Consider the following 144179-nt stretch of genomic DNA (forward strand, 5'->3'; position numbering starts at 1 on the left):
GTATAGTGCACGGTAGCAAAGACCTGGGAGCGGTGAATTCAATACGATCAAAACCTTTTATATAAAGAAAAGATATGAGGGTGGTGGGTGGTTTTTTTAAGGGTTTTAATCCATCTTTTCAGACAAATAATGTTTCCAAAATCTCCCATCAAAGGGGTCCTGCCCTCAGGCTTACAGGATACAAAGACCAGACTTACAAGGAGGAAAGGGAGTGCAGAGGAAAGGGCGGGGAAAAGAGGTCAGTTTGGCAATGCCACAACAATGGGGTGAATCAGGAGGTGTGCATATCCATTCAGGTCCAGGCTGTTCTTCTGTTGTTGGTTGCGTGTTCAGACCTTTAAACCTCCCTCTTAAATAAATTCACACAAGACTCAAATTTTTGGTTTGGTTTTTGGCAGAATTTAGGCCACAACTTTATTGATTACAGCAAGTGAGTGGTTGCATAGGCTCTGGTTCGACTAGCTCCCTGCACCCTTGCAGGTAGCACTGACCCAGGGCCCCAGCCTAGGTCAGCCTAGGGTGAACACCCGGAATGGTGGAAAGCCGGGAACATGCTATGTCCACCACCCAGATGTCCCCCTAGACTTAGGCACGGGCACAACCCCTCACAGGGTTGACCAAACCATTGAGTCCCTGGATTTCTTTAACGGAATACCCCTTCACATAGGGATGGCAAGACCATTCCCCCATCCCTATCACCTGAACCAGAGCCTATCCACCACACGAGCCCCGCACTCGCCATCAACCACTCACACCTGTAACCAATCCCTTAACACCGCTGACACGGAGGTCAGCCAAAAATCATTCCCAGCCACAGACAGATGAACCCCATCAAGCCTGTAAACCTTCCTGGCCACTACACTCTGGACGTGCCTCTTGGCCCTCTCAGTAGCAGCTGGGCAACAACTTCCTCTCCATTCGTGTTGTGGCAGCAGTTGCAACCATAATATTTTGAGTCCAGGAAGAGCTGCCTTCAACTCTTCCAAGTCGAATAGTGAATACCAGCTCAGCATCAGACCCGTGAACGTCCTGCAGAAGTAAGCCCCTGGAAACCTCATCCCGTGCTGACTCCAGCACCACTTCACCCACACGCAGTGCACCAAAGAAAGCAATTGAAAACGCTGCTGAAAAGAGTCTCACCTCATAAGCAGACCAGCAAATAAGCCTCAGCTTGCTACGCATAGCACTTAAAAGGTCAAATGTGACTGGCCTCCTACCTGGCGCCCTGGGTGGGATGCAATATGGCAATCTGGGATGAATTTCGCGCAAGGATCTCTAGAATAAAGGGACTTACAGAAGAAGTAAATGGCAGACGACTGAATTAGAATGGATTTTATAGCACAACCCCTAAAACGCAAGTGTGCCAAATACTGCAACACCTGCTGTGTGGATGGATACTCAGTAGAAAGGCTGGTCGTGAGCTGCACCCTGAAGGGTAAAAAGTTCATCCAGGCCTTCTTATAAGACCTCAAAGTGGAAGGAAAAATAGATGCTACTACTCCCTGCCAAACTAGCTGCTTCCAAGGTTCCAAAGTTGGGCTGGGAAAAATTCCGGAAGTTGCTGAGCATCTGGAGCCAGGGATCTGAAGCGCTCCATCTGAAAACGGGATAGGGCACCAGCGATATCAGGATGAGCGCCAGGAATAAAACGGGCAGAAAAAACAATGTTAAATCTGAGGCACCGTAGCACAAAGGTGCACGAGAGGGCAGAGACTCTACTGGAGCGGGATGACTGCTTTGCCAAAATGCTCACCACAGCCTTCTTTATGGTCCAGCTCTCACTTCCATACATCACTACTGGGAAAACCATAGCTTTTAACTATACGGACCTTTTTCGGCAAGGTGATGTCTCTGCTTTTTAAGATGCTGTCTAGGTTTGTCGTTGCTTTTCTCCCAAGAAGCAGGCGTCTTTTAATTTCGTGACTGCTGTCACCGTCTGCAGTGATCATGGAACCCAAGAACGTAAAATCTCTCACTTTCTATAGTTATGTACTTTTTACCAAAAGGAAAAAAAGGGGGGGAAGTACTTCTTCACACAGCACACAGGTAAGCTATGGTGTTCGCTCGCACAAGAGAAAGTGGTTGCTACCAGCTTGGGTGGCTTTTAAAGAGGATTAGGGAAATTAATTGGGGTAGATGCTCTCAGTGGCTACTAGCCATCATATGACTAGGTTCTGCTTCCACTGTCAGAGGCCGTATGTCTCTGAATGTCCAATGCTGGGAATGGCAGGTCAGGAAGAGTGCTCTTCCCCCCCCCCCAGGCCCTGCTTTCAGGCTCCCTATAGGCATCTGGATGGCCACTGTGAGACCAGGATGCTCGAAAAATGTGAAGTTTACTGCGTGTAATGCTCTAAGAGAAAACATTATGAAAATGATGTAGAGATGGTATCTTACACCAGTAAAACTAGCCAAGATTTATCATAAACAAGATAATAAGTGTTGGAAATCTAAGAATGTTGAAGGAACCTTTTACCATATGTGGTGGACCTGTCCCCAAGTGAAGAGCTTCTGGGATAAGATTTATAATGAAATGAAAAAAGTGTTGAAAAACACATTTATGAAGAAACCAGAGGCTTTTTTTTTTTACTGGGGATAGTTAGAGATGAAATACCCAAAAAAGATATTACTTTTTTTCTGTATGCCACAACGGCAGCGAGAATTTTATTAGCAAAAAATTAGAAGACTGAAGATTTGCCTACTGTGGACGGTTGGCAGTTGAAGATGATAGAATTCATGGAGCTGGCTGAGCTGACCGGGAGACTTCGTGACCAGAGGGGAGAGTCGGTGGAAGAAGACTGGAAGAAATGTAAAGTTTATTTTAAAAATAAATGTAAGATTGGAAATAATTAATATAAGATTTGGAAGTATATGGAGGTTGTAGAGGAGGATTGGTCGAGAATTTACAGATATTAAAATTCTAAGATGTGTCATAATTATATTGTTGAGTTAGCATTAGATATAAATGTCAAGGTAAAATTGATTGGTATGTTAAGGAAGTAATAAGAGATATTATTTCACAGTGAAGTTAAGCAGAGAAGGATATGTTTATATAACCTATAAATAAGATTGAAAACAAGATGTAGAAAGCACTAAAGATGATATACATTGTAACGCAGTTGGGAAGTACTGGAGGAAGTCAATAATGTAAGAATATATGATAGATAATTAAAGTCTTTTTCTTTTCTTTTTTCCTTCTCTTTTCCCCTCTCTTTTTTATTGTTGTTGTTTTGGTTTTCTATACTCTTTTTTGTATGCTTGTATTGTATTCATTTTCAGGTGTGTGTTTTTGGTGTTTGTTTTTTTCCCCTTTTTGTATTTTTAAGCTTATAAAATAAAAAATATTTCATAAAAACAAAAGAGAGAGAGAGAGACCAGGATGCCGGATGTGATGCCCTCTTGGCCTGGTCCAGGAAGCTCTTCTTATCTTCTTAAGATATCATCATTGGCAAGCCTAGGTGCTGCTACAAATGTTTAGCTTATCCGCAAAGAGATGGTATTTTGAACATCTTGCAGCCATCATCTTAGGTAATCTCTTAGTACCTTCTACCTGGTTGATCCTGCCAGCAGCATATGTTTGTCTCAAATATTAAGTCATGCGTGTCTAAATATACACAAGCATTACAGCAAAACTCCAAATGGCTCATTAAATCAGTTATGATTCCTTTGGCCTTGGCTAATCTGGTCCCCCCACCACCACCCTTTTTGCAAATTAATTAATAAATGGGTGTTTCAGGCCACCAAACTCATCGCTAGTGGATTTGCTTTGAAACCTCTTTTCATGAGTTGATATTTATTGTGTTAAACTAAGTGTCAGTTATATGAGCCAGAGAAAAGGGTGCAGGGAAAGAATGGTTTTTACACAATAAACCATCAATAACAGTAATAACAAAACCAGCTGTGTCTGGTCACCATTCCTCATTTCATAGGGTAAAATTAAAAAAACACGGACCACTTTTTAAAAAGAGAGAATATCACACAGCCTGCAGCATCACATAGGTACATTTTTTCATCTTTCCTTTTTACAGTGAACTAGCTTGGGACTCTTTCTAACAGGAAAAGGTCTGACCTCTTTTTTTCTCTGTGAATATGATTAATTTATCACCCACCAACATAACTGTAGAGCTAGAATATGTGTCCCTGAGCAAGAAAAATACTGTATTTGCTGTTGATTTTTGCACAATTTCAGTTCACATCCCCTGTAGAAACATTCCCTCAGAATTGTCTGTATTGTATCACATTTTTTAAAATGATACATCGAGTTCCTTGAGAAAGAAAGGGATGTCTGCAAAAGATGTAGAGAATTTCCGACTGAAGCATTTCTGCATCTATGATGAACGTCTGAAGGGATTGGATCAAGCAATCCTTTTAAAGTTCAGATGCTGAAACTGATCCATTTTCATCAACCTACTAAGCCCAGTAATCATTATAATTTCTCTACTTCATATGCCCAACATTATCTAAATAGCACAGAGGACACTGGGCAGGCCTGATTGGTTCTAAAAGAAACAGTGTATAGAAACAGGAAAAGAAAGTGACAAGAACACAATAATGAGAAATTCCAAGGTGACACTGTGCTTGTGAGATAGTACCATTAGGGTGAAATAGATTTGGAATCTTGACAGGAGTGCCAGTGTGATGCATTGGGTAAAATCCTGGTGTCTGTGTAGGGAAACCCAAATTCAAATCTTCACTTTGGGCCAATCCACAAATTACAACGGCATTATAATTTCACATTGGATCAATAAAAACAGAAGCTGGAATTGAAATGTTTCCATCACTATGAGCGAGGGTCGCAGATCAACAGGATGCTGCGTGCAGCCCTTTCCCTTTTGCCATCTCTCAAATGCGTCACCAACACTTCTGTAAACTTCCTTTCAGGCCAGACTGTGGGCTCTGAGCACTGTTTAGACAAGCCAAAAGAGGAAATTATTCTGTCCATTTCTCACTGGCTACCAGATGAGAGCTGTGGAGAACAATGGGATGATTCTGACTGAGACAGAGCGAGTGAAGAGCAGACATGACGGAATAGATTCAGTGTGGCACCTCAGGACTAAAGAATGAACTTTTGAGCTATGTGGTAGTGAATCATAATCTCAGCTGACAGAGTCTTCCGGAAGTTTACATAAAACCATTAAAGAAAGAGGGGGGGTGGAGGTGCAGAGGAAACGGGGTTGTATCCAGCCATGATTCACTCACAATGTTAACATTATTGGATTCAAATTAGTCATCTACATTATTTTCAATCCGTCTGCTCTGAGTAGGGCTAGCGCTACTCAGCACAACAACCCAGATTGTTGTGAAGGCAATTGAAATATACTCGGAGTCGAGAGTGAATTTCATGCTCTTTATTCAGCTCATAGTCATCAAGGAGGAGAAGAGAAGACGAATGGCTCTTTTCCCAAAACCATCTGCTTATATACATTATTTACACAATGGGCCTTGCGTGATTGGCTACTTCAGGGCTACACCTGTGGGCCAATTATTATTGTGGATTGACTTCTGCCTGCAGCCTGATTGGCTGCTCCTACAGGCCAATCAGGTAGCAGATTCACTTCTGCCAGCCGCCTGATTGGCTGCTCCAGCAGGCCAATCAGGTTGCGGATTCACTTCCACCTGGAGTTGGATTGGGTAGCTCCCGCTGATTCTGAATCCTATTGTTCTAGGATTCAGCTCAGTACATAACACCCCTCCCCTCTAAGTTCCAGTCCTGCCCGGGAAGTTGCATTCGTAGTCCCCAAGGTCTGCTGGCCGCCTCCGTGTGCGTTGTGGCCTGGGGTGTTCCTTGGTCAGGGGTTCTGGTTCTGGCTCGTGTTCCGAGGCTGCCGGCTGTGCCGGGGCTGTCTGGTCTGGCGCCACTGAACCACTAGGTTGTAGCTCTGGTTCCGGTGTCCTTCCAGCCTCGGGGCGCCCCTCTGTGCCTACTGCTTCTGCTTCCCCTGCCCACCCCTCTCGCTCTACAGGCCTCACTGCCCTGCTGTCCCCTTGGGACCCCTCTGTCCCGCTCTCCTCCCGGGTTCCTCCTGGGAATCGTCGCCGTAGCTGGTCGCAGTGGCGGCGCCAACATTGCCCCCCTTCCGTTAGTACCTCGTACGACACGGGACCGGTCACCTTGGTGACTGTGGCGGGTACCCATGCTGGGCCTGCCCCAAAATTCTTTGCATACACTGGGTCCTGGGCCACAAATGTCCGGGGGTTCCTGCCTTTCCCCACCACTACCTCATCCTGAGCTCTGTCGGGGTGAAGTCGGTCCAGTCTAGTTGCAAGGCGCCGGCCCATTAGTAATTCAGCTGGGCTCCGGCCCGTCGTTGTGCTTGGGGTGCTGTGCTGTGCTAGAAGAAATGCGGCAAGGCGGTATTCCCAGTCCCCTTGTGTCATGCGGCGGAGGCTGTCCTTGGTGGTCCGCACCATGCGCTCCGCTTGGCCATTGGTGGCAGGGTGGAATGGTGCTGAGCGGATGTGGCGGATGGCGTTCTGCGCTGTGAAGGTCTGGAACTCCTCTGACGTGAATGCGGTTCCATTGTCCGAGACGAGGGTGTCAGGGAGCCCGTGGGTCGCAAACAGCTTACGTAGTACCCGGATGGCTGCCGCCGTAGAAGTGGATGGTACCAGTGCGACCTCCAGCCATTTGGTGTAGGAATCCACCACTATGAAGAATGTTTTTCCCTGGAAGGGGCCAGCGAAGTCCACGTGCAAGCGTGACCATGGATGTCGGGCGGACTCCCAGGGCTGGACTGGGGCCCTTGGGGGATCCGGGCGGGATTCTTGGCAGGTCTGGCAGTGTTGGACCCAGGCCTCTATCTCTCTGTCAATCCCCGGCCACCACACATAACTCCTGGCAAGGGCCTTCATCCTCACTACCCCTGGGTGTGTCTCATGTAGGGCTGTGAGGACCCTTTTGCGGAGGGGCTGGGGAACAACAACCCTGCTTTCCCATAACAGGCACCCCTTGTGGGCCGACAGTTCATGTTTGCGGTTTGTGTAGCCAGCGAATTCTGGCCCGGGGCTGCTGCTGGGCCATCCTCGCCACACCCAGTCCAGGACCCGGGAGATGACCCTATCTTTTGTGGAATGGTGCGCAACTTCTTGTGCCTGAATGGGTCGGTCGGGAAGCAGCTCCAGGGTCATAACCTCTTGCGCAGGCGCTGGGTCGGGGCCTGTTTCTGGTAGTGGTAGCCTGCTGAGGGCGTCTGCGTGGCCCATCGCCTTCCCAGGGCGGTGGATTAGTGCATACTGGTAGCCGGCAAGGAAAATTGACCACCTGAGGACACGTGGAGACAACACTTGGGGGGTCTGCTTCTCAGGGGCAAACAGGCCAAGCAACGGCTTGTGGTCAGTCACTATGGTAAAGGGCCGCCCGTACAAGAAATCATGGAATTTTTTTACGCCCTTCACGATTGCCAGACCCTCCTTGTCAATCTGTGAGTAGTTTCGTTCAGCTGCAGCAAGCGTCTGGGAGAAGTATGCCACCGGCACCTCTCTTCCATCCGGGAGTTGGTGTCCCAGGACAGCGCCGATGCCATAGGGAGAGGCGTCGCATGCCAGCACCACTGGCAGCCTCTCGTCGAAGTGTGCTAAGACCGAGTTCGAGACGAGCAAGTCCTTGACTGCCTGGAATGCGGCCCTTTGTCGCTGGCCCCACACCCAAGGGGCCCTTTTATCTAGGAGTCTGTGTAGGGGCTCCGCTACCGCTGCCTTATGGGGAAGGAAGGCATGGTAAAAGTTCAATAGTCCCAAGAATGACTGAAGTTCGGGCTTGCTCTTGGGCGCTGGGGCCTCACAAATGGCCCGTACCTTGTCACCGGTTGGATGGACCCCTTCTGCATCCACCTTAAATCCCAGAAAGTCCACCTGCGGCACTCCCAGTAAACACTTTTCCCGCTTCACCTTGAGGCCCGCCGTCTGGAAACGGTGCAGGACGGAGCGGAGGCGGTCCTCAAATTCCTCTGGTGTGGGCCCGGCGATCAGTACATCATCGAAGAAGGGGGTGACGCCAGGAATCCCTTTAAGGAGAGAGTCCATTAGATTCTGGAATATGCCTGGTGCCACGCTAACGCCAAATTGCAGCCGCTTTACTCTGAATGCCCCTCTGTGCGTCACAATCGTCTGAGCCTCTGCTGTGGCTTCGTCCACAGGCAACTGTTGATACGCTTGGGCCAAGTCCAGTTTGCCAAAGATTTTTGACCCAGCCAGGGTGGCGAGGACATGGCTGACCACTGGCACTGGGTATGCATGGGCCGTGAGAGCCTTGTTTATGGTGCATTTGTAGTCTGCACAGATGCGGATCGAACCGTTAGGCTTGACGGGTGTGACAATTGGAGTTTCCCAGGGGGCGTTGGGCACCGGCTCCAGCACTCCTTGCTCCACGAGCCGGTCCAATTCCTCGTCTATGCGGGGTTTCAGGGCGAACGGGACCCGGCGGGCCTTGTGCCTGATGGGTCGTACAGCGGGGTCTAGCTGTAGGGCAATGGGGGGTCCTGTATATCGTCCCAATGCCCCATCGAAAACCCCTGGAAACTCTTTGCATATGGCGTCCACGTCCACTTGTAAGCTAGTGCGGTTCACCCCGGTAACGGCTAGCCCCAGAGGTCCAAACCATGCCAGTCCCAGTAAGCTAACGTAGGGGCCCTTAACTACCAGCAAGTCCAATTGTTGCTTTCGCCCTCGATATTGCACCCTGAAGGTCCCCACCCCCATAGTAGGGACCTTACGCTTCTGGAAGTCCCGGAGGGTGAATGGGGCCGGCCTTAGTTTGGGACCCCCATTAGGGCACAGTTCCCTTAATGTTCGGGCCGAGATTATGGATAGAGTTGAACCCGTGTCCAGCTCCATGCGGCATGGGGCTCCCTCTATCTGTACCTCTATATAAATTTTCTCTGTGCTGGGATGGGGCAACTGGAATACCTGGTAGTCCGTGATCTCCGTCGAGTTGCCTTGGTGCATGGTGCCGTGTGAGCTGGGGCTCCTGGGTTGGTCATCTGATGCTTGTCGACGTGTGAGTCGAGCCCGACACACCCGGGCGATGTGTCCTAATTTTCTGCACTGCCTGCACTCTGCGTTGCGGAAACGACAGGTCCTCCTCTCGTGGTTCTCCCCGCAGCTTGCACAGTTCCCTCCTTCTCGTCGAGGCTGCTGTGGTGTGTGTGCTGCTTGAGTGCGCCGCTGTACTCTGTGTACTTCCTCCCTGTCAGATTCGGATTCGTCGGTGAGGTCTTCGTGGTAGACCCTCGGTTGGGATGGCGGGGCCGGTCGTGCCTCTTGCGTTGACCTCTTGGCGGCTTCGGTTGCCAGGGCTTCCTCCAGAGCAATCTGGAACGTGAGGTCTTTTTTGGCGTAGAGGCGTCGTTGCAACATCTCGTCCCTCAGGCCACCGACGAGGCGGTCACGAAGCATGTTCTCCAATTCTGAGAAGTTGCATAACCGGGCGGCTTGGCGGAGGGAGGTCACAAACCCAGTTATGGTTTCCCCCGGGGCTTGCCGCTTTGCGTAGAAGGCATTTCGGCAAGCTACCACCGAGGGCTGTGGTGAGAAGTGCTCCTTCAGCCGTTCCATTATTGTTTTGTAAGAGACGGTAGCGACATCTCTAGGTGCAAGGAGAGCCCGGGCGATTTCAAACGTCTCCTCTCCACAGACGCTGAAGAATGTCGCCCTCTTCATGGCATCGTTGGTGACTTCTTTCGCTTGCAGGAGGAAGTTGAAACGGGCGGCGTACCCTTCCCAGTCTCCTGATGCTGGTTTGAATGGCAAGAAGCTGCTGTCGGTTGCCATTCTGGGTTCCTTGGGTCCTGGAGCTGAAGCCTGGATGCACGGTGCGATGCAGCGGTGCAGCAGGTGGCGGTGCTGCGGTGCAGTGCGTGGTGGCGGTCAGCTCAGCAGGATCCCACCCTCGTCGCCAGTGAAATATACTCGGAGTCGAGAGTGAATTTCATGCTCTTTATTCAGCTCATAGTCATCAAGGAGGAGAAGAGAAGACGAATGGCTCTTTTCCCAAAACCATCTGCTTATATACATTATTTACACAATGGGCCTTGCGTGATTGGCTACTTCAGGGCTACACCTGTGGGCCAATTATTATTGTGGATTGACTTCTGCCTGCAGCCTGATTGGCTGCTCCTACAGGCCAATCAGGTAGCAGATTCACTTCTGCCAGCCGCCTGATTGGCTGCTCCAGCAGGCCAATCAGGTTGCGGATTCACTTCCACCTGGAGTTGGATTGGGTAGCTCCCGCTGATTCTGAATCCTATTGTTCTAGGATTCAGCTCAGTACATAACAGCAATGTTGTAAAATTGTGCCATTACATACTGTATTGTGGCCAGAAGTCGCCTCTGCTACAGGCCATCCCTGTCTCCGAGGGTGTGAGATTCCAGGGGTACCAGGTGTGTTTACCATGGTCTGTGTTTCCTTTTGGAACAGTGAGGCATTGTAGAGACTGTTGTGTCTTTATGATATATGGTTTATCTATGCATTGATACAATCTGTGCCTAGATTGAGAGAGTGCAGAGCATTCACAGCCCAAAAAGTCCTGTTCCTTCCACTGCTGCAGTCTCAGCCCCACTCACGTCACAGAGTGTTTGTTCTGGGGGAGGAAGGGAAAGGAGAATGTTAGCCACTTTGAGACTCTTTTGGGTAGTGATAAAGCAGGGTATCAAATCCAAACTACTCCTCCTCCTCCTCCTCCTCCTCCTCCTCCTCTTCTTCTTCTTCTTCTTCTTCGGGTAGTGATAAAGCAGGGTATCAAATCCAAACTCCTCTTCTTCTTCTTCTTCTTCTTCTTCTTCTTCTTCTTCTTCTTCTTCTTCTTCTTCTTCTTCTTCTTCTTCTTCTCAGATTCCAAGCAACTCCAAACATTGTTTCTGACCCTCTCTGTGGCATAAAACAGACTGCCCACCTCATGCTCTGCCCCCTCCTCCAGTGGCATTAGCCATCCCTCCAAGTTTGGTGTCCTCTGCAAACTGAATGAGTATTCCCTCAATTCCTTCACCCGTGTGAAGACGCTGAACAACAATGGGCCAAGGACAGAGCCCTGCAGTAGCTCAGTGTACCTTTGCTTTCACTCACATGTTATGTTCATGATGGGGTAACCTGTGACTCTCCAGATGCTCCACTACATCTCCCATCATTCCTGACCATTGGCCACACTGCCTGGGGCTGATGGGACTTGGAGTCTGACAACAGCCCAGTATGCTGAGGTTGAGATGTAGAAGGTTCAGATTCAAATTTTGGCTCGGCTCAGCTCAAGAGAGCAGCAACTCATCATCACCAAAGTTGCTGCCAAAATGAAATGTGTTTATTGTAGACAACCTTCAAAACTGGCCAGAAATTAAAATAGTGAAAATAAGTAAAGAATAAAGTGAGGTGTAAAGAGGGAGGTGAATATCTCTTTAAGGAAAGATGAACACCCTGATTTGTCTGGGTGCATTCGTGTGTGCCTCTGAACAGAAAGGTGGTCCTTAACAAACCAGGAAAGGACTTCCTGTGTTTTATTCTTCGCTAGCAACCTAAGATGGCTGCACTGAACAAAATAAAATGATTTTAAAAAAGAGGGGAAGGCAGATCCCCTCATTCCAGAGTGTTTTCGTGCACACACAAAAATGGCAACCTGCAGCAGAGCACAGAAGCAGTCACGGCCAGCAGGGGACTCCCCAGCCACAGTCACGGTCGGGGAATTCCTCCAGCGAGATCCAGCAGCAGAGGAGGGAATGGGTTTACTGCAGCAAAGGAAGAAAAGCAAAGAAAGTAAATAAAGGAAGTTGGGAAGCTGAGAGGAGGAATGGCAAAAAAATGGGAGCTGCAGTTGGATCTTGCAACTTTCGAGCCAGGACAGAAATTCAGGAAGATTTTCAGTTCTTTTTGAGACAAAACCACACATAGTGGTCCGAGTTCAGAACTGTAGGATGCATTCCTGGCAAAGTTTTTTTTCCCTTTTCCTTTAATAATACCAGCACATCAGCATCAGGTAAGTAACTATATCTGGCTATGTTGAGTGTCATCTCCATCACTTGTGTGTATGTAGGGATAGATAATCACTATGGACCGAAATCTCCCCCAGCACATGTGGGGACTGCAGATGAAACCCCAAATAAATATTGTAAGCATGACTCCTCATGGCCTTCTCCAAAACCCTGTCACCAAATTGTATCTAAAAATAATAGTTGAAAGTGAATGTGGAGGTTCCCGTCAGGCAAAACCCCTGAGAACTTTCAAATGGATCAAGAAGAATATCAAGAAGACCAGTAAACTTTCTGAGGGGTGGGGTTGCCACATAACCCTATCCTAAACTGATTGTGTTAGTGTGGATTAGAACTATGGTAGAATGCATCTGTTCTTCTCCTTGTTAACGCTGAGTTGGAATTCGAAAGCCTTCCTGTTCACCTGGGCATTTGATAATGGCTAAAATATATTTCTCCTGAAAACCTTGAAATTACTAAGCTGTGGGTTTATTTGATTTTCTTTAAATGTTTCCAAAGTCCTTGTACTGTTTTCACAGTTTTGCTGTTTGCTCCCTTGGTTTTCTTTGGGAAGAAGAAGAGAGATAAAATAGTATAATGGATATATTATAATATAATATAAAGCTTGGCTGCGGCGCACAGGCTAAATCTTTGCACGGCACCCATCAGGTCCTGTATTTAGGACCACCTTTGCACATCAAAGCAGTGAGGCATTTGCCCCAGGCATCTGATGCTGAGGGGTGGGCTTGGAAGTAGTGGCAAGGGGTTGGAGAACAGAGCTGCGTATGCCCATGTGGTCTGCCCTGACTCCCCCAAATTCCCCTGCTGCCTTTCATAGAATTGTGGGATTTGGGAGGGACTCTGGGGGTCATCTAGTCCAATGCCCTGCAATGCAGGAATCCTGCCCACAGTTGTCCCTGAGTGGGCTCGGACCACCAATCTTCTGGTTAACAGCTAGGCACACTGACCCATCGTGCCACTTGGCCTGAGGAAAGATTCTGCCTGTCACCAGGAGTGATGTAAGCTTCATCTGCCGGTCCAGTCGGCTTCTGTATAAGGGGGTGATGATGCTTTCTTGTCCTGTATCTCAGTCAGGAAAATATATTGGGCTTGCACGTGCCCCAGGTGAATGAAGAAGGAAGTGGTGATTGCGATCTCAGTATTCACCCACCCACAACATCATGAGTCTGAGTCACACACACACACACACACACACCACACCATTGCCAGGATGGCCTGCAGCTGTTTCTATCTGTTATCAAATGGATGTACGGCAGGGTAATGTAGGGTATTTCAAAAATTCAACCAGCTGAAAATGCAGCCCCTGAAAATTTGCCCCCCGCCCCAAATGCACTTGATCTAGATTGGATGTGGACTACACATAAAAAACAAGTCATCTCTAATGATTCTAGAATCAAATACTGCATTTACAATGCCAACGATTCTCCATCAACATGTGCATTGCCAGTAGCAGAAGCATTTCCCAGCATCTGGCTTCTTTCGTGTTGTCCTTTCCCATTCTTTGAACGCTGTTTGCCATTTCACATACAAATTGAAGTGCCTAATCTTATGATACAGTTAAATATTCGTGACAATATTGTTTTTGGGGGGTAAACCAATATGTGGATGTGAAAAGACATGGAGTGAAAGAATGTCAGCCGAATTGGAATATTTGTCGTGCTGTGCGTTCTCCTAAGAGTTGAGTTGTGTGCTAATGATTTTTAACATCTCAGTTTTCCCTACCATCAATTATTTGCTGAAAGCCATCCAGATTGGCTTGTACATGCCATTGTGTGTGCAGCATGGAAACATGAATTAAAACTGTCAGTCTTTTGATCTGCATGCCAGCTCAACAGTGTAAACGCTTATTGTAAGTACTTATAAAGACCTCTCTGTGTTCTTCAGAGAACCAATTTTTTTTTGCCCCTGTGCCTGTTTTTATCATTTTTCCCTCTAACACTCCTTTTAAAAATGACATTTATTTGTCAGTAGGAGAAATAATCTTGTCAGATGTAGTTCTTAATTATAGATTCTGAGCTATGTGTTTTATTCCTCACTTCAGGATACAATCAAACAGCAAAGAAACCATGTGTAATATAAATTAACTATTAGCTTCAGCTTCTTTTAAATCCTCTGCAATTACTATTAAATCTCTTTTTCACTTGAGGGTGGTGGTTTACTAAATTTTATGGCTGTGATTTGTGCTCAGACAACCAGTTCTTTAAAAAATGGAGAAAAGTATTTTATTATCATAATGCATTTGCCCCCACAAAACACATTCTGGTCTTGCGTTATTACATTGAATATTCCACTACAGAATAAATGGAAGGCATTTTCCAGCAAGTTTCATGGTTCCTCCTAAGCCATTCCTTCATCACACTCCATCTGTTGCTTTATCCATCTCAGCGATATCTAGAACTGAACTGAACCATCTTCCCCAGGGTGAGATAATACAATTTTTCACAGCAGCTAAAAGATTTGGCAACAATAATAGCCCCTTGAAAGTCCTCTTCCAAATAACTCAGGAGGAACATCGCCACATCAGAGGTTAGCCTTATACCTGCTTTTCGAAATGATAGCCCTACAACTTCAGTCCGATAAACATGAACACATCTCACCAAATGAGATTTAAAAAACAACCCTGCTTGATTGTTACAGCATCTTCAAGGGAACCGATTTACCAGGGTGGCTAACCTGTGGTTTTCTAGCTGTTGCTGAACTACAGTTCCCATAACCTCTGATCGTTTTAGTTGGCGGCATATGGAGGCCAATGGGTTAGCAACCCCTGTGATGCTCAGCCTGGACAGTTGGGGGCAGTGTGCTTATGAATAGCTGGAAACCCCAGGTGGGGAGCATTCTCTTGCGCTTGGCTCCTATAGGCATCTGGTTGGTCTCTGTGAGAACAAGATGCTGGACTAGATGGGCCTGATCCACGAGGCTTTTCTTATGTTCTAATACTATAAACTAATAGCAAACTCTGAAGTTACTCCCACATGTAGAATTTTACCTGTAGAATGCCCTTTTCAGGAAGCTCACCTGTTGCCAAGCATGAACTTTTTTCACTGGGCAGGGACCATTTGAGTTGCCCATTTGTATCACCTGAGCTGGGTTTGTTGATACTGAATATTTCTATATCACTCTACTGGTTTTCAAACTTGGGGTGTTTCATTAGTTTGACTGTGGCCTTGAATCCTGACTCAGATTCTGAAAAGGGCATTAGGGTGCCACCAATGAAAATGAGAAAACATTAATTTGTTGGTGCAATCCCAGACATTTTCAGAGATCCATCTTCTGATCCAGAAATGGTCCGCCCATTCCAAAGTTCTGCGGGGTCACAATGTGCACATGGAACCCTGTTCAGTCATGTGTCATGCAATGTCCTATGTGGGCACCACCATTGTATCTTAAGAGCTTCCCCCAGCTTTGAATGGCATAATGCAGCCGGTATTTGCCTAGAGCTCCCTATTGCACCGAAGTCCTGCATGTCCAAACAGAATCTTTTGAAAAACATCAGTGATACGTTTTTCAAAATATGCACTTGCCTATTAAGAACTGGCTATTCTGGGATCGTCATGTTAATTTATCGGGTTCCCCCTCCCACATAATATTCCAAGCCAGAACAGCAGACACTAAATAGTTTTCAAAACCCTTGCCTTGGACACGATACTATTTTGCCTTTTATAGGAAAAGTAGAGTACCCAAAAATGCAGTTCGATTATGAACGCTGTCTCTTGCTCAGTTTATTGCAAGAGAAATGAAGTCTGTTAGTTCTGTTTAATACAAAATTCTCCTGTAATTCCGTTGGCCAACTTCTTTTGATCCCAAAGATAACTTGCTCTGGAAAATTTCAGGAGACGAGAGGAGAATGGCTCTTTTTTCTTTTCTTTTTCTTTTTTGGAAAATTCAAAATCTAAACAGGGTGAAAGTATGTCCCTCAGCAGTTTCTATTCTTCTAACACAGTGGGCCATGATTCACTTTAAGATTTCGTGTGTTGGTGAATCACTCAGGAAATCAGCCTCTTCTGAGTACTGTATATAAAATTGTTTTGGTGGTGTAATGTTTCCTGTCCAAATTTAAACAAAGAGAATACAAACGGTCTCCATAAGATCTGGAGAGTGTAATTGCATGTCCAATTCATAAGCTGGGCTTTCCATTTTGAAAGTTTTAATAAACTTGCAAAAAATGGGCTTGCAGCTCAGTAGTAATAATAATAATAATAATAATAATAATAATAATAATAATAATAATAATAATAATAATTTGTACCCCACCCATCTGACTGGGTTGCCCCAGCCACTCTGGGCAGCTTCCAACATATATAAAAACATAATAAAACAACAAACCTTAAAAAGCTTCCCTATACAGGGCTGCCTTCAGATGCCTTCAATGGATCCAAAGAGCTATTCAAAGGCTTGCAATCTTCCTCTGACCCTTTTGAATGGCAGATCCCTGATGCCACATTGCAAACTGCTTTTGAAGCTTCCCTCATATTTGAAATGCATGTCCATGCTGCGTGGGGGGTCCATTTGCCAAGAGCAAAGCTGAAGCAAGGTGCCTACTGGTTTTTGAAGATGCACCTGTTTGCACAGGCATTCCCTTAAATTCTCAACCCGACTCTCCTCTTTGAATAGCTCTTTTAGTTTTATAGGATTCTTTTATTGTGCACTTTAATTATGGGTGCTTACAGTTCAATGCTTTAATTGGATTGTGTGTTTGTGTTTTAGTTATGGGTGTTCATATTTCAATGTCTATGTAACAGGTTTTTTATGCTTTGTAAACCACTTAGAAGCCTGTTTTTGTGTTAAGCTGTATATAAATTAATTAATACATAACATTGTTATTTTACTACTACCAAAGGGACATTCCTTTTATCTCTTGACTTGAGTCTCCAGTTTTAATTGCTGTGCCATTTTAATGGGATTACTTTATTGTGTGTTGTAATTACGGGTGCTTGCGTTTTAATGGGAAATATGTCGTGTTAATGCTTATATATCTGTGTAACAGGTTTTTATATTTTGTAAACTGCCTGGAAGCTTAATTTGGCTTTTGCAGTACACAAATAAACAAACAACGCTGTCTCTGGTGTCAGGGGAGGAGCAGGAGGCCGGCAGTCAGGAGTAGTACCAGGGTGTCAGGGCTAAGGAGCAAAGCCTTGACACCAAAACACATCAGAAGCCAGAAAAACTTTGTCACTCAGGCAGATCCCCAGGCCGAATAGGAAGACTTGGAAGCTCCAAGTGACCAGCCTGGGGGGTGAATCCAGTGCATCGCTGAGGAATGCTTCACTGCCCTGGAAAATACGCCAGATGGCAACTGTGGGACTCATCACACGTGGTAGCTACATACAGAACCAAGGACTCCAGGGCTAGATCTACACAGCTATTAAATATGCTCTGAAAAACGCCCTGCAAAAAAACCACTGTGAAGTTCACAATTGAAAATATCATTGAGTTGCAATTTCAGCTCTATAGTGCCACCTGGTGTCAGAGTGTTATAACACATTTATAACACTGCATTTTGACTAATGTAGCTGAGTGCCGGGTTCCTGGCCACTTGCACATCACCCCAAAAGAGGACACAATTGCTCAAAATTTCCAAGTTTAGAAATATCTGCCGCAATTTAGAGAGAAATACAACACATCTCGCCATAGTGGGGAAGACTGTGACCAGGTGACCTGTGTGCTTGCTCAGTCTGCAGTCCAACTGCTAAATGTTGATAAGCCACTTTAAGGCTCCTAACCTCCCTGCTTATGAGTCTTTATCTTTAAACTAAACTTGGACCAGGCAGTCCTTCACATAGAGAATGGTATTCCAGAAGGTAGACACATAGCTACTGTAAGCCTGACAGGTGGAAGTTCTTGTACTTTTTCAGAACAAGGACCTAGCTGTAAGTGAGGCTGATCCCATCAGATCAACACTCCCTTAAGGGACAGATCCTTTCAGCACCTGATCAGGGGCAGAGTGAGGAGGAGATGCTACAAGCAGAATGGGTAAGGTACCTAAGGCCATCTGCCTTTATGAATACAGGCAACCCCCGTATGTCCGGGGGTTGCATTCTGGGTCATTGTGCACCTGCGTGAAATCATGCATAACTGGAACAACCATTGAAAAAGCCTGCCCTGCAAACACCCCATTCCATCTCCTGCCCCATCCCCCATCCCACTCCTTTGTGATATTTTTGTGACCAGGTTTGGCACGATGCACGTGTGTGTGGTTGTCCCCATATCAGACACAATGCCTGTACTTCGTTCTGTATTTGCCTTCTCATATTAAAGTCTTGTCCCTTGGATGGAATCAATAAAATATACATCAGATTCTTCTTTGTTGTAGCCCCCATCCTGCAGAACTCCTAACCCTAGGAAATCTGACTGGGTCTCTCCTTTCCTAGTTTTCAGCCCAAGATTTTTGTCGGACTCTAATTAGCTGACTGTGTTTTACACGGCACTGAGCTTTGGTTTTAGTCTGATCTTACCAAAGGATGTTTTTTAAAAATTTTCATTCTAATGTAATATAAATAAGTAAATAAGATATATTTGAGCAAAGCTATTTTTTAATAAAAAATGCACACCATATACTTGTTGCTAAGCCTATGCAACATTTTAAAATAGATTTGTGCCCTCATAGGTGATTCTGGTGTTGGGTGCTATTGCTTTCCTTCTGTGGCAGTTAATCCTGATGAGAAGGTTCTGGCACAGAAATGAGAGCCTATTAACAGTCTGTCGAGAATTATATTGTATTGAACCTGGTGTCTGACGCAGAATACATTAAAAATCTATAGGAAGCAGGTAATTGGGAGGAAAAATTAATCCTCCATCAGCCTTTGGTTGCTCTTCTCACAGCAAGTGTATTGTTCCCCCTCAGAAGTTTATACGGGCATAAATATTTCACTTTAATGTTTCAGAATTCATTGACTTTTGAGTAGCATTTACGATTCAACGTGACTGATGTTTTCTTCCTAGCTGGCGCTGTATTTTTTTAACCACAATGGCTGCAATACTGCATAGTCGAGCATACAAAGACCACTGAAATCAATTGCAATTAGGTTTATTAAGTTCCTGTAAAAATTTTAATACAACATTTTTCTTAAGGAGAGAGGTCATTAAATAATAGTTTTAGTACGCTGCCTCATTTGTAGGAACAACTCGCCATGATTAAATTCTCTTCCATCCGCATTTCCACAGTCTCCTTTCTCTTTTTGTTTCAAAAAGCACACAGTGCTAGCAGTTCTGATTTTTAAGCAGATTTGGTCACACGATCTTGGTAAGTAGTTCTGATTCATTCTGTAATGACTCAGATACTCCTGATTCCGTGGAAATTTATGAAGTTTCATGCCTGTGAAGCAGTTTTCAACACATGAAACACTTTCTGTATGTTACAAATGGGGAAATAAGCTGAGAGATTGTGGCAATCCTGCTCTGCTGTTCAAATTTACCCATAAGCTTTGGCAACTAACAGTGAATCCTGAACTATAACTTCCATCATCCCTGGCCATTGGCCATGCTTGCAGAGGCTGATGGGAGCTGTAGTTCAGCAACATCTGGGATTCCAAAGCTTTCCCGTGCCTGGTTTACCCAGATTGGCAATGGCTCTCCAAGGTTTCACACGGGTTTATCCAAGCCCTACCTGGAGATACCAGGAACTGAACCTTTACCATTGAGCTATCGCCCATCCCCATAGCATTCCCAGAGAGCTGTCAGGCATGTGTTGTTGTTGGACGGGGGAGGTCAGATGCTGCTTTTGGCAAAACCAGGCAGAGGGCCTTCTTGGTAGTGGCACCCGCCCTGTGGAATGCCCTCGCATCAGATATCAAGGAAATAAACAACTACCTGACTTTTAGAAAACATCTGAAGGCAGCCCTGTTTAGGGAAGTTTTTAATGCTTGATGTTTTGTCGTGTTTTTAATATTCTGTTGGGAGCCACCCAGAGTGGCAAGGGAGGCCCAGCCAGATGGGTGGGGTATAAGTAATAAATTATTGTTATTATTATAAATTATTATTAGAACCTATTTGCCCTGCCAGCACAGTTCCCACAAAAACCTCCTTGAGAGGTCCGGAGGGTGGCAGCACGAGAACGGGCCTTCTCTGCAGTGGCTCCCCGTCTGTGGAATGCTCTCCCCAGGGATGTTTGCCTGGCGCCTTCATTATACACCTTTAGGCGCTAGGCAAAAATGTTCCTTTTTAACCAGGCCTTTGGTTGATCTGTTTGACATCCTATGCCCTTTTAAAATGTGGCTCTTTTTTGGGTGGAGGGTGTTGTTATTGGGTTGTTGTTTTTATTTTGATTATATACATTGTGTGTATATAATCACACAATGATGTCAGAGAAGTTCCCTCAATGACACATTGTGGTTTTTATGTTGATCTTTTATGTGAACCGCCCTGAGACCTCAGGGTATAGGGCTGTATATAAATTCAATAAATAATTACAAATCTCCAGTATTTGTTATTCACTTAGAAACCAGCTCTTTAGCTGCCCATCACCTCAGACCCTCCAAGTGTCTCCTTTCCTATACAGGGCTGCCTTCAGATGTCTTCTGAAGGTTGTATAGTTACTTACCTCCTTGGCTTGGGGGCCAACATTTCTCTGATCAAAATAGGGATGTCCTAATAATAATAATAATAATAATAATAATAATAATAATAATAATATATTATTTATACCCTGCCCATCTGGCTGGGTTTCCCCAGCCACTCTGGGCGGCTTCCAACTGAATATTAAAAACAGTACAGCATCAAACATTAAAAACTTCCCTAAACAGTACAGCATCAAACATTAAAAACTTCCCTAAGGAAAAGCAGGACATTCCGGGATTGAATCAGAAACCGGGATGGCTTCTGTAAATCCGGGACTGTCCGTGGAAAATAGGAACGCTTGGCATTAGATTGTGTGGCCTAGAATAAAACCCAATATATAAGAAATGAAAGCAGCAATGGAAATACAATTTAAAATCATCAACATCTAGCACCGCTAACAGGCAGAGAAATCGCCATGTGGTGCACCATTTTTAAGTCGTCTGTGGAGAGGAACATTTGAGAACCAGCAGCATAGACAATGTTAGGGAAGATGTGGGGTGGAGTGCTCCTGCTTTCCTCCCTCACATAATTAGTACTGTGTGGTTCTAAATAGAGCTAGAGAGGTAATGAGTTCCTGGCAGAGGTGAGATTCAAATCAAAGACTTCTTGACTTCATAGTCTCTTAGCTGCTACGCTACACCAGTTTCATCAATGGATGAAATACTTCATGTACTCAGTTTAATTGGAATTTCAGGAAACATGCCTGATGCCATTTTTCTTGCTGTAGAGAAGTATATGTCTCCTTGTATAAAACAGACAGTGCCACAGTGGCAACATTGAAGGAGATGCATGGCATGCTTCTTCCTTAATTTGAGAAGCAATGCCGTCAAGTGATACCCAAGTTAGGGATGCTGCAGTCTCACCTTGTACAAAAATGTCACAATTAAAACAAGAACAAATGATAAGGACAATCAATCAATCAATCAATCATAACATAAACCACTAAACTTCACCACTGACAAAGTTAACAAAACAAAACAGTCACCATCCTTTGTCTATTTGTAGCTGGAACTTGTCTGTAAGCATCAACGGGGGCTGAGACATGAAAAATCTATTTTGTCCTGGGACATCAACGCAAGTTCAGTTTAGCAAAGTGTTCTGAAGACAGGAAAAGTGAGAAACTAAGGCTGTGTACACAATGTACATTTAAAGCACATTGCTCCCTGCCCCAAAATCCTTTGAACCACAGTTTGCATGTCACAATTGTCACAGAGCTACAATTCCCAGTTTTTCAACTACAATTCCCAGGATATTTTGTGGGAGGTGGAGCTTTAAATGTATGTTATGTACATGACCTCAGTTAACTAAATGCATGAAGTACTGGGTTGTTGCTCCTGTCTAAAATGCAAAAGTGTGTGTGTGTATGAGAGGGGGGGGGGAGGGAGGGAGGGAGGGAGGGAGAATATTGACCAGCTACATTCAGGAGCACCTACTAAAAATATCTGAATAATGTAAAACTTAATATGACTCCTGTACCTATATAGCTAAATTATATTTGCATGTTGAGAAATGACATCCTTTTCAATATTGTTATTAAAAATCATTGGAATGATGCCACATATATCCCATCAGAATCAACAGGTCTCGCTGCAAAACTAATGATATAATCCATTATGGAAGATAGGCTGTGAAATTCCGTTCCTGAATTATACTCGCAAATAGAAGATGAGCTAGAAAAAATACTCCTTTAGGAAATATCTCGTCATGACTGAACAGTTTCCTATTTACGTTTGGGGTAAATCATTCTCTGCTGATCTTACATACATAGATACCAATAAAAAACGAAGGAGGGTGTCTCATACGCACACTTTTAGAAATTTATTTACTTATCCTATCAAGAGATAGGCAGATCTGTATCACACTGCTTAATGGCCTGGAAAGATTACAATGGCATACAATTTTTACCTTTGGCCACATAATGGTGAGTTATTGTTGGAGAAGCATTTGCTTGACACACAATAATAGTAACCATGCTGAAAACAATTGGCTATCACAGCATTGTTTAAACTGCATTTTAATCGCACAAGGCAAGCAAGTTCTCTTAGTTAAAAACAGAATAAAGTGTAGCCAACAGGGCTGTCGTTGAAAGGCTGAATCTTCGAATGGGTTGCTGTAAGACTGGAAGGATGACAAGTCATGTTCCACAAAAGTGTTCCATGTTCAGCATCACCAAACTATGTATTACAATAAAATTAGGAACATGGGAAGCTGGTATAGGTAAGGTAAAGGTAAAGGATTCCTGGACAGTTAAGTCCAGTCAAAGGTGACTGTGGTGTGTGACGCTTATCTTGCTTCAGGCCAAGAGAGCTGGCATTTGTTCACAGACAGCTTTCCAGGTCATGTGGCCAGCATGACTAAACCGCTTCTGGCACAACGGGACACCATGAAGGAAGCCAGAGCACACGGAAATGTCATTTACCTTCCTGCAAAACTGGTATATACCAAGTCAGACAAATTGGCCCATCTAGCTCAGTATTGCCAACACTGACTGGCAGCAGCTTTCCAGGGTTTCAGGCAGAAGTCTTACCTGGAGACACCAGGAATTGAACCTGGCACCTTTTCTATGTAAAGCAAACAGTGTACCACTGACTGTACAGGCCATGGTTTGTGTACATTTTAATAATTATTTAATGGTTATTAAATAAAAGCTCATAATGGCAGAGAAGCAATGGCATTGATGATGAGTCTCCACCCCACCCCATAGGCATGGAAGCCACTTTTGGCAGTTTGTACTCTTTCAGTTTGTCTTCTTCATGCCGACTACCACAGTTAAAGGACATGAAGGGCTTAAAGAGCATTTGTTAAGCTGACACAACTGTTCATGTGAATGTGACTCTAGAATGACATGATTGGTATGCAGTGTAGAAAAAGAACAAGACGTTCACTTTGTGAGAAGGAATGTCAAGGAGCTAGGAGAAAAACTTTTAAGTAATGACTCTGATAATGAAAATGTTTTGCTTTTTTCAGTGATCAACAGTTTACCTCAGAGACACAATACCCTGCATTCAGCAATGGGTATATATAACGGTCTCCTATCTACTTCCTTCCATCAAATAAATAATACTAAGGTGACGTTGAAGATATTTACAGCAGCTATGAATTTCTCCATGCAACCCTTTCTGACAAGACTTTCTCTAAGTATTTTTGTCGCATACAAGCTTCTACGGCACTGAAATGTGGCATGCTAAGAATAATATCCCTGGAATATCTCAATTGGCCTCAGTGTTTCTAACCCAGATATGAATTTGATCCTATGACAGCAAATGTACTAAATCAGATTCCGTACTAAACAGATGACTCTTGGAAGAAGAAGAAAAGTGCACTAATTGACAATGACATCACCCCGCTCTGAATCAAAATTATGGCTTCTAGATCCACTTTACAGCCAGTTTCCTTTCCCCAGGCATCACTATTGCTTCTTTATGAACTATCTCCATCGTTTACAAACCATCAAAGGAAGTTTTAATAGGACTTTGCTTTTCAGTTTGGCAACTGCTGCTCTTTTCCCCCATAGTTGCACCATTTGTAGCTGTGTTTTTTTTGTTTTGTTTACTGTTAAACATACATTTTAAAGGCATTTGCACGAGCCTCTGCACTTGCGTCCTGAGACTTGTCACTTTTCAGCCAATAAAGTTCTGAGAGGACTCTAGGCTGTATCCTGCTCTGAGAACCAGAAGAGTTGGGTGTGGGTTTAGAAGATTCAAGCTGGTTCACAACACAGCAAGCAATAGCATCCAGCTGTAGCTGCAATTCTACACATTTGTGGGAGTGTCTTAATTAATTCAATGAGCAGAAGTGCCCATTTCCAGCCAATCAGATGCCTCTTGAGGAGCCACTGGCCTTGATAACTTAAACACACTCGAAAGATATAGAAGCAGCAAAGTGAAAATAAACAATAAAAATAATGAAAATGTTAAAATACAACGATTATACAAAACTTTTGACAAAAGTTTAAAACTCGATTTCCAAAAATTGAACTGAGCAGAGCTGGGCTGGATTTTGATAGCCTCAGGTCCACTCAGGAATCAAATGTGTCCCTCCTGCCATAGCAGAAGTCTGGAGCTTCGGAGCAGAACGAGCAGGAGATACTTAAACATAGGTAGACTGGCTTGCCATGTTTTGAAATAAGTGGTGTGAGAAAGGGGACTCTGTAGGCCCATTAAGTCCAGAGGCTAACATTAGCCAACTGCAAAACTTCATCCCCCTTCTGGCAAGCGGATTAGTGCTATTGTGGGGAACAGCTTCAGCACCGTCTCCTTCAATGTGACACGGGGATTCTCACCCCACCCTTGTCAGTGTTGCCAATGCAACAGCTGGGATGCTGTCAGTGCCAGGCCTAAGGTGTCAAATGCAAACACTGCATACCTGGGAAGTGTTGTCTCTTACATCTGTTAACAATGAGGACAGAGATGAAAACTTGATTCCATATGTGCTTCTTCGAAACTGATGCCTATGTATCATGAAGAGCAGATCTGTGTTGCAAAGCAGCCAAATATTGTCAGCATAATGTAATATTGTTAAACATTTTCCATTCCATTAGCTTCACATAGCTGCTTAACACAGAAAGAATTACACGCCCTTTACCTCGGGAGTACCAGTATTATTATTATTATTATTATTATTATTATTATTATTATTTATACCCCGCCCATCTGGCTGGGTTTCCCCAGCCACTCTGGGCGGCTTACAACAGAAAAATGAAATAAAACAATTAAAAATTAAAAGCCTCCCTAAACATGTGTCATTGGGATGCCTTCTGCCCTTCCAGAGTCATGGGATGGGATGCAGAATATGTTGGTAAAACAGCCCCAGGATCCTCAGTCAACTACCAAGGGCTCATGCCTGCTCCAGATTGGACTTAACCTGCCACCTATTCTTCCAGTTCAGTTATTACTATTAGTGAGCATCATTTGAAATTTCCCACAATGCTATGATGTAGCATCACTCTGGGGAATTGTGGGAAATTTTCAATGGCAGGCAGATCATGGGTGACCATTGAAGAGGCTACAGGGAGCCTCTAAAGCAGGAGTGGATAACCCCCTGTTTGGGGGCCTAATATTCCCACCAGCACCAAAGACTCTTTCTACCCCCACCACACAGATTTTGGCGGAAGCAACAAAAAGGGGAAGGGGAGAAATCAAAGTAGAAACAATGTTCAGATCGATGGAGCCCAGCACCCTGATGGAGATGCAAATTGGCTTCTCCCCGGTCATCAGATCAATCATTTGAGTGGAAACAGGACACAAATCCAGTCTCTTCAACTGATCAGTACGGACCTATGTGCAAACGAAGGGCAAACAAAGCCCTTAGCCAAGAAAAAGTTGGGTCATCCCTACTCTAAAGCAGGTAAACCACGTGCAGAGCAGGGCCAATGAAAAATGTGGGTTGGGTAGGGACCCAAGGGCTGGATAGGTAGGCCTGGATTTGGCCCCTGGAGGCTGATTTTTCCCACATGACAGGCATTGGGATTGTGTATGGGAATTAAAGAAGCCAGAGGGGATAAATCACCTATATAAGCGAATGGGGAGTAGCAGAAGAAGAAGGCATCAGGCCAGGAGTGCTGAACAGAGTCCATAAAAGAATGCCTCACACTTCTGGAACAATTCAGCCCTCAGCCATGCAATTTTTAACTAAGAAAGACTACCTTTTTTTTCTTCTCAAAGGTGAGAGTCATCGTCTGCAATTTTGTCTAACAAAAAATATATCCCGCAGCCACACTGGATAGACTTCTCAGGATCTCTGCAACTCCTTCAATAGCTGCCATTGTTTCTGAACAGTGGGCCACTTTCTGAAGGTTGTCATCAGAGGCTCCATCCTGTGCAAAATGCAAGAACTGTACGCAGAGCCCTCCATCCCCTCAAATCCTTGTCACAACAAATGAGCAAAAGCCCATTTCCTTACTAGTAAAGGCTGTGATTTAAGGTTTGAGAATCACTGTGTGTGTTGTATCATCTCTTCTTTTGCTGCTCCAGAGCTTCTTTGACCTCTCTGCATCCCTAACCACCAATCAGATTTCCCCAAACTAGGTTTGTCCATTAGAACAGGACACAGGGTACCAGATCCTGTGGTGTTTTGTAGAATTAGTTGTAGCATTTTCAAGAACTGTTTAGACGGTGCAGATGAAACCCCTGTGAATTTTTATATAAATTCCCTGCAATGCTTTTACAGCTGATGCTGGCAAAGCTGCAGTTATTTCCTCTTCTACTAAATACACATATTTTATTGTCAATTAAAGCTACTATTTTGAGCTGCAGACACAGCTAGCTGTAAGGCGGAAAAAGCATGTGAGGAATTAGATGTAACTGTTGGAGGCTCTCCCAACATTCTCTGTATCCTTCTGCTGCTAACTATGTATGAATATAGTTGAGTATATCTGGAGATGGTTGTAGATTTCAGCAAAATATTCTTGACGTGCATTGTGTGAATTTGAGAGCATATGGTCGAGCTGATTATCAAACAGTCCTGTGGGGATAAACTGTGTGATTACTAGTAAATTTAAATTGTCCTTGAGTAATTTTCTCACCACCCATTCATACAACCAAGATAATTAAAGGTAATTTATAACACAAAGAAATGGTAGTTATTTTACATTAGTTAAAAGTGTGTGATCATGTACAAAAGATTGATATTACATGATAGAGCAATGGGAGGTGGGTTGGTTAAAGACACCTGGGGGACACATTTAACACGCATGACATAGATAACATACTTTCCCTTCTTGAGCCACCCTCATAGTCACAAAGAGGATGTTTAATGAGTGGTTCATTTTCCTTTTGCTCCCATTTTACCCTTGACCATTACTGTGTGTATGGAACCAAGAGTGATAGTTATTCTGATCAGCATCAGACTAATTTTATGTTGCACCACTGGAGCCACATGATTATCACAGGAAGAAGGCTCTACTCTTCAAAATATTGTCTAATTTGGATTTACTTTTGAATAAGGTGGAAGAGCCTGGCTAGGAAGGGCTTGCCAGAAGTACAGCTGTTTCAAAACACAGCCATGCCATCCAAACAAAAACAGAAATCACAACTGTTGCATAAAATTATTTACACGTTAACCACCGTGGGGGTTTTTTCTTATTCTCTTTGCCCTGCCTTTTCAATTTGCACACTCTGCATAATCGATCACAAAACACGGCACATACACATCATTTGAATGACAATACCAAGGACTGCCAACTTGAATAAAATATTGGGGGCAGGTAAGCCCCACCCCCACATAATTGATCACCATTTGAATGGGAATTCCCCTCAACTTTAGGAGGCAATCCTGCAAATATTTTATTGGGGGAAAGCAGGCTGTGAAGGGACCTGACCCGTTAGGAATTGGCTCCTAAAGCCTGGCCTTCGCATCCTCTCCACCAGGGTGAGAGGGGTCACCTGGAGCGACACACCCCACTCCCAGGGCTGGATTTAGGTTTGATGAGGCTCTAGCTACTGAAGGTAATGGGGCCCTTTTATATGTGATATTTTAGAGAGCAGGCTACCAGGCGTGGCCCATTACTTACATCATAGGAGCCTACGCAACACAAAACAATGTTGCTGTATGTAGGTTTTAGTTTGTTTTTTTATCTTATATTTTGGAAATGTACATCCAGTGGGTTTTTTCCTTTAAATTTTTGTGCTCCCCCCCCCGTGGGGCCCTAAACTATTGCTTGCTTAGCTTATTATACCTAAATCCGGCACTGGCCACTGCCCCACCTAGAAACGTGGCTGCCCCTTTATGACAAGCGAGACCGGCTATAGGATGAGCGCTGCTGTTGCCACCTGTGAACTGGAGCGCAAAAACATCCGGAGTGCGCCACGTTGGGGAAAGGCAGGTTGGGGCAGCCTCGTCTAAACCCACCACCACGGGCTTGCGCCCCAACTTCGGATCTGATTCTCCCCCGGGTCGAACTGAAACTGGAGTTCGCTTTCCCCTTCGCGAAGCGGAGGCGTAGCCCCAAGAGGTAAAGGAAAAAGACCCCCTCGCGCCGCAGATGAAGGGTCGCCGCCTCCTCCGTCATCCTCGGAACCCGGCGCGCTCCGCTTGGAACGCGGCCGGCCTGGAGGAGGAGGAGGAGGAGGAGGAGGCGGCGGGCGGGACGGAGACATGTCGGGCTCGGCCCGCCCCTCGCACCCCAAGGCGCATCCCGCCTTGTCGCCCAGGCCTCACCATGGCCCCTCCCGGAAGTCTTCCATGGGCAGCGCCGATATGCTCAGGGCGGTTGTTATGGCGGCCAAGAAAAATAAGCAGAAGGAGAAAGAGAAGGGAATCAGCCGGCAGGTAGGAAGAGGCAAAAAAAAAAAAAAAAAGCAAGCCTGCCTCTCCGCTCCAGGGCCCCGGCCTGGCTCCCCTACTCGAGCCCCGCCGCCGCCCGGAGGCCTCGCCAGCCTTCGCTCAGCCGCCCTCCTTAGTTCATTCCTCCTCCCCAGTCTGGTCCCTCTCCCCTCTTTTTCCACCTAAGGGTGAAATGCTCTGTTCTCCCCATTCCCTAAAATATTCTCTACCCTTCGAGTGTATTGATGGGCTGTGGTAAGGCTCAAATCCTTATATTTATTGTAATGGTCAGTTGTTGTTGTTGTTGTTGTTGTTGTTGTTGTTGTTGTTGTATTTTATTATTTATGCCCCGGCACTCAGGATGGCTTCCAACACTTATGGCTCTTATTAATAATAATTTTATTAGTGTTGTTCAGAAGGGTGGTCATATGTTACATTTGCCTTTTGAAATAATAATAATAACAACAACAACAACATATCTAATTATTGTTTTATTTATTTTTTATTGAATTTATATACAGTACCTGCTGTCCTATACCTGGAGGTCTTGGGCCGGTTAACACAGAACAAAATCAAAATATAAAACCACTACAACAACCCAATGACTACCAAATTGTTTTGTAGGAATATATCGTAGAATTGTAGAGTTTGAAGGGGTCCCGAAGGTCATCTAGGCAACCCCCTGCAACACAGGAAACTCAGCTAAAGCACTGGTGGCCATCCAACCTCTGCTTAAAAACCTCCGCGGAAGGAGAGTCCGCAACCTCCCAAGGGAGACCATTCCACTGTTGAACAGCACTTGCAGTCGAAAAGGTTTTTTCCAAATGTTTAGTCAGAATCTTCTTTCTTGTAACTTCAAGTCATTGGTTCGTGTCCCACCCCCCAGAGCAGGAGAAAACATACACATACATTATAACTGTTTGAAATTGTTATTATTATCGCCCTTAAAATTGTACATATCAGGGCACATTAAAAATAAAAAGAGCCTGCTGGATCAGGCCAGTGACCCACCTACGGTAGTCCAGCAACTTGTTCTCGCAGTTGTCACACAGATGTCCGTGGGAGCAGAATCCAAACACAAGACTACTATCCCCTCCTGTGGCTTCCAGCAATTGGTATTCAAAAGCATTACCACCCCCAATCATGGGGCAAAGCCATCATGGCTAGTAGCCATTGATTAAAGCTAAAGGTATTGTTAGACTACAGTCATGCACACTTACCTGGGAGTAAGTCCTGCAGTGGGACTTCTACCCAGCGCATGTGTAAAAATCCTTACATATGTGTTATGTATCTGACTCCAGCATCCAACCCGCTTTCTTCTGTTTTGCTTACAGTGCAGCCCTATGCATGTCTACTCAGAAGTAAGTCCCACTAAGTTCATTGGGGCTTACTCCCTTGTAAGTGTGCATAGCACTGCAGTCTTAGGTACATATGACATGTAAATGAGCCTTTTGTTCATTATGGGATGCTGTGTTCTGTGTTTTTTGTTATATAAACGAATATTTCTTAAAGCATAAAAGGAATTAAAACAGAATGAAAATACAATAATTTCAGCAAAATCTCTAGAACAGCAGGGTAAAAACGGCATGATTTGAAACTCCTTCAGATGGCAAAAAACTAAAAGAAAATATCTTGAGGTAAATAGATGTTATTTACCTGCTTTACCTGAGATGGCAGAGGTACCCAGAAGATGATCTGAGTACATGGGCGGGTTGGTGAGGAATAATAATGGTTAGCATTCATATGGCCCTTCAGAGTTGTGGCTTGTCCTGCTGCTGCTAAAGGAGCCCTGCTAGCAAAAGAATGGCAACTAAGATTCAGATATGATTCACATTGTGACATAGCTGATGACAGTGGCACCAGCTATGTCATAAGGGGACGTAGCTCCATTATGACATAGCTGATGACATACAGTAGCTCTCCTCCAGCCTTCCACACTGTTATTTCCTTCACTGTACTACCTCTCCACTCTACACAAACATGAGAAAACCCTTTCATTTTCACCAAGATGCCCCCCTCTGGATTCCAGTAGGGAAACCATAAATTTTGTCAGTATATATATGTTTGCATTAGCACTGGTTTACATAGTGGTTTTTAGATTAAAACAAATAACCATGCTTTTCTCCCACCTTGTTAATTTCCCTGAACTTCAGAGGCAGTGGAGGGGAGAAAAGGAAATTCACATCTACAAAATTGCTAATGATTTCCCTATCTCTTTGTTAATTTCATCAGAGGCCATGGGATGGGAACAGTAAAGAAAATGGCTGTGTGGCAGGTGTCTTCTGCCATAGTAAAAGAGGAGGAATCTGGGGTCCATCCTACACTAGTTGTGATCAGAGAGATTTACATAGACAAAGACTGTGAAAATGTGACAACGCCATTCCCAAATTGGAATGATTTTTTTGGGGGGGGGGAGATGGTGTGTTGAGACTTAAAGATTCCCTCCGGATTGAAAGCATTTGTGTACAGCTGATGCAAAAATGCAGAAAGATTGAATGTAGTTATAAATACATATCACTAGGTGACTATAAAAACTGATGCAAGCACATTCAGTATTGCATCTTTATGTTTTATGCGTGCATACCAAGAATGGGAAAGAAACTCAAAAGCGCTTCAAGCAGATCATGTGAAATGAGTGAAAAGGGCAGCATTAACGGAGTGGAAGTGTTAGAAGTAAGCTTTAATTGTGAGGAGAAAGAAGAAGAGGAAGAGGAAGAGGAAGAGGAAGAAGAAGAGTTGTGGAGTGCCAACTTAGTTGCTAAAAATAGTGTACATGCAATGCCAAAGAGCTTTAGCTAAACATGTGTCAAATATGGAAGTTCCCAGACTCATACCTTGGGATAACTGTCTGAAAACATGGGAGACGTTCTTCCAATCAGCTTAGAGACAATGGCAACCTAGATGGACAGGTGATCTAACTTGGTATAAGGCAACTTCCTATGTTCCTGTAGAATGGAAATTGACATATTTTAATGGTATAAATGCCAAGAGACCTGTGCAGCTTTTAAAAACCTTTTGACCAGCCATTCACTTTAAGGATCACTCTGTTTTGTTTTTAATAATGTTTATATTTTATATAGTATACATAATGTACACCAACCTGATATTTTATGAGAGGGTGGTAAATAAATAAATAAGTGACACAAACGTTTTTTTAAAAAAAACCAAAAACATTGATGTCAGTGTTTTGAAGCAAAGTTTTCTGTTTGGGCCATGACTTGGAAATCTAACAGCCTGATCCTATGCATGTTAATATTGGAATTTGAGACAGTTCAGTAGGGTTTTACTCTTAAGTAAGCATGCATAGGACTGAAGACTAAGTAAAGTTGGCTTGCTTTTTAATATAATTTATTTGGCATTGCACAAAAATCAAGAAGAAAATAGGCAGTGCCCAAAGGCTTACAATCTAAAGTTAGAGCACATTGGGGAGAAAACTAAAAGGTAAGGAAGGTCAGTCAGGAGAGGCCTGTGTGAATCAAGTGTATGAAGGAAGAGCTTTAATTCAGAAAATAGAAGGGCATGAGATATAAAGGAAATCCCTTTTCTGTTGCTGCTGGTAGCTGGGATTAAACCATAAAGATGTATGTGTGAGAGATAGATTTTAATAGTCTGTGTTTCATCTAGAAGTTCAATTGCACCTTTCACTAATGATTTCTTTTATTTCTTTTATTTTATTTTATTTTATTAAATTTGTACACCACCCATTATTTGTAGATCTTGGGGAGGCTCACAACATAAAAATACAATGCATCTAGTGGTACAGAAATGGCATTTTTATTCTGCCAGGCTTTCGGTTAATTTTAGTTCATTCCTGCCTGTGGCATGAATTTGTTGGTTTGTTTTAATGCTCTCTGGTTTTATAACTTTTTAAATTGGCACTTTAATGAGGACCAAAGTGTGGTATAGAAATTATTTTACGAATAAATGGATAAGTACATTTGGGAAAGAGTTCAGAATCTGACTTGTCGTGATATCCAAACCTTGGCTTCTGATTTGTTATCCTCCAAGGTTTGTTGGGAGAGAAATGAATCGCAAGCTAGGATTTGAACATTAAAACAAAACAAACTTTGACTTGTTTTCTGGCAGTGTGGCAGGAGCAGAGAAGTAGCAAGGCACCAGCATGCTGCCCATTCACATTAAACCATAGTTTGTTTTTAACTATGGTTTATAATGTTTGAACCAGACCAAAGGTTGTGAGATGGTGACATGCATTAATTCAGATTGCGTAAGAATTAAAATTGTAATTCATTGGATTATGGTCAGGTAAAGATTAGGTTTGCATTTTCTTGCATTCAAATGCTCTCTTTTGTCAATGATGGGAAAGATCGGTCCATTTATTGTTACCTGGGTTTCCATCATTTTGGGAGCAGTGTTGTAGAAAAAGGTCAGTTGCATTTACAGGTCAATATCCAGATGTGGCGTCCACTTGTGCAGCGGACTTCCTCTTGCAGGACTTCCCCTTTCTCCTCTCCCTGCAGCTCCCTCCTGTGTACCCCCAAAATCAGGTCTAGGGGGTTTGGGGATCCCTTGGAAGCAGGTTGGGGCCATAGGTGGCTGCAAGGGGCAGGCGGAAAAGGACCACGGGGTCTGCTGGTGCAACATTGGATCTCACCCATAATACTAAGACTGGCTCTGTCTATAGACATCTGTAAACTTAAAAACTGGGGCAAAATCTTTACCATATTTTCTTTACTTCTGAGATGGATTTGCTTTTTTTTTTAATGAAACACAATATTTTTCAAAAGTTGGCCTCAGAAAATCACCTCAAAGTAGGAAAGCAGTATTGTGACTGTACCTAAATGACAGGTCTATTTTTCCTGGATTTGTGATATGCCCATTATACCTATGTTCTCTCTTAACAGCGTGCAATCCCATGTCTCTATCTTGAATTGTTCTAGTACTAGCCTGTAAGTACCTTTACTCTGTGTCCCTCTCAAAATTGTCTTTTTGTGTGCAAGTTCTCTTGGGCCTCTTCAAACAGCTGTCATTTCTCCCCCCTCCCCTGTATGCTCATTGTCAAGTTTTACCCTATTGCCACTTTGATGAACTAGAAATATTTACACCATCATTCCTAAAGGATGAATTGTCCTGAACCCAATGTTCCACAGCTCCTGTCAGCTTTCCCCCAGAAATAGGTTTGAAAGCTGCTCTGCGGCCTTTTTGATGTTAAGCACCAATAGTCTGCTTAACGAGCAGAGTCAAGGAAGCTATAAAAGGCAAGAAGTTTTCATTTAAAAAGTGGGAGTTTTGTTGAAATGGGGGAAATAAAAAGGAGTGAATACTTTGGCAATAAGGCAAGGGAAAAGGAACTTGGGGAGTTTGTTGCTGAAAGCATTAAGACAAAATTAAATAGTCTAAATATATCAGAATCCAGAAACCAGCCCTGGAGGTGGTTGAATTGTTAAATGACCTACCATATATTCCGGCGTATAAGACGACTGGGCGTATAAGACAACCCCCGACTTTTGAGAAGATTTTCCTGGATTAATAAGTAGTCTTATATGCAGGAATATACAGTACGTACAAAAGGATGGATGACCGAAGGAGGATTGGTAGATTTTCATAGAGCACTGCCGAGGATACTACTTTGAAAACTAAGTCAAATAAAGGTGACAAGTTTAAATATCTGAGGTAATCAACAAATAAAAAATAAATGCATGGCTGGGTCCACATGGGTTAGGAATAAGAGTTCTTAAAAGTGAAATTTCTGATACTTTATTTAAAAAAATATACTTTATTAATACTTATATCCTGCTTTATAGTCTCAAAAGGCAATCAAAGTGACCTACGAAGATTCAAGCCTGTTACTAGGACAAGAGAGCACATGGTTAATCCAATTTTAAGCTGTATTTTATGTTTTAATGTATTTATATTTTGATGTTAGCCGCCCTGTGCCCGGTTATGGCTGGGGAGGGTGGGATATAATTATTATTATTATTATTATTATTATGGTTGGCCCTATGGCACCAGGATTATTCAGGAGGTATTTCCTACCCTCATCCCTAGTTGTTTGTGGTGTTGCACTTCATCTGCTGCCTACTGGGCAGCAGAACCCACTGATGTCCTCTCCTCCTCGCTGGCTCTCACTCAGACCATGATGGAGAGAATCTTCCTTTGTTGCTTGTTGGTAGTTGCCAAGCAACAGTTCCTACTGAGATCTTTGAGACAAAGGAATGAGACTGAGGAGCTGGGTCTTGTCCAGGTGATGATGGAGGCAGGCATGATGGAGGCAAGTGTTCCCTTGATAACAGTTGGCAGGCAACAGCTTACAGTAGGCAAGGGTCTAAGCAGCTGGGTCTTGCTCGTCTCACAGTAGAGTTAAGTCTTCGTGGGTAGTTGCCATGCAGCAGTTCCCACTGTGTCTTCTGGGACAAGGGAATGGGGATGAGCGGCTCGTACTTTACTCAGCCCTTGAGGGATATTTGCACTGAAATTGGCCTTCATGTTGGAGGATTTGAATGCTGCTAATCTAATACCAGTTTTTAAGAAGAGGTCTTGTATCCTGCTGTCTATTCCAGGTAAATTGATGGGAAGCAGAATTAAACATATGAAATAACAAACTCTGCTGAGGAAGAATCAATGTAGCTTCTGAAAAAAGAAGTTATGTCTTGCCAACCTCTAGGAGTTCTTTAGAAGTGTCAACAAACACCAAAATATGGGTGTAGGCATTATATATTTGAGTTTCCACAAAGCTTTTGGCAAAGATCCTCATCAAAGGCTCTTGAGTAAACTTCGCTGTTGTGGATTGGTAGCTGATTAAAGAATAAGAAACAGAGATTAGGAGTATGCAGACATTTCTCACAATGAAGAGCAGTAAGAAGTGAGGTTCCCCAAAGATTTGGTTTGTTGCTATTGGATATAAAATGTTGGCTTTTATAGGAACTAAGTCTTCCCCAGCAGAACCTCACATTGCTTTCCACCAATTTGCTGAGGGATATTAGGTTAATTGTAGTTGCTGCTTCAGAAGTTGCTGCCAGATGATACTAAAACCTCAGAAGGTCAAAATACGGCAGCAATTTCTCCCAATACAGTCATACCTCGGGTTACAGCCGCTTCAGGTTGCATGTTTTCGAGTTGCGCACTGTGCCAAACCCAGAAGTCCCAGAACGGGTTACTTCTGGGTTTCAACGCATGCGCAGATGTGGCACTGCAGGTTGCGAATGTGTCTCCCGCATGGATCACGTTCGCAACCCGAAGGTCCACTGTACAGTGATTGCTTATGAACATATCCCCCAATGAGATAATTGGGAATCTCTAGGTAAGGAAGATGCCAGATCACACATTTCAATGTTGTGGGCAAACCACTGCAGTTGATGAACCAGCAATAAAACTATTGAACCCTCTGCCACAGAAAGAGGATTGGATTAGATGGGCCTTTGGCCTGATCCAGCAGGCCATTATTTTCTTATACATGTACAGCCAAAGCAAGGGGGCAGAGGGGCTTTTCACTTCTTGTTGGTAATCCTATATAATAATGTCCAAGATGTCCCTGCGTCCAGTTGTCCCGTGTGTCCCTGAGGTACTGCGCATGTACCCCAGAGACACAGGGATTGGACAGCAGAGACTGCCCGCGCGCACTCTCCCCCCCCTTCTGCCTCCTCCAACCGCCGCTCCCGCCGGACACCGCCTCACTGCAGGGCACGTCAGGGAAGCGAGGGTGGAGGCCGGCGAAGGCCTCCTCACAACCCTCCCTGGCCCGTGAGGAGCGGCGGTTGGAGGAGGCGGGGGGGAGAGTGCGCGCGTCCTTCCTGTCGGCGGCTGGGGGAGAGGAAGGAAGGAGAAAGCGCTCCTCCGTTCCTGTCCCCCTGCCGCCGACAGCAAGGACGGGTCCCAGGGTTCGGAGAAGCGCTGAACAAGCGCTTCTCCGAACCCTGGGATGTCTGCTTCCTGTCGGCGGCTGCGGGAGAGGAACGGAGGAGGAGAAAGCAGCGCTTTCTCCTCCTTCGTTCCTGTCCCCTTGCCGCTGACAGCAAGGACAGGTCCCAGGGTTCGGAGAAGCACTGCGCAAGCGCTTCTCCGAACCCTGGGATGTCTGCTTCCTGTCGGCGGCTGCGGGAGAGGAACGGAGGAGGAGAAAGCAGCGCTTTCTCCTCCTTCGTTCCTGTCCCCCTGCCGCCGACAGCAAGGACAGGTCCCAGGGTTCAGAGAAGCGCTGTACAAGTGCTTCTCCGAACTCTGGAATGTCTGCTTCCTGTCGGCGGCTGCGGGAGAGGAACGGAGGAAGAGAAAGCAGCGCTTTCTCCTCCTCCGTTCCTGTCCCCCTGCCGCCGACAGCAAGGACAGGTCCCAGGGTTCGGATAAGCGCTGCGCAAGCGCTTCTCCGAACCCCAGGATTCTAGCGCCCGTTATTAAACGGGCTGAAAACCACTAGTAAGATATGAATTGGTAAATAGTGGTACAGTGGTGCCTCGCTAGACGAATGCCCTGCTAGACGAATTTTTCGCTAGATGAATGGGTTTTGCGATCGGAGGTTGCCTCGCAAAACGACGAGGTTTTCTATGGCCGCTGCTTCGTCTTGCAAAGCGTGGCCTTAAAAACCTCAGATCACAAAACCTACAGGGTATTCCTCTAGAGAACGGGGACCCAGCTGTAGAGTGGGAAGAAGGCAAAGGAAGATGAGCTGTCAGTGCCCCTCAGCTAATCTATTTGCCTTCTTCCCGCACTGCAGCTGGTTCCCCTTTGTGTTCCACTGGTCTCTGCCAGTTGCCGCGAGCAGTGAGGGGCAACCGGCAGAGACCAGCGGAACACAAAGGGGAACTAGTGCGGGAAGAGGGGGGGAGAAAGCGGAGGAACTGATCCGTTCCTTCCTCCGCTTCCCCCGCCGCCTGTCCGATTCCCCCCACCCCGCCTGTCACACAGCGGGGATCCCCCGGAGCCGAAGAGCGGCGGGCGCTGCTTGACGGGGTTGACAAGCCCAGGCAAGCAGCGCCCGCCGATGTTCGACTCCATCCCCCGGAGCCAAAGAGTGGCGGGCGCTGCTTGAAGCCCAGGCAAGCAGCGCCCGCCGGCTCTGTCGGGTGGGGGGGAAACGGAGGAACGATCCGTTCCCCCGCTTCCCACCCCCGCCGCCTGGCACACAGCTCTCTTGGCTGGGGAAGGCAGGCAGGCAAGAGAACAACCACCTGCCTGCCTGCCTTCCCCACCGCCAGTCCCCCGGAGCCCATAGGAACGCATTGATTAAGTTTCATGGGAAACCGCGACTCGCTAGACGAATTTTTCGTAGGACGAATTGAGTCCTGGAACGAATTAAATTCGTCTAGGAAGGCACCACTGTATTTGGTGTTCGGTACAAGTAAACAGTAAATTTAGGTTACAGTATGTGCACATTTCATAAGTTGCTAATAATTCCTATAGTACTACAGTGTGATTTACAAGCCATGGTTTATTTTCCCTTTCCTTTTTTTAAAATTGCTTTTAATTGTAAGCACTAGTGGGGTGGGGGAGGGGGCTCCCTCGCATTGACTTTGTCTTCTAGGACATGACTTGCTTCTATTTTGAGTGGGATTGTAAATCAACATGGTTATTTTTGGTGTGCTTCCTTGCTTAAGAAATAGAACAGCTCAAAAATAGATGCTATTGCACTTTACCTGCCTGGTGATAGCATGGATAATTTGAGACTTTCAGAAATTAATGTATATTTAGAAACAGTGAGTCTGTGTGCTATTAGACTATGTCAGTTATGTGCAGGACGAGTTTGGAGGTCTTCTAAGACATTGGCTAGCTTCTCTACCAGTGAATGTTATGTAAACCGCCGCCCCCCCCCAGCCTGATGTATCTGGTACATAAAGATTGTCCCGCTACAGAAGTACTTACTCTTCCCCAGCCATTGCTTTATTTTGAAAGGCAGTCTGCTTCCTCCTTGGGAAGACATTTGCTTGTACAGTGAAACTTCCTCTTCCTCTCCTCATGCCCCCCATCGGTTCTGGGGGTTCCTCCTCCTTGAGCAGATTTGGGAGGGCATAGAGAGTAGAAGTTCCACCATGGAAGCAGACGTCTTTGCACTAACGGGGTGATTGCATTGGATATAACCAATTATCTTGATCACTGATTTATAATGAATAATATGCCTGTTTTTCCTTTATAGCAGGGGTGGAGAAGCTCAGGCCTGGGGGCCAAATGTGGTCATCCAAGCCACTCTATCCACTCCTCAGGACTTTGCCCAAGCCAATTCCCAGGCCACTCCCCCTTATTTTTTATTCATTTGGGAGGGCACTGTCATACAGTGGTTCCGCTCCTTCCTCCTGGGCCGTGTTCAGAAAGTGGTGGGGGGGATGAGTGTTCAGATCCCTGGGCTCTCACTTGTGGGGTGCCTCAGGGTTCTGTCCTCTCCCCCATGCTTTTTAACATCTACATGCAGCCGCTGGGAGAGATCATCAGGGGGTTTGGGCTGGGTGTTCATCAGTATGCTGATGATACCCAGCTCTACCTCTCTTTCAAATCAGAACCAGTGAAGGCGGCAAAGGTCCTATGTGAGTGCCTGGAGGCGGTTGGAGGATGGATGGCGGATAACAGATTGAGATTGAATCCCGACAAGACAGAAGTACTGTTTGTGGGGAACAGGAGGTGGTCAGGTGTGGAGGATTCCCTGGTCCTGAATGGGGTAACTGTGCCCCTGAAGGACCAGGTGCGCAGCCTGGGAGTCATTTTGGAGTTTCATTCAAATTTAGCTTGTTATCTAGTAAGAACTTGAATTTCTGCTTTGCAATGTTGCGTTCCAACAAAAGTGTTTCATTTACAAATGTAAGACAAATTAATTTCCACTTATCTGTCTATTCCCAAATCAGCTAAGTTAGCATTGGCAGCTGACATTGTTTCTTTGTATGCTCTGATGAAGAGAGATCCTTGAGATAAAATAAGTTGTGTGCGTGGCTGCTATTGTAATGTAATGCAATGCAATGTAATTTGCTTTCTACAGGATGAGGATGTTGTTAAAGAAGAAGAGGCAATGGCTTGGAAATTGTTTACCCTTACGCAGATTAATATTTTGTTGGAACAAGATATAGCAGGAGTTCAAAGGTAAGTCTGTTGAACTTACCCATAAGTATAGATTGATATTGTTCTTAATACTATCCTCTGTTGAGTTAATGGGTTGAACAGCTTATACCATTTTTTGCCGGATTCTTTCCAAAGGACAGAGTAATGGAATCCTATACTTCTTTAGGATCTTCTGACTAGTAGTCATCCACACACTCATGCCTTCTTGTGTTTGATTGCCATTGTAAGGGAATTTATCTGGTGTTACTCCACTTGTGGGTTTATTTAAAGTGAGTACATTATCAAAGTGTGTTAATTACATTTATTAATTTATGCCCTGTCTTTCCAAAACTCTGGATAGCTGACAACATGAAAATGTTATTGTAATTAATTAACGCTTATTTGCAATAATTAGGCCTGAGCTCATGGTACAGTGCTTACAGTGAGGAATCACATGATAATGGTTTTCTATCAGGTCAACAGGATTTACACAGATTACTAAAGTCTGGTTAACCTACTCTTTTAAAAGGAGGGTATGGGAAGCAAGATTGTTGTAGCTACATGTCCTAGCTTGGTCTTAATGATCCAGTTTCAGATAATCACAATTTTTAAATGCAGGTATATGGAAATGTTCCTAAATATGAGAGAACCTTTGACATCTTTGAAACAAGCTGCATTACTGGATTATTATGTCTCTGGATTTTGGTGGGCTAAATCATTAGAGTTCACACCCGTGCAACTTGGAGGACTCCTGACTCTGTTAAATATGCTGATGAATAACATTGAGAGTAAGTTTTGTTGTATTTTGCATTTTTGAGTTTTCCATTTCAGCATTTTAATAAATTAATTTACTTTTTGGTAGAAGTACAGTAGTTGTTTTCTCAACCCTGTTTAGTTTTTGAGCATTTTGAGCGAGAATGATATGCAAAAGCATGGTTTTTGAGCATCCTAAGTTTCAGCAGGTATGTTTATTTTTGATACAACTCACTAGTCATTGTTATTTTGCTTAGTAAATTGAAAAGATGCCTGGAAGCCAGAAATTGCAGCTTTAAAGGCAGTGACATACCGTGTAGGCCTGGCCTTGGTTTCATGTTGTTTGAAGCCTTCTGCACTTAATTTCGTAATTAATTTCTTTGAAAGGATCTGAAAATAGAATTAATTTACTTTATATGCAAACCAAATAACGACCATGATCATCATATTGTAAGCTTGTGTGTGTGTGTGTGTGTGTGGTGTAGTGACTGTGTCCCTACTCGCTCCGCTCACCAACTCTTCTGTCATTCTGTTCACGTTAACCCCTGGAGCTTCCCCTTCCCACCCCATGCAGCTATTACGTTCACTTTTCACCCTCCCAACCCAATTTCGCCTACTCTTCAGCCCTGCTTTGCACGCATTTTCACTTTCACCCATGCTTTTGTGTAATCCACCTTGAGCACAAACCATTCCCATGATGACCTTCTGCATCTTCCTCCTGCCACACAGTGTAACTACAAAGCATCCTTTCCATGTTCTGCCCAGTTATGAAGTCACCATCCTCTCCTATTCTTCAGACCTTTTCATGTCCCAGTGTTCAAGCTCAACCCCATTCCCATGCCACCTACTCCCTACTTTTTTGGGAACCCCCTTTGCACCCTAATTTTCACCTTTAATCCCTTTTTTCCTCCACCACTCTTCTTATTTTCCTCAATTCTCCTTTGCACACAGATTATCCCCCATTTCCATACCTTCTCCTTTCATTCTGAACTTGCATGATTACCTTTGCCTCCTTTTCCCTACCACCTCCTTCATTTTTTTTCAACTTTGCCTTGCACACAGAAACATCCCCCACCCCACATTTCTTTGCTTCCTCCTCCCTCCTATAGCCACCTTTGTGCATAAAGACTAATCTTGACATGGGAGTATTTGAAAGCCAAAGCTTTGCAGATCTGTTTGCAATATGAAGCAGTTCTCTGAAAAAGAGCTTGACATTCTTTTCAGTAGATTCGGTCCAAAGGTACAATCTGCTCTTTTGTGGGAATATTTGCCCAGTTGGTTTTTCCTAATGTTCTTCCAGAGGTGGCTGCCTCATAATTGTTTTTCTGAATCAACCACCTTGTTAACATTAACAAGGAATTCCACACTATTTGGGGCTGGAATAGTTATTTATTTATTTATTAATGTATATGACCTTCATCAAAGACTATGCTCTGGGATAGCAGTATTGTTCACTGTCTTTGGTAGTTCGCAGCTAGAGTGCATTCTTACAGGGCAATTCACTCATCCCCACTTTAATATCCTGAAGAAAATGGCCATTATCTGATTTTGCCTTGGTTTTCTTTTTATCCTCTCTTAGTTCAGTATCTGATTCATCTCTTGAACACCAATCAAGTGAATTTAGGAGTGATTATGCCTGGAGAATTGCTTGTGCAATTTATTTCTTAATGTGGCAAATACATTGAGCATTGAAAGCCAGGAGACCCGGGTGAAATCTAGCTGCATTATCCAGTTTGTATGTAAAAGATTTGTGACATAATGCCTTTCCAGCTAATAACTAGTTGTCAGATCTTATTTTCCATACTCGATTTAAAACCTTCAAAGTGTTAAAAATGAGGGTGGGTTGTGTGTTTTTTCTGGTATGCATTGCAGCTCGGAATTTGACACTGGAAGAGAACATCCAAGAACTCAGAAATGCAATGGCTGGAATTGGGCGACGTAACTCGGAGAAAAGCGGTGGCTTTGAGTTCTTCACGGTAGACCAAGCCAAAGCCATAATCAATTATTTGAAGATCAGGTATTTATCTTACATGTTCATTGTTACGAAGCACTCTGTGATGCGCCGTACCAAATGCACGCAATGTTCAGGTGTTATATATGCCTCTTATGAATAAGTATAGCTTCTTATGGATAAGAGAAACAGAGCGGTGTTGGTTTAGGACTTGGGTGACCAGGGTTCAAATAGCCGCTCAACCATGTAGTTCAGTGAGCAACCTTGGGCCAGTTAGTCTCACAGCCCAACCTACCTCACAGGGTTGTGGCAGCATAACCTACACCACAGGATTGTTGTGGTAATAAAATGGGGAGGGGGAGAGCCATCCATGCCATCTTCAGCTCCTTAGAGGAAAGATTGGATAGACAAGAAATGTAGTAAAAATAATAGTAATTTATAAGAATAAGCCCTCACACCACTGCAGCTAATCAACCATGTTTTGGGTTACTTGTATGGCATACACCTGTATTTTCTGAGGGTCCCGATAGGCATCATACAGCCATTAAAATATAAAACCAACATGAGAAAAAGCGGTCCTTTTAAAAATAAAAACTAATTTACTTCAAAATACCAAATTCATAGGATAACAAAATACGATATGGGAGCATATAACAGTGGCAAAAAAGCACAAAGTCAAGGAGGTCTTGGTGGGAAGAACCTCACATACAATTTCTCTCTGATATTTATATCCTTACATTGATCAGTAGCAATGTCCAATTTTTTTTAAAAAAAGTCTTCTTTATTGTGAGCTGTCTGAGGCTCAGTTTTGGCGTCTACATTTCAGCATTTCCCAGATGTTGAGTTCCCACTACAGCTCAAAACAAAATGCTTGACTTTAGGTCAGGCATGAGTTCCCTGCCTGTGGACCCCAATATAAATGTTTGAAGCTTCAAAAATATATCCACTGTATGTTCATCTTGCCACACTAGTAAGCAGTATTAGCAATATTAGTTTGACCAAAGTTCCTTCAAAGTCTTTCTTTGCTCCTCCAGAGATAGGAATAAGTTGGTGAACAAATATCTAACCACACTGGCAGATACTGGTTGGAAATTACTGAGCTAAGAGGAAATAACTACCTGAAGAGGGCAGAGTGGAGAAAGTAAAAAATTCAAGTTAGCTGTATCAAGGTTAAAATTACAGTGAATATAACACTTCCCCCCCCCCTCAATATTTTTGTGAGATAATAGACAGCAATCTAACCAGAAGGCAAAAGTCAATAAGCGAGCTATTTGTAAAGTTCATCTTAAACTCAATGAAATATATTGAGAGACTTCTGGGATCACCATCTAGTTAATATCTCTCACGCAGATTCTTGCCACAGTTTCTGGCCAATAAAACATGGGGGGACTTTACACATTTTAAATTCAGTCTATGTTTAAGAGTGACAAAGAAGAGGAGAAAGGGACAAGGAGACAAGAGTCTGTGCATTGGATTAGATGGAGATACCCAACCTTTGTAGTAGTAAACCTTCCTGAATCAACTCTGAGCTTCTGGGAGGTTCACAACTAAAGAGTAAAGATTGGGAACTCAGATAGTGGCATTAACTCTTATAGTACAAACAGTGGCAGCATCATTTTTTTTCCTTTGGAAGGGCACAGAAGGGGCAAAGTACAGTGGAACCTCGGTTTACGTCTACCTCTGTTTATGAACGCCTCCGTATACGAACGCTGCGGACCCGGAAGTGTTTACATCCGGTTTCCGCAGCGTGCGCAAAAGCGCTCTATCGGCACTTCGCTCACGCGCAGAAGCGTGCCTTTGGTGAGCGAATGCCTCCGCGGAATGGATTGCGTTTGCAAACCGAGGTACCACTGTATATTTCTAGGCGGGAGAGTGCTGCCCCACTCTCTGAAGGAGTCCAGCAATGGGAGGAGTGGGGGCAGCTCCTTGTGTCCCTTTTTATTTTTTACTTAACTGCCCACTTGGGGTTGCAGTCCTCTTTTGTGAAATCAAATGTCATTAATATTTGCATAGAACAAAGTGTTCAGTTTCTCCCAAAAGCATCTATTCAGAGGTATACTAGCATTGGTGCAGGGCAACTAATACAAATACAAAATAAATGTCTGGCTGGATCACAACTGTAATAGTCCTGCTCCATTCTGCCTCGGTCAAACCGCAACTAGAGTACTTTGTCTGGTTCTGGGCACCACTAAAAAGGATATTGACAAGCTGGAATGTGTGCAGAGGAGGGCAACCAAGATGATACAGGATCTGGAAACCAAATTTTATGAGGAATGGTTGATAAAATTATGTTTAGCCTGGTAAAGAGGAGACTGAGAGGGAGATATTATAGCCATCTTCAAATCTCTAAAGGGCTGTCACATGTAGGATGGAGCAACCTTGTTTTCTTCTGCTCTGGAAGCTATGACCCAAACCAATGTTACGAGAAAGTAGATTCTGACTAAATATCAGGATGAACCTTTTGATAGTAAGAGTTGTTCAACAGTGGAACAGACTTCTCATGGTGAACTCTCCTTCCTTGGAGGTTTTTAAGCAGAGGTTGGGTGGCCCTCTGTCATGTATGCTTTAGTTAAGATCCCTGCATTGCAGGGGGTTGGACTAGATGATCCTCTGGGTCCCTTCCAACACAACAGTTCTGTCATTCTCTGAAAGACAAATGCTCCCAGGAAGGTCACATGCAAAGGCAACAACTCTTCCCAGGTATTTGGAGGTATGCTGCTTTTGAGCACAAAGCTTCCAATCAGCTGCCACATTTTATTTATATATAGGCTACCTTTCACAGTTTCCCTCACAACCTGTTAAAGCACAATTTCTGCCATATTACAAGCCATAAAAAAATGAAAACATAACATGAAACATAATCACACATTGCCACAACAATACTGGCAGAATAAATGTGTTTGATGTAAACGGACATCGAAACTAGCAATTTGAAAAACAAACAAACAGAACATAAATGCCTAACATAAATAACAGGGCGAAAGCTGTTTGAGTTGTAAAAGAACAATGAAACGGGGAACTGCGTACAACAGCAGACTTGATAGATGCATTTTTCCACTCAGGAAAACTGGTCAAGAGCTAATTGCTGAGAGAGAAAAGGGTTGGACCACTCCCACCGGCTCCCTCACTTTGCATCCTTCCATTTGTTGCTTATTTGCTGCTTGTTTGCTGGCCAAACTGCAGGAAAATGATCCCATATACAAATAGCAGAATGTATCATTTGATGTAATAAACCAGAAATGAAAGCTGAGGAAGTCAACAGGGAGGGGGGGAATTGAAAAATGAATGTTTAGTATTGATATTGGAAATTTGTTTTGAAAATGCAAAATCAATTAAAAAAAATTAACAAACAAAAAAACTGCAGGAAAATTATCCCAGGCCAGTCCCTGAACTGGCTTGGGACTGGATGTCTCTGGAAAGACAGCACGCCTTCCTTCACTAGATGTTTGATCTGGATCACCAGGGCAGTGGAGTAACACCTGTTCTGGGCCTGACATGGATGCTTTAGTGGAGAGTCCTGTACTGCAGGGGGTTGGACTAGGTGACCCTCTGCCCCCTTCCAACTCTACAATTCTGTGCTTCTATGCCACCTCTGCAGCTCTAACAGTAAGGTGGCTATGACCTGTTTTAACCTTCTCATTGCATTTGGGCTCAGGAAGGTTAAAACAGGACATAGCCACCTTACTGTTAGAGCTGCAGAGGTGGCATAGAAGCACAGAATTCCTAGTTTGGGGGCCATCATTTTAATTTCCTACAGTGGCCTAGCCTGCTGCTGCATTAGGGTAATAATGTGCTGTTAGAATGGAGTCCCTAATGCTGAACAGAATGTCAGAAACGAAATGAGTTTAAGGTCAGCAGTGGGTTCTGCCAGGACACTTAAGTCATCAACATCTGCCAGGGATGCTGGATGCAAAGGCTGTACTTCTTCTGTATATATTTTCAGTGATGGAGCTAAGGTATTTTTCCTTCCTCAAAATGAGTATTTGGTGTTTCAGCTCTTAAAACATTTTTTCCCCCTGGAGGAAGCTTTGTTATAAACATCTGAGAACTGTAATAAAAACAAGGAGAAATGCCTGAATATAGAGGCACGATCCACACAGAAGCTCTGGTGATGCCTTCACGTCTGCTAAAAGATGACAGTGTTTTTCTTTTTTCCCTTTTTTTCATCTTGTCTCCGGAGGCAGGCAAGCAAGCATCAACATATCGCTTGACATTTTCTTTCAGGAAACAGTTAAGCTGGGGAAATATGTTGGCATTAATCACTTTCAGATCCTTGCAAGGTGTCATAAAAAGCCCTACCCTGTAACTTCATTCACATGTGTAATCATTTGTCTTGTCGTGCCAAACGTCTAACCATCAGTAACAGCAGAAAGGAATGCCAAGTGTATTCCATTGTGTCCCTTAAAAAAAGAAAGGAAAGGAAATTTTGTACTGTTTCGGAGGAAAAATATGTATGTTATCGAAACTACATAATTTGATAGAAATGTGGCTCAATGAAGCTCATTGAGAACCAGGACAGTAATAATTTGGCATACACATATGCATTTCCCTCCCCTCCCTGAATCCAAAAGGGTGTATTCAGTTACACAAATGAGCATGTCTTTGGTCTGAGAGACATGGCCAAGGTGTAAAGTATTTCTGTAGTGGTAATTTAAAAAAAATAAAAAACTAGGACCAGGAGTTCATGAGGGGTTTTAATATATACATAGAAGTTCTTGTTAGAAATAAAACTTAATAAAAATAAAGCAATTCTATCCCATCTTTCCTCCAAGGAGATCAAGGTTGTGTACATGACTGAACCATGTGTATGGGTATATATATAATCACAACATTCCTATGAGATAGATTACTGCACATAGATGGTGATTGGTGCAATGACACCTGTCACGGTGCCTGGAGAAGGCTACTTCAGAGTAACGACTCTACACAGCTCTGCATTTTATGGTTTTATTGGTGCTGAGTATTTACAGTGCTAATGGCAGTGCTATTTACAAAGATCCATCTGTTTAGCTTGAATCAGAACCTCCCAGTGGCTTTTGGCGCGTTTTGCGCCAACATAATAACTTGGGGAGACCCATCCTCTTCCCCCGACGCCTTTTGCGAAGTTCCGGAGTTGGGGGGACTGGCCTGCCCCCCCTTCCTTTCCCCTTCCTGTCCCACCTGGGACGATGGCTCTCTTTCCCTGCCAGAGCCTTGGAACCCACTTCCTGTTTCCCCACTTGAGCTGGAGCTTTCCTTCTTTTCAGCCTCGCTCGGGTCTGGGCTGGAACTCAGGAGGGGAGGGGCTTCGTGAAATCCCTTGCCCCTCACATCCATTCCCCTCCCAGGCCCCCCTTCTCCCCTCCCTAGAGGCTGCTCGGGTGTCAGTGGTGACTGAAAACCTAGAAACTCCGTGCTGTCCGATCCGGTTGGTGTGAACACCTCCCCCCAGTCCCTCTGTCTCCCTCCTTCCTCCTGTGAAGAGGGAAATCCCAAAAAGTCCGTGGCCTCAGAACTGGTGGGGGTGAAAATCTGCTGCCAGTCCACCTCGTCCTCTGACTGAGTGGACCTCGGAACTGCCCATATCTCCTCCTCCGTGTCCTCAAACTCTGCTTCCCATCTCCATGGTGAACTGCTTTCCCCCTCCTGTGTTTCCTCCTCCTCCCATTCCCGTTCCATGTGCCAGGGCTTGGGCCTGTGTGGGAAGAGGGCGTGGAATTCTTCCACTAAGAATTCCTCCTGTATCTGAGTGGCTGGCACCCACTCATTTTGGGATGGCGGGGCGTCCTCCCATGCCATGAGGTACTCCAGGCCCCCCACCCCCCTTCGTGAATCAAGGATGGCCGTTGCTTCATTGAGTGGCTCCCTGCCTCCACCCTCCCCCCCTCCCTCGGGGGTCTGTGCGCTGTCTCGGAACCTGCTACTTTCCCTGTACGGAGACAGCAGCGATCTATGAAATACAGGGTGCACTCTCATGTCCTCTGGCAGTGCCAGCCTGAACGCCACCGGGTTTACCTGCTGCATGACCGTGAAGGGGCCCAACCTTCTGGGTGCCAGCTTTTTGCACCTCCCTCTGGTGGGCAGGCCCTCCGAGGACAACCAAACCTTGTCCCCCACCCTGATGACCTCCCCCGGTCGCCTGTGGCAATCTGCCCCCTTCTTGTACGCTTCCTTGGCCCTCTCCAAGTGCTCTCTGAGCTGCTGGTGCACTGTCTCCAGTTCCTCTGCCCAATCCTCTGCCTGTGAGCCCTCCTCCTCCCCCTCCCTCTCCGGGAAAGATCTGAGGTCGCGCCCGTAGTTGGCCTTAAAGGGCGACACCCCTGTGGAGACGTGCACCGCATTGTTGTAGGCAAATTCTGCCAGTGGCAGGCGATCCACCCAGTCCGTTTGCCTCTGGCTGACGTAATATCTCAGGTACTGCTGCAGAATGGCGTTGACCCGCTCCGCCTGTCCATTGGTCTGCGGGTGCCGAGCCGTCGGCAAGCTGACCTCCACCTGCAGGAGGTTCATGAGCCGCCGCCAGAACCTGGAAACAAATTGGCGGCCACGATCCGAAATAACTCTTAAAGGTAATCCATGCAGTCTGAATATGTGGTCAACAAACAGTTTGGCCGTCTCTTCTGCAGAGACCGCCCTGGCACACGGTATGAAATGGCACATTTTGGACATGAGGTCCACCACCACCAACACTGCGGTCTTGCCCCTGGACGACGGCAGGTCGGTGATGAAGTCCATGGACACTACTTCCCACGGCCTGTGCGGTGTGGCTAATGGCTCCAGCAACCCTGCTGGTGGTGCTCTGACCACCTTTGCTCGCTGGCAGGTGTCACAGCCCCTTACATAGTCTCTGACATCCTCCCGCACCCCTGGCCACCAGAAGTGTCTCATGACTAGGTGAGTGGTTTTGTCCCTTCCGAAATGACCCGCCGTCGGGTTGTCGTGCATCTGCTTGAGGACCTTACCTCTGAGCTGGTTGGTGGGCAGGTACAGGGCTCCCCTGTAAAAAAGCAACCCCCTCCTTTCCTCAAAGTCTCTTGCCTGCTCCCTCCCCCCTCGCAGCTCTCTGAAGATGCGGGTGGCAAACTCATCTGCTGCCGTCAGTGCTGTGAGTTCTGCCTCGCTCACCACTGCTGCTCCGCAGGACCATGCTGATGGGGGGAAAATGTGCCGGGGTGCTGGTGGCAACTCCTCCTCCATGTACTCTGGTTTGCGGGATAGGGCATCCGCCCTGACGTTCTGCTCCCCCGGTATGTAGTGGATGGAGAAGTTGAAGTGCGAGAAGAACTCTGCCCACCGTATCTGCCGCTGGTTGAGCACCCTGGCTGTTCTCCAGAACTCCAAGTTCTTGTGGTCCGTGCACACCTGAATGGGATGCTTAGCGCCCACCAGGAAGTGTCTCCAATGCTGGAACGCAGCGTGGATCGCGAGAAGTTCCTTATCAAACACTGTGTAGTTGCGCTCTGGCTGGGTCAGCTTTCTGGAGAAGAAGGCACAGGGTCTCCACTCTCCGTTGGCATCCAGTTGCAGCAAAATGGCGCCCAAAGCTCTGTCTGAAGCATCTGTCTCCACGCGTAGGGGCGCATCCTGCACCACGTGGAACAGGTTCTGGTCCGAAGCGAACACCCTCTTGAGGCTTTCGAACACTGCTTGTGCCTCTGGTGTCCACCTGAACTTCTGCTTGCCTCTCAGGCAGTCCGTGATGGGAGCCGTAACGCGAGAGAAGTTCTTGATGAACTTCCTGTAGAAGTTGGCGAAGCCTAGTAGGCGTTGGGCATCTTTGCGCGTCCGGGGGCTGTGCCAGTCCAGGATGGCCTGCACCTTGTCCTTGTCCATCGCTAGCCCCTTGTCTGATAGCTTGTAGCCCAGGAAGTCCACCTCCCTGGTGTGAAACTTGCACTTCTCCAGCTTCACATACAGGTGGTTCTGCTTCAGGCGCTGCAACACCTCCCTGACATCCTTCACATGCTGCTCGGGGTCATTGGAGTATATAAGGATGTCATCCAGGAAGACCAGGCATTTCTTGAAGAGGAGGGACCCCAGGACGTGGTGCATGAAGGCCTGGAAGCATGCTGAGCCCCCTTGCAAACCGAAGGGCATCACCAGATATTCAAAAGAGCCCAGCGGCGTGAACATCGTGGTCTTCCACTCATCGCCTTCCCGGATTCTGATCAAGTTGTACGCCCCCCTCAGGTCGAGCTTGGTGAAGATCTTGCCCCTGCGTGCCGCTGTCAGCAGATCATCCACTCTGGGCATTGGGAAAGCCACCGGTTCCGTCATGGAATTGAGCCGTCTAAAATCCACCACCAGACGGCGCTGTTGCGTGTCCTTCTTGTCCACCCAGAAGACCGGGCTGCCCCCCGCTGCCTTGCTTTCTCTGATGAATCCCCGCTTGAGGTTCTTGTCGATGAACTCCCTCAGATCCTCCAGTTCCTGATCTGACATGGAGTACAGCTTGGCTGGGGGTAGCGTGGCCCCTGGCACCAGGTTGATCTGACAGTCAAAGGACCTGTGTGGGGGTAGGTGGTCGGACTCCGCTTCGCTGAAGACCTCCTGTAGGTCCCAATACGGTTTGGGTATTGCCTCACCCCCTTTGATGTGCATGGTGGCCACTGTGGCGATGGGAGGTCCCTCCCCTGGTTGGCGCTGCATGCAATGTTCCAGACAAAAGTCCGATCCAAACGTGATGCATCTCTGGTGCCAACTGATGGAGGGGTCATGGCGCGCCAGCCAGCTCATGCCCAAGACGATGGGGGGGTCGGAAATGGTGGTGACGTTGAATGCCAGTGTCTCTGAGTGTCGTCCCACCGCCATGCTCATGGGGGGGGGGTGTCTGGTGGGTGATGCCCCCCCCAGCAACTCCCTGCCGTCTATGGTGGAGACGTGCAGGGGGAAATCCAGCTGCAGAAGTTGGATCTGGTGTGCTTCTGCAAAGTTTCTCGAGAAGAAGTTAGCCGAGGCACCACTGTCAATTAACGCGAGTACCGTCAGGGGATAGCCATTTGGGAGCGTTAGCGTCACTTCTAGAACCACCCCTGCTTTGGGGGGGGGTGGGCTGTCGCTGCTCCTCGCTGTGCGGGTGGGCGGGTTGGTGCCGGTTTGTGCTAACTGTGCCTGGCTGCTGCCCCTTGTCTCCTGCAGCCAGGCTGTCTCGTTTCCCTGCTGTGGTGCTGCTTCAGTGGGGGAAGGCACAACCGTTCCCGCCTTTCCTTGCCACTCCCTGCGATGAGGGCAGTCTCTGACGCGATGCTGGGGGGAGTTGCAGAGAAAGCAATTCCCGCCTCTTCCCTCCTTGCGTCTTGGCGCCGCCGGGGTTTGAAAAGCCCGCGCGCGCGCTCCACCGATCTCCATCCGTTCCGGCTCTGAGCTCGGTCTGGGCGTGACTAGGGGTGGGCCCTGGGGTGGGGTTTGGTAATGTGATCTGTCCTGGGAGCGTGGGAACCAAGGCTTTGCTGCGCGCGTCGTTTGTTTGTCATTCCATCTGGATTCCTGTCTCACCCCCACCGCTAGCGCCGCTTTGCTTAACTCATCCATCGTCCGCGGTTTCGGACCTCTCGCTAGTTCATCCTTAACGTCTGAGTGCAACCCCAGGTAGAAGGCTGATTTCACTGGCTCACTGTGCAAATCCCACCCCAGTTTGTGCACTAGCATGGTGAATCTCGCCCAATAGTCTCGAACTGTCGATTTCCCTTGTGTTAAGTTGTGCAGCTGCTCTTTTGTGGCTTCCATCTCCGAATCACTAGCATACATGATTTTTAACGCTTCTAAGAAGAGTTTTGCATTCTTTATGCAATTATTTTTTTGCGCGATGAGCGGTCTGACCCATTCTCTGGCAGCCCCCGTCAAATGCTCTATGATGAAGGAGACTCTGTGCGCGTCATCTGGGAACTCTGCCGCATGCAGTTCCAGCGCATAATTTATTTCCGTCTCAAAGCCTAGGTACTCTCTCGGGTCGCCGCTAAACTTGGTGACTAGGGTCTGTCCCCTCCTCACTTGGACTAGCTGGGGCTGGGGCACCCCCCCACCTCTTGCAGCCTTTTCCTCATCAAGCTTTTTCTGTAATTCCGCCACCATCACCCTGAGTTGCTTCTCAGTCTCATCTTTCGCTCTCACCTGCTCTGCCAGTTTGTTCAGCTCCTCCCGCGTTGCTTGTGCTTCTTCCCGAGCTGCAAGTAATTGCTGGTGTGCCTGCGTTGCCAGGGTCTGTACGTTCCGCAATTCCTGTGCTGTGGCCTCGGCTTCCAGCCTCCACTGCTCAGCTTCTTGCGCACTCATCGCTGCCGCTCCAAAGTAGCCAGAAAGACTGGGAGGTTGCTGTCACGGTGCCTGGAGAAGGCTACTTCAGAGTAACGACTCTACACAGCTCTGCATTTTATGGTTTTATTGGTGCTGAGTATTTACAGTGCTAATGGCAGTGCTATTTACAAAGATCCATCTGTTTAGCTTGAATCAGAACCTCCCAGTGGCTTTTGGCGCATTTTGCGCCAACATAATAACTTGGGGAGACCCATCCTCTTCCCCCGACGCCTTTTGCGAAGTTCCGGAGTTGGGGGGACTGGCCTGCCCCCCCTTCCTTTCCCCTTCCTGTCCCACCTGGGACGATGGCTCTCTTTCCCTGCCAGAGCCTTGGAACCCACTTCCTGTTTCCCCACTTGAGCTGGAGCTTTCCTTCTTTTCAGCCTCGCTCGGGTCTGGGCTGGAACTCAGGAGGGGAGGGGCTTCGCGAAATCCCTTGCCCCTCACAACACCCAATGAACTTCATGGCTGGGTGGGGATTCGAACTGGAGTCTCCCCAGTCCTAGTCTATCCACTGCATCCCTTTGGCTCTGTGATGTTCACAAAGGGCTTCTGTCTCTTTTGAACTCTGCTGTATGTTCCATTCTCTGACTTAGAGGTACGAACTATTTCTAACTGCACTGCAGTGTCCCTGACGCCCGCTATTGATGCACACTATTGAAAAGTTTAAACAAAATAAAAGAATTCCTTCCAGTAGCACCTTAGAGACCAACTTCAGATACAGGTATCTGAAGAAGTGTGCGTGCACACGAAAGCTCATACCAATGACAAACTTAGTTGGTCTCTAAGGTGCTACTGGAAGGAATTATTTTATTTTGTTTCGACTACGGCAGACCAACACAGCTACCTACCTGTATTGAAAAGTTTGCCCATCAAACTTTTCTTTTAAGTCGTTCTTGAGGGAAAGCATTCACAGGTGGCATTGTGTTATATCACTGAGAGAGAGAGCAGTGATAAGGATTGCAGAAACGCACTGTGACAGCTACTGACTGCATTGCTTCCATCAGTGAGTCTTCTGGCCATGCATCTGCTACAATTATTTTCACACACTCTGATGTCATAATGTTTTCATGTTGCTATGGCCGTGAGTCACCTTTTCTTAGCATTGTGATCTCACCAGAATAAGTCCCCTACCCTCAAACAGATGGGCTATAATAGAAAAAGACAATTTGTACCACTTGATCACCAAGAAAAACAGCAAGGACTATAATCTTTTTAATGTTTGAAAGCGAGGTATGTCTCTCAGCATCAGAATTAATTTAAAATAACACTTGTGCTAACATTCCAAAATTTCAGTATATCGGTGCACATTGGAGACTATGACCTCTGATACATTCTTTGATCTCCTTGTTAGGTCTGTGTAGAAGAATCTATCTAAATAAAGTTGGAAATATGCCCTATCTTGGGTTCTGATATTCATTGTTGTTGTTGTTGTTTAGTTGTTTTACTTACGGAAGTGACCCACAGCAACATACAACACAGCATAAACACTAAAGCCAATTACAAAAACCATAAGAAATCTATTTTTAAAAAACCCCACACACATCTATACAAATCAAAGACAGAACCTGCCCCACAAAAATTCTGTAAAACAGGAATATGGTGGGACAATGGAAAAGTAAGAAAAAACACCAGATATACTTCCCAAAAATCTAGCTAGAACAGTCTTGCTAGGGCAATGTTTTCCTTGTAAATCAAAATGGCCCTAGTTTCCTCCCCCCAAAAAATTTCTAAACGGATTCCCTACCCCCCGCATAATGAAGTGTCAATGTTCTTGTCTTCCAGCATATTCCAACATTATACACTATATGAATTTCTTTTCTACACTCCCAGGGAAGAACTTGTGTTGGGAGATGAGGTAAGTAATTTGTATGACTGGAACTGATTAAGTGGAATGTTTTAATGCATGTTCGCTGGCATCTGTTTTCTATAGCTCAAAGCAACTTTGTGTCGCAATAGCTCAAGTGTTAACAGCATAGAATTGCAGATGAAAGAATAAAAGAGAAATGCAGTAATGCCTGTCTCCTCAGAAATTTGAAATTTAGAAGACTAAATATGCCATTGTTGGCTAGACGTCTTGCTGTCTTGTCAATATTATCTTCATTGACATCATTAATAAGGGAGATGTATGGAATTTTAGATACACTTCATGGCTGAGGGCTGGTCTGTACAGGTTTAAAGCTAATGTATGTGACTGTTTTCATTGATAAATCAGTATGTGGAAGGGGGTTAATAATAATAGTGGTTCATTTCTAATTCCTCACTATTCCTGCTGTGCCACTCTTGACTGTTCATATACCTTTCAGTTACCCACATCTTTTGTCTGTTCACTTCAGCAATTTGATCACTGCCTTAGTGTGGTTAGTCACGAGACTGAGCACAATCCAAATGGGAAAGTAGAATTTGCACAGCTTGCCTTTTCTGCCACAGATGTTCCCACTGCAGAGGAGGCAATCCATTTCTTAAGAGCAGCTAATATCTTTGGCAGTGGGAACTGATATGACAGAAATTGCAAAGAGAGCTCCAACTGCATACATGGGCCTGTCCTGTTCACATATCACACCTTTGGACTGCACTGCTATTTTTAAATGATAAAGCTGCATGTATTTTAAATATGCGAAACATTATTCCCCCCCCCCCCCGAGACTTTTAAAATGATCTCTTCCTAAAAATTATGGCTTGAACTATTTTTAGCCAATGAGAAGGCAGCTTTAAAGGGAGGGAGCAAATAATAAATGTCACTACTACCCTGCTGAGTGCTAACCATCATAATTCAGTTCGTCTAACGAGGCGGGGAAAGTCATTGCAAAAGAAAACTGTCAGACTATGAATGTCAAACTCTTGCGAGAAGGTATAACTTGGCATTTAGCTAGCAACAGATAGCATTTGTCCAGTAACAGTCAAGTCTCTCTTTAATGGTTTAGCAGGGAATGCCTTATAGAAATAATTTGCCATTGAAATAAATCCACTGGGTGGTTTTTTTGGGGGGGGGTTGCGCCGGGGGTGGGGGGGGGAGAAGACAACCCTAAATCCAATCTGGACAGTGTCTCTTATCTGGCTAATTTTACTAGAGAGCAACTAGGACTTTGAGGGGAACACCTGCCATATCAGGCAGAAAATCCTCCAGAATCCTCAGAAATCCATCAGATTCCATTAACCTCTATGGCAAACCATTTCAGTAGCCTCAACACCCATGGATAAAGTCACTAAAATACTGATCCTCAGCTGGAAGTTATCTGAGCTGTACAAGGGACTATAGCCCCCACTTCAAATTGCCAACATCCTGTACCAGTTGAGAAAAGCAAATTCAAGAATGTGTTCTGATACATGTACGGTACTCAGCTGATGGCATGTTATGGTAGTGGTGAAGTCATGAGCTCTCACCCCACCCCATAAACAAGGTGGCCTAAACATGAATTTTGTAGTCCCCAGAACCAGCATTCTGGGAGTCTACAGCATCAAATCCAAGATGACCTTCATTAGATCAGTCAGGGCAGTGGGGTGGCAGAATTCCCAGTTTCTGTCCCAAGTGCTCAACGCAAGGCACAAACACTCTGGATTAGTACAGGGGTACCTCAAAAGTCAAACAGAATCCATTCCAGAAGTCCGTTCAACTTCCCAAACATTTGGAAACCAAGGCGTGGCTTCTGCAGCCAATCAGAAGCCGTGGAAGTCACATTGGACGTTCAGGTTCCAAAGAAAGTTCGCAAACTGAAACACTTCCAGGTTTGCAGCATTCGTGAACCAAAACGTTCAATTTGCAAACCGTTCGGGATCCAATATATGACTGTACCCTGTTCAACAGGAGACCTGAAGAGGGAGATGGAAGTTCTATAAAGTAGAGCAACTCCCCTCCCCAAGACTCTCCATACTGACATTGTACTTGTTACCTAGGGAGACAAAACTGGCTGCTTCCACTTCCCTCACCCTGGTCTCAGGGATATAACAACTCAGGTTGTAGTCAACTAACAAATACTCAGATTACACCCATTGAAATTAGTGAACATAATTAATTTAGGTCCATTTCATTTGGTGTACTCTGAGCAAAGGGTAGTTGAAAACAACCTTGGATCAGCTCCTTTAGGCACAATCAAATTGGGGGTGATTTTTAATTTGAACTGTCCTGGCACTAGAGGGCAACCATATGGGACAACCAAGAGCCTTCTAGTTGAAGGAATGACCAGGAGAGGGAAGAGGCACCACAAGCCTGATTGTGCTTCTCCTTTACCTGACTAATCCAATGCCAATGACCCCCCCCCCAAAGCACTGGGCAATAATTATCCCTCATCAGAATTTTAGAATTATCCAGATACATAAGAAAAAACCCAGGCAGAAAGCATTAAATCCATCCCCTGATCTCCAGATTGCCCAGGTTCTGCAGTGGTCTTTCTGGCTGCTCCTAACTGTAAAATCTCCCCTTCTGCTATCCTATCCACTGCCGTCCTATTCAGCATATTGGCTGTAAAAGGTCATATCGTGTCACAGCATCAGTCAGTCAGGAGCCCCAGGTAGAACAAGCGCTCCTGCAGACTCCTCCTCCTCCTCCTCAAGTGTCCAAAACAAGGGGCAGTTTGAGATAAGTGACATAAGGAATTTTTAATATAGTGCCCTGAGCCCTGCTGCAGAATAACAGTAGGAAAGGGCTATTGTGCTCACGGTCTCTTTGTAGGCTTAGCATAGGCGTCTGGTTGATCATTATGGAAAACAGAATGTTGGTCTGATCCTCGCATTGCTATTATTTGGTCTCCCAGTAGGGATATAAGAAAGCAGAGATTTCTGTTCTGACATGTTTTTTTTGTCACACTCAGCACTGTTTCCATTCCAGTTTCCAAACAGAACTATGTTATTTGCCTCGCTGTCTGCTGTTTAACTGAAGTCACATAACTTAAGTTATGTGACACATGTGACTGACATTCATTTCCATGCAATGAAACCTCTAAACAATGTAAAGAAAGTCATTAAGGACATTTCTTTTATGGATTTAAAACGACAACAGCAATGTAAATGAACACCGGTTGTAGTGATTTGACTGATTTCCATTTTGGACCACAGACAAACATGCCAACTGCAGCAATTTCCACTTCCTTTTCCATTTCCACTGGAATTCTCTAACATCCCTCTCTCCCAGTGCCTTACAATCTTTTAAGCAGGTGTAATTTAACAACCCTACTGATATTTTTTGTCTCTGAACCAAATTCTATTGGGGGGGGGGCTGACATTTGACAATCTCATAAATTGTTGGGGCAGGTTGACTGCAGAAACAAAATGGTTCAGCTTCACATTTTCTGGGACATTTTAAGCATGTAAATGCAGAAGACCTCTGGGGATCCAAAGCGCCCATGGATTGTAAATGTAGACCGTAGTCCTAATCACACAGTGGGACTTACTTCTGAGTAAACATGCATAGGATTGCACTGCACGTTGAGAAATAACTGTTCCGCATCTACTCCAGGAAATAGTTGCTTCGAGCCCTGCCATTCATTTCTGTCTCAGGTACAGAATTTTCTTATTTAATATAACATTGGCTTAGCCTACTTATTCACAGAGCACAAATGGAGGAATGCTGAATGCAGAAATTCAGCAAAGCAATTTCCATTAACATATGTCAGATCTCATAACAAATGTTTACATTGCTAAGACATTAATTGCATAGAAGCTTTTATTCTGCTGGGGGGGGGGGGGCTCAGCTAATTTATTTTACTTAGGTGATGTATTACTGCGTGCCTGGGGCAGGGGGGGAGTTTTGGGAACATTTACAAATGCAGCCTTGATGGTTACATGTTCATGCTGTTCTTGAATGGAACAACCCTTTAAAAAAATTGGAATGATGTTTGCTTTGAAACGTTTCCTAATAAAAAATAATGTGGTTGGTAAATGTAGTTTTATCCCTTCTTGCTTCAATCAGTGTGATGGAATAAACAACCTTTTATGGCCCAGCTGACTGGATTTTTGAAGGAATTCCATACCTTGGACACAGTCCACAGAAACCTCTGTGCACAAGTTCCAATGATATGAGTTTATTTTCAAACTCTCAAGAGCAGAAAAAGTTTCCAGAGCATTCTGCCCAGGGCTTAGAGATGTCATAGAGTCAGATTGCAAGGGGTGTGTGTAATTTTTTATATATAATATTACATGTGCTCTGTCATTAAATTTATAGTCACCCGATATCATACACTGGAGTTACCTTCGCAAAATAGTAACTATTTACATTAACTTATTTCTGTCTTGAGTATTACCATTCTTGGACTCTCTCCAAACCTGATTTTATTTCCTTTGGACTATATCACTTGTTCATGAGAATTTGTTACAAGAAAAGTTGTTTCCCCCCAATTCCCCAAATTGGCTGATTAGAAAGCCCTACTTAATGGAGCTGGTTTGAAAAATTAGAAGCTGAAGCTCGGTTGTTGTGGGTATTACTAGTGTGTTGCTTTCAACAAGTCTTCATTTGGTACCTTTTTCTTGTGCAAGAACTCTTCATTATTATTATTTTAATCCCAATGTATGAACTGAGATCTTCTGAACTGGGTTGTTGACTGATGTGCCTAGCATGCAGCTGGAAATATGCATACTTACATTGTTCGGGCAAACAGAAACAATATGGCTAGGTTGTGTTTAGTTGGGAAGTAAATGAAAGTTGGAGTGTGATGATAAACACCTCCCAAGGAACACCAACGTAATAAGCAACCTGGCCCCAAAATATTCTAACTGGTTTCTACACCAGCAAAGACTATGGAAATATAATGGTTCATTTTTAATTAAATGATTATACGTGATAAGAGTAAACCCTGATTTAATGTAAAAACAAATACATTTTGACATTTTGATGATGAGATCATCTTCAGGGTGCAAAAAAAGCTTGTGTGCATGAACTGTGCTAATTCTACAATAAAGCCACATCTTGGGATCACCCTAAATTCATTCTCCCTCCCCCAAAAAACCTTCTGATATACACACATTGTTCTGTATTAATATTCAAATTTATGATACACATTATCTTTACAAACTAGAAAATACATTTTCTTATCTTTATATCTCAGAAATCTCTGCATTGTTGTCATAACAAAGTCTCACTTCTAAGCTATATTTATCTACAACTGTGGGTGATTCCATAGTAAGCTAGCTGGTATTGTGCTATCCAATTATGTGCAAGTCAATGGGCATTTTCCCATATTAGCTGAAAATTATTGTACAAGCAGTGAGTTATATTTAATATGAAAATAGAGGTCATACCCACTGAATAACTACAGCTGGGAAATGAGTGTGTGTTACTATTTAAATTGCTACCATATGGCTAGCCCTGTAATATACATCTGTATATTTATGAAACTCTACCTTAGAAATTATTTATATTTCAATAAAAAAGATAAGATATATACAGTGAGAACACAGACTATTAATATGAGCTTGCTCTTTGAAACGAAAGAAATATTCAGAGTTAAAATATTTGTGGCTTGTTAATCCGGGTACATTTGGCATATGGTTTGGACTGACTGAATAATCAAAACATAAGACAATGGAAACATTTAGCAATGCTCAGAGAAGGAGTGGCATGTAGAAACCCTTGAGTTTCAAACCCGCTTTGAACATGCTCTTAAATCCCAGAGCAAAAACTCCCCTCCATGTTTGTCTTCCTTCTAATTAAAGAAATGAATTTTATAGAAAGGTCAGAGAGTTCAGAATCTGAGCTGACGTTTCCTGTGTTTGTAGTTGACACAGCCTGGGAGAGAAACAAGAGACCATGATATTGCCAGTGTCCTAGTTTTGAATTGGAGGCTGCATTGCTCAGCCTGAAGCAGGAAGGACGCTTATAACACTGTGCTATTTTGTCTCCACCTCTGCTCACCAAGGGCAAGATGGTTTGAGCATATAATGCCAATCCTAGCCCGACTGCACTGATGGTTTCTGGGCCCAATTCAAAGCCTTAATAGGCCTTAATAGGCTTTGACCTATTAAGCCTTAAATGGGCTCAGGACTGTTAACACCTCAAGGACTGCATCTCCCCATAGGAACTGACTCAGACCCTGTGATCCACATCTGAGGCCCTTCTTCATGTACTTCTTCCATGAAAGGTCTGGAAGGTGGCAACACGAGAATGGGCCTTTTCTGAAGTGCCTCCTCATTTGGGGAATTCTCTCCCCAGGGAGGCCCGCCTGGCGCCTTCATTACATATATTTAGCTGCCAGGCAAAAACATTCCTCTTCTCCTAGGACTTTGGCTAATTAAACAATCTATGACTTTTTTTAATTGGGGGGTATTGTTTTTGTTTGTTGAAGGGTTGTATAGAAATTGAATAAATAATAATAAGCAGTTATTGAGAAATGTGTCTGTCCAGGAGTGTGGAGCATGTTGTAGTTAATTCAAGTAGTTTTGGCGCTCCTCCCCTGCACCACCATTTTGTGACTGGTGGGCTTCTGTAATTTACAGCTCTCTCAGGTAGACTCTGAGCAGCAAGGAACCCTAAGGTAGGTAGAATGCTGCTGCTGTGCATTAATTTAAAATAATGAATTCGGTGGTGTAAGTATTGCTTTTGCACTTGTACAAATTCTTCAGGTCTCCTCCTTTATACAAACGGAGGAAATGCAGGTGAAGAGGTCACTTGTCCAAAGTTCTTCAAATTCCTGTTTAACATTTTCACGCAGTTTTCCTCACTGCATTATTCATGGTGTCCATTTATCATTGTAATTCTTCAATGTTATTCATACAGTTCCCTTAATGGTCCTTCATTTGTTCTAATAAAAACCACTTGTTAGCTTTTGAATCTCTACAGGATTTTGGATTCCTATTTCAAGCATTTACATAGAGGAAAGACTAAATTAACCCATAATGATTGTTCTTCAAAGAGAATATTTAATGGAATTATTCTTTCACCTGCCTGTGTTATTGGAGATCTGGAGGTGTATGTACGTGCTCATTTAAATTTTGAGTACAGTCAAAACTGGTTTAAAAAGTGATATTGCATAAAGATTAAGTTGCTCTTCAGAAATTTCTTACCAGAGGGCACTAGAGTGCCCTCATGTGGGAGTTTCAGAAACATCTTTCCCATTGCTCTCTCTGGAAATTCTTTTCCGTCAAAGTGCCTGTCAGATACATGCCTTGAGAATATTGTGTTTTGTCTAGAAATTTACTCAGTGGAAAAAGACAAAGCGTTTGCTTATAATTCTGTTTCTTAAAACTCTTCTATCTGGGTAATATAATTCCTTCTGAATCAGAAAATCGTCCTCCTTTCAGAGATGCTCAGGATGAATTAATGGCACAGGGGGAACAATCAAAGGCATGCTTCAGTCTTATATCTGCTTTTCCAAGCTACTATTTAATACAATTCATGGCACTAAAGTGGCAAAAAGGACAGGTTAAATTTGACCTGGCATTTCCAAACGAAGAATTTCTGTTGTTTGGGAATAATCTTCATTGAGACAGGTAACTAATAAAGCGAGTAAAGATTGCAGGAATAAAAATAATTTTTCAGTAATAAAATGGGCTTGGAATTGTTTTGATTTCATTTATTAGACTTGCAGATCACTTTAATATCGTCTCAAAAGACATTTACAGCCTATATATGATGATATGATAAAAACATATTATACAGTGTATGGTATCTGCACAGTAACTGTTTTTAAAAAACGCACTAAAACCCAGATTGAGAAGCTGTAGCAACAATGTAAATAAGCCCGCCCCAGAAGGATACCACGGTCAACAGTATAAAAAACCAGAATGTTGTCAAGAAATACAAACAGGGACACAGGTTATCCCTGACGCAGGTTATCTCACTGCTGAAGCTGGGCATAAAGTCCTGTTGCCATGAATCTAGAAATACTGAAATGTTGATGTTGTGGAGGTGGTAGGAAATGGGTTAATGCTGTGGTCATAGAGATTGTGAGGGAAAAGCCAACTAAAGTTGCTTGTGACACTGAAAACAATAGGCTTTCAGTCAGTTATGGTCCACAGGCTTCATTGACTAATAATAATAATAATAATAAGCCATTGGTAAATTTTATTAATTTCGGCTTCAGGCAGTTTATATTCAGCGAGCTTATAAGCACTAAGGGACAAATGCAACTTGATTTTCTTTTGAATATTTTAAATCTGAAGTGCAGTACAATATAAAATAGTATCATTGCCTGGAGGGATTTATGTTGTCATGTCTCTTCCCCCCCTCCCCAACTTGCAAGATACAAAGCAAAATGCAATGAAGGTAATAAATGCCAAGGGCATTCAATAGAATCGTAGAGTTGGAAGGGACCCAGAGGGTCATCTGGTCCAACCACCTGCAATGCAGGCATTTGAAACTGGACAGTCTGAGTGGGCCGGGCTTGGGAGAGGACTGAAGTGGAGCAGGCTTCACTCCAGTCCGTCCCCAACCTATAAAGGGCTGGCTGCGCCAAACCCCTGGACCACAGTTGGCCAAAGAACAACGTGCCCTTCCCACCTTTTTATGCTGTGGTTTTTGTATACTAACAGTCCTTCCTTCCTAGTGCATTGTGTTTCTTGGCCTTGCTGTAGCTTAACAATGGTTGCCTTTTTCTGAGCTCTGTCCCAGCTTCTGCCAACCTAGCAATTTGAAAGCATACGAGTGCAAGTAGATAAATAGGTACCACTGTGGCGAGTAGGTGAACAGTGTTTCTGTGCGCTCTGGCATCCGTCATGCTGTTCCGTTGCGCCAGAAGCGGTTTAGTCATGCTGTCCTCATGACCCGGAAAGCTGTCTGTGGACAAATGCTGGCTCCCTCGGCCTGAAAAGCGAGATGAGAGTCGCCTTTGACTGGACTTAACTGTCCAGGAGTCCTTTACCTTTTACCTCCCCCCCCCAGATGCAATGTTACCTTTTTGCATTGGGTTGTATGTCAGTACACCAAGAAGCATGATTCATGGAGAATGCAAAATCTGCTCCTTTGTAAAAGCTGGATAAAAGGGAGGAAGTAATCTGTGATTAAATTTGAGAAGAGAGTAAAATCTTTCAGTCTTAAGTATTTACATTGTTTCACAGGGTAGAGTCCCTCACGAGGTCAAGAACTGAAGATGGAGCTGAATTGTTTTGGTTGCTAGCTTCTGTCTGATAAACATTGATGCCTTGAAAAACATTTCTAAAGACGAAGTGTAGGGATAAAAATTATTTAGTAGCCTGTTAATGCCTGCTCTGCATATTGTCTGCTTTTCACAGAAAAGCGTATGGGGCATCAGCAATTTCAGTTGTTCAGGTTTAACAAGAAGTTTAATCTCTCGCCAAAAAAAATGCTTTGTTAGGCTACATTCATTTACTACATTTTGGATTCAGTATGAAAATTCCGTTCAGAGGGTATGCTTTTATGTTTTCCCAGTGAATATTCATGAAGCGTACGTGTGAGTATTTTGGATTCTTCAATAAAGAGATTTCATTTAGAGGAAAGGGCTTCTGATCTTTAGAAACAAAATATTGAGAAGATGTAATATTGGGATGGCAGCTGGATTTCTCAGTTAACAGTACAATTATACATGTGTGAAATAAGACTCTTCGAGTTCAACAGGACTTACTCCCAGATCAGTGGGTATAGGATTGCAGCCAATATTGTCACTGACTTGCAACTATTACAAAAAATGACTGATTCAACAAAACGAGTGGTAGAAATATGTTGCTTGGGGAATTATGTTGTTTGGGGAATTGGTACAAGGGCACAGGATTTGGGGTTATCCATTGAATTATATTATGCATTGATTGATTGATTGATTGATTGATTGATTCCCTCTTGCTTAATATACTAAAAATATCTCTAAGCAGTGTACTGAAGCAACAATAGACAACTTAAAGTATTTCAAAAATGTATAATTACATATAAAAATGTTACATCAATACAAAGTTACTAATATATATAAATCAATATCAATCCATTTGCCTTCTGAGTCACGCCCTCCCTCTTGTCCTCTGGGTTCTCACCCAGGGTTCAAACTCTTAGCTCATCCATAAAAGTCTCACAACGAGAAGAGTTCCTGGAAACAGCAGACATCTCTCAATCGAGATTTGTGTCTTATGGGCAGGCCCAAGGTGGAAGGTACTTCCTCATACTTCCCACAGCCATGTCCCATTCAGCTGCAGTCTCCACTCCCGGTTCCAGGTAGAGCAGGTTTGTTGTGTTTCCCATGGGCTCCACAGGATGGGGAAAGGGCCACTGTTCCACTTGCAACTCTTTCTTCCCACCCTGTCCTTTTCTCCTCCTCCGGATGCTTAGATGAGGGAGGTATCGAGATTGTGACAAAATACTGGGTATTAGCTAAAACTAAGCATAATATAACAAGGGGTTGGAGGTGCGGTTTAAAGGGGTTGGAGGTGTGGTTTATCAGTGTGTGATAACGCTTTATGGATGATCTCATTTCACTGTTAGGACCTCATTTTGGATTTCTCCTATTTTGGTTGATTTCAAGGGGGTGGGGGTGGCAGACAGAAGACAGCTTGCTAGCTATGCTAAATGACTACAGATGCCAAGCAGGGTCATTCTGTGAACAGTTCAACTATAAGCACTAATCTGTGAGCTGTCTGCAAAAATAGGAAACAATAGAATTGGTGAGTTTTAAATAAATTCCTGGTAAGGGATCTGTCCTGGAAATTTTTGTTTTGAGTGTTTCCAAAGCCCCTACAGTTTTGATATGTTGTACAGGGGAAGATGTGAAAAAGAAGCTAAAAAGGGTTATGTTCATTTTGGGTGGATTCCAGCTTTTTCTCCCCCACTCCGCTGTCCTGTTTTGCTCAGCACCCATCCTGAAGAATTGTTCTGGAGAAGTTTGCTCACTATTTTGTGACATTTTAGTTTGTCCTAATAACGATGTTATCCTACAGTGGCTTTTGGATTTTTCCAAAGAGGAACCTAGGTAACTGCATTATGGAGCTAGACTATTGGTCCATATAGCTCAATACTATCTGCACTGACTTGCAGCTGCTCCCCCACGGTTTCAGTTAGGGGACATTCCCAGCCCTACCTACCTACCTGGACCTGTGGGCGATTGAACCTTCTGTATGCAGAGCAGGTGTTCCCCCACTTTGCAACAGTCCAAATGGATCAAAGCAGTTTCCCGTGTCTCATAATTTTCGCTAAGGAACCACAGTGTGTGAGACTCGATAGCCCTCACAGTGTAGCTCTAGTGGTATATCTGTAAAGTGGCAAGTCTCAATCTGTATTGCAGTCCTTGGTGAGCAAAATAGAGACAAGAAACAGTAGTTGTGCTCATTGCTGTAACTATGGTTAACTTTTTCACAAAGTTCCAGTTTATTCTCACTTTGGCTTTAAGACTGTCCGCATTTGACCTGTATGAAGGATGTGTGCTTGATCCTGTAGTTTTTACAGTGCAAAAAGTAACATGAGCCTCAATACTATGGGCCCAGTTTTGTGTAACTTCCTTCAAGTTGAGGTCAGGCAGGCCTCCTCCCTGTTGAATGTCTGGCACTTACTGAAGACTTGTTTTTATTCCAGTAGGCAATTTTTAATTGAATTCCGATTTTGAGTTTTAACTCGTTTTACCCTTATTGTTTTGGGTCTTCTTGAGATGACTGTGATCAAGTGGTAAACAAACTCATGAAATAAATTTTTAACCGTGGAATGAAAACTAGCAACCATATGGTACAATAGTTCTCTACACTTTGGTACAATATATTTCAAATAAGTCGGCAATAAAACTTTAGGTTGTAAGGAAAGGGAACATTTTGAAATATTATATACAATACTTTGCCAGTATTTCTTTGCTTCTGGGCACATCCACCAACAGTGAATGAAGTCTGCCTTCCCCATTCCCCATTCCCATCCTCTTATCATCAATCAAATCTTTGAAACTTTAAAAGGATTAGGTATAATCGCATCCATGATTTTGCAGAATTCTCGCAACGATACAGAACAAACAGCATAATTGTTCTGATTTGCCCAGATAGAATCCCAAACTTCTTGTGCCAACTTTCCCCTCTACCCCAAACATTTCTTACCATTCACAAACATCTTCAGCTTGTCTATTTTGCCTCTTATCACATAGCATTTGATAGATCTTATGACAGCATAGTTCTTGGTTTTCTCCTATGTTTAAGTAGCAAAAAGAGAGTAAAACTATTCCTCATACAGCAAGATTTGCTTTCCATCACCAGCACCCTTTCGTGGAAGCTAGCACTGAAACACTAAGAACAAGGACAAAATCATAGCAAGTCTCTTCAGAGCATTCTTACTTCTTCTAAGTTATTTCAACATCACTTATCCTTATTTAGAGAGAATTAAAATTAGCCCAAAGCTACACTTATCCATTATTATTTCTTCCACAAAAAAGGGATTCATAATTTATAATAAATTAGCACAATTGCTGTTGGTACACATCAACTCTTATTTTTTTCCGTTCTCACAGCTGAGCATCTCACTGAGCTGTCACATTTTCCATAAAAGCAGCCTTTATGCAGTAGATCTGCTTCTGATTAAATCTGACATTTTGTTGGTGCACTAGTTGAGGTCATACTGCATGTATAACAATTGCAATTACACCAGAGTCCCTTTAGCTGAACTTCTTACAAAGTAGTAAATGTCTTTTTCCAAGTACAACAAAGAATTGGATATGGAAACCCACTCTCTTTCTAAAAAAAAAATCAGTTACAGTGATTCATTTTTATTTTTATTTTTGTAGTAAAATAAATGTCTTATTTAAAAGATACCGGGTTGGTGGGGCTTACTGCATGCGTGAATCATAGAGTTCTCAGAGACATGAATAAGAAAACATTCATTATGTTCCATTTTTTCAGCAGCCACAACATTTCTTTTAAATGATATGTCTGCAATTTACTTTGAAGATGGACAGGGAAAACTTCAATTAAAAGCTTAACACAGATTGCAGTCATAACTTGCTACATGGTCTAGATCAGGGTTTCCCAAACTTGGGTCTCCAGCTGGTTTTGGACTACAATTCCCATCATGCTGACCACTGGTCCTGCAAGCTAGGGAGAATGGGAGTTATAGTCCAAAAACAGCTGGAGACCTAAGTTTGGGAAAACCTGGTCTAGATTCTTCTTCAGTGCAGATGTTGTATATGGGTCATTCCACTCCAAATCACCTGATTTTAGTACTCGACCGTGCTCTCACATCTCAGATTTTGTTCAAAAATTTTGTGTTTGTACATACCGATGAGATAACCTCAAATTAATTTTTAAAGATTTTTTTGGTCCAAAATTGGGCTCAGGAGAATTTTTAAATTCAGATTTTCACGCAATTTAGGCTAATGCAATTTCTGCGTCAGTTTAGGGGAAAAAACCTCCTGTTCTGCTTACTTTTAGACCAACTGGGCTTATTTGGGTATCAAAATAAAGCTGGTTCTGGTCTCTTTCAAAATAAGGTATAAAAATGGCATTAAGTGCCACAGAAAAGGGTCGCTGACCATTCAAAGTGAATTTTAGTCATTTTCTACCTTGGTAGGTTCGATAAGCCATAGCGCGCAAACCATAGCTAACACATATATCATACCTTCTTCTTTTTTGTAGAATGGCTAACCATGAACTGGTTAGCCATTCTACAATAAGGGGTGTTTTTTGTGGTTATAAAATATTTAAAAATTAAGTTTTATTAAATATTTAATAAAAACAAAATACGTCTTGGGACCTTTGTTCATTTTATTGTGTAAAACACTTCTCCTAGACAGCTGTGTAGAGGAAAGGGATGTTAAAGTTCAGTTCATGCATCCTCCTGGTCCTTCACCAACATATTTTTGGCCAACTAAGAATGACTACTGCTGGGTGCCCTATGAAAATAATAATCAGAGATGTTCCAGTTCCTTCATCATCAACTGTAAGCAAATTATGCTTCATGTTGTGTAGAAGTGTCGATACTGGAGCCAGGAACACCCAACCCAGGATTAAAGCAGTGGAGGAAGAGACCCCAACCCAACAGAAACTCCTCATGCCTGATGATTAAAAGGCACCTTTACTGAGAAACCCGTCCCACTTTATCAGCTGAGCTATTGAAGTGAAGTAACTCCATCCCAGTGGGCTTCCAAAGTCCATAGCTGTTATGGAGGAAACACTCTTGGGTGATGAGCTCTCATCAGTATCTGACTTTTAGGACTTGGATGTAGGAATTCTGTCTCGTGAGTAAGAATGGGCCTGCCTATGAATCTTGATGTTTGGAGTAGCCAGGAAACAGCATACATGCCTCAGAGCTCAAGTCTGACCCACAAGGCCCTAGGTACAAGTTTGCACATAAACTTCTTGAAAGTAGAGTAGGAGGTCTATAAAGAAAACCTACTGTGATGAGAAGAAAATAAAGACAATCTAGCACAGGCATCCCCAAACTGTGGCCCGCCAGATGTTTTGGCCTACAACTCCCATGATCCCTAGCTATCAGGACCAGTGGTCGGGGAAGATGGGAATTGTAGTCCAAAACATCTGGAGGGCCGAAGTTTGGGGGTGCCTGATCTAGCATGTCACTCTTATAGTTGCTGGGGTTATTTGGTTCTCTGTTTGATACATCTGAGTAAAATCTGACAAAGCCTTGGGGGAAGGAAAAAGCGTTACACTTTTCCCACAAAATTTAAGGTTAAAATGCCTGTGTTTCAATGCAGAGAACATTCCCAATGACCATAGGGATGCGTCCTGGTCTCCAATAACTTGGGAACAAAGTATTCCCCATTCACGGTTTGCTGTGTGTTGTGTTCTAATGTGCTGAAATTTAAATAAATGCAAGCTTACGAAATCTGGTTAATACCCTTTATATTGAAGACTTGGCTCACACTTGCTTAAAGCCATCCTTTTAAAGTCCGTGTCATACGTAAAGTTGTTGTTGTTGTTTTCCTAGAACACATATTTCAGTCAAGATGTTGGGTTATTCCCCAATAGATATTCCCCAATTATTAGTATTTTTAAATTCCACTCAGCTTTTCTCCTAAATGCGATTGATCACTAGATGGAGACAAAACAATTTACCTTTACACATTAGAAGATTTACAGATGGTAATCATATCCACCAGCTGCTGCCCACTTTTTTTTCTGGGCAATTTGCCAGCTTTACTGGCAGCATGTTGACTTGGAAGCTGATAGTGTGACTCAGTTTGATTGAGATCTTATGTGATGATTTTTATTATAAATTTTGGTTGTAATGTTACTGGGTTGGGTGGGTGTTTTTCGGTTTTTAAAAAATCATAAAGTAGATCCAATATACATATAATGATCAAAGGTTGCTGCTGCTTTCCTGTCGGAAATGTCTAATTTAAAGATACCAGATTATACATTGAATGTCATCAGCAATGGTTGGAGTCTGCTCTGACTTGTCCTGTTCTTATAAAGCTGGAATATCGAGGGAAAAATCAGAGTGGGAGAGGAAGGGTTGGGAGAGTCAGTGGAAAAAGATTCTTGAAATCAGCAGCTCTGAGTAAATTAGAATATTGGTGGTTGAGTGGCTGTTCATTTTAAACATACATGCATTCAAGTCATGTGATGTTCCAGGAGTTAAGGGACAGGATAAGGCGTTACTTTGGGGTCTATAACTCATTTCCATGAGGAAGGAACTCATTTATCATCTTTAAATACAAAGCAGAGCAGGGGTTCCACTGGACATGATCTCAGGCATAGGGAGCTCTGCATCCAGCATAGCTGCCAAGTTTTCCCTTTTCTCGCGAGGAAGCCTATTCAGCATAAGGGAAAATCCCTTTAAAAAAGGGATAACTTGGCAGCTATGGCATCCAGTGTGGTTTGCAACATACCGTACTTTTCCATCTATAAAATGCCCCCATGTATAAAATGCCCCCCTATTTTGGGGGGCTTTAATTTAAGAAAATGAGCAATTGGGGGGGGGATGCCGAACGAAATTTCACTCGCCCAACTTGCAAACGCTAACAATCACAAGCAACACAAGGCAAATTGCCAAAGCGGCAGCCAGTCCTAAGCAGCCCTTGACACATCCACAAATAACCCACCCGATTGACAAAGCAGTAGCCAATACAAAGCAGCCCTTGCATCCGACACCATTCACCCACCCAACATAGCTGTCAAGTTTTCCCTTTTCTCGTGAGGAAGCCTATTCAGCATAATGGAATTTCCCTTTAAAAAGGGAGAACTTGACAGCTATGCCACCCAATCACTAGATCCTGCTTGCGGATGCAACCAATCGCTCGTCCCCCTTCTGCACTACCCATGTATAAGACGACCCCCATTTTTTACTTTATTTTGGAGTAAAAAAAAACCTCATCTAATACACGGAAAAGTACGGTAATTTATTGGCAGAGTATACCTATAGGTGTAAATAACAGAGAAGATAATACTTGCACAATCGGATGGGCAAGATTTCTTTTTTCTTTAAAGAAAGCTTTCTGTCAGTTGAGGCATTTTTGTTGCTCATTTAGTTCTGCATGAACCACGTATAACAGTGGGACCCATAAATTTTGCTCCTGTTAGTAGTAGTAGTAGTAGTAGTTTGGATTTGATATCCCGCTTTATCACTACCCGAAGGAGTCTCAAAGCGGCTAATAGGGAGACGCAGAGCCAAGCTCCTGTTTTATTGTTTGTATGGTGATGATGTGGCATGTATTGGGGTTGCATCCAATAAATCAGCCCAATGTAAAGTGGAAATTGCATAGCAGAGTACTTGCCAAGCTGATGTTTTTGCATGTTCTCCTGTTCAGTTCTTTCAGTTTGGTGCAGCACAGACCAAACTGGTGCAGCACAGACACCAGGAATAGCCAACATGGTGCCCGCCAGGTGGTGCTGGACTCCAGTTCCCATCATCCCTGACCATTGGCCACGCTGGCTGGGGCTGGTGGGAGCTGTAGCCCAAGAGCGTTTAGAGAGCACCACACTAGCTACCCCTGACCTACACCATCTGAGAATACATCTCTACAGTACCTCCCAATTATGGACTAGTTTAGAATACTCTGTCTTTTGATCAAATGGCCTCCAAAGCAACTTACAACAGATACAAAAACTCCTCACTGGTCTTTGCTGCTCCAGGCTTCCTGAAGAAAAGTCTCCTTCAAAGCCATGGAGGGGGTGGACCAGAAAGTTAGTTCTTTCTTGTGTCATGGGGCTAACAAACTCCCTTCATTCTGTTTAGATAACCCTTGCACATCACAGCTAATGGCTGTTATGGGAGGGAGGTAGCCCGTGGATCTAGCAGGTAATCAGTGCTTTGCTAGGAAAAGGGAGGGTGTTTTGGCTACACAGGAAATGGTTGTATAGCCATTCCTTTAAAAGTCCTCATTGAACTCAGATGAACGTTCTAGGTATCAGCTAGTTGTCAATTTCCCCTTCCTGGGCAAGGTGATTGTGGGAGTGAAACACAGTAACTACCGGTATTTTTGTTGGGCTAGCACACAGCACTCTATTCATGATCTTTATCCAGTTCATATAGTCCTCAATAGTAGGACTGGTTTCCTGAATTACATATTTTTTGAAGGACAAGTGAGACCTGCAACAAAATGTTAAATGTGTGGAACATCCCTGTTTAAGGACTCCAACCAACTAGCCATTCCCTTTTCCTTGGATTTTCCCATTCTCATCCCATTCACCTGCTTTTTTGTCTCCCTGCCCTCCCGGTCAAATTTAGCTACTGAGCATGCTTAGTGCTCATTGATTATGTTTGGAGTTTTTTCTTCCTTAGGGTTTTTCCCCAGAGCTGTTTTCCCCCCTGGTACTTCTGAAAAACTTAGGGTGCCGTCAGGCCTGCCCAAAAACCTCCCCCTTGTGCCTGGATTGGTACCATTTTGGCTACATAAGGATTAGCAAGCACCTGGAGAATGACCTCTCTTTCTTTCATTCACACATCCATATGAATGTAAAATCTCTTTTAAAAAATTAAAATCACAACTCCTGCTTATTGTCATCCATGGTGTTGGCCAACGTAAATTTAAATCCTTATCCTATTTGCTATGGAGGTAAAACTTGAAACATTGAGGCTCATAACAGGCCTGCAGAGATTAGTCTGAATTATGGGAACATTTGGCTCCAAACAGAATGTCAAACCGAAAAATCTTTCAGCTGATGTTCCCTCCGGAAGAATGGAAAGAGCACCACAAAGCAGAGAAGGTTGAACACAAGCATTCAAAGGCTCTGTTTCCTCACCCATTTCCAATTGCATCTGAAGCTTCATACTGTTTTTCTGCAGCACAGAACCTTTTCTCATGAATCTCAGCTTGAGGTTAAACCCTTCATGATTATGGGGATCTTGTTTAAACAAATGTCATCTCTCACGCTTTTAAGAAATGGAAATTAAATTACAGATGGCGAGGGATAAGGAGTAAAATGGCTGTGTTATGTAACAATTCACTTCAGGGGGAAACTATTTGGTTGAAGATGGTTATTGTTTCTTCCCACTCTTAGTTAAACACATTTTAAACACCCTGATTTAATAACATGATTTGCTGGCAGTTTTCAAAGCAAGTCACAGTAGAAACTATTTCAAGCCCAGCAACGCTTGGAAATAACACTTTCTGATGCTGTCTAAGGCCTAATAAAAACAACACTTCTGGCTTCTGAATATATCACAGTTCTCATTTTCCCAGTTTTGCATCTTCTATGGCTCGCCTGGTCTGGGGAGTCAGTTTGAGAAGTTTTCTGTTGTCCTGCCTTGTTTAGCACCCGATTAACTGAATTTCATCCAACTCACATGTTGGTCTTGTTTGATCTAAAATTGTTTATAATAGAACACACAGCTGGTTTGATTCATGTGTTACATTGGAGGCCTCTAGTTCCTTGAGAAAAGTGGTTCATTTGAGATCTTCAGATGTGATATGGTGCTAAGGCTTTCAAACATTTTGTTAGCGAGCTGGTTGGTTTTTAGAAAGAACCCCCACCCGGCCCCAGATGAGCTTATATTTCCCTTACTGTGTTTTTACAAACACAAGTAACGCATAATTGGTATAACAATGCAATGTGAATTTATGCCGTACTGTATTGCAGTAATTTTACCCTGGAGTTTATGGTTGCCAGATTCCCCCAGTGCTTTCACATTCATTGATGAATCGGGGTTGAGGCCATTGTGATTTCTCCTGCCTGCCTTCCCCTTATCTGCTGTAATGAGCAGGATTGCACATAACTTCTGACCAAGAATCTTGGGAACTGTAGTTTTGCCTACAGTTCCCAACACCCTTAACAGATTACAGTTTGCAGGATTATTTAGTGGAAGTAATGTGCTTTAAATGGATGGTGTGTATGTAGCTTCTATCTTCCAATGTTGTGTTCCTTGACTATTCCTGCTCTTGGTTTGAGGCACATTAAAATCTTCTAAAATACGGGTGAATAAACGGAGAATCCTGCCTGAATGCACATCTTAGAGTATATTTAATTTACCTTTACTGTATTGATTTTTATTCTTTGGTAGCAGGGGTTTCCTTGACCTTTTAACCATGCCACAGAAAATGTACAGTTTTTCAGCCTAGGCCTAGCCATGTTTATTCAGAAGTAAGTCCCATTTATTTCATTATCTTAATTCATTGGACCACGGAGATGTTCCGAGCCCTGTCAGCCTTATGATCCTATGATTATGTTTTTTTAAAAAAACTAGAGCAAGTCAACAGCTTGTCCTCTGTATTTTCCTTCAAGTGACTAATGAGCAAAATCCCATGTTATATATAAAGAGGATAAGAGACACAGCGGGAATAAACATATCAATCATGGGCAGCTTGTTCAGTCCTAAAAGCTACAGTGAGAAATCAGTTAACTTTCATATTTTATTTTATTTCTTGCATGGGCTACATCATCAAAGTAGATTCCAAGCTACTGTTAAAAGGCATGTGGCAATTACAGGTGTCCCAGAGAGGAATTGCCTGTTTGTAAGAAACATGAAAAACTTGCTACCTATGTCCATTGCAGGAGGGGAGAATTGAACTTGGCATGGCTTAGGGATGTATAGTTTTGCTATAGTTTGAATTGTTAACCACCAATTTGGGTAGCGAAGGAGCAACTCAGTGCCTCAGCAGTCCTGAAATGAATATACCGGTAGATATTCTAAGCCTCTATCACGTATTGTTGATGTACTTTAGTTGTGCAACCCAGGGGACCAAAAATACAGTAAGTATAAATTTGGAACATGGCTTTAAAAAGAAAAAGAAAAAAGACCCACCTAGCTCACAACAATGTTGTTGAAGAGGACAGAAAGGGCAACTGCATACAACTTATGTGCTCCTTGGTTTGGAATAACATTCTTCAGCCTTGGGTCCCCAGGTGTTGTTGGACTCCTGCCAACATTCCCAGGCAGATTTGCTTAGCCATTGATCAGGGATTCCAGCGGACACTTGGGGCCCAGAGTTGAAGAACACTGATTCATGTGACAAGAAGCTTCCTTGAAGCTTTCCCCCTCACCTGATCAATGGAGATGCCAGAGATTGAACCTGGGACCTCCTACATGCAGAGAGTGTGTTGTACCTCTGAGCTATGGCCCCATCCCAGATAGAACCATGAGAATGCAGGCTGCAGTGGATGCTGTGTGGATACTTCCTGAGCACCTCCACCTGGGTGTTTGTTTGAACAAGGAGAAGGCGTTAGAATGCAGTGTCTTGAGTGGCAGGAAGGAGGTCACATGGGATGGGAGATATTAGGGCAAATAATCCATGTCCCGGTCATGCCATTGACTTGGCTTCTCCATAGCTTGAGGCACAAGGTGTGTGGATTTAGACCATTTAGAAGGGTGCTGTTTCACTTTCAACATGCCAGAGCAGGGGAAGTGCATGCTAATAACCTAATTTTAATGATGCAGGCATGACAACTAACAGTCGCTCAAACAATCTCTAGTCAATTTTCTGATAAAGTGAATTTAGTGTTTCCTCCATTTTATGATTAAAGTGAGCTATGGTACGAGTTTATTTTTAAGTAGGTGTTAATTAAAAATATGGAAATAGGTTGGAACACATTGCTTTTCACAGGCAAGGAATAATCGCAACCAATTTGTTCACACAATCGTGCCTGTTTGGGAATGTTTTTAAAAACAGCTTGAGTTTCCGCTTGGTTCTCTGTGTGCTTGTTTCCGCAGCGGAATATGATTCCAATAAAATCAGTAATTGAATTTGCAGTCCAAAGAATAAATGGTTATTTTAACAGAAAGTTGCTCGCTTTGTGGGAAAAGACTTAAGCTCTTTGTATATTGTATCTAATGGCAGAGGACACAACATTTCTGCCTTTACGTCTCCTTATAACCCACACATTTAACTAAATGCATAGTATTTATAAAAGAAACTAGTACGGTTTTTGTATCTTTGAACAACTTTATGTCCTGCTGTTTCTGGATTAAGACAAGTTTATTTTTAAATGCCAGTTACTTTGAACTTAAAAAAAAAAGTGGTTCATACATAAGCTGGAAATGACTTGGGTTTTGGCATCCTTAGTATATGCCTGCAAGGACTCAAAAGAACTTTGATACACATTCTTCAATAGCCTCCACACTGTTAGCTGTTGTGCAGTATTTTGTCTGATACATTCACTCTGTGACAGCTCTTCCACAAAGAGAGATGAGGTAACTGGAAATGACTTTTGAAACACAGGGTGATAGAGAAAGACATGGGTTTTATAGAGTGGTGTAGGGCAACACTAGGCATTTTTTCACACTGTTAGTCATTTAGGCTTCCTCAGCGCTGTACATTTAAAGCAGTATGATACCAATTAAACAGCCATAGGTCCCTGTCCGCCCCCCTTGCAAAATATCCTTGGTTATAGGTGCCAAGAGTTTTTAGGAAATCCTTATTCCCATCACAGAGCTACAATTCCCAGAGTTCCCTGGGAAGGGGCAGGTGGCCCTATTTTCAGAAAGTTGGTTCGCCTTTCTATTCTCCCTCAACAAAAATCTGCAACTTGTCAGTCTGTCCCTCTCCCACCAACATCCTATCTAACATTGTGGAGGGGGCTGGTTTTTCTGCTTAGGGGTCCAGTCTGTTTTCTGCTCCTTGGGGAGTGCTTGACAGCCAGTCATTGGCACTCTAATGAGTATACTCGCTTTGAATCCCTGTGACGGGGTGAGCTCCCGATGCTCAGTCCCAGCTCCTGCCAACCTAGCAGTTCGAAAACACATCAAAGTGCAAGTAGATAAATAGGTACCGCTACAGCGGGATGGTAAACGGTGTTTCCGTGTGCTCCTCTGGTTCGCCAGAAGCGGCTATGTCATGCTGGCCACATGACCTGGAAGCTATACGCCGGTTCCCTCGGCCAAAAACGCGAGATGAGCACCGCAACCCCAGAGTCAGTCACAACTGGACCTAATGGTCAGGGGTCCCTTTACCTTTACCTATTGTTTTTTTTTAAAGGAAAATCTTTTTATGGCTACATGTGCATGGTCCGAGATTTTGCTTTATTCCACATCAGTTGCCAGTGCTGAGATTAGCATGTATGCCTCTTGCAAAGATCCCTTGCATGCTCACCTATAGAACATATGGCTGGTGCTAGTTTGGGAGGCCCTAGAAGGTAGAGTATTCTTAAGGGGAAAGTGAGATGAAAAAGTTTTGGAAATGTTAGCATAAGGCAGCCATGGTGTTGATATACATGGGATGGGGGTTGTAACTGGGAACTGGCACATCTCAGTTATTTTGACCTCATTTTATGTTGTGACATGCATTTTTTTTAAAAAAAAAACTGAGGTGTCTTTTATGTAGATGGGAATTGGTTGTTTTCTGCCAGTAGTACTCTGCCTGGTTGTCTAAGTAGACAAATCAGCAGCATTCATTGGTGTAACAAGGAAATTATCTATGTTGACCGGTGGGAGAATGTTTCAAAACTGTTTAATAGCTTGAATCTAAGGGAAAATATTTATGTGTTTTCTGTCAGCAATTTAGGATTAAATGTAGAGGAGCTGAAACCATAAAGCATTGTGCTGCTGCTAAACATCACTTAAAAATTCCATGTTGATATTCATTAGTATAAATTACTGCATTTCAGATGAATCTCATGTCCTTGAGGCCAAGTTGCTACTAAAGTGGTGCTAGATTGTCAGTATAATTCTGTCATTAAAGTGTTTTGCTGTCCGATATACGCTTCATACTTGTAAAGTAGTTTTATGCAGATATTTTCATATTTATTAGAAAGCCAGGGTGCACTGTATATAAAACACCATCCCAGGAGGAATAACAGGTGGCCCATAGGCCGCGCAGCTGGATGATGGGGATGGTGTCTTCCAGAAGGGTCCATCATGTTCCCAGGCACAGCACCGAGATCAGTTTGAGGGACAGGAGGCACAGTTGCTTATGTCCATAAGGAACGCATCTTCCTGGTCAGGTGTCCCATCCAAGACTCAAACCAGCTCTCAGTGTCTGCATTTGGCACAAGAGACTCAGGGATAAGGATTGTGGTGGTGCCTCATCCACCCCACTTCTTAACAATTTCCCTGATGAAAGTGGTATGGAGGACTCCAAAACTTTTCATCTTGATGGACTTCAGTAAACATACCGAGGCCACCTTGTCTGGGGTGGATCAGGATGCTCCCATAACAACCATGGACCTGTCTCAGCTCAGTGGTAGAGCTGGTGATCCTGCTGAGGCCGTGGTTGCCCTGTGGGATGGCAAGATGGGGTGAGCTCTCAACATAGCTGCTCCCAAGGGTCCTCTCCAGTGCTACAGGGCATGCATGGACACCAAGGAGTGAGAGACAGTGAAGCAGGTTTGGAGAAGGCGGGAGCTCAGGTGGCAGAAAAGTCACTCCAACGCTGACAAAACCCCTCTTAGGTTCTGGGTAGTCCAGAGACTAAGCATACCAGAAGTGAAGCTACCGCAGGCTGTGAACTCTGTAAAGCTCCATGGTGCCTTAGAGTTTTTGCAAGTCCAGTTGAGATGTCCAGTGTGGCAGTTTTTATTTCATTTTATGTGGACTGATTATGTGGACAGGACCTTTGCCGTGGAGAACTGGGCTCGAACTAACAAAATGCACTTAGGCAGGAATAACCAGCTGCACAAATATAAGATGAGGGACACCTGGCTTGCCAGCGGTGCATGTGAAAAGCATCTATGGGTCTTAGTAGTCCACAAGCTTAACATGAGTCAACAGCATACGAAAGAAGAAGCTGCATCTAGGCTGCATCAACAGAAGTATAGTGTCCCAATGGAAGTAATAGTACCACTCTATTCTGCCTTGGTCAGACCACACCAGGAGTACTATGTCCTGTTCTGGGTGCCACACTTTAAGAAGGATATTTCACAATTTAAAGCGTTAAAGCACTAAGTGGCTTGGAACCGGGTTTTTTGATCACATAGACTTGTTTGGGCTTCAGGATTGGCCCCAGCTGCCCTTTTCCAAGTCTGTCAGATTGTTAGGCACAAGCAACACAGCCTTTTTTGTGGTGGTTCCTGTCCTATAAAACATCTTTCCACAGGAGAAATGCCTCATTATCTCTTTTTTTAAAAAATGCTTTTTATTAATTTTCTTTCTTGATAAACAAACAAACACAATAGACTAACCAAAATAATAAAATGACAACTACAAACAAAACAAAATAGAAAAGAAAAGAAAACTAAAAAAGAGGGGGAGAATATCAAAAACATACATACAACCATAAATCCATAGGTTCTTACATGCGGATTTATGTCACCGTCTTCTTTAATCCCAATTCCTTTTCTTTTCTAATAGACTTCCATCTTCCTCTAAGTGGGTCTGTTTTATCTATTTGTTAAACTGCTCATTTTATCATTTCTTCATTTCTACTGTTTTCCACATACTATACTAATAATCCATACTGTGGTTTGTGAAAAATAATCAAAGCAAATGCAGGTTTTTACACTGTTTTTTTAAGATATTCTCTATAAATTGCCCATTCCTTTTGGAATTTTTGGTTAGGTTGTCTCCAAATCACATCCGTCATTTTTGCCAACTCGAGATGTTCAAATAGCTTATCGTGCCATTCCTTTTTTGTTGGTACTATTTCGCATTTTCAATTTCTAGCTATTAATATTCTTGATGCTGTTGTGGCGTACAAGAATGTTCTCTCTTTTTCGTTTGGGATATCCGAATCTAAAATACCCAAAGGAAAGCTTCTGGGTTTTTTTTTAATGAAGGTTTGCTTAAACATTCTTTTCAACTCCTCATATATACCGTAATAGCCCCAAAATTCTTAATCTTTTTGCAACCCCACCACATGTGAAGCAGTGTCCCTTCTGCCTGTTTACACCTCCAGCAAGTGTTAGATCTTGTTTTATACATTTTGGATAGTTTGGTCCCATCCTATAGAACATCTTTCCACAGAAGTACCTCATTCTCTGTTTTTAAATGGGCCCTAAAGACCTGGATACTTTATTCTATTTTTAATTGAATAATGCTGCTGATCCACGTTTTATGAACTGTAGTTTTAACTTCGGCTGATTTTTTTTATTGAAATAGGAAGGTTTTGTCCTGTTCTTTTAATTAATAGTATTTGATGTTTTATGGCTTTCTACTTGAAAACTACCTTATTAAAAGTATTTTTGTACTGCTTTTGCTTTGAAAGGCCCTATAAAAAAATTTTAATCAATACAAAACACGGCTCAGTCATATTTTTTGTGGCCTCACGAGCTATCACCTAAGTCCTGGAGATCTCATTTTCCCTTTTAACAAGTTTCTAGCTCTCACTGTTTTGAAAGCAGCTTCGAAACATGATGACGATGTGTTTGGAAGGCTCAAGTTATGCAATTATTTGGACCTCAGCCAAAGAGTACCATCTGGAGTCAATCAATAGGAGGCAAAATTTGGTCATGAATCTAAGATACAGTTCAATTCAGGGAATAACATGCTTCCTGTCTACAGAACAAGAGCAGATTTTAATATTATATAAACAACTCCTTTGTAACCTATTAGTCATAGCACTTTACTCTTCAGTTAAACAAGCACAGGCACGTCTAATGTGTGCTCTTTTTATTCTCCAAACCTGAATTGCACAGCTAAAGATGAGATTATTGAGTGAGCTTTGGAAAAGCCTTCCTTAACTTAGCTAAGTGATTCAGTTTACAAGCTTGCCTGTGTCAGTTCTGAGAAATGAGACATGTTTGGATATGCCTATGGTATGTTTGTGCCCTATACGTGGTAGAGAATTTTGCAGACATGGCAAGCAAAAAAAGAAAGTAAAGAGGAATAGAAATTCAGTGTGATTCCAGTTTGGTCCAAACTCTAAGACAAAGATATAACTCCTAAAATGTGATTAAATATTTGGAGAGGCATGGCTCAATTTTATCACTACGGTTCTAATGTCATCCCTGTTGTTTGAACATTTGATTAATAACGTGTTCACAATATGGATGTAAACATGGGTGGGGGAATTGAGAAGAGATGGATGAGGGGAGCTTGTGCCACAAATATCCACTCTTTTTTATGAAAAATTAAGCAGTATTAGATGGTAGATTCTAATTTTCTGCAAGCATATTAGTAAAACATTCTGTCCTTGCTCTCGCTCCTCATTTCCAGTTATTGCTCAAGTAGAATAGGTAGCTTTTCCTTCTTCTGTAAAGAAAAATGCTGCTGGGGTTTCCTGCGGTTGGAATTAACTGTCACAAATAAATAGATGATTTTCATCTCTGTAATATTACATAAGCAGGCATTCTGTGCTGTGGCTAATGCTATGGAGCCATTTGTATGATATTAAATGTTTTTCCACCATTCCGCTCTCCATTTATACTTCAGTAACTGTAGCATCATGTATAGATAAATGGTGCAATAATTTTCATTTTAAGAGAACTTAAGTAACATAACATCTGGGGGGACATGGAATTTTATACTGGTAGATTGCACAATGTTAATTTTGCAATAACTACCACATCTGCGCAACTCATTCCTTAGGCCTTCTCAGCAACCCCTTTCCATTTGTTCTCCAGAATATTTGTTATTATTTATGCCTTTTTAATGTTGCCATCTTGCACACTTTTGTTTTTGTTTTTAAAGCAAATCTGCTGGACGTCAACCACAAACAGCATATGGCAAACACATGGTGGGAAATGGATCTGTTGTACCACTTCCTATTCCCACCCCCCATTAAAATTGAAAGCATATTTGGAGGCACTTTTAGACTGAAAGGCTGCACGCTAAAGAACCCACTTTAGGCACACGCCAGGGTTCTCAGCAGCAACTTGACTGCTGTTCTGCTTTGGAAGTTTATTCAGAAGTTTCCCCATATTTCAGGGGCAGGTTGACAGGTACATGGCGAGGGAGGGCACTTCTAGAAAAGGTGGGTTGCACACACAGCGTTCTTCATGCAGTTTTCACAGCCTACCTATGGACCTCAAGGTAACAGGTGGGTAATAAATTGAGATGGTGATGATGAGAAACACACTTGTTTGATGGACTTTCCTTCAAACCAGCTTCCATCTAGTTAGAAAACAGAAGCCTCAACTAAGCAGAGGTGTGCACATTTCAGGCAGCCGATGCGCATGCGCAGTTAACAGCCTGAGTGAATTTCAGCATGGGGAAACAAATCATGTTTGGGGCCTGCCCCCTCTCTGGTGCATATAGCAATACAAAAAAGTGACTTAGGCTGCAGGGGGCTATCTCACCATGTTTCAAGCCATAAATATGTACGTAGCCAGAGTGGTTCAAAATCCTTTTGCATCGCTGCAGCCAAACTGCTGAGGAGCTGACTTCGTAGAATGCCGATTCATTACAGGACATACAGTGCAGGGAAAAAAGTATTTGATCCCCTGCTGAATTTGCCAATTTGCCCTCTGACGAAGAAATGACCAGTCCATAGTTTTAATGGTAGGATTATTGTAGCAGTGAGAGACAGAATAACAACAGGAAAAACCCCAGAATACTTTTTTTCCCTGCGCTGTAGGTTTGCATAATCACTACTTTATTCTATTTAAACTTTTTTTTTGTAATTCAAAGATGACACGTTGCATAGGGAAGTGACAAACATTCTAAGAAAATGTAAATGTTTCGTAACTTAGGGAAAAAAAGAACAATCCGGTTTTTTAAAATTTAAATTCATTTGTGGACCTAATTCCCTTGAAGCCTGTAGAAGCAAAACGCCTTTATTCTACATTCTTAAGAAAGCTGTAAATTTTTTCTTGGAAAAATTGCAACTTTAAAAAGAGGATTATAGTGCTGACCTTGTCTCCTCTATTTTTAAATAGATTTTACTGCATAATCATTGGTAATCGTATACATGAGGTTTTGTTTAAAAGAAACACAAAGGCTTAATTGTATTTTTTAAAGGAAAGTATTGCATCAGAAGGATTCATTTAAATACATTTGGCTCTGGGCTCTCTTCACAATTCATTCATTCTGATTTTTCCCTGGACTTGTTAAGAATGCAAAATTTAGGAAGGACTGAGCCAAATAACGCTTTTTAGATCACTACATTCTGGCTTCAAAGCATAGTTCAGCTCAAAAACCTCTGTTACTAAAGAAAATACTTCATTTTAATTCTCTGTTTGCAATAGCATTTATAAAAAAAATAGCTATTGTCTAAATGTTAGGGCTATTGTGACTCACAAAAGCAGCTAGTTCTGGGATAATGTCAGTATAATTGGCTGTATGAAAGGGCGGCAGCAGCAGAGAAAATGCAGGGAGAGATTGCTAGAAAATTCTGAATTCAAATCAAGCCACTATAGGTATAGAGGCCCTGTAAAGATGTGTATACATGCAAACATCTTAATAGCTAAGGCTTGAATAATTTTGAAATTTTGAAGGGCTAGTAATGCATTTGTAGTGTGTCGTAATGGCATTCCGTAATATAGCTTGGGAGTCCCAACCCTTTTGATCCTAGGAGCATATCTGAAAACTTAAGAAACTGCCATGGGCACCACGAAATGCCCATTTCGCAAAAGAAAAATTGGGAGTGCTCAGAACCCCCTCCCTGCAAACAGCAGGCAAATCACTACACATACTCCCCAAACAAAACATAAGACAAAAAAAAGTAGGACAGTTGCACAAACACACCAAAAATGCAATCCCGCCCATCCAACAGTCTCAAACCCCCTAATATAAAAAAGAATTGGTGGGCTAGGAGCCTGAGGGCCCCAAAGCACCATATTGGGGACCCTAGTCTAGCCAGCTTTTTCCAACCCAACAGCAAGTGATTGGAAAGGCTGTTTTTTCACCCTTATAGCCTAAATCTTTCAGGTTTTCTTTTTTCCTTTTCCTTTTTCTAAATCTTCCTTCCGTGTATAGGAAAAGATTGTTGCCCACAAATCACTGGCCTGGCAATGAAAGAGCAACTATCTTGTGCTACAAGAGCAGCACAGTAGCAAAAAGGTTGTGTTGGTTTCTGTACTGCAGGGCCAGCAGTTTGGGCTTCAGCATCATCCTGCAGACCAGGAATTGAAAGCCACGCTTTTATAAATTAATAAAACTATGCCCTGATGAGGACAGTCCTTTTCTATAATGTATATACAGTATACTGTATATTAAATGGTAGTGATATCCATAATCACAGGTTCTTCTAGTGGTGTAATATTCCATGCTAAGTAATTGAACAGTGTATCTGAAGAAGTGTGCATGCACACGAAAGCTCATACCAAAATATAAACTTAGTTGGTCTTTAAGGTGCTACTGAATGAATTTTTTAATTTTGCTTCGACTCAGACCAACACGCTACCTGCCTGTAATTGAACAGAATTCAGCATCTGCTGACAGATGAATGCTTTTTCAGCTTTGAGGAGGACCCCTGGAAAAAAACATACGACTAGAAATTAAATGCAGATCCGGAAAGGATGACAGGAAACTGCCCAGTTCAGAATACTTGGGAGAGTAACAAAAAGTGGTTTTGGTTAACAGCCTAAAATGTGTTGAAAAACCCATAAGCATATTATGAACATTAAATACATCTTTGTTGTATAAGCTTCTTCGTTTTGTTTTCCAAACAGAATGTTGTAGAACTGGTCAAGCCCGCCAATAGCCCTTTCCCTGCTCCTTTGGAAGAAGGTTTGGCGTACGATATATATTCCAGATTTATAGCACAGACCCCAGGTGAAAAGGATGCAACTAAGGTAAAGGAGAATTTTCCTATTAAAACTATCTTGGTCAAGGAAATTATATGCTCCTTAATTATCCATCAGGGTGAGGAGTTTGGGAACTGCTGCCATAGAATTTTTGCTGGTCTTCTAACATAGAAGCATAGAATTATAGAATTGGAAGGACCTTGAGTTTCATATAGTCCAGGCATCCCCAAACTGCGGCCCTCCAGATGTTTTGGACTACAATTCCAATCATCTCTGACCACTGGTCCTGTTAGCTAGGGATCATGGGAGTTGTAGGCCAAAACATCTGGAGGGCCGCAGTTTGAGGATGCCTGATATAGTCCATCCTCCTGCAATGCAGGAATATGCAGCTGTCCCTTATGGGGATCAAACCTGCAACCTTGGTGTTACCAGCACCATGTTCTAATCAACTGAGCTATCCCCAAAATGCAAGGTGAGCTGGTGTGTTGCATATATTTTACTTCCTCTGCAGAAGTAGACATAATTAAATGCAGTTTATACGTACACCCACTTTAAGATGAGAATTTGTTTCCTCTGTTACAAAGGTCACCAACGTGGTTCCCATGGAAACCCAGCACCCACAGAGTCATTGTCGTTGTCGTCGTCCCCCCCCCCCCCGCTGAAATCAGACTTGGAAGTAGTATTTTGCTTTTGGGTTGTGTTTGTGGCACTCCTCTAAGAAAGCAGTACTGCAAATAAATCTGTTTTCATTTATGAAATGTTGGGCACTGAGTTTGTTGAGTTTGTGCGCACCATGATTTTGCAGGATGAGATCAAATGCTTTGCAGGGTCACCAATTTACAAGGACATGGCTAAGATCCTCACCTGGATACACGCTACCCAATCCCATAGTGCCAAGAGGCTTGTAAGAGCCCAGCAATCTGTAGAAACAAACAAAACAAAACAAAACCATGTCTTCCCATCTATTATAATATGCCACCATTGGTAAAGTTTTACGTTAGTTGTAGGAGGAGCTTAGGGTGCAAGATAGACCTAAGTTGTAAAACCAGGAAAACCTGGTTGCGACAAAAAGAGAAAAGTGAAGTAAAGGAGATCCTGACCAAAAAAATTTAAGGTGTTTAATAAGTTTGTGCACATTTTACCCTTGCGTAACTACTGTCCCTGGCATTTCCTGTCAAATTTAAGTGCATCTAATGTGTCTAGCTTCACACACCTCAACCACTTTCCCAACTGCACACATTTTTGCAGCTGCACATTTTGTGTCCAACTGCACACTAAAAAAACAAAACAAAAACTGGTAGCTAATAGAAAAGGTGGCCTGTGGTGGTGTCCATCACAATTTCTCTGGTTTGTAAATGCCCATGGGCCCAAAATAGCTGGTGACCTCTGCATCTACTATACCAGCTGGTAGCAAGGCACTTGCTAGCTTTGAGGCTCTGCTCTTCTGCCCAGTTTCTTAAGTAACGTGACAGCCTTCCGTCCACTGGCTAGGCCAAAACAACCTCCCAAGTTACCTCTTTTATGCCAATACTGTACAGCAATGCCACTTTTGCATATGGTGCCAAAACGAACACCTTTCATCTAAGATTTCCTTCTACCCTTCCTTCTGTTAGGAAATGGAGGGAGGCGTTCCTCTGGAAGAGGAGGCTGAAGCCGAAACCATTGTAGATCCTTTGACAGGTTACACCATCGAGGATGTTCAGATGGTACTGGGCCAGATCACCGGTGAAATGCTCAGCGGCATTCAGGTATTTCCGGAGGGGTGGCGATGGCACTCTCTTGCAGCAAAAGACAACAAAGGATCTTGTGACTTTTAAAAAGTTTCTTACTGCATAGAATTTTGTGGACTACAGTCCATTGGTTCGTGAAAACCTTATGCCATAATAAATGTGTTAGTCTTCAGGGTGCCACAAGATTCTTTGTTGCTTTTATTCTATATGCATGATGCATATAGAAATGTGCATTGATGCATGATCCTGCACACAGCTCATTATAGACTCAAGTACAATACAGTGGTAACTTGGTTCTCAAATTTAATCCGTTCCAAAACCAAAGCGTTCCAAAACCAAGGCGCGCTTTCCCATAGAAAGTAATGCAGAACGGATTCATCCATTTCAGACTTTTAAAAGCAACCCCTAAAACAGCAGTTTAACATGAATTTTACTATCTTACGAGACCATTGATCCATAAAATGAAAATGAAAGCAATAAACAGTAGCTGAACTGGGTTCCAGACAGTCACAAAAACAAAAAAGGAGCCACCAAAAACACAAAATAAATACCAAAAACAGACAGACCTCAGCATAACACTCAAATTGGAAGCGTAACACTCAAACTGGAGCATGTTTGACTTCCGGAAAAAGTTCGCAAACTGAAACACTTCTGGGTTTGCAGTGTTTGGGTTCCAAGTTGTTTGAAAACCAAGGTACCACTGTATCTAGAAATGAGAAAGTGTTTGATGACTTGCTCTCTCTTTTTTGTTCATATTATTTAGTCCCTGCCCATTGACCTTAGAATCATACTATTTCTGTAATCCAAGCAATGCCTAAATTATTTGGGATTGCTTCTGCACTCAAGCCCTTTTGGATTGCTGGGATGTTTCTTTTCCATAATTAGCTGGAAGCAGAATTAAATTAGAAGTCCTGTATTATGATCCTTGTATAACGCTTACACACACTGTTATACACTGTTTCAAGTGTATCTGAAGACGTGTGCATGCCATAGCTGCCAAGTTATCCCTTTTTTTAAGGGATTTTCCCTTATGCTGAATAGGCTTCCTCGCGAGAAAAGGGAAAACTTGGCAGCTATGGTGCATGCACACGAAAGCTCATACCAAAATAAAAACTTAGTTGGTCTTTAAGGTGCTACTGAAGGAATTTTTTTTATTTTGCTTACACACAAGTTAGCCACATTCATCAAAGGCACTTTCTAACATTAGTTAAAGGTTTGTCTGCAGGGTTTGGCCATTTCATTGTTTCATGCTGATGGCTTCTGGGGATTAGCCTCTTAATTGCTCTAATATCAGTTCCTGTTCATGCCATAGGCAGAGTTTTAGCGATTTGTTGACCTGCATTTTTGAAAAAAAAAACAATAATGCCATTTTACTATTAAACATGAAAAGAAAAAATTAACATGAGAAACTCAGTAATTAAAGCCTTCAGATATACTCTGCATGGAAACAGAAACTGAAAATGGAGCAATTAAAGATAGGCATTTCCCAGGGCCATTAAGAGCCTGTTAATCACTAATCCCTAGCTGGATCAACAGGAAGTGACACAACAGGCAGGTCTTACAAACTTGAAACCTTTAATTAAAGGCACAGGAACTCAGGAAAGCTGGAATAGTGCTTTGTCTGTCCCCAGTGGGCAGGCTGGTGCTGCAGTTGCATTTTATTGCTAAAAACGTTTTCAAAAGTTACAAATCATAAAATATGCCAGAGGACAATACATAACAGCGAGGATTTGGCAGTGGTGTCCCCTGGATTCTCTGCAAAACGTAAGTGAACAAAGAATAGCAATTCCAGAAGAAAGGGCTGGAGTGGAATGCTAGATAATAATGCATAGGGTGAAAAGTGTGTTTCATGCAGCAGCATACAATTTTCCAATATAGAAAATAAACAGGACTAAAGGTCGGTGTGTGGTTTGTTTCAGTCATTAGTTTATTGTTTGGCAGATGCAAGGACAGAAGAACAAGGCAAATCAGGACTGTGCAGAGTAGGACCTACAAAGCTTTAACAAACCCCACCAGCCATGTGCTGTGGCCTACGGTATCACGTACACAACAGCTCACCCACCGCTATTCTTTTGTCCTAGCTGGGCAGGAAAAGCAGAAAAGCCTATATATGGAGAAGTGCCCTCCATAGCTAGCAGGTAGTATGATACATTGTAAGGTGTGTAGGTCTAGGCTAGATAGTACCATTCTGCAATAGTCTGCATATTCAGCTTCAGGAATAACCATCATATGACTTCCTTTGTTTGTAAGTCATATAAAGACATTTGCATTCTTGCCCTCTCATGCAGCATTAGGAAGCAGTTGAAGGACAGTCAAGCTAACCTCACACGTTTGACTTCTTTTTCAATAATTGTATAGAGGAAACAGTTCTCTTCAGTGGATTTGCAACCAACAGTTCCCTCTAACACAAATCAGGGGTACTTAATAAAATAACAATAAACACATGCCTGTTTTTAGGATGGGCCTCTTCTTTCTCCCTTCCTCCCCATCTTCTGCCCCCGGCACTATTGTGAAAAGTCAGACAGCCCCAAAAAAGTTACATTTAAAATAAAGCAATGTAGGTATTTGCATTTGCATGTTGGCAATTTGCAAAAATGTGTCAGTGGGCAAAATAAGATTTGGTTATTTTGATGTGTATCTATCTAGTGCCTGCCATTACTTGAATATTTTGTTGTTTAATCCCAATACAAGGACTGACTCTCTCTCTCCCCCCTTGCCCCCGCCCCCACCTTGTTTCTTACAAGGCTTCATATCTTTTTGGAACCAGTTTTAGGCTTAGAATAATTAAGCTGCAATCCTGTTTGCCACTCACAGGGGAGTGGTCGCATTGAACTCAGTGGGGCTTAGTCATGCATAGGATTGCAGTATTTTAAAAATGTTAAGTGTAAGACTCCCTGCTCTCTTCATTCTGTATGAGCCATTTGCTTTCTGCCCTGTTTCTGGAGCTGCTGTCTTGCTCAGCATCCCCACATATGATAAGGAGAAGGAGAAGTTCATCCTGTGATCGCTATAAAAGCAAATCTCTGGAAAACCATCTGTATTGTTGTCTATAGCCGTAAACCATTTCATTGTAGTGGGCCTTTGTCCGATTGAACAGATAACCCTCCTGTCAAAATCAAGGAGGATACTCATCAAGCCTCTGGGATTTTGGATGTCTTCTTAGGGGCAAATCCAAGGTACCCTTTTGTGCCACCTGTCTTTATGTTCCACTGTCTAACTCCCCCACTCCCGTCCTTCCTTTTTTTATTCTGGAGGATTTTATTATCTGGGCCACGTATGGTGAATGTGATACGATTCTAATCTGCATTCATTTTATTTAAGATTCATCTACTGACACCAAAAAGGGACCCAGAGCAGGGTGCAAACATTACAAAAACCACAATTTTACAATCCAGTTTACATCTTTTGTTGAGGTTCGCTATTAACACTGTCTCTGAAACAAATTGTTTCAAATTGGGTTTATAAAAATACTGTGTGGTTTTCACTAGGATCCCTATGGGCCACCAATGGGGCTTCAAACTTAAATATCAGAAGGGCACCCTGAGGATCTCTTAACAGTGAAGGCATAACTAATCTGTGTTGAATTATTTTGTTCTTTTGCACTCATGTTCAGAGACATGAGAAGTATTTAACTGGGTGAGTACAAGGTCCATTTTCCTCCATCATTTTTGTCAGAATCTCAGCAACCATTAGACATGAGGCCTTCCACCAGAAATTGGCTAAAATGGGCCACAATCTTTCTGCCTGTGCCATATTTAAAACATTGCCTACTAGTTATCTTTCACAAAGTGTTTTTTGAGCTAAATTCCATTCCAGTTCACCAAAACTTCAACAACAACATTTTGAATTCAGCAGAGAATTTGATATCAACTCTTAGATGCATTTAAACTATGTCTAAAGTAGCAGAGAGAGAAAACTGAAACCTTCATTTCTGTTGTGTTCTGTCGCTTTGCGGGCTGCTTTTGTCAACCATCTTCCCTCCACAAAAACAGGAAATTACAGAATGCAGAAAAGCATACATGTCCTACAAAAGAGATACACACATCCACATATTTAAAAGGTTACATAAATTCCAAGGCCACTGATACATTCAGCCAGCATTTGTACAAAGTTGCAGAAACAAAACAAAATGAAAGTTGCAGAAACATACTATCACTGTCAAGGAATATTTGTTGCCATCCTTGTGACATTGTTCTGAATACTGCAACGAAATCCAAGCATTCTGATGCTTGTTTGTATGATGTTCATTTACAATGAAGCTTTATGATGTTCATTTACAATGAAGCTTTAGTTGAGAGAGAGAGAAGCAACATCTAGTAAAGTACCGGTAGTTCTGGCTTGTTGTTGTGCACATTGCTTCATTACATTTCCAGTAATGCACTCTTAAGTGCAATAGATCTGCTCTAAAGATTAAACATCTGCTGTGAAGGGAGGGGAGAATGGAAAATAATTCAAATGCCAGAGGATTCTGCCTCCTCTCACCAATTTAGATTTATTGGTAAAAAGAAGTGTGCATGCACATGAAAGCTCATACCAATGACAAACTTAGTTGGTCTCTAAGGTGCTAATGGAAGGAATTTTTTAAATTTTGTTTCATCTGAGAAGGCAAGGTTACTGGTGGGGTGGAGTGAGAGATGGCTGTCACTTCCTCTTCATGACAAGCTTATATAGTGTATTGAACTATGCACACAGTAATGAGATAAAGTACTGCATTGTTGTGCAAGTACAGGCTGGGGCATCGTAACATCTGCAAAACAGGAAGATGTCCAAAGAATAATGTCTGCCTTTGCTGTAGTGAAACCATGAAGACAATGTGCAGTAGCTGATAGCTCAGTTACATCTACTTCTTCTTTAAAATTGTCTTTACAGACTGAGATTAATGAAAGGCTACAAACGCAGCAAGAGGCCTATTCTGCAAGAATAGACAAGCTGAAGAAGGCCTGAAAGAACTGAGCCAGCAGAGGGATGGTGGTGTCTTACACTTGCTATATAAAACACAGGACAGCAAGCCCTGTGATGTGTTTCTATTACCTACAGTCAGCATAATTGGGACGCTGTTTCATCATCCAGAAAGCACTGTTCTTTAGCATAGCACATCTATTTTTATATTATTTGAGTGTTCTATGAAACAAGAAATAAAATTAAACTTTAATTGTTGGTTGGTTGGTTTAAATCTGAGAGTCATCAGCGTTGTGAAATTTCCCCCTATATGTGTGTTGGTGGGAGACATTCAGAACATCCAAGGTCTTAAAAGTATTGTAACCTTCCGGGGGATCATAAACAAGCAATCTCTTACCTAGAATAGTTACGTCATCCCTTAGGGATTGATTGAGCGGTCTGTTTCAGGCCCGTGTAAGTTTTGCATGTAGCCAGTCATAAATCCATTCTGTCCCATTTCTCATTTATCTGTTTTAAAAAGAATGAGAACATGTTATTTAAAGCCATACTTTATGTCATTGGGTGCATTTCTAAACATTTTTATTATAAAATAGGCTTTTTTAGCATTGCTTTTTGAGACAAGCGCCCTATCATAAAATTCAAAGCACTCTGAAGGATAGTTTAAGGTCCAATGTTTGTACTAGTCTGGGAGGTACAAACAAGGCCAGTTAGGGCAATGAAGCAATATTGCGAATGTAGCCATATCCTAGATCTGTATAATAGTATTATGTTGTTGGCAAGTTTAATTTTCGATCCTTTTCTTAAAATTTCTTAGCATTTCTATTGCCAGACTCTCCTGAATTAATATTACCAGCTATTCAGACCATTATGCACTATGCTTGAGATCATAATGCAAAGCCCATGTTTGTCTTTTTATGGACTAGGCCTGACTTTCATCTGCTTTAGTGAACTCTGAAGATCAACTGATACCCCCTGCCACCTCCCAGGTTTTATGGAGGCCCTCGGAGCTCTATAAAACACTTTGAAGATTAAAAAAGTGCTATATAAGTGTGCAACGATGCTGATTTGTTCGACTTCACACATATGCTGGACATCTGTGCACTTAAAAAACGGCTAAGTGAAGCCCAAGTCCTGTATGATAAGAGGCCCACTAAAGTGAATAAAATTTAATTGTGTTGATTATATTAAGCACAGTTGGGACTTGATTAGGGTCTTATTGGGAAATGGAAACAAGGGACGAAAACCTGCTGGAAAGAAAAAATGAGAAAGCATTATAAATGCACACGTAACATGCAGAAGAGAATGGTTTGTTGATATGTAGGTAGACTCCATTTGGCTGCTCTTTTAACAGCTCGTCACGAATGAGACCCTTTTGGAAAGTGATGTGTCAAGGGTGGTTGGTGCCTGATGACTCATTCAGACTTGCCAGTCACCGCTTGGTGCTGCAGCTTCATTTGGTAAGCAAGATTAGGCATTTGCCAGGTTCCCAAGGCTTGTGAGGGACCACCACCCTGAAAGAGCCATCATTTGGACTTCATATGGAGCACCCAAGAAAGTCTGAGGCAACATGAGAGAATTACCCATCTGCATGTCCTACCTCTTCCATGTTAAGGAGGCTGGGGTAAGGCACGCTTCCGCGCATGCGCGAAGCGCCGATAGAGCGCTTCTGCGCGCACATGCACTGCACAGATCACATCTGCACATCCGACGCCGCGGAACCCGGATGTAAACACTTCTGGGTCTGCGTCGTTCGTAAACGGAGGTAGGCGTAAACCAAGGTTCCACTCTATTCCATATGTATTTCTTAATGATGCAAAAGACTGTCCTGTATACAGCTAACAGAAATTCCATGCTTCTTGTGCCACTGTCATTCCCTTGAAGGCCATACTACTCTAAAAAGGAACAAGGTTGGTTTTGTTTTTAAGGCTTGCAACCATAGTCTCCCAGTTCATGGTTTGTGAGTGTTTCAATCTGGTCCATTAGTTTGACCCCAAGCCCATGCAGCCTTAATCTGGTCAGTGTGAAGATGGATGGGGCTGAGACTCTGGAGGAAGCCTGCCATTTCCATAGCCTTATGATGCTTCCTTGAATGCCTTGCTTTGTGTCCCATATGACTTCCCCATCCCAAGAATGAACATGCTCAGTTGACTCATCTGGGGGGGATTTAATCAGGTTTTCTGCATCCACACCAAGAATTGGAGAAGTTGTCTTGACCAAGCTTAAAAACTCCTGCCCACACTTCTGAGAGGCTGACGACTATTATTATTACTACTACTACTACTACTACTAGGGACCCAGGTGGCGCAGGGACCCAGGTGGCGCTGTGGTTAAACCACTGAGCCTAGGGCTTGCTGATCAGAAGGTCAGCGGTTTGAATCCCTGTGACGGGGTGAGCTCCCGTTGCTTGGTCCCAGCTCCTGCCAACCTAGCAGTTCGAAAGCACGTCAAAATGCAAGTAGATAAATAGGAACCGCTACAGCGGGAAGGTAAACGACGTTTCCGTGTGCTGCTCTGGTTTGCCAGAAGCGGCTTTGTCATGCTGGCCACATGACCTGGAAGCTATACGCTGGCTCCCTCGGCCAATAATGCGAGATGAGCGCGCAACCCCAGAGTCGGTCACGACTGGACCTAATGGTCAGGGGTCGCTTTACCTTTACCTTACTACTACTACTACTACTACTACTACTACTACTATTGGCAAATTTTCATTATTTTGGGGGAAAGTAACCAGCTAATGTGGAGAACAGAACTTACAACTAGAAAACTGAGAAACTAGAAAAGTGAAAGTTGATGGATTTTTCAATGGCCTGAGCTTTTATCTAGGTAATATTTGCCCAATTATACTAATTGTTCCAGTTTTGCCCAATTTGAGTTCTATCAGCTTATTTAGATAATTTTTATTTTGATCATTTATTAACTGAATGCAGTGAGTTTATAAGCAAAGGTTGCTTTGAGCTCTCTGTGACCTTTCTGGCATGCACAATATTGCAGACTCCAAGGGATATAAGTGTACAGTATAACAATTTTTTACATCCAGCCAACATTTACAAACAGTTGCCAAAGCAGCTTCTTTCTACTGCATAAAATAACCTGTGTGACATTGGGAATCAGATACCTCACTTGCTCTTTTTGTTTGTAAACCAATCATTCAGCGTAAAATATGTCTGTATACCAAACTAACCTGATTTCCCCCTTATTCTCACTAGTACACAGATACTTTGTTAATATTATATTTTAATACCTTTTTTCAATATTAAAAGCAGGGCAAAGTTTGCATTCACATAACACCAAAATTCAGTGATTGCCAAGAATGTCCCATACAGTAAAGTCTGCTTTCAGGTTGCTAGAATATTTTTTAATAGTTTGTGGCACATTGCTGCCTGCGCATGGTCAGTTCACACATGTTGTTTCTTTGGTGTGCACATAAGGTTTTGTAAACTACCCGCCCCCCTAGCAAAAATAAATAAATTATGGTACATTCATCAGAGAGCCAAGTTTGACTGCAGTTCCCTATCAAGAGCATTTTGAGTTGCAAGCCTACATTTGCCCAGCATAATGTGTGAATGGGCTTCTCAAAAAGACTTACTTTAAATGAGGGTTTAAATTAAGTTGGGGTGGGGGGAGAGAAGGCAGGAGCCGCTGCTGGCTTTCCCAGAAACCAAATTGTCTTTTAACAGCTGGCAACTTTCAGTGTTCCATCATGGCTGCCCAATAGTGCCCTCTTGTTGTTACTATTTGCATACCAAGGCAGGACAGGACAGCTCAAGACTGGGAACTGACACTAGATCCCCCCCCCCATTCCAGAGACCTAAAAGCAGTATGAAATGTGTGCATTTGTGATGCTCCCCCACCCCCCACCCCATCCCAATAACATCTTTTCGCCAGATATCAATAATGAGTCCCATTATTTCTAGGGGTTTTGGGGTAGGGTTGCAGAAAGAAGAACGCTGGAAATCATACATTAAACCACAGACAGCAAATATGTGTCATTTCCACCATCTGTACTCTGATGCACCAACACTTTACCATATAAAACTACTGTATTATAATACCTCATTTTGTTGTTTGTGAGAGAGGCAGCAAGGTTAAGATAATAAGACGGTTGTGAGCTTGAAGAGTTGCTGCGTCTGCTGCAATTCAGCTACCTTGAATTTTCATCTGGATATTTTACAGCACTTTTTGGGTCCACAATGCTGCCCTCCGTACATAAGGATTGTTTTGCTGAATCAGACCAAAGCGCTGTCTAATCTACTGTGCCGTTTCCACTACTACCGTAGCTGCCAACATGTTGCCTCTGGGCGCTTGCAAGCATAGCCTCTCCAGCATGTTGTATTTAAGGGAAAGCCACCCTTTATACGTGGTAATTCTATTTAGAAGTCATGATTGATAGCCATTGGAAGAGCTCCTTGAGATGGGAGAGGCTGTAAAATCAATACCGTCAAAATTGGAATGAAATCTCTGCGGAGCAAGGCTTTTATATTGTGCAACTCGCCAGAAAAGATCTATGTATGCAAACATGAGAATTCCGCCTTCTAATCCTCTCCTTTGTACTATCTGGTAGATATCAACTCCAAATGTTCCATTCTGCCTCATGCTCAGATTCATAATCTTCCCCAGAGCATAATATTCAAGAATTATCAAGACTACTCACAGGGAATGATTTTGTCCCTTGATTGAGTTCCAGCAAAAAGTTCTCAGTTCTCCCCCTTGCCAAATGCATGGTGTGGATCATACAAACCATTTTTTCCCAAGCCTTATTGACCCCCCACCCCAATCCTCGCCATAATAAACGCATTTCTGCTGGGGGGGGAGGGATTTGGCAGATGTTTGCAAATGAAGGTCTACCGCAAACTATGTTTCTGCATTGCAAAACATTCCTGTTTCTAGGAAGTGGTTGCTTATTTTTATAATTCAGGGAATACAGTCAAAATACCATGCATAGCATTCCTTAATATAATACCGAGCAGCATTGTTTGCAATATCTCCTTGTAACCACTGTAGTTTTGACAGATCAGCTTAAACATATGGCACCACGTTTGGAAACCGGGCCTTGGCTTTGGAATCATATTGCAGAGCTGGAACAAATCTGCCCAGTGTTTTGGTAGGAGAGTGCTATTCATTTGTGTTGGAAATTAGCTCTGTGGGTAGTGATAGAATCACATCATGCAACGGCAAATGTAGACGCAAGATTGTAAAAGCTGTCATAAGGGGATTCTCATCTGTAATACAAACCTGACTTCCCAACCTGCATTCTTAGCATTATTTTCAGCTTTAGTTGCTTGCCACATTAGAAGTCTCTAAGCAACTTGCAAAAATTTAAAAACAAAATGTAAATCTTTTTTTTGGGGGGGAAACAAATGACAGTAGAAAACACACCAAAATCCATCAAAGAGACCTAGTGAAACAGCAGCAAAAGAAGTGCTGGATAAGCCACCAGTTCCCCCCACCCACCCCAACTATCAGGTGGACTATTCACCTGATGGCAGCTTCCAATGTGATCCTTGCTGTGGAACCATCTCCCCATTCTGACACCTCTTAAAAGTGCCTTTCTGTTTTCAGGCTTTTTGCTGGCATTTAATTTCAGCGGGTTATTTAATTTCACCTTATTTTAACACCTCCTGGGCTATCAACTACAAGTGATGTCTAAATGGTTGTACACAACCTCGAGGCTCAAGAAACAGGCAGAAGAAAAAAATATTTTGGGACTAGATAAATGTTTCTGCACATTTATGCTCCTTCATCATAACAAGGAGTAGGATTTGCAAACATTTTTTAAAATTGCAAATCTCTGCTGTTGGTGGTAATGTTACAGGCACTAGCCAGTCGGTGCCTTCCACAGCCATTCGTTCCTCCATCCAAGCTAAAACACGCCCCAAAGCATCCCCACCTCATGAATTCACCAGAAGGACACACGTGTATCTGTTCACTCAGTAAACTTCTCAGAGTATCAGGGGTGTTTTTAATCACCACTTTTAACATGTTAAATGTATTGACATACTCTGCATAAGGCGCTACATATTGAGCGTAATGCTGGTGGTCAACAAAAGAGGCTTAAAGACTGTCTGAAGGCAAATCTTTAAAAATGTAGTATAAACACTGACAACTGGGAAACCCTGGCCTGCGAGCGCTCCAGTTGGAGAACAGCCTTTACCAGAGGTGTCATGGGCTTTGAAGAAACTCGATCTCAGGACGCAAGGGAGAAATGTGCTAAGAGGAAGGCACGCTTGGCAAATCCACACCGTGATCAACCCCCGCCTGGAAACCAATGTCCCCACTGTGGAAGGACGTGTAGATCCAGAATTGGCCTCCCCAGTCACGGACCCATTGTAAAAATCGTGTTTATGGAAGACAATCTTACACAGCTACGAGTGATCGCCAAAGAAGAAGGAGGAGGAGGTGCTACATAAGACAATTTGGGGGGGTATGATGCACTTTGTGACATAATTGAGGAAGGACATATCTCAGTAGCGGGGCATGTCCTCATTTAAGTCCCTGGCTTCTCCAGGCAGGTCTGGGAAAGAGCCCTTCCTGAAACCTGGAAGGCTGTGTAGGCAATGCTGAACTAGATGGACCAATATCTGACTCGTTATAAATAGGCTTCCTGTGTTCTAATTGCATCCCACTGCATTATAGACAGTAAAAAAGGTAAAGGACCCCTGGACAGTTAAGTCCAGTCAAAGGCGACTGGGATTGTGACGCTCATCTTGCTTTCAGGCCAAGGGAGCCAGCGTTTGTCCACAGACAGTTTTCCAGGTGATGTGGCCAGCATGACTAAAACGCTTCTGGTGCAATGGAAGCCAGAGCACATGGAAATGCTGTTTACCTTCCTGCCACAGTGTTATCTATTTATCTACTTGCACTGGTGTGCTTTCGAACTGCTAGGTTGGCAGGACCTGGGACAGAGCAACGGGAGCTCACCCCGTGGCGGGGATTCGAACCGCCAACCTTCTGATCAGCAAGCCCAAGAGGCTCAGTGGTTTAGACCACAGTGCCGGACAGAGCTAAAGCTGGGCCTAAACCTTGCAGTATATGTCCTGCATCTCCTCCCCTCACCAAGCATCCCTGCAATGTCCGGGTGTGCAAAATAACACCGACACACCACACTTTCGTCTAATAACTTGAGCAGCAAGATGTTTGTGTTATTTGAAAAAATATTATGCCTGCTTTCTGGGCGCACAAGATGACATTCAGATACCGAGCGTTGATTGCTCATGGTTTATTCAGTGCCTTTAATAAAGTCTGAAGAGGTTTTCTTCTATGAGAAAATGTCTCTTTTGATTAATCAATTAAACTTGATGTTCCCCCTCTCCTCCCCAACAGTAAACACACTGGAAAAAGTATGCCCTTTGCCACCTGCCGACTAGCAGCACCTTCTTGCAACAAAGCGGAGCAAATTTTCTTCCAAGGGAAAGAGATGCGATTAGAAGTGGTAATAACAGGGCTTCGGGGCTTTAATCAATTTTGTTGGTAGATTAATCAACTAAAGGTTTGGCCTAGTATTGACAAGTACATATAGGGGACGGGCGCTTGCTGTTGTTTAGCTATGGTATTCTGCTGTGACAGAACCAGAATGCACCTCCTCCAATGTTAATGCAGCAATCCCAACTGAAGCATCTCTGACAGGTGGCCATCCAATCTCTGCCCAAAATCCTCCAAGGGGAGGAGAGACCACCACTTTCCGAGGGAGCCAGTTCCACAACAGCTATTGCTACCAGGAGGTTCTTCCTGATGTTTAGTTTGAATGAATCTCCTTTCTTGTAACTTCAAGTCATTAGCCTCCACAGCAGGAGAAACAAGTTTTCTCCATCTTCTATGTGACAGTCTATTATTATTATTATTATTATTATTATTATTATTATTATTAGCCATCCTTTATCAAGATTCCAGGGCAGTGGACAACATTAATGACACTTTTTACGGAGCACAAAAACATAATAAAAGGCATAAAAATAGACAGCATAATTATAAAATAATCATAATGACAGTCTCCCACCAACACCCACCAGCTGATTGTTTAACAGCCAAAGGCCTAGGTTAAGAGGAACGTTTTTGGCCAGCACAATAGACATGTAATGATGGTGCCAGGCAAGCCACTCTTAGATATTCAAAGATGGCTACCGCGGAACTAAGGGTAAGTCTATCGGAAATTTAGGCTGCAATCCTACACCCAGTTTCCTGGGAGTAAGCCCCATAGAACACAATGGGATTTACTTTTGATAATAATTTTTATGAGGCTATTATTGGACTGTGATTGAGAACAATGGGATTTACACTCGACCAGAAACATATACGATCGTGCCATTAATCATGGGTTTAAATTTATTGCATTTGGATGAATTGGGATTTTAATGCCTCTGTCTTCCATGGCATTGTCCTTTCTGGATGGAACCCAACATGAAGCCAAGCACTTCTCAAGCCCAGCAAAATAAATGGACTGATCTTGTTCTAACTCATATATTGGCTCATGGGGACATTAATATTTTCCTTTTTTGTCCATATGGGTTCTTTTGCCTGTGACTCGTTTTCCAAAGCATCACTGAATCTATTTGGTCGTTTAAGCATGGCTAAGTTCCATTGAGCCCCTATTATGATTTCTTAAATTTTTCTGTAGAACCTGCCGCTCATTTGTTAACCCCTTGCTATTGTTACAGATCTCATTCACACAAAAGCCTTTCTTCCATTTGAATGCTGAAGTTTTGTAAGGAAGTCATTCCGCTGGAAAGAAGTTTACAAGATCCTCAGACAAACGGTTTTAACAAAGATCAAACTCCCTTTTTTTAACATTGCCAGTTGAATTGAAAGATGGAATGGCCTAGATATAAGTCATGAATAATTTGAAAAGACTTCTCTCTTCTCTCTCTCTCTCTCTCTCTCTCTCTCTCTCTCTCTCTCTCTTTCTCGCTGAAAGCTCTCTCTCCCTCCCCTACCCTTCTCGAGGCATTGAAAGCTGAGGATTTTAGAAAAAGAGACTGAGGTGAGAAAAGGCAGTTTAATTTTGAAGATGATTATATAGGGTGTGAGTTTCCAACCTGAAGGATTTCATGACATGTTTTTTTATTATTATTATCACACGTACTACAATATTCCTGCAAGGTGCTCGGTGGGACATAAAGATGCTTTCCAGGTGCCCCCACCCTTTCAAGCAGAGTACAGGATCAGGCCTGATTCAGGAATAGAACTGTGTGGCAATGCTTTTAATTGAGACTTTTCCCTGGGCCAATTGAGAAATATGGGTATGTAGGTCAAAACAAGCAGAGAAAGAAGATGTGTGGATTGTCACTTTTCATATGTATGATTGCTCTTTTCCCGTGCACAGTGCTTTTTTCGGGGAGGGGGGTTGTGTGGGGGTTCACATATCCCTAAACATTTTGTGAATCTAAGTTTGGCCTCATTGAGGGGCAGTATTTCAATATGAGTAGGAAAATGAGAGTACCCCTAAACATTTTTTGGGGGGGGGGAAGCACTGCCCGTGTATATTAAGGAACAGACACACTAGAAATTTACATGCAAAGAGGATAATAAAAAAGGATTTAGTTATATAATTTCTAGATTCCAAAAAGAGGTTATAGAAGAAGATGTGAAGCTGCTGAAGAAACCATATAGCATATTGCTAGAATGGGAAACAAAAGAGGAGGTTAAATCAGTTATGATTAAATGCGTGCAAGATACAGGACATCATATACAATTTGAGGACTGGGGGAAAATGTGGAAGGTAAATTTGAAATTTACAGTGTTCTCTGTTGAAGGAAAATTACATGAAAATGCTGTATAGATGGTATATTACACCAGTCAAAATGGTAAAAGATGTAGATGATAACGTCACCTGTGCACACCTAAGTCCCCATCTGTTAGCCTAACTTACCTCGCAGGGTTGTTGTGAAATGGGGAGGAGGAAAAATAATTACACCACCTCAAGTTCCTTGGAAGATAAAGGTGGTCTATAGATGTAATAAATAAACACAAATAAATAAAATCCTAAGCACATCGACTTACCAGTGGTGGCTGTTGTCCATTTGGACTAGTAGCGTGAAAGGCAGGGAGGTCAACAGTAGGTGGCAGCAGAGCCAACTGCTTCTATCCTCCTCACTGCTACATTCTAGAAAGGCACACCTGAGGCTAAAGAGGAAGAAGTAGACATCCAGGGCTACCTTCTGGACTAGATGTAAGAGAGCAAGCAGGTGGACTGCTGTGGGCCTTGTTTGCCCTCCACTGACATCTGTGAGCAAGTCCCAACTGAACACAGTCGGCTTCTCTTCTGAGCAGCCATGCAGAGGACTGCACTGTTGCCGTCACCAAGCATGGCAGGGCTTACTTCTCAACATGTGTCAGCATGTTTCGGATTGTGTGGCACGTGTAGCTGCTTGGAGGGAGATTCAGACTGTGACGACATTGCGTCTACCACTGGGCTGGGGAAGGAAATGCTTCTACTAGCTCCCCCAGGGAGGCTAAACCACATGGTGGCTCTTTCTACAGCCACACAGTAGTAACTGCTGCAAGAGAAGGAGAAGGAATTCTACTTTTCCTGAGAGGAGAGAGAAGTGAGAAGATGACCCACTTTCCAAATGATTATTATTCCATCTTCAAAGTGTTTGGAGCGCTATTCCAAGCAAGTTGAAAGGACAAAGACAAAAGGCTTCCAGGACCAGCTGCACCTTCATATGTGAGATTGTGTGTGTGTGTGTGCGTGCGCTCACGCTGGCACTCAGTTCCCAGTTTTTACAAGGGATGCTGATTTCATGTTTTGAGCCTAGCCAGCCTTCTCCAAACTGGCATCTCCAGATGTTTTCAACTAACTACAACTCCCATAACCCCCAGCGAACATGCCTGGGGCTGATGGAAGCTGCAGTCCAAAACATTTGAAGGGCACCAGGCATGGGCGTACCCAGGATCAAAACTAGGGGGGGGCAAGGGGAGGGGCCAAGGCACGGAAGGGGAGGGGCCACAAAGTGGGCGGGAACGGCGAACTCGCGCTCCGCCGGGCTGTGCCCCTCCCTAGAAGCAGGGCTGGTGGCCGGAGGCGGAGCCCAGCCCAGCGGAGCGCGAGTTCAGCGTTCCCGCCCGCCCGCCGCGCCGCGCTCTCTGGATCCCCGCCGCGCTTGGCCTTGCCAGAGGGCGCGACGGGGAGCTGGAGGGAGGGCGCAGCGCGGCGGGCGGGAACGGCGAACTCGCGCTCCGCCGGGCTGTGCCCCTCCCTAGAAGCAGGGCTGGTGGGCGGAGGCGGAGCCCAGCCCAGCGGAGCGCGAGTTCGGCGTTCCTGCCCACCGCGCCGCGCTCCCTGGTTCCCCGCCGCGCTTGGCCTTGCCTGAGGGCGCGGCGGGGAGCTGGAGGGAGGGTGCAGCGCGGCGCGGCGGGAATGGCGAACTCGCGCTCCGCCGGGCTGTGCTCCGCCTCTGCCCACCAGCCCTGCTTCTAGAGTAGGGCAGCTGCCCTAACTTGCCCCGTGGTGGGTACGCCCTTGGCACCAGGTTGAAGAATATTGCTGCAGATTGAAAAAGATGAATGCAAACACATCTATCAGCTTCTCTTCCTAGTTTCACAGTAGAGCATTGATGCTTTGAATGGCATAGATCTGTAGGGCACAAGAAGAAGAGAGCTACAGTATATGTTCCACAGTGCATGTGGATGAGAAAAAAACGCTTTATCTAAGGTAGTTTTATGTAAGTATGCCAGCAGATAAACATGCCATCGTTGTTTTAAATTTGGGGGGCTTTTCAGAATCTGCTGCCTTTGTCCTCCCAAATCCAGCTGCAGATTGAACTCCCCTGCCCTCATACATATGTGCATGATTAAATGAGCCAGCTAAATATGTGCACTTTAATTCCCATGATCGTGCTGGCAAAAGGGTTTTGGCTTAACAACAACAACAACAACAACAGATTACCCTGCCTATCCGACTGGGTTGCCGCAGCTTCTCCAGGCGACTTCCAACATAAAATAAAAACACAGTGAGACGTTAAACATTAAAAACTTCCTGTTATAGGGCTGTATGTCTAAAGACAACTAGTCTGCTTTCTATGGTCTCAAGAAACTGTGCTTGCACATTAGGGCAAAACCACCAGCTTGTCAATAGCCACACATTAAGCAAAATGAACCCACCAGTGTCACAAAAGCACACAAATCCGTGCAGATAGATTTGCCACAAAATACCATGGAAAACGATCTAAAGCCAGATCGTGCACATCACCTGTTTGCAAAAACTTGCATTTCCACTGCACTAGATGAATGCTGTCTAGTACCAAGGAAAGAGAAGGTACACCTTCTGTGAACTGTTGTGGTTTCCAATGCAATGTGAGATGCTTACCTTTTTTTCCCAAAACACGATTTTTGGAGTAATAAGTTTGCTAGTTAAGCAGATCCCTGCTTGGAGGGATGGTTGCTGTCTATGATCAGAGCCACACATTGAATCTGAAATGAATTAATAGTAATTCTTTATGAAGTTCTTTCTCTGTCTTTCTCTTGCTGCCTGATTAAATGAATATTATTTCTCCTTAATTGATTTTACAAGTCATTTATCAGAGATTTATGAGAATCAACCCACTTTAGAAAGTATTAGAGAGCTTTAACGTTTGACATGTCTTCATTTATCATTTACTGCATTCTCCATTTACACCCAACATTCAGTAATCTTCCAAATATTAGGTTTTATTGAAAATACACACCATTCAGAGAAGGGTTTCCCCCGCTTTTATTATAATTTAATGATTTAAGGTGGATGGAAATCAGGGGTACTAAAAAACCCCAAAAACTCCCTCCAGAATAGTATCATAAGGCTACAGCAGGGGTGGCCAACTCCCAAGAGACTGCGATCTACTCACAGAGTTAAAAACTGGCAGTGATCTACCCCTTTTTGGGGGCTGGTTCGGGTCAAAGTTGTTGAGCTTTTTTTTTTTAGGAAGGAGGAAGGCCCATTTTGGGGGGGGGGTTCAGGTGAAAGTTGTTGAGTTTTTTCAGGGAGGAGGTAAAATGTTGAGCTTTTTTTAGGGGAGCCACAGTTGTTCAGCTTATTTGGAGGGAGCCAATGATCTACCAGTGATCTACTGCAGACATCCAGTGATTTACCAGTAGATCACGATCAACCTGTTGGACATGCCTGGGCTACAGCATCAAGAACTGCTCTTCATTACAAAGATATTTCCTAGAGTTACATCTACATTGCAGATCTTAAACTACCTTGAAACTAGTTTTAAATATGATGGATTGCCCCAAAGAAATCTGTGAACTGTGATTTTGAAGGGTTGCTGTGGGTTAGCGATTGCTTACCTTTCAAAGATTTATAGTCCCCGAGAAAATACATTTGAAATGGGCATAAATACACAGTATAGGCAGTATAGACAACAGAGGAATGCTCAGGTTCTCCAGCATTTTATCTCTATTCCCACTGATCTAGTTACAGATAGGTAGCCATGTTGGTCTGCCGTAGTTGAAACAAAATAAAAAAATTCCTTCCAGTAGCACCTTAGACACCAACTAAGTTAGTCATTGGTATGAGCCTTCGTGTGCATGCACACTTCTTCAGAAGCGTGCATGCACACGAAAGTTCATACCAATGACAAACTTAGTTGGTGTCTAAGGTGTTACTGGAATGAATTTTTTTATTTTATTCCCACTGAGTTGTCCTCAAAATGAAGTAGCCAAGTTTTACATTGCATTCCTCCCCACTCTCCCCCTCATTTCTTAATTGAGAGAATTATTTTTAAGCCTTTGGGGAAACAAGGCAACTTGTAAGAGGAGTCAGTTCATGCAGAGGCAGCATAGAATTATAGAATTGTAGACTTGGAGGGGATCACAAGGATCATCTAGTCCAACCCTCTGCAATGCAGGAATCTTTCACCCAATGTGGAGCTCAAATCCATGACCCTGAGATTTAGAGTCTCATGCCAACTGAGCTATCCTGGAAGCGGACAGTGTCTTAGCTACTAGCAGAATCCCAATGCTGACACTCAACGTTTGTATGGAGTTGGTCAAGAAGCGGAACCGAATTTCGCTTCTACAACAGATGAATTGTAGTCATTCACTAGCAGGTACCAATGTCTACCTGCGACCAGGGGGTGGTTTTTTTTTCCAGCCGGAACTCAGGCTTTGGTGAGTTCTGGCACCTATCTGGTATGTTCCTGCAGCTCTAGCATTGTGTCATGTTGGCACGGGGCATGGAAGTTGCGGGCAGCACAGCTATCGGTACAGTGGAGGGGGCAGTGTTGCAAGGCTCCGAAACCAGCACTCAACAACTTTGGGTGCTCCCAACTAAAAAAAGGTTGACAAGTTTCGGGACCTCTTTTGGAGGAGGGGCCTGCCTGAGACTAATGTACCGTATTTTTCGCTCCATATGATGCACTTGACCATAGGACACACCTAGTTTTTAGAGGAGGAAAACAAGAAAAAAATATTTTGCTTTCTTGAATTGTCCTGGGCATAGCAGCCAACTTCTAGAGGCCTAGGCGCCTTTGCCCGCCCCCCCCAATCATTAAATATTTGAGGAAGCTTCTTTTGCAAAGGGGAAAAGCTCCATTTTTTTAGGATCAGCTCAAAGTTGTGCAGGTTTTTTTGCAAATGGGAAAAGCCCCGTTTTTGGGGTGGGGGCTCAGCTCAGAGTTGTGCATCTTTTTTGCAAAGGGGGGAAAGCTCCATTTTTAGGATCAGCTCAAAGTTGCTGAGTTTCCTTGCAAAGGGAAAAAAATCCTGTTTTATGGGGTTCAACTCATAGTTCTGCAGCTTCTCTAGGAAAGGAAAGGGACCCATTTCTACAGTTTCCAGACAGATAATCTAATCAGCCATTCACATGTCTCCCTCTGCAGGGAGGGAGGCCTAGGCAATTGAGGCCTAGGCAAGGGGCCTGGAGGGGCCGGGAAGGGAGCTAGCTCTCTTATCTCCTTCCCTGATCTCTTGCAGTCAGCTGCTGAGTTGGTTCCTTTCAACGCACTCATTCCCTCTTGTTAGCCTTTAGCTCTCTTTTTTTAAAAAAAAAGCACGATCTGCCTTTAGCCCCTGGGCATTTGGCCCCAGGGACCACGCACAGACACCTCCTCTTACTTTTTAGGAGGAAAAGGTGTGTCTTATGGAACGAAAAATACAGTAATTCTAAAGGTATGCAGTGCTGTGGCAAGATAAACTTAGACCCTGGACTTGTGCCCATGACACTCAAGGAAACTTGCCCCTGTGGGGTGAGTCAGCAGGCTGAGGGAAAGAGAATTCTTTCCATGGTGCTGCCTGTATAAACTGTGTACAACAACCTCTGGGGAAACCCAGCACACCCAAGGCATACAAATGAGTTCAAAAAATGTGATGGAAATGTCAGAGCAAGAGTAAGCACATTAGTCTTTATTAAATATTGCTTTCTGATACAACCTGTGCTTTGATTTTTTTTTAAAAGACATATTACAATTACCTAAGTACAATTACCTTATTACTTTTACATCCAACTAAAATGATATAATTTTACCCCAAATATTTCCTTTCAATGACGCATTAACGCAAGAAAACAAGGAGAAGGGGGGCAACACTTTATGAAAATATTTCTACACAGTGCTAGTTAGAAAGGTAAATATTGAGCCCCTGGACATCATCCTCTAAGGACATCATCCTCTAAGGGCAAAAAGGCACCTAAGTATGGATGCGAAACAAAAACAGCAACAGTAATAATAACAACTTGACAGAGAATCATTTATTAGCTCTCTGTAAGTGCCAATTTGCATGAAAGGACTTAATGCATTATTGAAACACTCCCTTTCATCACCTAGCAGGGTAGATCTACGCAGGGATGGGATCTCTTCCCTCTCTGTGTCAATTTCGTCGGGGCAAAAGGCCAATCAGCTGGAATAAAATGGATATGGTGCCCTTCAGGTATTAATGATGACTGAGCTCCCCTTTCTCCCCGACCGCAAACTGGATTAATGTGGAATGAACTTGGCTGTTTCCCAAGCAGGTGGAAAATACCTCGGCTTATTTCCAAACCAATTTGAATTGGTTCCAAGCCCACCCATCCCAGCTAGATCTCAAAGCTTCTCCCGCCCACCCATTATCCTCCAAAACCCTCCCTCTTTGCCCTCACCCAAAAGCAGAAAGTGTGGAGATCTCTCTTGCCTTCTGACAGGTGCTTTCACAACAGCCAGTGGGGGTGAGTGGAGAGGAAATGGCAATGTAGTTATCAGGACAAAGTGATGGAGTTTCTCCTTGGTGAAATTTCGCAGCTTCTCCAGAACAACCCTCCTTTTTTCCGTGCACGCTCAGTTGGATCAAGACAAGAATGCTTTAGAAAGCCAATGTCTTTCAATGCTTTCATCAGGTCTCTTAACTCCTGATTTATGGCACAGGGAGAACTGGCAGGAGGTGATCGAGCTATTAAAAATATATATTTCTACACATTTCTAACTGATAAGGGCTTTGCCGAGAAGAGGAGATATTTAAACAGTAGATTCATAGAGAAAATAATGGCCTTTTCTTTTTAAAGGCTAATTGCTAAAATAGCCGTCTTGTAATGCCACCCCAATATCACACATGAATCAGGAGTGTTCTATTTTTGGCCAGGCAGTACAAATGGAGATGATAAAATTGCTTTGTCATCATTGCTATTTATATGGCATCACATGCCTGACTACCCAGAAATTTGCATCCCCCCCCATCGCCACCAGTAATGCAATAAAGAAACACAGTTATCGCTTATACTGAACCCTGTTGCAGCAAGAGGTGCAGGCCCCGATCCAGCCACATAAAAGTGCAGCAATCTCAGACCATTGCCAATCAGAAAGGAGTCACGGGGTCTTGATTTGGTCTATCCCCATCCTCACTTCCTCTTCCAAAGTGATTAAATTGCCAGTTGATGAGACTATGCACATTCAACCCTGGCTCCTGGATCAGCCTCGGAATGGCACACCCATTTTTGCACACATGGGTCCTCATCCAGCTGAAGTTTGGGGAGCAGATGCCACCAGCTGAGTCCATGAACAGGCACAACAGCCAATTAAAGTATACTGGGAGAGCATGCATGTACACACACACACACACACACACACACACACACACACACACACACTACCCAGCAGACACTGCTTGCATTTTGCAAGCATAATTTGATGGCCACTCCAAATTTCCTCAGTTGAAGGAAATTCATACATGTAATTATTATATCCTGCTTTCCCTTTCCAGCAGCTCAAGGCAGCTTTTCTGGTTCTTCTCCCCAATTTTATCCTCACAACAACTACCCCCATGGGTTAGACTAGACTGAGAGATGGTCATTGAGCTTGATGGCTGAGTGGGGTTTTGAGTCTAGGTCTCCCCACTCTCTGGCATTCTAACTGCTCCATCACTTCCATATTATCCCACTGTATGGTCCTGGCTGATACTACCAACCCCCCTCCTACTCTACTTGAGATTTGTTCCAGCTAGTAAAGAGGAAATTGATAAACACCAGGTGCTTTGCATCCTTTTAGGGTTTGCCTTGCCATCATCCATTTGTGGCTATAGACAGATAAGGTATATTCGATGCACAAATAAATGTTTTTAGGCACTTGCAATCTTGTAGCCAGGAATTGTGAAGAAGAAAAAAATTGTCTCAGACTGCAGTCTATGAAATCAGAGATGATGATAATAAATAATAATAATAATAATAATAATAATTTATACCCCACCCATCTGGCTGGGTTTCCCTAGCCACTCTTGGTGGCTCCCAACAGATTTAAAACAGAATCAAACATTAAAAACTTCCCTAAACAGGGCTGCCTTCAGATGTCTTCTAAAAGTCAGGTGGTTGTTTATTTCCTTGACATCTGATGGGAGGGCATTCCACAGGGCGGGTGCTACTACCAGGAAGGCCCTCTGCCTGGTTTATACCATCACTCTTATTTAATTATTTATGTGCCGCTTAACCACAATCTTCTCCTAAGTGTACAGCAAACGCAGTACAAAAAAGGAAGCCCAGGAGAACCACTGTTCATGATGAACAACCCTGTGATCCAGGTCGCTGTGAATCTTGTTTTACTCTTGGGGAAGAAAAGGTCTGAGATCATGATCTAAATTCATGCCTGAGCAGGAATGTGAACCGTAGATGAACATAGATGTTCTAATTCAAACTCAACGCTTGTGTTATAGAAAAACACTGCTTGGGGCTCGTAGACTCACTAATGGAGGTATCGAAATCATAAGGGGTCACAGAGAGAAACTGAAATTTTACATGCAACATCCAAGAAACTCTGATCACTAAACTAAGTTTGAAAGGCGCTGAATCTGACTGCACTTTTGCAAATGAGATTTGAAAGAGCTTTCTTGCTTCACTTCTTAATATGAATGTTAAGAAGTTATTGGGCAGATGGCTCATTCACATTCTCATCCATAATGACAACAAGCAGGTGGTCACACCAGTGGTGCAAGGGTGGGGCAGCTCAAAGACCATTCAAGATTCATGTCTGAAAACACTCCTCAAAACATAAGCATAGATATAATTCCCTACATTTCTGATGCCCAGAGGTAAGTACCAGTTAGGGGCACCACCTCTGAATTTTGCAGTTCTCCAACCAACCAGTGTGTAAAAAAATTGCTTATAGATGTAATAGGGGAAAGTGTGCATTAGAAAAATCCATATACTAGTAAAAAAAACAACTCATTACTTTAGGAGAAAATGTGTACCTTAGGGGGGAATTGTATATGAAAAGGTGTGCATTAAGAGAAATGTGCACCAGTATGCATATATATATATAATATTCAAACTGATGCAGAAATATTGCAAACTGGGGTTAAGCATGGAAAACTAAGAAACACAGAAAGTGACAGATTTCTCCATCTCATGCCAAAACAGCACTCGGTCTCTGCATAGCAGGCTTGGAAGAACCCTAAGGTTTGCAGAAATACAAAAATTTGATAGAAACCCCCCCCCCCAAAGGAAGATCCCAGAAACAGCTCAGTGAGGATGGAATCTTCTCTGTGGCCATGAAATACTGACTGTATGGGGGGGACGGGGGGACTATCCTGGAAAGCAGCATGGCTCACTGACTAGAACAAGTCACAAAGGAACACTCAGCACTGCAAGATTCTGTTGCAAATCCCACTTGCAGCTATAGATGCCAGTTCCCAACAATTATACCCCGCTCTCCCAATGCACTGTCACAGATTGAGCATTAATGAGAAACAGAATTCAGAATGAAGCTATGCAGATAGCGACGGTCGTCTTCTCAATGGCTGAGCGTCATGCAGGGCAAATAATTGATTCAGGAGTGTCAAACGCAAGCGTTCCCATTTATTTACTTATTTTCCCCTGCATTCATTCCTAGAGAGGAAAAGGCAAAAATGCTGTGCTTGGGGACCCTGCTAAAACCTGCCCAGCTCCCAGCCTTCACTGGCAAAGCTCTTTGTGTGGGGCTTCCCTCATTCTGCACATTATTGATGGCCATTTTGCTAGTACAAAGTAAGTGGCATAGGACATTTCTCGATCTCCAGTATCATTTGGGAAAAGAAAGGGCCTTGTAAGGTAGAGCAAAGGCAAGTCGTTATATTTGCAAAACTGGGAATAGCTCAAGGGGGTGGGGACTGGAGATGAGATGGAGTCAGTTTAGATCAGAGGTCATTTTGCTGCAGTGTTGACCCATCTAGCCGCAGTGCTTATTGCAATTTAATCGTTGTGCTATGCCTTTGTGTTCAGGGCATTCTGGGATTCTGACCATCCATTCAACCTCTTTTTAACTGAAGCTGGCTGGGCAAAAGCCAATCCACTTTTGCTTTTCAAAATAGAAAGAAAGAAAAACAACAAAAATCAACCCTGTATAAACAGAAATTAATAAAATTAGCAACAGATGCTGAAACAGCAAAAATCTGATGCTGGCTGACTCCCCACCCCCACCACCCGCTCCATTCTGTCTCTATTTCTTTCTCTCCCCAAGACAATTTAGAAAGCTAATCTGGATGCCAATTGGTATTTCAAGAAACATATGTATACAAGATGTCACTGCCACAATCTGTTCCATTTTGGAGTGATGCTCATATTTTCTTGCAAGTACTTTAGCACGTTTTGGTTAGCAGGCATGTTTTATGCCAGGTAAACTATGTGCATACCATCTGGCCAATGCAGAAGAGATGTTGCACCTCTTTTCCTGACTCCTAGCTGTGACTAAAACATGTGGCTTCAGCTATCTATGCACCTCATTCCTGGAGTTTTTGAAACTAGTGTAGAACCCATTTATTTGGCATGTAGGTGGCAATGGTCTGGGTGTCTTGTCCACTAGGTAGCATCTAGAAAGCAGTGTCCAGGGATGCTTTCTAGGTTCTGCTGAAGGTATATTGTTTATCGTAGAGGTGAATCCAGCCCAGCCATTTGTTTGAGCACCAGACACTGCTTGCATCTACTGCTGCATTGCCAATAATATCCAATGTATGCAGAAATAAATAAGGAGCTAGGGGTGTTCACAATAGAGTTTGAACCACCTCAAACACTAAATGCAAGCTTTGGATGGAGGGTGTGCCAGCACCCGAGGTTGTGCTTGACTGACTGGGCTACAGCTTCTCCAAGGACAGCAAGCTGCCCAAATGTGTCTTCTTGCAAAATAGGCTCACGTGCGCCAATATGTGAAAACGCCAAAACTGTGCAAACCAGGCGTTAAGCTCAGAGATCGGTGAACGCCGGGTGGGGTTGTGATAATTTGAGAAAATGTAAAACCAGATGTGCCTGGGAGAAAGTAACTAAGCATATCTTTTTACTGTTGAAACGTGGAGCTTTCTTGTGAGATTGCTATGAATGCTGTTAATATGTGCTAGCATGGTATGTTGATTAGTGATATTTAGAACCAGTATCCATCGAAGCGTACACAGAACATTCCCTTGATGCCTTATTTTATGTTTGTCTTGTAGGACAATGGCCTGGTTTGCATGTCACGCTAAGCCAAGCCATGGTTTACCATAGCTGTGTGGGCGAAGCCACAGTTTGGTTAATGGGTCGCCTGAACCCGGATTTATGGCTAAGTTCTCTCCAGACTCACCACAAGCAATGCTTGTTGCTGGTTAAAGCTTATGGAGAGGGAGCTTGACCACGAACCCAGGTTCAGGCACCCCGCAAAGCCAAATGTTGGCTTAGCACAGCAGCAAAAAGTTCGTAGCTGCAATTTCCTTTCTAGGTGCCTGCAGTTCTACTAAGCCACAGTTCTGCTTAGTGTGATGTGTGAACCAGACTCTGGTCCAAGAACAATACATATCCACTGTTTGAAGAGATCAAAAGGAAAAGTAAGTAAGAAAAAGTAGCAGGAACTTCTTATATAATTCTCATTTAAAGAAAGGTTAAAATGTGCCCTTAACCTTTACTAAGTTTAGCAAGTTCTCACTCTTTCCATTTCACAGGCAAGTTTGCTTTTTGACAAAACCAAGGCTAACTTTTGACAAAAGTTCACCTGCAAAGTTCTGTGAAGTATTTATTAACAAGCATTTGACATACAGAAAACTTGGCAAGGCAAAACAAGGGGGAGACTGGTTAACTTGTAATTATGCACACACACAAAAACACCCCATGATTTGTATTGCAAATGCTTTGTAGGAAGCAATTCATAAATGAAATGAAATAGATAAATCATGATTGCTGAGGGTCTGTCACTCGCTGCCGCCCCCAACTCCTAAGGAATAGACCTTAGCAGAAATCATATTCAGTATTATTCATCATATATATGCCTGGTTTGCTCAAAACAAGAAACCAAACCACTGTTTGAGCATGTGGGTTTCTGGAGAGCAGCTGAAGGCCACATCGTTCCACATTGCAGACAATCAATATGTCCTCACTCCAGACAAACCACAAGCTGTAGCCAAGGTTTGTTGTATTTCTTACTGCTCATGGAGACAAACCATGAGCCAGGGTGCAGATGACATGGCTTAGCTCACAGCTGTGCTGTAACAGTAATAGCAGAGGATGAGCTAAGCAACCACACTCTCCTCTCTGGGAATGTCAAAGAAATAAACTACAGTCGTACCTTAGTTCTTGAATAGAATCAGTTCCGGAAGTCCGTTCGACTTCCGAAAACATTCAAAAACCAAGGTGCAGCTTCGGATTGGCTATAGGAGCTTCCTGCACTCAGCTGGAAGCCACAGAAGCTGTGTCAGAGGTGCGATCCTCCACTCGCGGCTGCAGCGGGGGCGGCACAATTGTTCGCTTGTGGCGGCGGCGGCACCACGATCCTCTGCTCGCAGGTGTCTTTTTGTCACCTTCCTCAGAAATGGCACCCGGGGCAGGCCGCCCCTTCTTCCTCCACCAGTGTTTATGAGCTAAAACATTCAAGTCACAAAGCATCCCAGAACCAAGGTATGACTGTATCAGAATTTTAGGAGACATCTGAAGGCAGCCCTATACAAGAAAGTTTTAAATGTGGGGTGCTTTTACTGTAGTTTTAAAATTTGCTAGAAGCTGCTCAGAGTGGCTGGGACAGCCCAGTCAGAGGGGCGGCATATAAATAACAAATTATTATTGTATTATTACTTGCACATTTGAGCTAAGCCAGGCATAGGCAAACTCCGGGCCTCCAGATGTTTGGGACTACAATTCCCATCATCCCTAGCTAACAGGACCAGTGGTCAGGGATGGTGGGAATTGTAGTCCCAAACATCTGGAGGCCCGGAGTTTGCCTATGCCTGAGCTAAGCCATGGTTTGGCATAGGGTTACATTGCAAAGTAGGCCATAGTGAAAATTCACCCCTTTTGGTGATGTGTCTCAAGGACTGTATGCTCCTTTTTAAACAGATGAGGGTGCTGTTAGTTTGGACATTTTTAATACCCATTGGGTGGAAGAGGTGGAGATGCAGAGGGGGAAGGGGAAGGGGAAAACACTCTCCCTTCTCCCAAAATGGATGATCAGCACTGTACATCCTTAGGTGCATAATAATAATAATAATAATAATAATAATAATAATAATAATATTCTACCATGCACCATTTTCACGTAGACAGAAGCCAATCCAGAGGGTGACCATTCTTGTGCAGATGGTTTTTGCTAGATCGAGAGAATTTCCTGCAGCCACCCCACCCAGATTAACCATGTTGTAGACCCCTGTTTGGACTGTATGTTATCAGACTGCAAGTGGGTGACTGCAGATTTAAAAAACCTCCTGCACTAATCAACCCATTGAGGAGGAATGGCCTAGCCTAGTGCTTCCCCCCCCCATGTGCTCCTTTTCTGCAACAGAATGGGATTACAGAGAGGAACATGCAAAATACAAACTTCCCACTGGAAATTTTGTGGCAGATTCTCAGTGTGGCTGCAACACATGATTATTCTGCAGAGCGACTCTTGTTTGCTGTGTTACACTCTGTTAATTTCTTCTGTAATGATTATAAACATTAACAAAAAAATTTATTGCAAATAGAGCCACCCACTCCAGATTAATCTGACCTATATATTTCCAGGGAAATGATAAAGAAGGATTTTGGTATAAAGGTATCAAAAACTTATAGTTGTCTTTGTTTATGCAACAGTCCAGCAACCAAACAGAATGAGAGCAAGAAACAAAAGTTTGAGGCTACTTACTGAACGTCTCCCTGCAAGGGACCTTCCTTGAAGCTTTAGCTCAGCCAAGTGGAGACACCTGCTGTTTGTTGTTGCAACTTCACTAACAATGCATCAAAGGTTCAGAAAGTTGAAATTAACTGCACCTTGCCTCTTAACTGCCAGAAGCCCAAGTATGACACATCAAAGGTTCTGGGAAAATAATCCACTCAGTTTAAGTTCTTTCCTAAATTTAGCCTGCATTTCAGAGAATAGCTGGCTGAGTAATTACTTAAATTGTATTTACTTAAAATAGATAACACACACACACCAAAAAAAAAAATGTATGCAGGGCTGTCCAGGGATCAAAAGAGCTCTTTGTTGAGTCATCACCTGCCTTTTAAGTGATTTTTTAAAAAGTATATATACTACTGAAGCCTCAACGTAGGGCATTTTATTGAAAGGTGGTGTGAGGTTGCCCCTAGCTGAAAGAAAGCCAAATGATTGTTATATTGGGAGAGCCAGATGCAAATTCTCAATCAGCTATCAAGTTCACTGGCTGATCTTGGGCCCCTCACTTGTCTCTCAGCCTCACCTACCTTGTTATGCTGGTGAAATGGAGGAGGAGAACCGTGCATGGCGATGAGCTCCTTGGAGGAAAGATGAGATATACATTTAATACATAAATAAATAGCTCCAGAGCTATTTTTCTTGAAAAAGAGGTGCCAGAATTGACCATGAACACACCTCTCTTGCTCTCTTAGAATGGCAATGGCGCCCACCTGAGAGCAGGTGTGGAGGAAGGGGGGTGGGGTGGCATGGGCCGCCCTGGGTGTTACCACTGAGAGGGGTGACAAAATGCCGGGCGACACTCACCACCGTGGCTTGGGCGTGCGCAGGCTCTACGCTGCCCAAAAGGTCCGCCTGCTGCTCCCCCCCCAGTTGTAGGGTGGCGGAGTGGGAGGAGCAGGCAGACTCTGGAGGCCCCGCGGAGCCTCCCGTCCCTATGGGCAGTTCGCCCCGCCCTCACCCCACCCCTATGGGCAGTTCGCCTCACCCTGCCCCTATGGGTGACTTGCCCCGCCCCTGGGTGCTCTGCCCCAGGTACCCAAGCGGATTCCTCTGCCACTGCCTGAGAGGTGTCGGAAGTCGGTTCCAGTGAGTTCTGGCTGAGAAAAAAGTCCTGAATAACTCTTTAAGGTTGCCATGTACAGTGCTGGCACGAATATGCCAATGTAGAGCCAAAGAAGCAAAAACTCCCATTCATTGTAAGTCAGTCTTGTCTGTTACAGTTCTGTTTCCTTCCCAATAATATCAACATGCAAGAACCAAAATAGAGTAAAAGAAAAAAGATTACTCTCTGGGATATTTCTAAAGATATTTCTTTTCATTCCCCCCCCCACTTGTTCACTCACTAATTTAAAGCCTCCTTTGCTAACAGAAATTTACCGGTATGTACAGCAAGGGCTGTGTTTTTAATGAAAAACAAAAGAGTACAAAAAAGACAACTGTGCCTTTAAATTGCAGCACCCAGAAAAATTAAGCCAATTCAATGTGCAGCTCTAAGTGGATGATAAAAATGGTAAAAGGAAACCTTGCCTCATTTGGTCAAGTGTTAAGACACAGTGCTAAGTTTTGTGTAATAAGACTTTTGTAATACTTAATAAGTAGCTTGTATAACGCAGTTATAAAGGGGGAGGGGAGTTTATATAAGGCTGAAAGAATATTCACTACAGAAGAAAATATTGCTGCTGCCAAGGCCTGATTAGTCATAAAATCCACAGCATTATCAAGATCCATCAATGCCTTCCTTTTAATGACTAATCTAATGAGAAAGACATCAAAGGTCTGTTTTTTTAAAAAAAATTAATGAAATAAAAGGTTGAATAAATATTGTATGCTGAACAATTTGGATAAACCTTATGCACACACAGAAATCGAGTTGTTGAAAATTGCACATTTTGTTTTGCTCTAAAGTTCACAGAGTTTAGGGCCACACTCTTATTATATTAACTGCTTGGCTTTTCATGCATTCCTAAATTGCCATGTAATCTAAAACCTTGTTGTCAGCTGCTCAGTATTGGAAAGTCCCTTGAAACAATCAGGCTGATTATAGGCTAGGCTGGAGAACAAAACTTGTTTGTATTATTGCAAAAATATAATTCTAATCTATCATATCTCCTCCTACATCTGCCAAAAAGGGGCTCTTTTTTATTTCTTCATCCTCTCCCCCCCTTTTCACCCCAATCGCCTTCCATCAGATACTGTTGGACAAAGGATTTCATTGCAGGGCCTTTTTTTAAAAAAAGTTTAAAAACATGAGAAGCCTTGGTGTAAAATTCTGTTGCTTTCCTTCCTGTAGGGACTTGACTGTAAATTGTTGGGCCAAAGTTATCTCACAGAGATTTCATTGTCGTATCTACTTACATCATCTTAATGCGATTTTATTTTACTTTGTCAAAGTCCTTTTTTATGCAAAACAGGATTCAGCTGACTCTAATAAAAGCAGCTTGCAAGCAACTAAACTGTAACAGCAATGGAATATATATATATATATATATATATATATATATATATATATATATATAACTCGTTTTGTTTTCCCAAGTCAAGACTGTGTCAGGGAGCGCTATTAGGAGATTTCTCTTCTTTCTCTCCACAATAATTGTTTGGGCGGGGTTACATTATGATCTCTAAATGAATAGTATCGCTTAGAACAAACACTTCTTGTATCTTTTATCTTCCCCCTGCGTACAGTGCTAAGCTTTTCTTTTGAAAAACGCCAAAGCTACTTTTCCAGATAAGTCATCAAAATGTTTCCAAAGCATTTTAACTGCCAGATTAACTATATCTGGGAAACAAAGAAAGATTGCTTACATTCTTGAAGCAGAAAGCTTGCCAATGTGTAGCAACAAGCAACAAATTAATTTCTTTTGCAACCATGGGCCAGGCAGTGGGGGGTGGGGAGAGAGAGAGAGAGCTCATAAGAAAAGCTACAATGAGATCTAAAGAGAAAATAATTTCCTTGTTCCAAAAGGGGGGGTCTTTTTCTAAGCTAGTGGCTTTTCTGAGGTTCCTTAGACTCTTATTGGGAGGGGGGTTCTCAAAAAAAAGATTAAGAATATCAGGCAGGTTTTCCTGAGAGACAGCTTATGCCAGGCTTCCTCAACCTCGGCCCTCCAGATGTTTTGAGGCACAATTCCCATCATCCCTGACCACTGGTCGTGCTAGCTAGGAATCATGGGAGTTGTAGGCAAAAAACATCTGTAGGGCCGAGGTTGAGGAAGCCTGGCTTATGCGCTCATTGTCAATGCTCCCCAATAATGTTGGGTTTGGGGGCAGACACAGATCCAGGGAAGTATTGGTAGTGATTTAGGGAGCATTCCCTGTTTGGATGGGGCCACTGAAAGGCCTGCATAGGACCAAATAGCACCTTGGGAGAACCCCAACTCTTCCCATAGTCATCAGCAATCTGCACAGATTCTCCTTGGAAGATCCCAATGCATGTGGGAAAGGATTCCCTGACGTTGGGGAGTTTTGAGGCATAAAGAGAGGATTGCATTTATTCACTTCTGAAACTTTCGGCTCTGCTAATACAGTCCGTTCACTAAAGGTCACAATGACCTTGTGGTAATTTTTTGAAATATAAGAATCCTAATTATTTCCCCCCACCTCCTTTCTAATCCTATCTTCCCCTGCTCCCTCCAAGTCTAATATAATCTGTTTCAGGTCAAAGATTGTTTATGTCAGCAATGTTCAAGCTACATAACTCCAAAGTGCTTTAATAAATTTATCAACTGGAAAATATTGCAAACATTTCATTTCCTTTGATATAGACACAAGTGCCTGCCCCCCCTTTCCGTCCTCCCTCCACCCCCTCCTCACCAGACTTCATTGCAAATTCCTGCTCTTATGAATCACTCTTAAGTCATATTTGCTTTAACTTTCCTGTGGTTCTACAAACAGCCTTTATATGGCCGGACTTCAAAGATGATAGAAATAAAAGTGGGAAATGTGATAGGAGTCATCTATTATTAGGCACAAAATGTTAGACCACTTTGCATTATGAGCCTTAAAATACGAATAATCCTTTTTTTAAAAAAGAAAAAGGAAAGGAAAGAAAGTCTACTCAAAGCATTTTCACTCACTTTGGCATGTATCGTAGAGAACTGTTTAGAAGAAAAATACTTTCCATGAACCACAATTGGCTCTAATTCTCCCCTCTAATATTTAATTTAGAATGAAAAGCTGTAACATTATAACAGGCTTCTCATATGTCAAAACCAAGATACTCTACTTGATGTTTCTCACAATATAAAATTAACATGTTACCAGGATGTTGACTCCAAAAGTAGTTACGGGGTGAGGAAGAGGAGGAGGGCACTAATAATATCTTATTTTTTAATAGGAAGTTGGGGGGGGACAAGAGAAATGTTGCAGCCCACTACTGACATCAAATGATTTTTTTAAAACAACAAAAAAAGAGATGAATGTGTGCTTGAAAGAATTTATTAGCTTCATCCAGAGCTGCATACATGGCAGGAATGTTAATTGTAAAAATCTGCAATGTAGCATTTCTGGTAAGCAAAAGAACTGCGTTTAACAAAAGATCAGTCGTCCCCCTTCCCCCCCCCCAACTTTTTTATTATTATTGCTTGATTCCTTGTGTTTTTAGAGGCCAAGAATATCCTTTCAGAAATCAAATTAGTCCCTGTGCAAGAAGCAGGTCTTTGCAGATTTAAGGAACTAGTGTTAAGCTGGTGTGTTCCTTTAGAGACGCAATTTAATACATTGGTAACATTTTGTTCTTAGGTTTGTATGCTAATGCAGCAGATCAAGAGTTGGTTGAAAGCATATTTGAGTCAGACCAAAATAAGCAATGTTTCAAAACACCAGGACTTAAAGTTCCTATGAACCTTGTGGGAGGAGGGAAGCGGGGGGGGGCGTCGTAAAAGACAGTGTCTGGAAGCAAATTCCAATTGCAATGCTTTCGTCTTTGATTAAGTGGATGAAAAATTATATTAGGGAATGATGTCCCCTATTTTTACTCCTTTTGTTTTGTGTTGCTCATGAAAGCCTCCTTTGTTGTTCATTGGGATTAATTGGTGGCAACGCAGCTCCAAGCACTCAGAGAAAACAGATTATCTGGACACTTTCCAATCTGAGTTCAGGCCCGGGTTTGGCCCTGATTTATGACCTTTATCAGGAGATGGGCAGGGGGTGTTCGATGTTACTGCTCTTGCAGCAGAAAGACCAGGACACCTTTCTTGATCGTCTGTGAGCTGGTGTGAGGTCAGTGGACTAGGGGGACTAGGCTAGTCCCCCAAATGTTCCCCTGGCGCCTCTTCCCAAAACCTGGGAAGCTTCTGCCCAGCTTAGGGATGTGTGGTGTTTATGCGCGCAATGCCAGGTCATCACCATCACCCTCGCTAGCTGGTGCCTCTGGCCCTAACTGGCACCTCAGGCACTAATACGCCACTGCTGGGGGGCAGCGTATTACAGTGGTTTTACTCCCATCTCCAGGGTTGGTTTTGGAGTGGGGGATTAGACCTTGCCACACTGGCTGTAATGCACCAGCTTGGAGAATAAAAGGCCTTAGCCTAACAATAAAGTGACTTTAGAGTTTGTGCCAGGCAGGCCTTTCTGAGGAGGGCATGCCATAAGCAAGAGGCCACTGCTGAAAAGGCCCTTTCTCTTGTGTCCACTCACAATATCAGATCTTTTGAGGGCACTCAGAGTAGGGCCTTCATTATTGGTGAGGATTACCGTATTTAGCTCCGTTGGTTAGAGTGCGGTGCTAAGAACGCCAAAGTTGCATGTTCGATCCCCGTATGGGACAGCTGCAGATTCCTGCATTGCAGGGCGTTGGACTAAAAGATCCTCAGGCGGTTGGATGAGATGATCCTTCCAACTCTACAGTTCTATCATTCAGAGAAGTTTTTAGGGTTTGGTGCTGTGTTATGTTTTTGCTACTTTTTGTTGGGAGCTGCCCAGAGTGGCTGGGCCAACACAGTCAGATGGGTGGCATAACAATAACAACAACAACAACAACAACAATTTGTTGTTACTGTTGCCATTATATTTATTATTATTACCTATCATCATTATCTGGTGCTTTCTTACCGTACCTCCTCAAAGTACATTAAATAAATTACCTCAGCATTTCCTACAATCAACCTTGTGACATAGGTTAGCATTATTATCCCCATATAAATATGCGATAGATAATTCAAAAACATCAAAGATGGCAGTGAATGGAGCACAAACAAAAAAGAAACGAACGGTATTTTATATTTCTTTCTCCTTCTGAAAAATGGGGAATATTTCTTCAGGTGCCATTACTTACCTCAGTGAAGGGTTCTGGCTACGCCCGGCTACTTTGCCTGGGAGTAGGGGGGTGAGTAAGAAGAACAGCCGTTGGCAACCTTTTGACCTTCCTTGCCATTTTTCCTCACCCCCCCCCCTATTTCTGGTTTCCAGCCAATTCAGTTTAATAGGTTACTTGTTGCAACCGTGCTGTCTGTTCACAGAGACCATTTTCCACTTGGTTTGAAACTTGGACCCTTACACACGTGCGCACGCAAGGCGCTTTTACACCAAGTGGTAAGAGGCGCCATCCAGGCAAAAAATAGTTTTCACAAGCAGCTTGGAAGGGTGTTAAAACTGACAGGAGTGAAAAGAGAGCACAAAATTGAAATAGTTTATTCTGAAGCATGGTGCACTAAATAAGATGATAGTTTCTGGGCAACGGATACCAGTAACTCATTTGCCAAGCCGGGGTCTTATATAACCTTAATTCACTCTACAAATTAGGTTAGTCAGAGGAAGTGTAAACATCAAACAACACTCCCGAGTGAGCCATTAAACATTAACTTTTTGCAGGTTTTTTTTTTTTATCTGGCTTACAATATTGTGCAATAACACGTGAGATGCAAAATAATGTTAGAATAATTGATGGAAGAAGAAGAAGAAGAAGAAGAAGAAGAAGAAGAAGAAGAAGAAGAAGAAGAAGAAGAAGAAGAAGAAGAAGAAGAAGAAGAAGAGGCATGTGCCAGCCAGACTTTGCTTTTTCACAAAGACTGCTTGGAAATCATAAACATATATTGCATTCTCTGGCACCACTTTGATTCTCAGCCTGTGGGTTAGGTTTTGGCAACAACTTTGCCAATGACTATCTCCATAACATTGTAAGAAGAATTATATTCATAAACTGGCAGTCAGCTGGAAACCCAAAAAAAGCAATGGGGAGTTGTCATTCCTGAACTTGCTGTCCATAAACATGTTGCAATATATCCTAGGAGAGCTAAAAATTGATACACTGCTACCATTATAAGTGCATTTAGACAATGATTATAATTTTGATGAGACTTTGGGATGTTTCCCCAATGTTGCATGCACAAATCTTTGCTATAAAAATTACTGACAGTTGTGTTTGGTCAAGGGGCAGATCCAGCCGAATCGGGCAGGTTGGGAATGATCCGGGGCAAACCTATCAGTTAAGGAGTGTGGGCTTGAGCCCCTGAGGACAGAAGCCTGCTCAGCCTCTATATAATAACCTCCAGCAATGAAGAACACACCACTTCCCAAGGCAGTCTGTTCCATCAACTTGCTGTCCATCAATGTGAAGCTTATCTTGCATTGTTCAGACAACAATCTTAGCTAGCTAGTACACTGCTGTTTTTACAGAGAAGAAACCTTAGCATATACTTCTCCTCAGGAGACAAAGTGCTTCCTTCACATACATCATCTTAATAGCTCTAGCCCTGCACACTTGTTAAGGCATAGCTGCCAAGTTTTCGCTTTTCTCGCGAGGAAGCCTATTCAGCATAAGGGAAAATCCCTGTAAAAAAGGGATAACTTGGCAGCTATGGTTAAGGTGGTGGTTGTTTAAATGAGACAGGGAATGACTTGCCTAAGGTCACCTAAGGAATTCATGGCTGCAGCAAAATTTAAATGCTGAGTTCCTGCTTCACAGCTCAGTCACTACTCAGTCTTCGGTTTCTGAAGTATAATATAATGACCGACTGTGGATACAAGATGTGATTGCTGGTGTAAATCCCCTAATGATTGCTTCTGTTCCTGTGGTGATGTGTGACAAGTCTGGTTTTAGGGCATGGCTTAGCATTTACCCCACACTAGGTGGGTAGATCTGGGCCACCATTTAGATTTCCCTCAATGTCTGCCATGTATTGTCACTGTGGGGCATTGTGGGAAATTTAAATGGTGGCTCAGAACCAAGGGCTGACTGTAGCATTCCCACCACCACGAGGTGAGCCCTTTGGGTCAGAGGGTACTTTGCCAAGGGAGCCCTCAAACCTGGAGCCAGACCTGGTGTGTGGGATCATGTGCCACTGTTAGTAAAATGTTTGTATCCATGCATTAATTATCATTTAAATTGGCACTTGAACCAAAAATGTCACGTTAGGACCTAACCTTATGTATGCACAATCTGTCTATGTGCTAATTACTTTGGGAAACCTAGGATGTATCGTAATCCATATAATAATGTTTATAATTTGCAATAATTCTTTGTACTTTTAGCAGAACCAGTAAAAATATACTCACTTCTTGTCCAGAACAAGACAGGAATTCTCTGTTTGTGTGTGTGTGTGTGTGTGTGTGTGTGTGTGTGTGTGTGAGCGCGTACAGATAAGTTAGTCGGCAAGGTTTTCAGAAAATTCCATCCCTAGCTGTAACACTTCTTCTTTGAACAACCATGTTCCTCTCTTGTATTCAATTCCCAACAGCAATTAGTAGTGAAATAAATAACGTATCAATGAAGCCGTAGAGAATTATGTCCATACAAACACCAAACTATTGTCCATCAAGCAGCAGCTGTGAGCATTAGTGTGTTTTTTTTAAATCAATAACATTTCACAATAGAAAAAGGGCTGCTTGCCACAGCTCAGGGGTAATTGCCCCTCCTTTTCATTATAGCTCAAGCTACATGCATTCTGTGCCTTTAAAAGCGTAATTTGGTGTCAATGTCCCTGAAATGTTGTATCTAGGAGAGCTGAATTCTGTGATTTCTGTCAACTTCGCAAGTCAAACAAATTTGTTCCACTTTTGCTTGTTACTGGTGCAATCCTTCACAAGTTTATTCAAAAGCTAGCCCCAATGAATTCACGTTAGTGGGTACAGGATTGCAGCCTAAACCATCTTGTCTCTGACTATGCACTGTCCATCAGGCAAAATCATAGCAATAGGCTTTCTTATGAGGAAGTCTAGCCTTTTGAAAACATGAATGTAATTTTTTTTTGAAATACCTTCTGCTGAAGTAGTAGTGCAGGGCTGCAGAAAATAAAAATGGACTAAAAATAAACATGTTTTCCTGACGGAAAAGGAGAATCTCCTCTCCCTCACCCCAATGTTATTTTGAATGTTTGCTTTTAATGTTTATTACTGATGCAGTATTGGCGCACAGCAGCAAGAGTGAAAAACAATTAATTAAAAAAGGCCAAGGACCTCAATTCCCTGGAATATGTTTTTTTTATTTTTTTTCACTATTTGATTTGCTTAAAGGTTGTTCAGAGGAAAACAGCTGCTGTTGCTGTTCCAGAATAGGGGTAGCATGGGTGTAGACAGGGGGGCAGGGGGGCAGCTGCCCCTCCTAGAAGCAAAAAATTAATGTATTTTACAGACCATAACCAGCACTTTTCCCATCCAAAAACTGAAGTGGAAAGGGCTTTGCTTTAGCGAGAGCAGCTCGGTCTCCGCTTGCTGGGGGGGGGGGCGGGAACACAGCTGTAACAAAAACACATCAAATAAATAAAGCAAAGTGGCTACCGGTAGTTAAGCAGTTAAGACAATGGAGCAGATTGTCTTCAGACAAGATTTGATAGCTCACCACTTCACCCTATTGTTCTTCAGTGGGAGTTGTTAATGAGGATTCAGGGATTGCATTAAGAGTTCTATTGGCGATTTAATGAGGGTGCAGAGGATTCAATTTGACTAAGGTGGCTCTGCAAGGCTAAAAGAAGGGAATAAGAAAAGGGGGGGCTGTAGCTTTGATAGACACAGTGATGTTTATAAAAAGCAGTGCTGTTCCAGTCTGCCCCTCCTCCTGCATCTGTATACTGTAAATCAGGGGTGGCCACCTCCCAAGAGACTCTGATCTACTCACAGAGTTAAAAACTGGGAGTGATCTACCCCCTTTTGGGGGGGGGTTCAGGTCAAAGCTGTTGAGTTTTTTAAGGAAGGGACTTGTTGAGCTTCTTTTAGGAGGGAGGGAGGCCCATTTTTGTTTAGGGCTTCAGGTCATAGTTCAGTTTTTAGGGAGGAGGAAAATTTTGGGTGAGCTTTTCTTAGGGGTGCCAGTGATCTAGCAGTGATCTACCACAGACATCCAGTGATCTACTGGTAGATCACAAACTACCTGTTGGACGTGCCTGCTGTAAATCAAGCAGAGAGAAAGCTGCTTACAAGGCTCCTTCCTCTTGCGTCACCCAGAGGCACCCACAAATGTGAGTTATCCCTCTCTCTATTTCTTCCTTCCTTCCCTCCCTCTTCCATCCTTAATAAAATACGGGGGGCAGATAAGCCCCACATGGAAACCCATCATCATGGGGGGATGACTCTTTAAAATACGGTATATACCAGAAATTGGGGGGGGGGAGGCACCTAGGTCTCTAGGAGTTGGCTGCTATGCCTAGGAGTAGGACAATTCAAGAAAGCAGAATGATGCATATGCTATGGTAATATATCAATAGAATCATAGAATTGTAGTCGGAAAGGACCACAAGGGTCATCTAGTCCAACCCCCTGCAATGCAGGAATTTTTTCCCAAGGTGGGGCTTGAACCCACAACATGGTTGAAATATGCTGATATGCAGCAACGCCTCGGAGCTGTCGTGACTGCGGCCGTGCCTTGCCTCTCCCTTGCCCGCCCTGCCACCCCCTCTCACCTGCCCGACCCTCCCGTCCTCTTGCTGCAGAGTTCCAGCATCACAGCGTCACCCAGAGGCACCCACAAATATGAGTTATCCCTCTCTCTATTTCTTCCTTCCTTCCCTCCCTCTTCCATCCTTAATAAAATACGGGGGGGCAGATAAGCCCCACATAGAAAGCCCATCAACATGGGGGGATGACTCTTTAAAATACGGTATATACCAGAAATTTGGGGGGGGGAGGCACCTAGGCCTCTAGGAGTTGGCTGCTATGCCTAGGAGTAGGACAATTCAAGAAAGCAGAATGATGCATATGCTATGGTAATATATCAATAGAATCATAGAATTGTAGTCGGAAAGGACCACAAGGGTCATCTAGTCCAACCCCCTGCAATGCAGGAATTTTTTCCCAAGGTGGGGCTTGAACCCACAACATGGTTGAAATATGCTGATATGCAGCAACGCCTCGGAGCTGTCGTGACTGCGGCCGTGCCTTGCCTCTCCCTTGCCCGCCCTGCCACCCCCTCTCACCTGCCCGACCCTCCCGTCCTCTTGCTGCAGAGTTCCAGCATCACAGCGTCACCCAGAGGCACCCACAAATATGAGTTATCCCTCTCTCTATTTCTTCCTTCCTTCCCTCCCTCTTCCATCCTTAATAAAATACGGGGGGGCAGATAAGCCCCACATAGAAAGCCCATCAACATGGGGGGATGACTCTTTAAAATACGGTATATACCAGAAATTTGGGGGGGGGGAGGCACCTAGGCCTCTAGGAGTTGGCTGCTATGCCTAGGAGTAGGACAATTCAAGAAAGCAGAATGATGCATATGCTATGGTAATATATCAATAGAATCATAGAATTGTAGTCGGAAAGGACCACAAGGGTCATCTAGTCCAACCCCCTGCAATGCAGGAATTTTTTCCCAAGGTGGGGCTTGAACCCACGACATGGTTGAAATATTATGCTGATATGCATCAACGCCTCGGAGCCGTCGTGACTGCGGCCGTGCCTTGCCTCGCCCTCGCCCGCCCTGCCACCTCCTCTGGCCTGCCCGACCCTCCCGTCCTCTCCAGCCAAGCAGGGTAGCCGCCGCAGCTGCCAGCCCCAGAAGCACAAGGTGGCTGCTGCTGCCACCGCCACAATGTCGTCGGGCCCGCTGGCCCTGTAGCCCCTACCCTCCAGCCGCTACCCTCCAGGGCCCTGTGGCCCCTACCCTCCAGTGCCTTGGCCCCGCCCCTGAACGACCATGGCTCCCCCCCCCCAGTTTTGATCCTGGCTACGCCCCTGAGGGGTAGCCAACCACATTGGTCCTCCTTCATGACCAAGAAAAGCCACAAGATGGTGGGTCGTATCCAGGGCCAGCCCAAGACATGTTGGTACCTGAGGTGAACCACAAAATGGTACTCCTTCTCCTCGCACCAGGGAAGAAAGGGTGAGTGGATCTCTACATCAGGAATGAGGGAGAACAAAGATCTTCATCGGAAACAAAGAAGGGGGAAGACCAGCAACACCTCCTGTTTGCCAAGAGGCTATGGTAGAGGCAGCCAAGGAGGTGTCAGATCCAGCCTCCAAGGAGCACACCACAACTGTTGCTAGCTTCGTGGTAGAAGGAGTGAGCAATGTATTCCTTGGAGGCTGGATCTGCTGCCCGTGTGGTTTCTGCAACCTGAGGTGATCATAGATGCCTTATGGGTGGGCCGCCCCTGGTTGTATCCAACCTTGTTTTGCAGAAATGGAAAGCGCTTCCACAAGCAGAAATGGTGTGCTGTTTTTTTTAATGAAACATTTATTGAAGCTGGGCTGTGTGATACTGGTAGCTGATTAATCTTCTGGTGTTGGATAACAGAGAAAGACACACACACACACACACATACACACACACACACACACAAACTAACAGGTTTATTTCTTTTGAAGATGCCTGACCTCATGTTATGTAAATGCCAGCTATTGGTTCTGGGGTTAATTAGTTTTGCAGAAATAATCTGCAGTCTTGCTGAATAGTTTTTCCGCCCTGATGAATGGCACATACTAAAATTAAGTGAGATGTCTGCCCAGAAAGAAAACGGAGATGTCTAGAAGTATCAAACAAACCAGACTTGTAAAAGCCAATGAGAATGTTTGTCACTCGTTTCAATGGCCGTTGCCTCACTCATTCTCCAAATTCCGTACATGTAATGTCTTCCGTAACATTCTCAACACTGATGAAACAAAAGGAGTGTGAGGATACTAATGATAAAAAAAGTTATGGATGCAACTTAAGCAGGTGGGATTGTTTCCTTATATCCAGTCACTGCAGTACAGAGGCACGCAGGCTAGAATGTTTGGGCCTGATTCACAGTTCGCATTCAGGTCCTCTTCATTTGGGACTTGGCCATGCAGACCAACCAGAGCGTCCGAGTTATGTGAAATCTCTTCAGCCATCGTTTGCCTTGGTGTAAATACAAAACTCTACTTAGCTATGACATTTCCCTCCTATAATGCACAATAACATGAGAGAGGGGGACGACACAGCTCTCTGATCTCCTTTTCTAGCATCTGACTATAAGGGGAGAAAATCAGCCCGGCATTCCCTGGCTCTGGGGCCCACATGGTTATTATTTTCCATTTGTTGCACAATGCGGCCATGGGAGGCTGCAGTGGGGAGCGTCCATTAGTGGACTTGCAGCAGAAGCAGAAGCATCAGGGCAACCAATTGGATTTTTCTGATTGTGCTTGCAAAATTCTACACGTGGAGACATGAGGAGAGCATGGGAGTGAGAGGAGAGACTGAGGGTGTGCTAGCTTTGCCTTCCCCATCCCATCCCTGTCCCCTTCCATGACTGTGGGGGACAACTTCTCCAGCAAGGAGCCTTTTCCACTCATGGAGGGGACCTCCAGGCAATTTTTGGAGCCCTGGTTTTCCCGGGTTCCAAATTGTGCAGGATGCATCCACATTGTACAGGAGGCTCTCTGCTTCAGACATTTGCCCTCCAATTTGTGCAGGGCAAAAGGTGCAGTGATGAGAGGAGTGAGCATGCTTTAAGAGAAATTTAAAACACGTCAGGAGGGCACCAAAGACTGGGTTATCTACAGGTTACATGGGGGGGGGGCTCACCACCACCACAGGGATGTCATTTTGGACAATATGCATATAGACATTCTTGAAAACTGGTGTTGTGTGGTGGCTGACAGCCTAAGCTTTTCATATCTCACCATGGCCTTTAAGCAAGCGACCCACCCCACAGCCGCAATATGGGAATAACAATAATACTGACCGACTTTAGAGGACTGTTGCTAGGATTACTGAGGCAATGTATGGGAATGGCTTTAAAGTAACTTGATATAGATATAGAACACTGTATATAGATATAGATATTCGCTCAAATATTCCCGTAACTGGAACCAGGCCTGACATACTTTTCCAAGGCCTTGGTTTCCAAGGTAACTAGTGTTTTAGGACACTGATCACCCTGAATCTCAAAACCACTTTTGAAACAGGTTATACGTCTATTTCTCCTATCGCTTTTCTCCTGCTGCCTTTGTGACCTCATTGAGGTGGTGCAAATCTGGCCGACAGACAACTGAGGCCTTTGGCCATTCAGCACGTGCTGAACTGAACATTATAATAATAATTTTATTATTTGTATGCCGCCCATCCGACTGTGTCGCCCTAGCCACTCTGGGTAGCTTCCAGCATGCCCTGGACAAGCCCAAAATAGGGCTTATGAGTGGCTAAACATTGTCCTATATTCACCAGACAACTGGCAGCAGCATTTAATGATGGAGGAATAAAAACACATATGAAAAATAAAACATTCGAAGTGATTCTTTTTAAAGCATCTTTTGGGTTTTCTGTTCCCCATTATGAAAGCTCTTGAAATATGCAGGACATTGTGGTGGGACAAGGACAAGGCTAAGGCTAAGGGAATACCTTTCTTTTTCCATTCCTTTCCATTCCGGGCCCACCTCTTGTGCATGTCAACACAAGCACGACACAGAGAGACTAATAAGGGCTCATCCATGCCTCCATTGGACCTGCCTCTTTGCCTGTGGGGAAACCCACAGCTTAGCGCCGAATTGGAGCAAACAGCAATCGGGGTTTCCACAAAATTGCTGTTTTCCCAATTTAGCTCTAAAGAGTGGGATTTCTCCCATGGTATCCTCCTCCTCTTTTCCTACAAATCCTATACAGTAGCAGGGAAGCCGTATTTTCCTTCTTTAAATTTCCCTCTTTAAATTATTGAGATTTATCGATCCCATGCTCAGCCACCTGCTAGGGTTCCCATATTTCCTAAAGTAGAAACCAGGACACCCCGAAAGTTGTTGAGCTCCCCCTGGTAATGTCTGGGAAAATCTAGACATATGGCAGCCCTATCTCCTGCCATCTAAAACCATATGCCTGGATCTTTAACCAAGGCCCTTCTTTGACTATCCTGGCAACCTGAGATGTATTGTGTGAGGAAAGGTCTCTTTCACTGGTGACACCCCAGTTCTGGAGCACTCTCCTGGCACCCTCAATGCTATAATCCTGGCACCAAGCAAATATATTTTGATCTTTCCAGGTCATCAGATTCAATCTGTTTTATCTCTGCTGGATTCTGTGCTGCTTTTTTGTATTTGCACCATCTTGCATACTTGTTTAAAATTGATGTATTATATTTTTAAGGGCTATTTTTTATATTAAAAAAACCTGCTCTGTTTGGAGGGTGAGTTAAAAATCTCTGTAAATTAACGGACAAACAAAACAAATCTCCTTTGCAAAGATTCCCTCCTAAAACACCCCTGTTGCCACCTCTTCTTTCAAACCCCATTTCTGTGAAGCCAAATGCTTAAAATGTTACTCTTCGTCTCCATTCAAAGCATCATTAAGGCACGTAATTGCATTTGCACAAAGCCATCTCATACTATTATTGCCTCCCCCATTCCTCCCCTTGCTGTGTTCTCCTCCCCCATATATTGAAATTCATATTGCAAGATCCTTGGGTTCAGGGACCTGCCTTGTTTGCTCTTGTAGTCTGCAACGCTCCATGTACATTGATGGTGCTGTTTAAGTAGCAGTAATAATAATCATAACATTCCTGATATGATCAGCGCCAACAGTGATTATATGCACCTCAACCTGGCACATAATATAATTTTTACATCCATCTCAGTGTCTTCTGAATACACACTGCTCTCCCCCCCCATTCTTTTCCTCTAGGGAGCGATTGCGATAGTCATTAGTTGCCCTATTCATCATTTAAGTACAGCGTCATCCAGAGCTCCCTTTGAAATGAATGTACATGACACAATTACACAACGGAAGGACTGTAGGCTATTCAGTGCAGTTAAAGATAATCAGGCTAGGTATATAATGAAGAAGGAGAGTGAGAGCATCTGTCTCCCCAGAGGATTAAAATAAATACCATCATCTCTGGAGGCTCAGTTGCTGAATGGTTAGAGAGCTCAAGGATCCCGATGTCCCTGGGAAAATGTCCAAGGGCTTCGGCAGCTGAGAACAGAATGCATTTCAAAGCTAGGGTGCAGAATGGAGACAGAAGTTGTCACTTTGGTTCAATATATTTCCCCATCCTTTTAGTTTTCCGACTGTGTTCTAATGAACCCTGAAGTTTTCTGGGTGCTTATCCAAGGTCCCCCAATGTGACGGTGAGTGATGGCAGGCAAGCTTCTCTGAAAAAGCATCTTGCCCAGCACCACAACCGGTCCTCGCCTGGTGTAAGCAGATATGCAGGAGAGTGTTAACCATGGGTGGTCCTATAACAAAACCAAGGCCCCCACACTCCCTGCAGGCATTTAGCTGTCTGAGATGAAGGGCAACGTGGCACCCTATTCCCTTCCATAAACAGAAACTGATTGGACTGGCAACTGAGGCTGGATCAAGACACATAAAAAAAAAACATTTCAGTGAAATGCGCTGCAAACTTTGTGTGAGAAATCGGGTTAGCAAAAACAGAACTCCACAGCACCATCTGGTGCATGTGCATAAACAGCACATATAAAGCATTTTTTCTTTGCCAGTGTAGCTGAGTCCTGAATCTCATTTTAACAGTGGTGGCAGAATGCTATCTTCCACACCACATCTGAAAGCAGCCAGCTAGTTTAGGGGGTTCAAGGTGGGTTATGTGGCACACAGTCCTGTCTTCCAGCACCTTGCTATAATAATAATAATAATAATAATAATAATAATAATAATAATAATATGACAATAAAGATATCTTATCTTATCTAATAATAATAATAATAATTTATTCATACCCCGCCCATCTGGCTGGGTTTCCCCAGCCATTCTGGGCGGCTTCCAACTGAATATTAAAAACAGTACAGCATCAAACATTAAAAACTTCCCTAAACAGGGCCCCCTTCAGTTGTCTTCTAAAACTAAAATAGTTACTTATTGCCTTGACATCTGCTGGGAGGGCGTTCCATAGGGCAGGTGCCATTACCGAGAAGGCTCTCTGTCTGGTTCCCTGTAACCTCACTTCTTGCAATGAGGGAACCGCCAGAAGGCCCTCGGTGCTGGATCTCAGTGTCCGGGCTGAATGATGGGGGTGGAGATGCTCCTTCAGGTATACAGGTATACCATCCACCACTTGAGGCAATATCTCTGGGGTGGTGGACCTGTGGCCCTCCAGATTTTGCTCAACTACAACTCCTGTCATTGCTGACCAATGGCCATACTGGCTGGGACCGATGGGATCTGGCTTTCTCTATCCAATGATAGGGCCGTCCTGTAATGTGTTCCAGACCACATTCTCCATTCAAGAGAGGGCAACAGAGAGGACCAACTAGCCAGTCCCGTGTCCCACATGAATTGAGTGTGCACCCTTGAGCAGACTCCACAATCCTTTGCAATGCACTGGGGTTCCTCAGCAAACAGGCCAGTGTGTAAAAGGTCAGCGAAGGCAGAAAGTTTGAAAGCTCCGGCCTTGTGCTCAGAATAGCCAATTAAGCAGGCAGAACTTACAAATCACCCCCTTTACCACCAGTGCCTTAATTTGGCATGCTTATGTGAGCCAGTAGAAAGGGGGTAATTTCTCCACAGCTCTCTGGTATTTATAAGTTAAATGGTGCATTGAAAATCTGTTTGAAATAGCCAACCCTGCTAACTGGCTTTTAGTGAAAAGCACAGTAATGTAGATCAGTTTGAGGGCCACTTCACAGATGCTTCACAGAAGCCCTAAATGGCCTCGGTCCAGTATACCTGAAGGAGTGTCTCCACCTCCATTGTTCTGCCCGGACACTGAGGTCCAGTGCCGAGGGCCTTCTGGCGGTTCCCTCGCTGCGAGAAGCCAAGTTACAGGGAACCAGGCAGAGGGCCTTCTCAGTAGTGGCACCCACCCTGTGGAACGCCCTCCCACCAGATGTCAAAGAGAAAAACAACTACAGTACCAGACTTTTAGAGGACATCTGAAGGCAGCCCTGTTTAGGGAAGCTTTTAATGTTTAATAAATTATTGTATTTTAATACTTCTGTTGGAAGCCGCCCAGAGTGGCTGGGGAAACCCAGCCAGATGGGTGGGGTATATATATTATTATTATTATTATTATTATTATTATTATTATTATTATTATTATTAAGCCAAGCCAAGTAAGCATTGCATGTAGGACACTGCACAATTCTCTAAACCAGTGGTTTCCAGTTAGCTAAATACTGAGGACCCCCTATTTATCAAATGCCAAGCCACGGACCTCCTACTTTTGATCATTTTGATGACTCTATGGTAAATACCTGTGCAAAGCAATTTTTTAAAGAAAATGTGGGGTAACCCCAACAAGCAAAGAATTTTAGGTATACTAAAAAAACATGTAATTTTATTAACATACTGTATAGTACAAGTGAACAAATTATGACATGTCTAGCAGCTACCAAGCCTTTGTTAGTTTGTGTCACAGAAGGGTGTTGCTACTCCTGAGTAAGCACTCCACACATCCTCTGGATCAGGCATCCCCAAACTGCGGCCCTCCAGATGTTTTGGCCTACAACTCCCATGATCCCTAGCTAACAGGACCAGTGGTCGGGGAGGATGGGAATTGTAGTCCAAAACATCTGGAGGGCCGAAGTTTGGGGATGCCTGCTCTGGATTTTCAGAGTTTTATTGTGCATGCTATACATAGCTGCCAAGTTATCCCTTTTTTTAAGGGAAATTCCCTTATGCTGAATAGGCTTCCTCGTGAGAAAAGGGAAAACTTGGCAGCTATGATGCTATATACAGTGGTGAGATGTCTCAAATCATGTCTGCTCTGCATGGGGCAGAAGCCCGCAATGGCGTCTCGCGGGCTCTGACCCCCCTTTTAAGACTGGACATCCAAACGCCCCTCCTCCTTGCTCTACGGGTTCTCCGTGGTCCCAAACCAGGCTCCTGAGGTGCCATTCTACCTTCCAGCCCCTGCTGAAGCTAGCTCCGCCCCTGCTTCCCTGCTCCCAGCCTGGAGCTGAGCCTCCAGGACTCTGCAGAGCCCTGGACCCTTCTTTCCCACTTCTTGGTTTTCCCTCCCAGACTTGCTGCTCTCGCTGCTGCTCTCCCAGCTGGTAGAAGTAAGCAGAGTGGGCTGCTCTCTGCAAGCCCTCTCTCTAACAGTTTGCTTGCTTGCTGGCCTGGAGCAGCTACTGCAGACATTTTAAAAAAATTATTACTTACTTACAGTATTGATAGCCTGCTTGTCACTGATTTTTTTCAATCCCAGAGCGGGGAACAAAGTGAAAAAAACTAACAGATAAAAACAATAATATATATCAATTACAAAATCACATAAACAGGTCCAACAAGCAACAAATTAAACAATTCTGTCATGAAATGACCAACAAAATTAAAATGACAAAAATACCTAGGGGGGAAACAAACACAGGACATTCAAACACATTAAACAACCAATCGTCTTAGCAATGGTCCCACCCAGTTTTTCACTTACACCAGATGAGCTGTTTATTGAGAGTCCTTCCTGACTTGTTTGCGCAGTTTAGGGTGTATGTGCATTAGGAGACATTGGCTTTTATTGAGCATTTAGTCTGATTTGTTTGTGGGGAGGTCAGATGACTTTGCATCCAACTCTGCAATTCTACGATTCTAAGTAAATACTGGCACACACTTTTCCAGTCCATGGGCGTACCCAGTGAGGGGCCGGGGGGCAGCTGCCCCCCCAGAAGCAAAAAAAAATGGTTATAAAGTGATGAAACGAAACAAAATTAGGTAGGGCGATGGCAAATAATCAATTGTTTACCACACTGAAATGGTGTAAAAACCGAGAAGTATCTAGAGCCACCTAGCTGCTGGTAGAGGAATCCATGTCAGCCAGCCATTGGGATTCAAGGGAGGGAGAGGTCTCTAGCGGGCTCTAGCAGAGAGAAGAGGGAATCTTCTAGAGGGATCTAATGAGTTCCGCTTCACTAAACTAAGCCACCCGCTATTAGTTTACCTTCTTATTTACATTTAGAAGACATCAAGGTTGCCTAAATGGATATAAGAAACTGGTTCCAAAACGGTAAGTTAAGTACCATAATTTCTGTAGAAAATTAAATTTTTAAGGGTCAAGACCTGGCTCAGAAGTACAATGGGAGAGGACAGACTGACTGGGTTGTGTTTGATGAGCGTCCATTGGAAATTCTTCAAGGAAAATCAGGACTGGATTGAAACGAAAGTTTTGAACAAGTTTTCTTCAAACCCAAGAAAAATGATATTAGTATAAGACATGTAACTAGAATAAAAATTAAAAAAAATTCAAGCAAATAATTGTAATAGCTACCGTAATAACTACCATAATAAAGCACTGCTATAATTATATATAATTTTCTTAAAAAATTGGTTTCATTCACCTTTTCCGTGCTGAAATGCCACAACCTGAACAACCTTGGCTTGCCCCCCCCCCCAGTTTTGATCCTGGGTACGCCCCTGTTCCAGTCCCTTTCTAGTCCACATCAGTTTCCATATCACAAAATGTCTTATTGTTGGGTGAAGGAGTTGAGCATCAGCTTGTTGCGTGAGATTGCCAACTCAATGGTGCATCTGGAATGTGCCAGTATGTGATTGAATCCCACTTGAAAATATCAGCCTGGAGACGCCCTCTCTCTCTTTCAATTTGTAAGCAAACCCGTTGAACCTACTACTTCTTTAAAATTCCTCTTGTGTTTTCTTTCGGGCCAGTTTAGTCCGTCGGCAGTGAGTCATAGGTATATGGAATAATTCTTCTGGCTTCCCTTGTTTAGCTTTCCTTGGCACTGACAATACACCGTTGGTAATGTTAGAGGAGGGCCGTACACCCGTATTGTTGATGCAATTACTTTGCTCTGAGCAAGCGAGATTAGTCATGTATTTTACATATTTAAGAGAGGGTCGGTTCCAAATAAACGTCCTTTCGTATGGAGAAAAACCCCTGCGGGGCTTGTAGCTCACACAACTGAAAAAAGTCACTCAAATAATCTGCAGCTCTTGCTTGCTGGAATGAGTATGGCACCCCAGATGGACCATGCTCTGGCTCACGTTGCAGCCTCTTCTGAATCAGCACCCCCCTGCCCACCCCCCATGTTTAGAGCTGCAGCTGTCAGAACCAAGACCTTCAGGCCCATGTGAAGTGCTGGATTTATGTATAAACTAAACAAGCTATAGCTTAGGGGCCCCACTCTCTGGGGGGGGGGGGCAAAAAAAATTAAAGGAAAAAACCTGGATGTACATTTCCAAAATATAAGATAAAAAACAAATAAAATAAAACCTACATACAGCAACAGCTTTTTGTGTTGTGTAGGCTCCTATGATGTAAGTAATGGGCCCTGCCTGCTCCCTAAAATATGACTGGTTTGCTCATTTCCATATATAGGGTGCCTACATTCTGCTATTTATAATTATTAGTAGTTTGCCTCATATATTTACACCTATTATTATTTCATGTTATAGCAAGTTTCTAGAGACTAGATTATGAGCCTTTGTAAATTGTGATTCTAAAGGAACTTTTGTTATTGCCAAATGCCAAAGTGTTTGCATTATTAAGTTTGTTATGAATAGAAAAGCATTTTCAGTTAGAGTGTAAAAATTATTTCACTATTAATATACTTCTTCTTAATTGAATTTCAGTTCAACAGTTACTTTCATAAAATACATATTTTGTTATGTGCAAATGGCTTTAGATACCTATTAGGTCCATAAATTACCATACAGCATATATTCAACACAAAAAAACAGCGACAATTTGTTGTTGACAAACAAAGGACAGCTGGACATATAAAGGGCCCCATAACCTTCAGTAGCTTAGGGCCTCATCAAACCTAAATCCGGCCCTGCCCATGTGGGAATCCCTGGGCCAATCTCATCTCACCCAGCACTAAATCACCCTCTCTTGTGATTTCTTGTAACAGCAGCAGAAAATAAGGAAGTTGTAGGAGAAAGGATCTCCTGATCAGTTCTTGGTTCCTCCTTACCGCTGGCTGTTTTTGGAGGTGTGAGGGAATGAGTAAGCAGATGCACAGGCAATCCCCATCACAGATGCTTTCAACAAGACAAAAAATGATATTCCCATCTCCCCTCTCCCCTTTCTTTTCCTCCAACTGCAAGATATCGTGACATTCGTGTCTCATACCAAATATAAGCAAACTGTGAAGAAGACTATGAATTGAAAGTGGAGATGCTATATGTACCGGTATTTATTTTGTAACACAAGAAAATCTACAATAAACAAATTTTTTAAAAAATCAAGACTGAAAGACAAGAAGAATATTGTATTTAATAATAATTTTAAAAACTAGGTTTGTTTCACAGACATGTGCCCCCAGATTTATATGCCTGTGTTCTGTCTTCAGACTAATAAAATAGGGCGGTAAAAAGATCCCTACTGAATCAGCCCATCTTTCTGCAGCCTCTTGGTCTCACAGTGGCCAGCCAGATGTTTATGGGAAGCCTGCAAACAGGACCAGGGCACAAGAGCACTCTCTGCGCTCATGATTCCCAGCAACTGGCAGGCAGAGAGATACGGCTTCTGGCAGCAAGGGCAGACCCTCCAACATTTCTCCGATGAAAACAGGGATGTCCCATTCCATAATGATTAATTTACTATTTATACCCCACACATCTGATTGGGTTGCCCCAGAACTCTGGGCAGCTTCCAACATACAGTGGTGCCTCGCAAGACGAATTTAATTCGTCCCGCGAGTCGCTTCGTATAGCGAAAAATTCATTTTGCGAAGCGGCTCCCATAGGAACGCATTGAAGTGTGGTTTCCCATAGGGTGCCTTGCAAGACGGGGGGGAAAATTCCGTCTAGCAAGGCACCCTATGGGACAAAAAAAAATTCGTCTTGCAAAGCGCACCATAGGAAACTTTGTCTTGCAAGTCTCAATTGAAATCGCAAAACGCTTTCGTTTTGCGAGTTTTTTGTCTTGCGAGGCATTCATCTAGCGAGGTACCACTGTATATAAAAACATAGTAAAACATTAAACATTTTTTTAAAAAAACCCTTCCCTATAAAAGATTGCCCTCAGATGGCTCGGGGGTCGGATAACCCCATACCCTCCAACATATCTCCAATGGAAATAGGGACGTCCTAAGGAAAAGTGGGACATTCCAGGATCAAATCAGAAACCAGGATGGCTTCTCTAAATCAGGGACGTTCCTGGAAAATAGGGACACTTGGAGGGTTTGGGAGGGCTCGTCCAGATTTTCACTTGACCCATGTTTTGGTCCAAGTGCTTTTCTTGTTGTGCCTTACGAAAAACCCAATCTTACCAGCTGAAATGGATCTTATCAGATGCGTGGAAAGATTTTGCTTGGCCCAAGCTTCAACTCAACAGAGAATTTATATCTGGAGAGAAGTGTGTTCTGCTGGCTCTCTGCATCCCACCAGGTTCTCGTTATGCCCACTATATCAAGACCACCCTCTAAGACGCAGCAGATTGAAATCCCTGCTCAGCCATGAAGCTCAGTGGGGCAGCCTAGGGCCAGTCACGTGCTCTCTGTCCGGCTGACCTCAAAGGTCATTGTGAGGATGAAATGGGGGGAGAGGGAACTGTGTCTGTTGCCTTGCGCTCCTTGAAGCAAAAGTGGGGTAGGAATGTAATGAATCAAATAAATTTGTCCAAAAGTTTTCACATTCAAGACCTGGCATTTTTGTTGTTATTTTAATGGGGGCGCAGGGGATGGATTTCAGGTTTGCAGGGCTCAGACGTACCCCAACGTAAGGCCTATCCAGAGTGGTTAGCACTGGGATAGATGGATAAATGCTCTGACCAAATTGACGTTTCAAATTTCAAATAAAACGAGTTTGAATTTATTTTCACTCCTGGGTTAACAGTGAAAATTCGCGATTTTCTATTTTCAATTTCACTCATTTATTTGGAATTCTCGGTCCATTTTGCCTCCTTTTTATTAAAACTCAGCTTCCTTGTAACTTAAAACACACACAATTATCATCTTACTATTTACGTCAGCTGGTTTTAAAGCCTGCATACCAGGAATAGCAAGTTGTGTTCCTGGCTGTCTTAAGTACACACTGAATGGCATTCTGGAAATTATATTTACTGCTTTGAGCTGCCTGCATTGAAGGACCCCCCCCCTCCCCCCCGGGCCATCATATTTTTTACTAAAAACAGTTTGAGGTAAATTATTTGACATGAGATAAATGTGAAATAGGCTGCACTGCTTATTTCCTGTGTATTATTTGGAAAATAGGATGACCTTTCAAAGCCGCTAACAGGCACGCTTCCTTTCTGTGTGCTATGAATAAAAACTTCAGGTTGCCTCTTCTTCTTGTTGTTTCAAAAAAAACTGATTTATTTTTTTAGTCAGTGGTGGTGGATTGTTTTATAAAAATAAATTAAAAGCATCTATTTTTTCAAGAAAGGAGGCAAACATTTTCTTCATGTTTCTCAGTCTGTGCACACCTACGCAGATCACTTACTAGGTGCAGCAGTAACAGGAGTTTTGCTTTGAAATAACAGTACAGCTCTTGATGTCAAAGGGGAGAAAAATACTTGGGTGTCCTTAGTTTTGCTTCTCCTTTCTCAAGTGTACACACGATTATCAAACATAATAGGGCATAATTTTACATAACTAGCAAATGGCGCCTTGAGCTAGTATACAAATCATACCTGATTGAATATCACTGTTCCCGAACTGCTGTTTAATCACATTTCTTTTCAGGTTACATGAACAAAAAAACAATAATGTTGGTTTTTAATTAAATGAATATACAGGAATGACATTTGAGAAGATAATGCTACTGCTTCTATTACCCTCAGTGGTACTAATAAGACGTGACAGAGCGATATTTGATACTACTCAAAATCCCACTTGAATTTCTCTCTCTCCTCATCAGTCTCTGCTGAGTGATTTGGGGACTTGGTTTTTATGAGCTGTGTCCATGGCGTTGCTTGTTTTTGCCCACTTTTTTGTCACAGTGGAGATAGATAGATAGATAGATAGATAGATAGATAGATAGATAGATAGATAGATATAGTAGTTAACATTTACATCCCATTTAAATCAGTGGCTTCTATGAGGACTGTACAATGAGGAAGTGGAATGTAGTTTAAATATTAAATTGTAAATATTAAATTTATGAAACTAATAATCCCATAAGCATGGCTAGCTTTCATTGTACTGGACCAGTAAGTGAACATGGAGGTCAATGGACTTAACAAGACATAAGACAAGCTGCGCAGGGTCAGGCCAGAGGCCCATCTAGGCCAGCATTGTATTCTCACCATGGCCGGATCCAAAACAGGACCCCTCTCACTACTCCCAGCAAGTGGTATGTTGCCTCCAACAATGGAGGTAGAACAGGCTGCAACTTTATATCATATTGCAGCCATTCTCTATGGTCCAGGCCTGCAACTGGGTTTCCTAGATAGAGACTCTTTGAAAAGGAAGTGAGCTGTTCAGCATCTTCTTCCTCACTGCTAAGTTAGCCTGCTGAGAAGTTCTTTTATGACAGATCTCTTTTGCCTCTCTAGTTTGGCGGCTGGGAGTCCTTATGCGCCAACATTCTACCAATAAAAATCAGGACATGGGCTTTGCACCTCTTTCCCAAAGCCTTGTAAGCTTCTGCCTGGCTTAGGAAAGAAGCGGCGATGCTCTGACAGGATGTGAAAGCCGTCCCGCCCGCTTCCCAAAGCTGGGCAAGCGCTTGGTGACTTATAGAAAGAGGCAGGAGGGCTCCAGGAGCCTGTCAGAGCCTCACGCCTCCTTCCCAAAGGCCGGGAAGTGCTCCTTCACATTGTCACTGCAGGAGCTGCTATCTACGAGCCCAGTCCACAGCCAGCACAAAATCGGGGTGCCTTCAAAGAAAGCGTAGCTGTCCCAGTCAAAACGGGGCACCTGGAAGGTTTGGGAGTCTAGACCAGGCATACGCAAACTCGGCCCTCCAGATGTTTTGGGACTACAGCTCCCATCATCCCTGACCACTGGTCCTGTTAGCTAGGGGTGATGGGAGTTGTAGTGCCAAAACATCTGGAGGGCCAAGTTTGCCTATGCCTGGTCTAGACACTACCCTTCTTGAGGCCTCTAAGCAAAACCCATTCCCCCATGGCTGACCATATTAGGGGGGGGAGGGAAACCACAACCCATAAAATGGACCAGTTATTTCTCTACCCACAACTTTGTAATATCTATTATCTAAAATCAAATTTTCTGATGTCTCAGGCTGTTCAAAGAGTCAAAGGGAAAGCAGCAACACTTGAGCTGGAAGAAGAGGGGAGAGGAAATGGATTTGCAGTTGGAATTGGTCCAGATGGTGAAAAAGGTTTCTGGGTTCTGCAAGCATGTGGAAAAGTAGCTACTTGCTCCCCTTTCCTCAGTGTGTACATATGTGTTGTTGCTGCTGCTGTTGTTTTTCAAAGAACATACGTATTGCACAAACACTAGAGGCTCCAATAAACTTCTCACACAGACCTGCAAAAGGCTGGCTTGAAATTTCCTACTGTTTGCGGAAGGTCCTGATATGAAAGCGAAGGGATGGAGGTGCAACGCAGCTGCCACGCGAGGTCAGGTGTGTGCAGCAATTGTTCAAAACGTTACTCTGAAAAAGAGAAACGAGAAGTGGAGCCCGTGGTGACTCTTTGCCGTCTTAAAATACCTTCCTTGGGGGACGACTAGCAGCAGGGTCTGTGGGGAGGGAGGTGGAAGTGCCCCACAAAAGCCATGCCGCTCCCCCCCCCACTCCAAAGGGGGCTTATTCTCCTGCAGGATTACTGTCTTTTGCAACCCTGGAATGGATTAACAGGGTAGAAAAAGATGTGTTTCATTGTAAGCCATGAAAATAACTTGGCTTAATAAATTAGCACTTTCATTGCCTGGTGGTTGGGAATGGAATACAATTCTGACTTTTCAAAATAGCCCAAACCTGACTAACATGTACTTATTGCAGCCGCTGATGTGTTGTGTTTTGACTGTATCTGATTTCCCTCATGTAATCTGCTACCTACTTTTCTCTTGTTGTCATTGCTGTGTTTTATGGCTACGCTTTGCTTTATGGACTTGTTAAACTGCAACAGGTTTTTTTTTCCTCCCCTTTTCTTTCCCCCTCCTCTGAAAATATCTTTTTATTAGAAGCTTAAGGAAAAACCGTGGAATGTTGAAAAAGGGAAGCGCAGAAACATTACAACGTTGTGCAAATTTCTTTTTGCCAGAAAAAGCCAACAAAATATTCGCACACAGAAACGCAGCCAGAGCCTGCAGGATAAAATCCAACTTATGATTAAACTGGAATTTAAATTCCTGTGATGTTGTTCTTCCCACGTAGCCTTTGGGAAGCAGGGAATGTTGCAGAGATTTATGTTAATTGTTGACGGAGGCATCACACACACACACACACACAGCATACATTTAATGCTTCTGCCAACAGTCAACATACATTATCTATTCAATAAAAAATCAGAACATAAGAAGGGCCTGCTGGATCAGGACAAATGCCTGTGGAAAGCCTGCAAGCAGGACATGAGGACAACACGCTGCCCACCTGCGATTCCCCGGCAATTGGCAATGAGAGGCACACTGCCTCTGAATGTGGATATAGAACTGGCATCCCCAAACTGCAGCCCTCCAGATGTTTTTGCCTACAACTCCCATGATCCCCAGCTAACAGGACCAGTGGTCAGGGATGATGGGAATTGTAGTCCAAAACATCTGGAGGGCCAAAGTTTGGGGGTGCCTGATATAGAACATAGACAGCAGACCTGATACAAAAAGTCATGGATTCAGTTCCTGACATCTGAAACCCTGAAGAATCTCTGTCAGTCAGCATAGACCAGACCAGCTTTTCAGGCCTGGGAGCAACTTTTAAGCCAGACGTGCATTTGGGGGCCCATTTCTTAATTCTTACTCTTTTTACCATATGAAAAACGGGCCTTTTCTGCAGCGGCTCCCCGTTTGTGGAATGCTCTCCCAGGGAGATTCGTCTGGTGCCTTCATTATACACCTTTAGGCACCGGACAAAAATGTTTCTCTTTAACTAGGCCTTGGGCTGATTGACATCCAATGCCCTTTTAAAATGTGGGGGGAGGGGATTATTGGGTTGTTTTTGTTTTTATTACGTATTTTGAGGTTTTATATTGTTTTTATATTTTATGTTCTAACCACCCTGAGACCTGCAAGTATACAAATATTTATTATTATTATTATTATTATTATTATTATTATTATTATTATTATTATTTTGGCCTGAATATAAGCCACACTTTCCCCCCCAAATTCCGACCATGAAAAGTTAAAGTGTGGCTTAAATTCGCGGCCTTACAAAAATTGGCTTTTACGATATCGCTGTGGAATTTTAAGGGAGTGGCTTATATTCGGGTATTGTCTTTCTTTCTCCCCGCCCCCTTGAATTTCAAAGGTTTGGCTTATATTCAGGTGCGGCTTATATTCAGGCTAATACGGTATTATTATTATTGTGTGGCGGTAGGGCTGAGGTAGGGCTGCCATACGTCCAAAATTTCCTGGACATAGCTGGGATTCAGCCGTCAGAAACAGTGTCCAGGTGGAAATCATTGAAATGTCTGGGGAAAAGCTCAACAACTTTTGTGTCTGGATTTTTACTGTTTGAAATATGGCAACCCTATACTGCTGTTACAACCCACCTCAGATTAGGCCGTAGCCTGATAATGGTGTAGACAAAACTGAAGTACAGTACATGTAGAAGGGATAGGGGATAAATTCCATTCAGTTCATGCTGAAAGGTGAACCCATCTAATTCTCACTTTCTGAAGCAATACGTGAATCAAAACAGAGCCATCCTTCAAAATTTTCAGTTCTGCAGATTTTGCAGTGCCATTTTCCAGCCAAGTAATATTTACACACTGGGGTAAAGTGTGCATAAAACTACAAACAGCATACAAAACTGCATCATATTAGGAAAAATGCTAGGCAAAAATGTGTATATTAGGCCCAGTCACATACCCAAATGTGTATATTAAGAAAAGTTCCCTGATGAATTTTCATGAGGACTTTTTTTTTTTTTACACATTAAAGGAAACGGGTGTGCAAACGTAGAAAACTGAACTGAAGATTAGAAAAATGAGAAACAGAGAGAAACGTATTCGCTTTGCAGGAAAGTATGTTAGCCTTTTGTAAAAACGAGGCCAAACAAAATGACCCACTTGTGCCTAATGCTAAAGAAAACAAAAAGCAAATGTAAAACATCCTATGCCCGACAGTACGAATTGTTCAAAGATAGTTTTATCAGTGTGTGAAAATACAATCCCAATAAATCTGCCAAGGTCAATAAGACAGAGGGGTGAATGGCTGAACGGGTGTGATAAA

At 43.4% G+C, this 144179-nt stretch overlaps 1 protein-coding gene and 2 long non-coding RNA genes across 5 annotated transcripts; 2 read left to right on the plus strand and 1 right to left on the minus strand.

Moving 5' to 3' along the window:
* Nucleotides 1–11450: 11450 nt before the first annotated feature.
* Nucleotides 11451–24164, plus strand: LOC148685607 (uncharacterized). Of its 2 annotated transcripts, XR_015950167.1 has the most exons (3): nt 11465–11954; nt 17820–17937; nt 23488–24164. It is a non-coding gene; the product is annotated as an uncharacterized LOC148685607 (long non-coding RNA). The 2 variants fall into 2 exon arrangements; XR_015950166.1 differs by lacking the exon at nt 17820–17937 and having other exon boundaries at nt 11451–11954.
* Nucleotides 24165–28466: 4302 nt separating this feature from the next.
* CABCOCO1 (ciliary associated calcium binding coiled-coil 1) lies at nt 28467–101397 on the plus strand. 2 transcript variants are annotated; one of them, XM_035138101.3, is made up of 8 exons: nt 28467–28788; nt 39698–39798; nt 40375–40544; nt 42382–42526; nt 54518–54590; nt 84440–84562; nt 86128–86262; nt 91114–91401. In XM_035138101.3, exons 1-8 carry the CDS (start codon nt 28615–28617, stop codon nt 91186–91188), a joined length of 996 nt encoding a protein of 331 aa, XP_034993992.2. In that variant the 5' UTR covers nt 28467–28614; the 3' UTR covers nt 91189–91401. The 2 variants fall into 2 exon arrangements, with proteins under 2 accessions (XP_034993992.2, XP_060130934.1); XM_060274951.2 differs by lacking the exon at nt 91114–91401 and adding an exon at nt 99795–101397 and having other exon boundaries at nt 28566–28788.
* LOC148685608 (uncharacterized) lies at nt 88149–114772 on the minus strand. Its single transcript, XR_015950169.1, has 3 exons — nt 114621–114772; nt 91541–91650; nt 88149–90268 (listed from the first exon to the last, which is right to left on the minus strand). It is a non-coding gene; the product is annotated as an uncharacterized LOC148685608 (long non-coding RNA).
* Nucleotides 114773–144179: the final 29407 nt, after the last annotated feature.

This window comes from Zootoca vivipara, chromosome 5, assembly GCF_965207765.1.
Source record: "Zootoca vivipara chromosome 5, rZooViv2.hap1.1, whole genome shotgun sequence".
Classification (NCBI taxonomy): Eukaryota; Metazoa; Chordata; class Lepidosauria; order Squamata; family Lacertidae; genus Zootoca; species Zootoca vivipara.

Excerpts from the sequence above, each read along its gene's own strand:
- CABCOCO1 (XM_035138101.3), top strand. The coding sequence starts at position 28,615 with ATGTCGGGCTCGGCCCGCCCCTCGCACCCCAAGGCGCATCCCGCCTTG. Across the intron at positions 28,789-39,697 it reads AGAAGGGAATCAGCCGGCAG|GATGAGGATGTTGTTAAAGA; the intron begins GTAGGAAGAGGC and ends TGCTTTCTACAG. Across the intron at positions 86,263-91,113 it reads AAATGCTCAGCGGCATTCAG|ACTGAGATTAATGAAAGGCT; the intron begins GTATTTCCGGAG and ends TTGTCTTTACAG.